General features: G+C 36.6%; 1 protein-coding gene across 4 annotated transcripts; it reads left to right on the forward strand.

The window, feature by feature from the left end:
- The first annotated feature begins 3,483 nt into the window (after positions 1 to 3,483).
- Positions 3,484 to 113,564, forward strand: Slc26a7 (solute carrier family 26 member 7). 4 transcript variants are annotated; one of them, XM_076835889.1, is made up of 19 exons: positions 3,484 to 3,602; positions 3,781 to 4,089; positions 23,818 to 23,928; positions 29,335 to 29,507; positions 41,758 to 41,922; positions 63,545 to 63,697; positions 67,323 to 67,405; positions 69,525 to 69,672; positions 71,945 to 72,058; positions 79,905 to 79,982; positions 81,140 to 81,235; positions 88,146 to 88,252; positions 89,999 to 90,065; positions 92,815 to 92,952; positions 96,729 to 96,777; positions 104,431 to 104,531; positions 109,254 to 109,308; positions 109,391 to 109,494; positions 110,525 to 113,564. In XM_076835889.1, exons 2-19 carry the CDS (start codon positions 3,897 to 3,899, stop codon positions 110,558 to 110,560), a joined length of 1,971 nt encoding a protein of 656 aa, XP_076692004.1. In that variant the 5' UTR covers positions 3,484 to 3,602; positions 3,781 to 3,896; the 3' UTR covers positions 110,561 to 113,564. The 4 variants fall into 4 exon arrangements, with proteins under 4 accessions (XP_076692004.1, XP_076692005.1, XP_076692006.1 ...); XM_076835890.1 differs by having other exon boundaries at positions 3,869 to 4,089; XM_076835891.1 differs by having other exon boundaries at positions 3,885 to 4,089.
- The last annotated feature ends 30,615 nt before the right edge of the window (positions 113,565 to 144,179 follow it).

Genomic DNA, 144,179 nt, shown 5'->3' on the forward strand with positions numbered 1-144,179 from the left:
AGATTTTCTACCTCTCTTGTGCTTCTTCCCTCTTTCCTGCTCTTCCCATTTACTTTTTCCTCTCTCCAGATTCTATAATATAAGGAAACAGACCCGAGTTGAAAGAACTTTCTTCAGATTGGGAAAGAACAGGAAGAAATCAAGCCACCAAGGATAAAGTCTCTCCTTACTTCCCCTGCTACTGTGTCTAATTCTTGTTCTTTCTCCACCTATTTTCCCTGATAGCTTAACAGCACAGCCTGGAAATCAGACTGAGACAGACTGAGTGATTCTCTGGTATTTTAGCAGTAGGAACGTTGTATATTCATACTTACTGAGTAGATCCTAGGTTGTGGCTCCTTCTAGTAGATCCTAAGGAAAGAGACAAAGCAAAAGTATGTGACTAATCCCTACTCATAAGAATTTACAATCTTATGAGCCAGACTGAATAAAATCACATGAAATAGATTTAAAGGAAGAAAACCAATGAATTGTGAAAATGTCTACAGAACTACACTCTGAATAGCCTGAAATTTTATAATCAACCTGAATGTTGATTATACAGCATGGGTAGAACTCTGGGGAACCTGAGAAGTTTTCATGGAAGAGGTAAATATTGAATAAACATTTAGAAAATGTAAAAGACCATGTAACTAGGGAAATTAGTATAGAGATAGACTGAAGAGTTAAGGTAATGTGCTGCAGAGTGACTCTATTTACCTGTTGGAATGAAGGGTCAAGGCAGAATGAAAAAGCCCCCTCCCTTTTTTTTTCTCATGGGGAATGCTAGACTTTCTCTTCTGAGTTTCCCTACCATTCATTATGTGACTTAATTATCACTTTATCCCATTCTGCCTTGAGTTAGTCATTCGTTTTCCTGTTTTCTTCATTAAATGAGAGCTCATCAAATACAGAAACAATATCTCCTCCCTGTCCCCCTCTAAAGCTCTTCACACAGAGGCTAGCAAATCATGACTGGTTCCAAAAACCAAAAACCAAACCAAAACAAAAAAACTCCAAAACATGCCATGTTAAGTAGGATTGATCAGAAACTTGCCAGTGGGTAAGGGAACAGAGAAGGGTCACTTGACTTTTGCTAATGGGTTTGATTTTGAAGATAACAGAAATTAAAAATGATGTTTTCAGAACTTTTCCATTGGTCCATGGGTGAAGTGGAAGACAGTAATTACTGTCCGTCTTTTTGTATAGGTGTTATCCTGGACATTTAGGGAGGTGTGCCCCCTTCAGATGGTACATAGTGTTGACATTTAAACTGCCTCAAGTCACAAAAACTTCTTAATAATATATTTAGCCTTTTTGAATTGTATAGGTCAGACAAATCATTTATTTCACGTGCATGAAGAAATTCCTTTGTAAGATTTCCTTTATTTGGTATTGCTGATTCTAAGAAGAAATGATGCCATATTCTGAAGTGAGATTTGGGCATGTTTTTAATAATGCATCTGCATATGAAATTGGAAAAAGATCTGGAGCTGGAATTCTAGACTTAAACTTTAGAAAAAGATTTTTAGGAATGATTTATTCTATTTTTTAGGAAATTTTTGATTGAGAGACTTCAGAACTATTTTATTATACTAATTTCTCCTCTCTCCCTGTCTTGAAATGTTTTAGAACAATCACTAGCCCTGATGTGATCTAGAGTATCAATTCTGGAAATACTTTTCATGTGTACTCTTTTTTTCTTTTTTTGGTATCAGGGATTGAACTCAGGGGCACTCAACTGAGCCACATCCCTAGCCCTATTTTGTATTTTATTTAGAGACAGGGTCTCACTGAGTTGCTTAGCACCTCGCTTTTGCTGATGCTGGAACTGAACTCGCGATCCTCCTGCCTTAGCCTTCTGAGCTGCTGGGATTACAGGCTTGTACCATCATGCCCAACTTCATGTGAACTTTTTGTTACAAAGACTTAACTCAAATGTTAAAGTGATTGAAATTCTATAGATAGTGAAAATAAGAGCTGTCTACTGGTCATTTCAGTCAAGCTTCCAATTATTTTTCTCATTTCATAGCACAGATTTGAATTTATGACCCAGGTATTTTTTGGAAAAAAATATCTTCAGTGTTCATTTTGGTTATGAAAATCTTATAATTAGTACATATATAGCTCCTAAACTTCTTTTTGTATATACTGAATGGATATAAAGTTAAAGATAGCATTTGTAAAGGAAAAGCAATATTGCCTCTCTATTAAAGAGTAGATTTACATTTATCTGGTGAGTCCACTCTTTATGCCAAGAGAATAGGGTTAGAATGCTACAACTTAGTCACTAAATGAGGCTCACTATAGGCCTCAAACCAGAACTATGGAATAATTTGAAAATCTAATGTAATATAAATAATTAGAAAATCAAATTCTTCTGCAGATGGAAATAAAATATCTCTCCCCCCGCCTCCTTCCCCCTCTCTCTCTATACATTTAGAATTCATTGAATTGGGAAAAAAGTATTATTGCACAAGATACAAAGCAAGAGGTGTCATCTTTTAGAAGGCTGAGAAAGTAGCTCTTCATTTTCATTTTAAAAACAATGGGGAGAGGTTCTGCAGGGATCCTTAGAAGTCGCCAACAAATCCAAGTACTTTGTTATTCTAAAAGTTTCCAGAAATCAGATTTGTATTCTCTGGACAAATGGGCATTAAAAGGCACTGCAGCAAACTATATACATGGTATTCTTTATCTTAGCTTCACAATTTTACCTAGTATATTGGCTTTTCGGTTTAATTCCAATGACACAACTCATAAATGCAGGCTTTTTTTTTTTTTTTTTCTCCCCTGGGGGCTGAGGGAAGCCATCATAAAATACAAAGCTTTGACAGTCTGTCTGTTGTATTATAAAGTGTAACAACCCCCACACCCAAAGTTATGTGAACACAGGGAAACACTGCACACAAAAAAAGTTAGGGACATTTCAAACAATAGTATAAACACCATGTTATTCCTCAATAAATTTCACTTACAAAGCATAAGTGTGTGAATTATAGGACTTAGAGAAACTGTCAGAAAAAACGGAAGGAACAGCTTCAGGGACAGGGAAGAACTCAAGCCACGATTATTTGTTCACCGTTACTTATTTTCTAAGCCCATGAGATGAAATTTCAGTTGTTCATGAGAACTAGCCAGTCTTTTCCCAGGCTGTGCAGTGACTAAATGTATCTGTATGAATGAAAACCTCACCTACCAGGGAATCAAACATGCTAAGGGCCTTTAGACGGCCCTGCCACATTTCTGAATTTTGTAGAACTGGCAATCATAGGATATGTTGAAAATATATACCTCCCACCAACGTATGGGGGATTCTCTGAATGTAACTTGCACAACACCCTTCTGGTAGATTTATGATTTTGCGTAGCTTAAAGGGAGAAACTGGACGAGCAGGATGTTTTCTGGTTTCATTAGCATAGCCCAGCCTATTTCCAACACACGCCCAGAACTACCTCATTAACCATTGGGATTGCAGCCAAACACATAAGACTACAGTGAATATAAAGGGAATTACTGGCAAGAGAGCTGTAGACTAACTTACCACCGAACCCATTACTTTTCCAAGATCAGAAATACATTACACTAACAGGAACCACTCCTCATTCAGATAAGAATTCAAGGTTTTCATCTACAGTTTTTATCTACAGTAATTAGCTGCATCATAATAAGACAGATAGCTCAGCTGCATCTATTTAAGTGCTTTTAATCTTCCTCTCCCCTCCCTCTCTCCCTCTCTCTCCCCCCCCCTCTCCCTTTCCTTCTCCCTCCCTCTCTCTTACTTATTTATTTTCTGGGTAGCTTTGACATTGTAAACCACAGACGAATTGGAGCCTGGCATTGAAAAGAGGTGTTCTGCAACTTTTTTTTTTCCCCCCCTTGTCTAAAGAAGTTGACTTCTACAGGGAATCTGAAAAATGACAGGGGCAAAGAGGAAAAAGAAAAGCATGTTCTGGAGCAAGATGCATCCCCCACATTATGAGGACATTAAACAGTGGTGCAGAAGGAGGCTACCTATTTTGGAATGGGCACCACATTACAATCTGAAAGAAAACCTGCTTCCAGACACTGTGTCTGGGATAATGTTGGCAGTTCAACAGGTGACACAAGGTAATGTACTGCATTTGGTTTTCCCGTTTTCTGCAGAGTGGATGTCGCTTTGCTTCTTGGAAGGTATTATGAATGAACTGGGCTGGACAATTTAGATAACAAAATGAATATTTAATGAAACTGTTATTAACTTTGGGAAGCAGTGTGGATATCTTTGTATAAGAGTTTTCCTAATTTGTCCTTTAATTTCTGTGCTATCTTTTGCTAACAATTATGCACTGACCCAATTTTTGAAAGGCATTACACAGTTGTGATGTTAAATTTCATACAATGTTAGAGTAAAAGATCAGTTATTATGGGAAAGTGCACTTTTAAAACTTGATTTTGCAGATATAATTTCTTGCCTTCACTGAAACAAGCGATAAAATATCTCCTGATTGGAATACAATTGTCTTTCAACCTAATTAGTCGTACACAATTACCTGTTGTTGACGTGAGAGCTGTTATAAGCAAGGAACAGAGCTGCCTGCACAAAAGGAGGCTCTTTGCCAAGATCATTATTTGCAAAGAGAATACTGTATGTCCTTAGAGCTTATGTTTTACTGTGTTTTCTGATTTATTTTTGTATCCCATTACCTACTGCATTTATATCTCAATAAGAAATTTAAACTGGTGAGAAGTATGATTTTAATTGCCCCAAAGCAGATTCTAAATGATATTCTGGGTTTAGATAGGTGTTTGTATTCATGAAAGCTAGTTAACTAGTATGCACACACACACACACACGCGTGTGTGTGTGTGTGTGTGTGTGTGTGTATGTGTATGTGTGTTTTCCCTAAAGATACATTAATCACAGTTTTTGGCTAATTCGGGTAGTAATTTTCTACCTGTAGCAAGGAAAGAAATGGCTTTCTCAGCCTTGAGAATTTGGAACAGTTTTCTTGGCATAGACTCTGTGGGTTTATATTTCCTTGCTATTTCACTACCTCCCTGGCTCTAACTGTTATTTATATTGTTAAATTATAAGCACTCTTTTAATTAAATTATTCTGTAGCTGGAACAAACTGGTTTGTGTATTTGTGTTTTTAGTATGATTAGGAACATCTGCACTGGTGGCTTTACTTTAAGATCCATAACACTATCATACTTTATGGGATTCCATTTCATTACATAGGCTTGTGTTACATTTTTAATAACCATTTTGCCAATAGCAAAGCATAGTAATCTTTTAGAAAAATTCAAAGGCAAACAACAGGATAGGGTATTTTCAGCCTTGCTTTTATTCAATTTAAAATTCAAAATGAAACACTGCCACCATGGACTTTGAAAACTTAGGTGATGAACTAAAAAAGGACTTTTTCATCAGATAGTTTCAGTATATGTTATAAACTTATCTTGCTTTAATTTAATGCAAAATGAAAGAGAATTATGTTTTTACTAATAATTTGTCTTTTATGTTTGGGAAATATCAGATTAATTAGAGCATTTTGAGATATGATTAAGTTGCCTGATACAAATCCTAAATGCTGAGGTTTGTTTGTAAGTCTTTAGTAGTCAATTGTGTGGCTTTTATTTGGGTATAGATTTTGAGGGATTTTGTTTTACGAGTCATATATTTCATTGAGTATGAAGAAACACATTGGTTAGTCCCCAACAGATGAATAGCACAAAACTTACTCTGCTCTTGTGCCATGGGAAAGTACAGATCTGGCTGCTGGTTCTCTTGGAAGTTTACCAGTTGAAGGGACAAGTCACACTGCTAAGAAGAATTTAAAGGTTTTTGCTGGCATACGAAAAGATTAATCCTTCTAAATATACCTATTCTTTTAAATACAATTCTCTCTCAAATTTTTTTCATGGTCATCTACAATGGACAGTTAAAAAACAAAACATCATAAAGCTATCATTTGTTTTCAGCGGCACTGTGCTAACCTCTCATGTACATCACCACTCTCCTTCTCAGTGACAACAGTCTTCTCTCCATTTTACATATGAGGGAATGCAGGTTTAGAAGAATAAGGAATTCTCCTTGGGCTTCATACCTGATAAGTGGTAGAGTCAGGGTATGATTCCAAAGCTAACACTCTTAACATTTTCACTTTGTATTCTACACTGCCAAAACAACCAGACTTTTTATAATATCAATGTTATTAGTAACAGGAGACTTTTTGGAAAGATATGAATATCCTTCCCTTCAAATTACTGTTACATTCAGTTTTCATCCCTGTAGTTTTTAGGCCCCAAAGGCAAAGTGACAAGAAAAATAACTACAGTAGGATACAGAGAAAGGAAGGCATTTAGATATCATCATCTTCTATTTGTGTTAATATGATACTGGCAATTATTATCAGCTTCATTTCTTTAGGAAAATCAGAAGAGGTAGTTTTAGTCCCTGCATCATAATGGAAACAAAAAACGAATATCCTTTTACAGAATTTCAAAGCAGATTTTTATTGACTCAGCATAGTAGAATTACATGAAATTTTTGAATTCAGTTTTTCATTATAAATATGGAAAGTTTATGATTCCATCTAATTATTGTTTTTCATTTTACTATCTCTAGAAATGAACTTAAAGTTAAGAAGTATAATGGAAACTAGCATTTGAGTGTTTTCTATATGTCAATGACAAGAAGTCATTTTTAAATTACTTTATTAAAGATTTCCTAATTGTGGAATATAGGTGCTTTTCCGTTATCAGTGTACCCGACTCCTTTATAATATTTTCTGTATTTGCTGTACTCTTTCTAAACTCCTTTATTCTCTTGGTTTCAAGACACTAATCTTTCATTTTTTTCCCCATTACTTGTCTGGACTTCTCTTCTAAAGTGCCTCTACAAATTTTGCTCTTTCCATTCTACTCTTTCGATTCAATACCAGTGTCTTAGCGACTCAAACCTGACCCTCCTCTCAAAAACCATCTCAGACGATCTGCGTAAAAGACTCTCACTGTTATTACCATACTGGGATCCACATCTATCATGCAAACCTAGAGTGTTCTAACCTAGAGTGTTCTAACCTAGAGTGTTCTAACCTAGAGTGTTCTAAAAGCACATCAGCTGCAACATTTAGCATTCTAAAACAAATGGAGTGACACTGCTGTCCTAACCAAGTTTATAATAGTTAATAATGAAATTAAAAAGGATAAATGGAAGTACTGTTTTAAAAGCACTTGTGTGTGTGTGTGTGTGTGTGTGTGTGTGTGTGAAAATATGTATCCATAGAAGATAAATAACTTGCCTAAAGTCACACAGCAAATGGAAAGAAGTTGGACTTAGGTCATCTGTCTTCAGGATTATGCTCATAGTTTTTGCTAGACTTTCTCTTGTAGAAAGTCCTGGGAGTCATTCTCAATTCTTCCCTCCTTTTTTTGCCACCCTGGCCACTAGCATACAAGCAGACACCAAGTTCTTCCATTTCTATCCTTTAAGTATCTTTTCCACCAGTTCGCCTTGGCTCATGCCTCTGCTGCTGCCCTGATACATCCTCTGAACCCTTGAAACCACCAGCCTGAGTCTTCATTCTCTGTTCTGTCTCCACCTGTAGACAGCGTTCCATACTGCAGCCAGAATTCTTTAAGATTTGAACATACTGCTTCCCTGTTCAGAATTCTTAAATAGCCCTCCATTTCCTCTCAGATAAAAGCCCAGTTCTTCAGCATATCCTCTCAGATGCTGAACAATCTGGGCCTCTTTATATAAAGCTCTGTTCAAAGAGATCTCTCCTCTGAAAACCTCTCTCCTGCTCCTGGGAAGACTCACGTTTTCTTTCCTTCTACACTCTTTGTACTTTTGACATACCTCTATCATAGTCTTTCTATTACACATTGTATTATAGATTTTTGGTGCAACTCTCTTTCTAGACTGGTTTGCAAACACTGGAAACCAAGTCAATGCCTTCACCTTTATATTCTTACCAACTTGTATTGCCCAGCACAAAGAAGTAGGTTTTCAATAAACATTGGAAGAGCTAAGCCTTTCCTTAGCTTAAGCCACCGAGTGTTCTATTGCACAGGGTGCCGCCATAGGAAGGAAGGTGAATTTAAATTAATTCTTTTTTTAAAAAAAATTTATTTTTTAGCTGTAGTTGGACACAATACCTTTATTTTATTTATTTATTTTTAATGTGGTGCTGAGGATCGAACCCAGGGCCTCGCTCTTGCTAGGTGAACACTCTATCGCTGAGCCAAAACCCCAGCCCTAAATTAATTCTTATGTTTTAAAAATAAGTGTCCTAAGGATACCTATAGTGAAAAATATACATTAAATTATGAGTATTTGGTTTCTTTCAATTTCTCTTACTTTCTTGAAGTCATACACTTGTAGCTCTCTAGACAAATCTGATAAAAGGTACATCTTCTTTTTTTCCAAATAATGTTAATCTGTTTTCTTCAGCCAATATTGACAAATAGGATATTTTATGTAAAAACCTAAATACTTTGCTTCTCTTGAAAAAGAGAAAGACATGGCCTTACAGGGCCCATATTCCCATGTGGCAGAAATCTGTTGATCTCCTTAGAGGCTTCCTACTTTAGGCAGGGCACACACTGAACATTCTGCCACAGTCCCCACCACTCCCTTGTCTACTGCCACTTTCTTGTTAGTGTTCCCATTATAAGTTTAACCTCGGCTAATGTGTTGATTGAGATGCTTTGAACTCACTTAAATAAAACATTTATGGAGAGATTATATATGACTATATTCTTAAACTGGATCAGCAGAACCTTCAATTCTATGAACTTGGACTAATGTATTATTTCAATATTCATAATTTCTCCATAATCCTATGAATTTTTTATAACTTGTTTTTAAAAACAGTATTCTGGGAAGGGGTCAATAGGACTTTACCAGACTTCCAGAATTGTGATTGTCCCTCCCCAAAGTAAATAAATGCAGAAAGAAGTATAAAAGAAACCTTAGGCTCATGTGGGAGATAATAGAAATCATTTTCTTTAAAAAAAATATTTAAAACACTGAAGAGCCTTCATTACCATCACCAGGTAAGAACCACTCTCTATAGGTACCTTCTGCCAAAATGCTCTTTAGCTGATGTCTTGAAGGTCCTCACTACTGAATGTATTTTGAAGATCAGCCAAAATTTATAGAGAATGTCATCCACACAAAATATGTTACCAACATGGTTGGCAAGTTAACCAGCATCAGACTGGTCTTTAGACTCCTTAGTTCACATTCTAGCCAACACAACCACTTGGGAGTTACTGTGTTTCAACCTGAAAACTCAAGCACTGAAACAGGGTGGAAAACTAAAATGCATGACTTGCTGTGAAAGAACCAAATCTCCTGGGGAGGAAAATGAGAGTGTTTTGCCTTGCATTCCAAGGGATCACCTAGAATTTTTGTTCCAGAACCATGAAAAATTTAAGCTGCCATAGGGTTGCCTGATGTTCAAACCACAAAGTTTTGGGCCACAGACAAACGATGGATGTTCCTTATAATTATGCAGAATGTGTGGCATTACTGGCACCAAAACATATGTGTTGGAAGTTGGGCTTCATTGCACTCCTGAGGGCAGCTTAGTGACATGTGGAACAATAAGTGGAAATTCCTGAAGCATACTGCATTGAGAAGATTAAAGGCTTGTCTGGGAATTCTTCCCTGCATGCTCTCAGCCTTGGGGATACGGAATACTAATACTGGCTATGTATCTCTAATCCAACCCCCTAAATCACTGTATCTTCCTGCTAGCGACTTTTCTCTTCTCCAGGAACAAAGGCAGCTAAATATTCCTAAGTAAGTCTAAAATATACTTTCCATGACCTTCATGAAAATACACAGAGGCGCTAGTGACATTTGCTGGTTTTCCCCTTTAGCACCATTTCCCCTCACCCCATGACCAATCCCCTCCCTACAGCTCCAGCCTCCGTTCAGCACTTCTGATTTTCTTTTCTTTCAATGCAGAAGCATGATGATTCAGAATTTAAAGGTACATTTATTAGGATAAGGTTCCCTATAATATTTAGAGTTGTCCACATGGAAAAGCCATGACCTTCCTTTTTTAGGGTGTGGAGAACTTGAAGGTCTGTAATAATAGCAGGGAGGATGATGTGTGTGGCCTGTGGATTAGTAGCCTTTTGTGTTGGCCTCCTAAAATCCATCTCTGTTGTCTTTAGTAGCCATGCCTCAGATTTGTTTTGGGGAATACTCTGGTTTAGATTTGAGGTGTCCCGAACAAGCTCATGTGGGAGATAATGCAAGAACATGTAGAGGTGAAATGATTGATGATGAGAGGTATGACTTAGTGGATTAATACATTGATGGATTAACTGGGTGGTAATTGTAGACACCCAGTTGGGTGTGATAGGAGAAAACAAGTCACTGGGGTTTATATTTTGTCACTGGAGCGTGGTGCTATCTGTGCTTTCTGGTGGTCATGACTTGAGCTGCTTTCCTCCACATCTCTTCCGCCGTGGAATTATGCTACAGAGACCTCTGAAACCATAAGCCTCAAATAAACTTTTCCTCCTCCACATTGCTCTTGTCAGGCCTTTTGGTCACAGTGATGAAGAAGCTGACAAAAACAAAGACTAATGCCTCTTCCACTTATAGTACACGGTTTAAGTGTGGTTCTACTTCTGGCTCTAGTGATGAAGTCCATCCAGGCTGATCAGTGGACTGAATGGTTCTAAACCAGGACTCTTAACTTTGAGAGCCCTTTGGAACCATTTGGGGCTTACCAAACATTGGTACCCAGGTCCCATCTTGAATAACTAAATCAGAATTTTCTAGAGGGGTTGATCAGGCCTAGACACATTTTTTTTTTCCTTCTTTTTCACAACTTGTAGTATTTCCTGATTCTAATGAGCATTGGTGTTGAGAGCTGATTCCAGACAATTATTGGTCCAGGTGAAGACGGAGCCTGAAGCTTGATAACTGGCACAATTCCATACCTCTGGCCAGTGACTGATTCTGTAATAAGATCTGTATTCCAGGCACAAGGATTGGGTTAATTATATGACACACCAGTAATTTATTATTTTAAAATGGTAATGAAAATAAAAATGATCCACGTGGTCCAGTCAGTGTGGATCCCAACATGTGTGTTGAAACTTTAAGGAGGAGACAGCTCTCTCCTTTGTGCTGGAGTTGATGAGAGTACAGATTATGCACCTCTATGGCTTCCCAGGACCTCCAAGATATGTTGCAGCAGAGAAAAACAGTCCTGATAACAGCTAGAACACCCATGACTTGATGTGCAAGCACACATAGATTTTTTTCTTTGCTTATGCGAGTTTAAGTTGGGTTTCTGCTAATCATCTTAATAACATATAAAAGTGTTATTACTCCCTAAATAAGCTACACATCTTATGAAACTCAGTAAGATAAATATTATTGAATTTTATATTTTCATGAGGATAAGACTTTAAGGTTCAGAACATTATGTGAATTGCCCCCAATTCTAGTCCTGCTAAGACAGATTCAAACATTGACCTGCCAAGCCTCAGTCTTTCTCTCTGGCTGCCTTCTGTTTCCCTGAATGTTTCTAGTATGGCAGACTTTACCTGGGTGGGACTAGGGTGGCTCCTTGATAAAATAAAGCTGAGGTTGAATCCAGAAGAGATCTCAGATGGTGGGAAGAACACTTAACATGGAACAGTTGCTCTTTTCCTTTAGGGTTGATCATGGCCCCCTGCCAGAGTTGGTTAGGATGAGAGGGGGAGAGGAGATGTGCATTAATACTAGTTTGAGCCTCAGTGAACAATATTTTACCATGTAACAGAGATGACATAGGATAAAATGTTTGAATAAGAATTTACTAGACACAAGGGGACAATAAAAGGGACAGAGAATCATGGAATCTGTAATCAGTACCAGGAAATTTTAGTGCTCTGGAACTTATAACCAATACCATGAATCTGAAACTACAACTGGTTTGGTCTCTTTTGTCTCATTTTTGCTCTCCTCTATCCATATAGATGCCACCTCTTACCCTGACCACGTTCAGTCCAGGGCACAACTGCAGAAATTTATTGTCTCCCATTCTGAGTCCAAGAGAGCAAGCTTGAGCCCTTCTCAGCTTTCTAACACTGGAGATGTCTGCCCACCAGGAAAGACACTATCCCCACCCACTAGAGCTTCAACAGCACCATTTCTTTCAATGAAAAAAACACAATGGTGGTTTTTTTTCTCATTTTAGTGTATATGCTTGATCATATTTTCTTTTTTCTCTATACATTTTGCTTTTCATTAGCTAATCCATTTCCATGGCTTCAACTGCCAATTTTCTACTGCTGAATTGCGGAAATACATTTCCAGCCTGATTTTTCTCTTTCCAGCTCTAGATAGAAATATTCAGTTAACTATTGGACACCATTATAATATCTCCCAAGGATGCATTTAAAACTGAACACATCCTTTTCCCTCCTCAAACCCATCCTTGTCCTCCATCTTTATTATCATGAAAGTTATCCCCTTATCTACCCAGTTGTTCATGCTAGAAATCTGGAAATGATCCTTTTTGCCCTTTTCTCTTAAAAGCCATATTCTATTAATCAGGTTCTATAAATTCTTCCCTTTGAACATCTCTCAGAGACAGTCTGATGCCCATTGTCTTTGTTGCAACTTCCCAGACAGTAATAAACATAACTACTTTCACTAAATGCCTAAATGTGCTAAATGTGCCATACGTCCTGTTAAGCATTCATTGTGTATTATATTAGTCTTTATAAAAACCTTAAGAGTTTGATGCTGTTATTACCCATGTTTTATAGATAAGGCAGACTGATTGATTTTCTAGGCAATACATTTCAACACGACAGAGGAAATGTTTAAATGCAAGTTTTTCGTACTTCAAAACACATGCCTTTAACTTAATTAAGACGCATCAAAATTCATTGCTAGTCAGTTAAGGTATCTACTCATTTATAGTCTTGTTTCTCTATTATCTATGTAAAACTTCAAAAAAAAAATAAATTTGAGTCAGGTAGAGAAGAAAGTTCCTATCATTGCTGTTTCTAAACTCAATCTCGTAGGTCTCTTCTGGATCATGATAATTCTTTATTTTTATGCTTGTGAGATCTCCATGTATAGTCATTGACAGCATAAAAACTTGGTGTAATTTACATTACTCCTTCTAGTGATTAGAATCACTGTCTTTTGATTAATAGTTGCCTGTGAACCAAAAGAACATGTGCTGATAGGAGTTTTGTTTTCACACAATGGTGGTTCTTGAATATATGTAAATTTACCCTGGGAGACCCACTTGTAATGTTGCTTAACCCTGAGCCTGCTGATAGTGTGAACCAGACAGCTGGCTATACTGTGGTTTGCTAATAACAATGCTAAGACCACCACAAACCAGTTACCAGATGGAAATAACTTTCATCATTACCCACACAGTTTGGGTTTGATTTGGTATGTGTAATTATTGGAAGTGCCTACCACTACCTAATTATTTTGTTTTCAAGAATATTGAAATCTGTCTTGCTAGGGTCTTTGTTCATTTCTATTGAAAAATATTTGACAGAATATAGAGTCTTTTGCTATATTCTTAGAAAGAGACAGAAAAGTATAAGATAACAATCTAGCCCACAAGGGGCTTATTATTTTTTCCTTTCCTCAGAAATGCGTACAAGAGAATATGATCTTGTTATTTCAACCTTGAAGATATCACTCTGGTGAGGGTATGTAAGGGTGGGAACATTTTCTTAGTGAAAGTTTATAGAGTATTGGTTTCAGCCACTTTTTGCCTTGAATAGATTGCATAACCCAAGGAACTGCCAAAGAATTGTGCTTTTATTTAGGAACATGAAGACTAATATAGTCCCATCTGTATAGCAAACGTGAAATGAGTGTTTGGTGCTAAAAATTGGATAGATGTAGAGAACAAAGTAGTGGGCTGAAAAAAGCTAGCAAAATTTGATTAGCGATAGGTATTGATATTATATAAAATGTCATTTTAAGAAATCAAATCCCACTCATTTCTCTTTCCCGAGAGGGGATCTCTAGGGAACTATATACACAGGTAACATTTAGGAAATGGCAACCAGTGTCCACTGTAATAGCTGTAGTAGAGGGCAAAGTTAGCTCTAGCAAAATTAGAGTGCAGAAAAACAGTGTAGAATTGATATCTAAGGTTTTTAAAGCTAAGGTTTGAATATGCTTGTGGAAAGAGAAACACATCAGAGCTTACTTTGAGGCAGGCCCTGGTCCTTTTATCCTGCCAATAGCATGGATTAAGAAATAGTAGACGCGAGAAAAACATAAACTCTTGGACATGGCCTTCTTCCACCAGGAAATGTGTCCTCTCTGGAGTGTTCAAATTTGACCCTTACCACTAGCAGCCCTTCTCTTGGGTAGGAAGGTAGAAGGTAGTGGAGAGAAAGGGGTTGGAGAACTTCTGCTCCACAGATTGTGTTGAGTTGTGACACTGTGTATGGAGAGACATAGAATCCTGATCTAGGACTGGGGGTCAGGTTCAGGGGGGCTGAACATGCAAACAGCCTGGTAAGTGAAAGTTTAGTCTCTGAATGTCAACCTGTGGGACCAAGACAAGAAAGGTAAAACTAGGGAATAAAGTGTTGAAATCTTAGGTAAAGTGTAGGAGCAAATCAGAATTAGAATGTGGGTCCAAGATTCTTGGTAGAAAGATCTCTGAGTTACAATCTAGCAAGCCAGCAGCATTGATAGCTCTGAATCTTCTCTAAGTTCTACCCAGTATATGAGCAGGCCTCAGATTTTTGTGGGTGAGCCTGAGCCCATGGAAGGCAGTGACAGGATAAATCTGGCTGGTTAGAGGAAGAAAAAAAGTATCAACCAGCAGCTGTTATTGAAGGCAATGTGTTGGTGTCCCTATCCTTACATTAAAACATTAGGTTGGTCTCTTGACCTATCTGTGGATTATCCTAGGACCATTGTTGGAGTTATTTGACTTTTTTTTTTTTCAACTAAATTTAGAGGAACAGGTGATTATCAAAATTTTAGTCCATTAGGGCCTCTCAGTTTTGAAGAGGATGGGGACTTTTGTTGACATTGATTTCAAATATGACCTCATTATTAAACATTTATGGACTATAAGATGTAATGCAATCATGAGTTTTTGCAGGGTGTTGAAAATACTGCCTAATCTGATTACTATTTTAGCATAATTATTAGTGATATAATTAATATTTTAGCATTTGATAAGTAAGCCATTAACTTTGAGATGAATTTAAATAATTTAAGTATTATTGAAGAATGTGTCTACCAATATATGGAAACTTACCTTAAGTGCTAAGAATCTAATTTATAAAGTTATTAGCACCCAAACGAACTATTTTTTGAGTGCTCATAAAGTGATCAATGATAATTATAGAAGTCCATGTGACAGAGAGGAAAACTGACTCTTAAGGGTAATTGTCTGGTCTCAAAAAAATCTATACTATAGGCTTACTGACAAAAAAAAAGGTATTATAGCAGTTATACTGTTAACTTTGAGTAAAAATTAAATTATAAGATAATAATCGTCAGGCAGAGATGAGAAATCTCTGATGATGGCTCCTTCTCTGTATCAACTTTTCTGCTGCCCTGGCCACTGGATTTTGCCATGACTTTGGCCTTGATTCTTTACGTTCATCATAGATACAAGTACTTCCAATGTTGTACTGGGGCTATCTTTTCACACACAAAAAATATACTTGAATGGAGGGTTTCATTTCTCTCTTACTGAGAAATAAAAGCTCTTCTTGACCAAAATCAACTACAAGTATTAATATGGCATTGAAGCCTTGAGGACACCTTCTAGAGAGGATATTGTTGACATCTATGGGCTACAAAAATGCCAGTCACCTATTTAAGTCCTTTGTATCAGCACCATGTGGGATCATGAAGTCTCTTTCTTTAGGACTTTTCCTGGAATATTCTTTTCCTTCTCTCCTTTCCTTCCTATAACCTTTGCAGGGTTCTCTCCTCAAGTCTTAAGAGTAAACAACACCAGCACTTCTGTTATCTTACTGCAATATAGTACCCATTGATCAACATTTCCCCTTCCTTCTATTCTCCTTCACCCCCACCAACCCCAGCCACTAATAACCACAACTCTACTCTCAATTTCTGAGATCAACCTTTTTACATTCCACAAATGAGTGAGATCACGCGGGTACTTGTCTTTCCTTGCTTGGCTGACTTACTTCACCTAACATAATGATCTCCAGTTCCACCCATGCTGTTGGACATGACAGGATTCCATTCTTTCTCTTTGGCTGAATAGCACTCCACTGCAGATATATGCCATGTTTTCTTTATCCATTCATTGGCTAATGGATACTTAGGTTGTTTCCACTTCTTTATATCTCCCATTGGGGATAGAAAGTACTGTGTATTGGGGTACATAGTAAGAGCTTTTTTTTTTTTTTTTTTTTTTTTTTTTTTTTTTTTAAGAGAGAGAGAGGCAGAGAGAGAGAGAGAGAGAGAGAGAGAGAGAGAGAGAGAATTTTAATATTTATTTTTTAGTTATCGGCGGGCACAACATCTTTGTTTGTATGTGGTGCTGAGGATCGAACCCGGGCCGCATGCATGCCAGGCGAGCGCACTACCGCTTGAGCCACATCCCCAGCCCCCATAGTAAGAGCTTTATAAATACTTGTGGAATAGCTGTCAGAGAGACCTCAGTTTTGAACTCTGCTTACATTACTTAGGCAAGTTCTTTAGCTGCTCTAAGATTTAGTATTCCAATATCTAAAATAGGGATAATAATACCTAGTACACAGGGTTGCTTTGAGGAAAAATGAGAGAATATAAAGTACTCAGGGCAGAATCTAGTATAATTGAGGTGTGTGATAAATGCTATGATTATTGTCATCTTTTCCCTATGAGAGCATAAACCAATAAGTGCAGATTATAAAAAGAAACCCCACAAAGGCATGGATTTTTATCTGGGTTGTTAATTTATATATCACCTTTCTGGTACATAGTAGGTGCTTAATTCTAAATAGATGTTTTTCTACCTGTAGGTTTTAGTTCTGCTACTTGAAGGTAAGAAGTTGGAGATCTTCAGCTTTGCAAGAAATCTTTCAAAATAAGTTTGAGAATTTCTAGGCATCATACAAACTTTTAAGGACCACCCATTTGCCAGCCATGGGTACTTCAGACTTATTTCTATTAATCACTGATATCATGTGCTAGAAAGAGATCCTTTAACATCTGCAGGTACTCTGTGTATGAATGTACACATTTTCTCTCTCTCCCACTTCTTTCTCTCCATGCCCCCCTCATCCTACCCAGTTAAAAAACAGAATCAGAAACAAACTAATCCACGAGAGAATAGAAAGAGATGGCAAATCACCTAATTAGCATTTTAGGCCCATTGTGTCATTGTATTTGGGTTGCTAGGAGTGCAAGTCAGCACTTATGTCCAAGACTGGGTAAAAGAACCTTTTAACAACTCTTTGTGTCCCATGGGTCCAATATCATTTTCATTTACTTTATCTGGGAATATTGTCTGGGATATTGTTGGATAATGGCAGTGTACAGAGAGAAACGTCATTATTGCTCTCTTCTGCTCTTAGACTGAATTGTGTAAGAAAGGAGTGCTGATCTGGGTGCCAGCTGTATTCCCTGGTCTGACCAGACAATTGCTGCTCAGTCTTGTTCAGAGTCAGAGATTAGCAAAGAATATCTTCCCCCCAGTTTGGTATTTCCTCATTTTCATGTGAGCATTAGTGTTTGGTATTGCACTCTTATCCACTTGAAGCCCATGAGCTAACTAATCCTTGCTGGTAGTAGCCTGATTATCTTCAAGCAGTAATTTAACCTTTTCAGAGCAATTTGGCTGTTAAAATACAGTTTCAAAGAGAGTTAAATCATCATATTCTGAAAAGTGTTACCATCTCACACATATTCTCTAATGTTTACTTATATAATACTGTCACTATAAGGCTAAGAGACTACTTAATTTCCTCCCTGAAATTACAATTTTAATATTGTTATATAATACCCTTTTACTAAAAACACCAAAGGTAAATGTGACAAGAAGAAAGTCTTGCCATTTCTATTACTGATTTAAAAAAAAAAAAAAATCATTCGTGAAGTTTCAAAGTCCAGTTTGAGGAAACAAATTCACTACTAACTTGCATTTGTGCATTTTATTACTGTTAGCTTGCATTCATATGACATTTTTTACTTTTCAGAGAATCAGTTAATTCTTAATATGGTGCTCTGGGCCCAATTCATAAAGCCTGGATTCTGTAACTACAGCAGACATTAGGAGCAGGGAGCAGCGCTCATCAACATTCTCCCCTCACATCAGGCCCTCTCATAGTCAAGATGACTTCTTTCTTCTGGATTTACCAGTTGTTCTGACTGACCATTTCTCTTCCCTCCAAGAGCTGTGCTTTCTGGATTAGAAGTCATGCTAGAATTCTTATTAGGACTCACAGTTGACTGTCCCTGTTTCCACTTGAATTAAACTTTACTGAAGCAGAAACAGTTCTTTTTACCAACAGTCTATTTAAGGCTCTCAGCCAAGGCCTTGAATTGCTGATGTTTTTAATGCACTCTATCTTATCATCCACTTCCTTTCATATACCACACACTTGTGGTTTTCTTCCATGCCATATCCAGACTTGGAAAATCAAGAGGCTGCCATTGCAGTTTCTTTCTCTTCCTAATCAGGTGATCTCAGATTCCAAAGTAAAAATGGTCAGTAAAAGCAAAGAAATGGCATTTTTTCAAGCGTATTTGAGTTTTTACCTGCACACGTGTCTCTGGTTCCTGTCATCCTTGGTCGCCATGTGAAATTACACCCTTTCTCAATCATCTTTCCCTTCCCTTACTGTCTTCTCATTTGTGACATGTGTACTCCTCTCTTGCTTGAACTTTGAATTATATCTGCATGGCCAGTTTTCCCAAGCACCCTCAGCAATCACTCTTTCTTAGGAAATGAACTCTATACTTTCAAAAATGTTCACGAAACATTCTACTCGTTTGTCTGTCTTAGAAGCTGATTCTCTCATATGGGGTATTAGCTCCTGGAGACCCTCTCAATGGAAAGTAATCATTCTCCCACCATTCCGGTAATTCATGTAAAAATCTCGTACTTGCTTATACCTGCTTATATTGATTTTGTTCAATATTATATCCCCATTTACATCTGTGCTTTTCAAGGCCAATTTTTTTCACATGGTCATAAATGTCTGAAAATAAAATATTCTAATAGAACTTGATTAAGAACACTATTTCTTCCCAGCCCAACGTCCCTTGGGTCATGCTTCTATGTACAGTGATGCTGGAGGGGCTGGAGAGTCTTTGTGAGATCTGGTTAAGAGGAAGTTTCCACAAAATATAGGCATTAACAGAGATAAAAATAAAACTCCTAATATGGATCTATAACAAAGACATCCCCAAGACACTGGTTAGTTAATTTTTGCAATTTAAATATTTAAGTTTCTGCACAAGAAAACTTGACATGCCCTGAAATCCTAGAAATATCAAGAGTTAATAGGGACTTTCTCAATTCAACACTTTAAACTTAATATGATATTATTAGCTGGGTATAAACAAAACAAAATAAAACTTCATAGTTTTATAGAGAGTGCCAAATAATGTTTGATATATATATTTATATATTATAATATATATATAAATTAACTATATATATAGTCAATTAGCACATGTATTATATTTTGGGTAGTGAGAACACTTGATATCTACTTAGAAATTTCAAGTACATAATATATTATTATTTACTATAATTATTATGATTCACAGTAGAGCTCTTGAATTTATTTCTCTTGTCTAACTGAAATTGTGGATCCTTTGACCAACATCTATAATTCTGCCACATCTAGCCTCTGTTAAACTTTATGAGTTTGACATTTTTAGATTCCACATAATAGATCAGATCATGTGGTATTTATCTTTCTGTGCTTGGCTTATTTCATTTAGCCCAGTGTCCTCCAGGTTAATCCATGTAGTTGCCAATGACAGTATTTCCTTCTTTCTTAAGGCTGCATTGTGTTTGTGTGTGTATGTGTGCATTGTGTTTATGTGTGTATGCTACACACACCTACACATTTATAACACATTTTTAAAAAGTCTATTCATTTATCAGTGGACACTCAGGTTAATTCCATACTTTGGCTATTGTAAATAATGTTCCATGAACATGGGAGGGCATATATGCTTCTGATATACTGATTTCATTTCCTTTGTATATATACTCAGTACTTGGGTTGATGGATTTTATGGGAGTTCTATTTCTAGATTTTTTTTTTTTTTGTACCAGGGATTGAACCTTAGGGGTGTTTTACCTCGAGCCACATCCCCAGCCCTTTTATATATTTTATTTTGAGACAGAGTCTCACTGGGCTGCTTAGGGCCTCTCTAAGTTCCTGAGGCTGGCTTTGAATTCACAATCCTCCTGCTTCAGCCTCCAGAGCACCTGGGATTACAGGCATGTGCCATCATGCTCTATTTCTAGTTTTTGGAGGAACTTCAGTACAAATTTCCATAATGGCTGTGCTTGTTTACATTTTCACCAACAATGCACAAGATTCTAAGTTAGTTCCCAAGGTGTGTATATGGTGATATATTTTTTTTTTTTTTTTGCCTACCTATTTTTCCTCCTTTTCTGGCTCCTTGGAGAATAATCCTCCTTTCACTCTTAGTCCATTGATTCCTATAAGCCAAGATTCTCTGCCTTCAGGGATAGGAAGAATTCCAGGCTTAACTGGTTAGGGATTTTTACTTCTCTGATCAAAATAATAATTTGTTCTCAGGACATTAGGCATACTTTTCTACAGCTTTTTATTGATGTTTTATGTTAGAAAGTTGTACAAGTTTTGTTATTTTTTCTAATTTTTCTTTGAGAGATCTTACTGCTTTTTTTTAAAGTCACTTTTATTGAGATAAAATTTACACTTTATTACTTTTTCAGCCTCTCATGGTCTCTGAGGCCATCATTTTTTTTTTTTTTTTCTTTCTGTAGGTAGAGTTAGCTCCTATGTTCAGTTTGGCCTTCCTCCCTTGGGTCAGTTTGAGAACCTTTAAGTTCATGATGATTAGGGTCTACATTTTCTTGCCACCTACACAGATCTGGTTGCTAGGATCTCTCAAGCAGGGACCAATAAGAAGCTGTACAAGACACAGCAGATTCTCTCTTTCAGGCCAGGACTGAGCTAACATTTTCTCCTGGTCATGAAAGAGTTCTATGCCCAGCAGTGGTTCCTTTCCAGAGCCACAGTATTCAGGCCTCCCCAGAACTCCAGCAGGTCAATGGGCCTGCCATTCTCTGAGGGACCTCATGTTTATGATCCCATCCTTTTTCTCCTCAAGCAGTGGTGAAATCCCAGTTTTCCCTCCAGCTCTTGAGGAGAGATGAGCCGATTCCTCTCTTGTTTGGTGTATTTGGCATTAAGGCATGCAATTGAGTACCTAAGTTGTAGCATGAACTTTTACTGGCATTTCCCCTTCCTGGCCCAGCCATGTCTTTTCTAATCTGATGGGTTATCAGAACCGAGAAGAAGCTGGGCGAGAGGATGTCCTAAAATTTCAAAACTTCCACCATCTTGAATCCCAGGTAAATTTCTAACCACTTATCTTAATACATAAAATCCTTTACTATTTAATGTATGTTGTTAACCTCTCTTGGCACTGTCTCAAGTGAATCCCTTTAGTTGAGCATACCAGATGACTCTGCATTCCAGAACTAAGCAAGCTCTTGTAGAACTCTGTGCCATTGAATAGATCCTGCAATCTAAAATAGTCTCCTCACCTTCACTCCTCAAACATCCACTCCTCATTCATATTTTTTTGCCCATGTATTATTCACCATTTCCTCCTCTTAGAAGTCTTCTTTGGGATTCAATCATTCATTCCCCATCTTAACATTTGGATATATTTAAATGTTATTTATATTTTCATAAGACCATAAAAGTGAGGCAAAAACATTGTAGAAATTTTGTGTAGGACAACCTCAAGTTTTAGAAGGTTGTCATTTGGAAATGTCTCATTGTATGTGATAGAAAACACAATCTGATGTAGCACAGCTAAGAAGCAAATTAATCGGTTTTATAAATGAAAAGTCCTGAGGTAAGATTGGAATGTCAGGGAGGAAATGAAATGTGTAGCTGATGGGCCATTTGGAGTGACTCAAGATTCCTATCTTCCCACTGCCAAATGTTAAGGAATTCCAGACATTTCCACCAACTCTTTTTTAATGAGAGCATATGTGAGATAAGCTGAAAAATAAAGCAAGAAAGACAAGTTTTGGAGGGAAAAGTGAGAGAAAGAAGAAGAAGAAGAGGAGGAGGAGGAGGAGGAGGAGGAGGAGAAGGGGGATGGGGGAAGGAAGAGGGAGAACATATTGTGTGACACTTTCATATTTGACTCAATAGCTATCCCTACTTTCTAATTGCTAACCTAGAACAATACCTCTAGTTTTCCTTTTCTTCCAGACCTGAAGTTGGTGATTAAAGAAGTAGCACAGGATTGCATCTTAATTTCCTTTCATTGGGTTTTATTGTTAGTATTTTCTCCAAATTCCAAGCTCTTTTTCTCTTATGGAATTACTGGCAGTTGGCCCTTTTTTCTTGGAATGAGAACTTTGAAGTACTTTTATTTTAGCAACTCTAGGCTAAATACAGTACTTTTTATAAAGTTAAACCAAAATGTGAAGAGGTAGGGGATATTCAGCCTTCTAGTGCTAACCTAGTTCCAAGACCTGCCTTAAATGCCAGCACTTACAAACCAGACTGCTGACTCTCACCATGTTTATATGACATTCTAGAGCAGCCTCTGCCACCGACTCCTCTGCAGTCACTTTTATTGCATTCAGACTAAGAAATATGGACATAATTACCCTAAGTACATGTTTGAAGACACAAATGGTGTGACTCTACTTTGTGTACAGAGACATGAAAAATTGTGCTCTATATGTGTACTATGAATTGAAATGCATTCTGCTGTTATGTATAACAAATTAGAATAAATAAACAAACAAACACAAAAGAAATACACTACCAATAAACAAGCAATCCAGACGGTTTTTGAAGAAGGTCCTTGGTAGAATTCTCACCTATTTTAATCATGGATAAAATGTGTCTTGTACTACTTGAGAAATATTTTATGTATGATTACAAAGGTCATTTAAAAAATAAATTTAATTTAAAATGTAAAAGTTCAACAGTAAAAATGAGTGATATTGGAACTAGACTGTTAGGCCCCATAATGTGAATAATGATCTGTCCTCAAGTATAGGCATTTCTACTGCCACCTCCTTCCTCTTTGTAACTTGTAAAGTACTTTACACCAAATCACATGTCCAACATTAAATTGGTAGACTCAAATGGATTTGTCAGAACCTAACATAGTAATTGCTTAATGCCAGGGACCAACTACAGACAAGATCACGTTAATGAACCTGTTCCAATTCATGTTGTGGTCATATTTAAATCACCAGTGGTCCTTTAGAAAGGTCTATAAAAATTTTCTATGTGCATGTAACATACAAACTATATAGACAGAAATATCTATGAGGAATTAATAATTAAAAGTTATTTCTTACTTGATCATCGAAGGAGCATACTTGATTTTTTTTTCCACTCTAAGAAATTATACCTGAGAGATAGACTAGGGTCCAGTTAATGGGAAATGGATAGTTTCATGAATTAGCCAAGTCACTGTACCATTAACTAAACATACATTTGAACTAATGAGTCATTTTCTCCCATTTAGGAAAAAAAATGCCAGATTTTTTGTTGAATAAATAGAACTATTAAATTATTTCATTTGGCCTCAATCGTGGATTATATCTTGATGTTATAAGATGGTCCTAATCATTCTGGTCTTCTTCACAGGGTTGGCCTTTGCTATTCTCTCATCTGTGCACCCAGTGTTTGGTTTATATGGGTCTCTGTTTCCTGCCATCATCTATGCCATATTTGGAATGGGACGACATGTTGCCACAGGTAATAATTCCTGCCTATGCTTATGCTTCTCATGTTAATGATAAAGGAGACTCAGAGTGATTGTTCCATACTGATTACATTTCCAAAACAATTCTAACTTCACTGTTGGAAAATATCAGCAAATATTGCTTCTATATATTTCTGTGTTTTGGATAGTGCACACTGTGATTTATTGCTATCTTACTGTGTAACCAAGGTTATTGCGAAGGATTCTTTGCATTTTTAAGTTGTAAAAAGACCATGAAAAAGCTGGGCACAGTGGTGCACACCTGTAATTTCAGTGGCTTGGGAGGTTGAGGCAAAAGGATTGCAAATTCAAAACCAGCCTCAACAATTTAGTGAGGAACTTAGTGAGACCCTGTCTCAAAAAATAAGGAAAAGGGCTGAGGATGCAGTTCAGTGGTTAAGGGCCTCTGGGTTCAATCCCCAGTACCAATTAAAAAATAAAAACCATGAAAGAGGGGGAGGGTTTACAATGAGATAAGAGGAAGTAAGAACTTGAAAGAAAACAAAAAAGACTATAAAATTTAGTAACTCAAATACTGATAAATGTTTTACACATGTGTTTGATATTTGGGCTAAATGATCTTCTAGGTTTCTTCCAGGCTAGATTCTGTAATACCCTTTAATTGGTATGTATCTTGCCTTAAAACACGAGCAGTCATGATTATTCCGCTACTATAGCAGGCTGGGCTGGTGTTAGTTAAACTTGGGCATAGGTCTCCTTTTCTGTTTGCTATCTATGTGATCTGGACAAAATTTTAAAGCTATCTCTATTTGCTTCTTCCTTAATAGTAACATGCCCTCCTGCTGAGCTTCATATAATCACACTGAGAACTAGATCATTGATGAACAGTGTCTAATTTAGTACTTGCTTCATAAAGTTTAATAAAGTTAGCTGTTATTAAAAATGACACTTTAATCTTAAATACTAATAAAGTACTTTAAAATGGAAATACATACACATTGCTATATATCTTCTGTGTGTCAGATCTTAGCCTCTAATCACTTTGCAACCATATCTTCAGGGATCACTTTGTGTTATTGATTGTATTAGTTTCCTAATGGCTTCTGTAACAAATTAGCATGAGTTTAGTGGCTTAAAACAATACAAAGTTATTGTTCAGTTCTGGAAATCAGTAATCTGAAATGAGTATCACAGGACTAAAATTGAGTCAGCAGGGTTTCATTCCTTTCTGGAAGCTCTTAGGAGGGAATGCATATTCTTGACTTGCCTGTCTTCTAGATGTTTCCTACATCTTCAAGGCAGCATTGTGGCATCTTCAAATCTCTCTCTGACTCTCATCTTTTTCCTCCATCTTCCATATTTAAAGAACCTTGTGATTACATTGGATATACATGAACAATCCAGGGTAATCCTCTTAAACTAAGGTCAACTGATTATCAAACTTTAATTCATCTGTAACATGAATTATTCCTTGCCAAGGAGCATAGCATGTTCACAGGTTCTAGGGATTAGCATGTAGACATATTTGGGGGGCATAATTTTGCTTACCACATAAAATTTTTCACAAAATATTTTGTGTGTAATGTTTGGTTTTTTATATCCATAACTTTGTTATGGGGAAGGATTGACAGCAAACCATCATTTAAAGTATTGCTACCTAAACTGTGCTCTGTGAACCAGCATTACATGGGAGCTTGTTAGAAACACAAAAACTCTGGTTTCTACTTCAGACCTACTGAAATAAAATCAGTATTTTTACAAAATCTCCAAGTTTTACATGCACGCATATACATAGTCGAGAGCCACATAATGAAATTTTAGTCAACAATAAATGACATATAAGAATATGGCCCCGTAATAAGAACCTAATGACACCATAGCTATCTTAGTTTGAGTAAGTACAATTATGACTGATGGTATTTGCCCAAAAGAGAAATTGCTTACAATGCATTTCTTATAATGAATCCCTGTTATTCAGACCTGCATGCCTGTATATAAAATATAAACATTATATATATATTATAAATATATATATGTATATGTATTCATATGCATGTATCTTTATGTATACATAAGTTTCAAAACCATTCATATATTATTCATTAGGTACTTTATTAAGAGCATTACCTGTTACTTTGTCCTATTTCTTACCTATTAAATGGGCATTATTATCTGCATATTTCAGGTTAAAAAGAAAATACAAATAACCACAAACTCTGAAATTCAGAAAACTTCCTAGGAGAGCACAAATTAAAGTCAGAGGTACATGGTTTACAATTCAGAGGTGGCTAAATATAAAGCCTAAGTTTTTTTCTTTTTTCTTTTCTTGACAATGTGGTGTTTTAGAATGAACTTTTCTTTTATATTAATGCAAAAGAAGAAACCAATAATGAATTAGAAATTCATAAAGCTTATTAGTTAATTATCCTGCTTTTTCATTTCTTAATAGTTTATTTTCATTTTTGAAAGATTTTAATATGTTCTTAGAAAAAGCTGACTGGCTGATAGCTTCAGAATGGACCCCACAGAATTCCCTCTGTTTAACACAAGAGAAAAGAAAAAGGCAAAACAAAATTTATCAATAGGCCATAATTACATTACGAAGTAAAAAATACACAGTTTGATAATGTATACATGTACCTTTACATAAACCATTTTATTACCTAGGTAATCTTGCAGACATTTGTTGGTTGAGTAGTTTTGAAATTACCATTTATATAAGACCTCAACTAACAAGTTATTTAATAAATTATTAACAGCTGTAGGAAACTTATGGTCTATAAGGTAAATAATAGATATAATTTCTGTGACAGGAAATAATCAACTAACTTATTCCTTTGGCTATAAAAGGAAAAGATGGAAACATGGGTAAGAATCCAATGGAAGCAGAACTAAGGAAGACAACCAATATGTGACAATTCAGAAGATTTACTTGTCTTCTAAATTGGTCTATTTTTTGGTAGATGAGGAAGGGCCATCTAAATGGCTTTTCTAGGAGAAAAAAAATGAACAACTTAGAGAAAACTTAGGAAGATAATATAAGAAATAAAAATAAACAATTATTGTACTGAAAGTTTACATTGTGAAAATTTTTTATATATAAAATTTCATCTATTCTCTACCCAAATTTTATAAGTAGATATTTTTTCATCATTCAAAAATATGGAATTTGGGAGAGGTTGGTAAATTGACCAAGATCACAGGCTGATATTCAGTGGAGTAGGATTTAAACTTGGGTCTGTCCAAGGCTGGGACCCATACTCACTTCCTATTAGACCCTGCTACCCACAGTACTATTAAGTGACCAAATGGGTTAGTGGTATTTAAGGGTTGCTTCCACTAGTGGGTTTAAAGCCTGACTGGGGTAAAAAAGTTGAGAAAATAACAGAAAAAAACAAGAGGTAGTAGGAAGAAGATATAAATGAGGGTGAGGCCCATAAATAGAGAAAGTAGACCATCCACAACATCCTTACATTGCAGCAGCCCCAGCTCCTGGGTCATCCTCCACTGTCTCAAAAAGAGCCAAGCTGCAGCCTTGCTAAAGGAACTCCTATCCAGATGAGGCTCATCTTCTCCCCAAAAAACCGTGTAGATGACCCTTTCTGTTCTACCATTTAAATCCTTCTTATCTTCCTCCAAATTCTAGGAAAGTTAGGTCTAAACTCAAAAAATTAACTCTTTTACGTGTTTTCAATGTTATAGTTATTTGTTCAGGGCTTCTTTATAAATCATTTTGCTTTGTGGTTCAGGAGATTTAAAGATTTAAAGCAACATCTGATTCACTTTCAGGACAATCCTGCTGTAACACATTCTGAAAAATTTATCTTATCAAGATAAGATTCTATAGTGAATGTTCCTTCCTTAATAGTCTGTATCCTGGGTGCTAGAATCTTGTCTCTCATCATCAGATATATTCATTCCTGGATGCATTCTTAATTTAGTTTTTTTTTTTGATGAGGACAATAATCAAGATGATTTATTTATGATTTATTGAGGATGACTTTGCTCACTAAAAGAACTCTTCAATTTTCCATATATGTTTATGGACCATCAACTCTAAGAGTAAAGAATAACAGACCAAAAGAGAGCAATCTGATCTGAATCTTACTAAGAATTGTCTGCCTAACATTTATAAGGAGCTAACCACATGCGATTAGATGTTTGCTATTTGATATGTGCTGTATTTTATTATCCCATTTTAGCTTCATAACAACCCTATTGGATGAGAAATGCCATCTGTTTACAGATAAGGAGGTTGAAGGGTGACAGTTTTGGGACTTAAGGCCACCTTCATTAGAATCTATAATCACCACATTGTTCTAAATCCACAGCACATCCTGCCCTTCTTATTTAAAGCCTCTTATCCATTGAGACAAGAAGATTGTGTGAGTGTGTGTGTGTGTGTGTGTGTGTGTGTGTGTGTGTGTGTAGGGAGGTATTGAGACTCGTATCTGTTGGAGTCCTGTTTTGCTTGCCCTGTGCTACTCCATGCTTTGTGTTCTATGGACATCTTGCAAAGTCCATTTTTTGCAGTCTCCGTTATAACCTGGAGCAAAGTAAGATTGTAAGTAGTGATTTTGAGGGGATGTTTGCACAGTGCAGCAGTGTTTTGTTTTTTTTTAACCCCAGTTTTCTGAGCCTTTCTGTGGGAATGAGCATTTCCCCATCCAAGTGGCAGCATTTCAGGCAGTCTTTACCAAGATGACAGGCATAGGAACTCTTGATAGGAAAAGGGAACTCACTGAACATGGTCCCACCCATGTAGAAGGCAAGGTGATTCTTGGTAAATATTGTTAGCCTTATCTAGCAGCAGTAGGTGTATATTTAATCATTTTATGAGTCACAGGACATTGTTAAAAAATAAAGCTACACTTGGTTATGAGATCACAGTGGGGAGAAAGATTTAAGCCTGGTCAGGAGTAACTGGAATAGGTCCTTGTGAATATGGAATATCAGCCAGAATTGAAAAATAAATAGCATCTGCATAGGAGCATTTCAATCAGAATTCATATGTAACCACTGAGTTTACTGAGGTCTTAGAACTTACTTCCTTTACATTCTCCCCTAACCCTGAAATATAGGTATTATTAATTGCCCCAGTTAATGGATGAGTTAACTTAGACCCAGAGTAAGACACTGTCTGTCACATAATTGATAAATTGAAGTATTGGATTTAAATGCAGGCCACAATCTTAACCACTGCCCCTAGGACATTTTCCATGCCAGTATGCTTGTTAATGAATGTATGTATACAGAGAACGCATATATTTACTTCTTTCATAGAGAGGGGTGAAAGGTGAGGTGGGGATACAGATATTGTTTCTAATAGATCTGTTTGGCTTTGCAATATGGCATCAACTTTAATGGTAGAATTCAACAATTTTGATTATATCTTTTTCTTGGGTTACTAATGGAAGGTTCTTTGCATCTCCTTTTAGGCACCTTTGCCTTGACATCCTTGATATCAGCCAATGCTGTGGAACGGCTAGTCCCTCAAAGCAGCCAGAACCTCACCATGCAGAGCAACTCCAGTGTACTGGGCTTATCTGACTTTGAGGTACAAAGGATTGGAGTTGCTGCAGCTGTTTCCTTCCTGGGAGGTGTGATTCAGGTAAGTAATACTGAGGCTTGAGAAGGCAGAAAGGGACCCAGTAGCAAGGGAAGCTCTTGTTCATGGGCCTAACGAGGTGGATAAAGGGCCGATGTATTTTATCTTCTATATTGCCTACTACCAAGAATAATTACTGTATAAGTGCTGGTTAAGTGAAAGAGCTAGAATCAAGAAATTGAAGTTACAGAGTAGCTGTTGCTGGCTTTTTAATAATAAGCCTTCTAAAAAATGTTTATTAAAAGTGGAATAGGCTTTCTTGGAAGGTAGCCAGACCATCCTTGTTTTCATACAGTGACCAGATTGTCCCTGGAAGGGAATGTCATGATTAAAGTTCCTATAATGGGAAGGAAATGTGGTAAGACTTTGAGAATCCTTCCCAACATTTTATACTGCCCACGCCAGTTACAAATGATACTTAGCTTGTGTCACAGGTTTGCTAGTTTGAGGTCATCAGACTCAGATCTGGATTAGTTTTTGCCCCTTTCCAAATTAGGTGTGTATGTTACTGCCAAGTTTGCTACAGTCATTTTTTCAAAATATTAGACTATGTAATTTGCTGTTTTTAATCAGTGTTCAAAATTAGGTAACTCAAACATGACTATAAAGTAAATATAGACGAGGCTTTGGATATTAGATAGGGAATTGTCTATTTCATAGACATTTTTGCTTACTCCCTCACTGTAAACTGAATTCTATGTACTCAAACTTCCTAAATGACTATTTTCTGGGTTGGTAGGAGCTCTTATTTTACAGTGCCATAATTACAAGGTCAAAGATTATGTAAAGGTCAAGAAGGGAGACAAATAGTTGATTATTGCTTGGAATTGGATGGAAAGAAGAAAGGAGGGGACCTAGAAGAAAGAAAAATAAAACTCTAAGAGTTATGTTGCCTTCTAAATGTGTCAAAAAGACTAAAGAATTACGGATGTGAGATGAAATGAGAATAAGAATTCAAGTCTTCACAGTTATGAGAAAAACACACCATCTGAGTAGCATCTTTTTCAAAGAGATGGACCAGTTGGAATTTTCCAAGGCATAGGTCTGGTTGCCTGGGGGTTATGTAATCTTTGTTTTCTTTAAACATGGATGACGTCAGGGTGTTCCAAGACTTCACAGGCTAGCTGGCTGAGAGTCCCTTTCCTCCTCATTTGGTCTGTGTGAGGCGGTGAAATACCTGTCATCTGTCTTTATTTTAAAAGTAATCAGCCAAGTGAGCTGGTGATTAAACATGGATGTGCTGCATTGGATTGGATATAGGTTTCCCTTAATTTCTGTACATGGAAAATAAAAATGTTTGTACTAAGATGGCAACGACAATATTTCTTCTCCTTGTTCTGTTGCTTTCCATTCATGTTTCTCATTGAATTTATGAGTTATAATAAGTTTCAACTTTCTTTTATTCTATACATCATGGAACAAATAGTTTTAGGTGCATATTACTATATGAAATGTCTATAAGAATACATAATCAGCAAGAAGACCAGGAATGATCTGCTTAGTCTCATTTTAACCATTTTCCTAAGTCCAAAGCAATAATCAGGTGTTTTATTATTTTCTAAGCATATTTGGGTTAAGGATTTAAATGATAAAATAGAAAAGTAGAAGCCAGGATTATAACATAAAAAGTAAATCTCATTTTCCAGACTGAAACTCCCTAGAATTATAAGAGTAATACAGGATATTATTAAAGATAATAAAAATAATTTCATTTTCATGGCCTTTTACTACACGTCAAACCGGATCCAGATAGTTGCATGCTTTCTCTTATAACTTCATCAAACATCTGCTTTTCTTCCCCGTTAGCTCTGGTCCTGGATATGTGACCTATGTTTTAGCCAATTTTCTAACAGATGGCTGGACTTTATTTGACCTCCAAACTTATCTGTCCATTGTCATCCAGATCCTTAGAGTCTTTTAGATCTCTTGGATCTAGCTCCTTAGTCAAGTTTTCTTTTCCTCCTTATTTGAAATTCACTGACTAGGAGGGAAGTGACTTTGTATCTGAGTTCTATAAACACTGGTGTTGTTTGCTTGTTTGCCTTCTGTTACACTGATTTGTGTGGTATTGTTCTTAAACATCATTTGTTCTCAGGTGTTCCCCACCCCCCAAGACCCAATAGATGAGATAATTTAGGTGAATAAAAATATATGGCTAAAGTGTCTCTAACAATCACATCTGATCTGATCCCTAGAGTGGGTACGTTAGAAATGCTCTCAGCTGCAAGTAACATATAGCCTACTCTCAGGACGTTATGCCATACAGATATGAATTGCATTTGGTATTCCAGGAAGTCACAGAAGCAGGGTCTTGAGGGGCTTCAACATCTGGCAACACACTGAAGTGATGAACTTATCTTCTTTTACTGATAATAATAGTTCTGTGATATATCAGGGCATTTCCTTTTTGGCCTTCTTTTCTTTTGATTCACAAAACCCTCCCCTGATTGTGCTTTCATTTATCCATTTTTCCCTCACACAACTCTGTACTTTTTTCACTTTGACAATATCCTTTAATATCATTTTAATGATTTGAGTATGTCTACCTGTTTAAATTTAGCTAGCCTTGTACAGTTTTAGAAGAAAATAATGGCATTCTACTATCTTTCCTATCCCCACATCCCCACATCCGAATTATTTCCCCCCTATGCGTAATATTTTTTTCTCTCACAGCCTTTAAGATTTCATCTTTATTCTCTGTCATTATTTTTATAATGTGTCTTGGGTGTGAGTATGCTGTAATTTTGTACATTTGGTGTCCTGTAAGCCTCTTGTATTTGATTTTTATTCCATTCTTTAGGTTTGGGAAATTTTCTGCTATCATATCATTTAAAAGATGGTGTATTCCTTTGGTTTGTATATCCACTCCTTCATCTATTCTGATACCTCTTAAGTTTGGTCTTTTCATGTTATCCCATAATTTCTGGATGTTCTGTTCATGGTTTCTTACCATCTTCTCTGCATGGTCAATTCTACCTTCAAGATTATATATTATATATTTGTCTTCATTGTCTGAGGTTCTGTACTCCAAGTGGTCTATTGGTTGGTGAGGCTTTCTGTTGAATTTATAATTTGGTTTATTGATTCCTTTATTTTGATTAGTTCTGCTTGGGTTTTTTTTCATGATCTCTTTATTGAAGTGGTCTTTTACTTCCTGTATTTTTTCTTTGATTTCACTCCTTATACTATCCTTTACTTCACATATCAATTTAACTATGTACAATCTGAACTCCTTCTTAGACATTTCTTCTACTGTGTTATCAGTGGCTTCTGTTGTTGAAGTGTCTTGGTTGGTTTGGGGCACTTTATTCCCTTTTTTTTTTATGTTGTATGTGTGTTTTCCCATCTAAAAATATGGATCTAAGGTAGCATACATTATACCCTCTAGACTACAGTGTTCCTAAAGGTTTCTAACTCTTTGCCTTTAATGGTGAGGCCAATATCAACAGCATCCAGTGACCATAATATATAGTCTTAAATCTAATAACTCTCACTAAGGTGTCTACTGCTTTCTTGCATTAAACCAAAGTAATGAGTTCAATAACAATCTATTGTATAAATAGAAAATTTGTTAAAATGGTTTACAACTTCAAATGGTGGGTGAGAGAACAGAGGTAGTGTAATATGCAATATTCGTGAGGGAGGAAGAGAGAAGCTAGAAGTAAAAATTCACAGGAAGAGTAAAAGAGGAGCTGACAGAGATTGGCTGTTGGTTAGAGAAAAGTTGGAAAGAAAATCCAAGAAAATAGACAAGAGAGAGGAAGAATATGAACAAAGAGAAAAAATTAAAGACAAGAATACAACAAAAATGCAAAACAACATTCATGTATTGTTCTCCTCCACACACTGATGCATAAAAACCATCCTGTTCCGAATATGGTAGAGAGATTAGCAAATCAAAAAATAAAATAAAATAAAATAATAAATCTTCCTGGAAAGTTGAACAGTCTCTGTCAGTGTTCAACAGTTTCTCAGCCTGTCTTTGACATTTCTGGGGATCACCAAACCCAGATCAGCCCTCGAAAACCCAGTCTCTATCCCACCAATCTGAGCTTCACATACCTTAGGCTACACTGCAGTCCCAAGATCTCAATGTTGCTCCTACTTGCAGTAAGACCACTAGGGATATACTAATGCAAAGGAGCAACCCCAAGATGCAACAGCAAGACAAGGGCCACCAGCACTCTTAGCAGGAAGACCCCAATCTCCTCCAGGTCCTAGCTGGAGTCCCCAGATAGAGGCTCTTGTGGTGGTAATCCTGCTGCCATCTGGGCCCCAGGCCCTGGGTGGTGTCCCAAAATGGGTGCAGCCACATGCAATCAAACTTGGAGTCTCCCCTGAAGCAGTCCTCTAGGCCGTGGTAGACGTGGTAGTGGCAGTGGTTGTTAGCTGCAGGCAGCAGGTCAGCAGTAGTGGCGGCTGCAGAGGTGGCTGCAATTGCAAGGCTGGGGATCAGCTTCAGTTGCATCTGGGGCAGTGGTGTCTTCTTTGGCAGCAGCACCCAGAAAGAAGACCTCCAGGTGACCTCAGGCTAGCAGCATGGAATCAGAGGCAGCAGCAATGGTGGTATTGGTGCAGATGGCAGTTGATTGGCAGGAGACTTACGGTTCAGCAGCAGTGACCATGAAGATAGTAGGAAGTAGCGAGGTAACCAAGGTGTGCCCAGAGAAGACACCTCTAGGCCTGGAAGGGCATCCACAGCAGCAATGTTAGCCCCTAAAGTCTTTTAAGAGTTTTTAATTTTTATGTGGATATGCCTTTTTCTTTTTCATTTTTGTCAATAATTTCTAGTGCTATTGCACATGATCAAGGAGTGTTATTTGGAATATTTTCTTATTACCTAATTTCCTAATATTTTCATTATGATCAATTTTTGTGAAAGAAGTTTCATGAACACCTGGGGAAAATAAGACATAGACAGTCTTAGGATAACAATCAAGATATAGCTAAAAGTTTTACTTTATTGATTATGATAATTTGATGCTTGAAAATCTGATCTTTTTTGCACTGAGAATGGTGCATTACCGTAAACTCCCTTCACCAGAATAATGGTTTTGTAGGTATTTGATGACCATTTAGGTAAGATTTGTATGTGGGTGTCCTAAACATAAATGCATCCAAAGGTCTCTCACTCATTGTCATTCAGGTACAATAAATCATCCCCATCTCTCTTCTCCCTCAACACTGTATTTACATTACTAGTATAAATAAAGGGCACTTATACAACCATAGCAATGTAATGTGATGTGTATCTGTATTGTGCATTAGATATAGGCCTTTAAAAAATAGTCATAATGAGGTATAATTGCCATTTAATAAGTTCCACATATATAAATTGTATGATTTGATAAATGTTGACATATGTATAAGGCCATGGAATCATCATCAAGATAGTGATATTTATCATTTCTCAGCCCCATTTTTTCCTGGACCATCTGTAATCGTTTCCTGTCATTCCTATTGATTACACCCCCACTCCTTGGCAACCACATTTACTTTCTGTCACTATAGATTAGTTTGCATTTTCCAGAATTTTATAAAAATGAATTTACCCCCTCCTCTTTTTTTTTTTTTAAATTAGGTCTATTTTTTCTTCTTTCCACTCAGCATTACTTTATTGTTGTTGATCTCTGTTTTAGTCAACATTTTTGTTGCTGTGATCAAAAGAACTGATAAGAACAATGTAGAGGAGGCAAAGTTTATTTGGGCTCACAGTTTCAGTGGTCTCAGTCCATAGATGGTGAACTCTATTGTTCTGGGCCCAACAGGAGAACATGGTGGAAGGGTGTGGCAGAGAGAAGCAGCTCAGGACCTTGCACAAGGAAGCAGAGAGAGAGAGCTCCACTTATCAGGAATATACCCCAAAGGCTCCTCCCTTCTCCAGTCGCACCTTACCTGCCTAAGGTTACCACCCAGATAATCCACATTGGTGGATTAATCCACTGATTAGGTCATGCTTCTCATAATCTAATCCTTTCACCTCTGAATGTTTTTGCATTGTCTTACACATGAGCTTTCGGGGACACCTCATATCTAATCTGTAACAATTGTCTAGGTTTTTTTTTTTTTTTTTTTTTTTTTTGCAGTGGTTTCACAACAAAGTAGAAACTTCTGTGGTTAGAACTTGTGTGATTTCTGATTGGATCATACAGTGACTAAATGGACTGTGATGTAATTATTTTGGTTCCCATTCCAACATCCATTTGTAAGACACATTAAATATCTTATTTGCCAAGATAGTCTTTTGGTGTAACTGATGCAATTTTGTGTTATTGGTATGACTTTAGAAGGAAAAAAAATGAATAAAAGACAAGTTTTCTAGCCAAAAGACAGTAGCAGCCAAGAGAGAGAGATTGTTTGCACACTCACAGCAATGAGGTGTTAACATCAAGGCAAGGTAGAGCCTTTTGAAATGCTAGTATCAATAAACATTTCTGGTGGGGAAACAAACACTTAATAAAAGTCAGTGCACTTTTAAAAACATTGTTTCTTTTCCCTGTAGCTTTTACTATTCTCTCGACAATGGGCACTTTGCCCATTTCTTTTTCCAAGAACTGAGAGAGGTCTGGAATTGTCCTCTGCCCATTTACTTCTGGAAATTTCCCCAAGCTCTACTTTTCTGAAGCAACCAAAGGACAAGATTTCTGCCCTGGAGGATAAGGGATACACGGCTTCCTTTGTTTGAAAGTTGCATCAGCATTGGGTGACACAAGGTGGGGTGTTCAGTGTAAGAGTCTTGGATTATTGTACCACTGCATTTTGGGAAAACATGATCTTCTACCTCTAGGGATGATAAAGAAACTACAGACCGAAATAGGAGATTCTCCATTTATTTTTGGTTTCATACTAAACTTTTATTTTTTGTATTATATAAGTAGATCAAGAGTATAGGAAGAACCAATGATGCTCAAATTTAACCTGCCCACCATACCTATATACATCATACTTATTTTTTTCCAGTAAAATTGTCAATATCATTCTTTTGTAATGCAAGAGGAGGACAACTTCAAAAATAATAATGTTTCATTATTTCACAACCACTTTAGTCAGGAAGTCATTAATCTGTTTAATCTAAATCTTTCCAGCTGGGTTTGTACCTGGCAAAACTAAGAAATAAAAAGCTTCATAAAATTAGAATTATAACATTCTTCAAAATTCATAAAAAGAAAAATGTCTCATGTTCAAAAATAATATTTATTATCCTACCATATGCCCAGCTCTGTTCTAAGCCTATTGCATGTATTCATATAGTCAGTCTTCACTGACATGTTTTCGCCACTATGCATATGAAGATACTGAAAGGTAAAGTGGATTATTTAGAATTTTATAATTAGGAATTGGCGAGTAGGAGTCAGATTCCAGTACATACTCTCAAAACTGCTATGCTGTGCAGATTTCTATACCAGTACTAAGAAAGGAAGCAAAGTAACTTAATCCGCCATCTTGTAGAGCCAGGCATTGGGCCAGCTCTTTCCCACATTTTACCTTCTTAATGTTAGGGCAGGTGTGTGCCAGGTGATGGATGGCTTCAAGGCTCCTTCTGAGTCCACTTGTGTGACTCTTTCTTGTCATTCAAGTTTCAGCTCAAATATACTCATCTCAAAGAAGCTTCTGGGGACATCTCCAAACTTCCATATGTTTTACATTTTAGGACTTCTCAACCTACCAGAAATATTTTTGTACATATTTGCCTCCCTTTCTACATTGTGAGTCTCTATGGAACAGAGACTGTTTATAATTCTAGCAGCTGGTGCTTAATAAATGTGAGTTGAAGAAATTAGAAGGGAAAAATGTCAATTAAATGTTAGTGGTGCACTATGTTAAATTCCAGAATTAAGATTTTTTTCCCTACTTTTTCAGATTTACCACTCTCTCCCTCCATTCTTCATCTGAAGATAGGAAATGTATATGTCTATTTTTTTAAATTGTAACACAGCTCTTAATGAAAATGGAGTAATAGAATTTCTAAATTTCCAGTTGGTAGTGTATCCTGTTAGCTCCATCTTCCTCAAATGTAGCGATCTAGTCAATGAAATCTACCCCTCTCTTCTCAGTTACTTCTAATACTGATGGAAGGTAAAAATACAGCTACACTACTCCTTCAGCTGTCTGTTCCCCTGTGACTTTCCACATCACACTTCAACCATCCCACTTTACAACCACACAGTTGTTTTCTTCAGCTGGGGCAGGAAGACAGGCAGAAGAGTGAAGTCATGCATCTCTGGTGCTTCAGAGCCTAGTAATGTCTTGAAAAGTCCAAGAACAGAAAAGATTGTGGTGCCCCCTTCAATCATGTAGATAATTACAAATAAGAACAATTCTTAAGGCTAGTGAATTTTGGATATATTTTACAACAACCAAAAATAAAAAATCATGCTTATTTCTAAAACACATCCCTTGGTTTGCCTACCAGGTGATCTTGGTTCACCTCTGCTCTCCTTTCCTGCTGTCTGGTTTCAATGCCCTTGTCCTTTTGGCTCTAGCTATTCTTATGCTAGCCTTTTAAAAGGCCATTCATTCCACTTTCTGTCATCACACCAATCCTACCAAAGCACCCCTCTGATGTGTGAGCCAGTGTGCAGCATATTTCTTGGCACAATTAGGTGTTTAATAAATGTATGGGAGAGTGATGTCACTCACTCTTGCAAAACTCCCTTTTTACTACTTTTACATCGCTCTGTATTCTGACTTCAATGTTCTTATTTTCTATTGCTCCCTATTGGCTAGTTTGGCTCCTCTCAACTAGCAGCTCTGTGTGCTATGGACACATCCCATGCTGAGCTGTTTTACATGCATTCTCTCCTGTCTTTCTGGAGTGCTTTCTAATACTTTCTCTGTTGAATTCCTCTTAAGTATCAAGGCACAGAGCTAACCCTTTCCTGCAGTGTTCCCTTCTTGCTGGGGAATCCAGTGACTCACCCCTCCCTCCCTTCCTCCCTCCCTCCCTTCCTTCCTTCCTTTGCAAAGATAATATATAAAGTTGCCATATACCCCCCTAAGTTTCCCTGTTGTTAACATCTTACTAATGCAACAATAAGCATGGATGTATAAATATTTCTTTGAGATCCTGCTTTCAATTCTTTGGGGTTCATACCCAGAAATAAAATGCTAGATGACACAGTAATTCTATTTTTAACTTTTCAAGGAATTCCCATACTGTTTTTCATAGTCGTCGTACCATTTTTCTTTCTACCAACATTGCATGAAAATTCCAATTTGCCTATATCCTTACCCAAACTAACTTATTGTCTCTGTGTGTGTGTGTGTGTGGGGGGGGGTGTGTTTGATAGTAGTCCTCTTAATGAACATGAGGTGGCATCTCATTGTAGCTTTGATTTGCATTTCCCTAATTATTAGTGATGTTGAATGTTTTCTATGTAGTTCTTAGCCATTTATATATCTTTTTGGAAAAAGATCTGTTCAAGTCCTTTACCCATTTTAAAATCAATTTTTTTATATATATATTCAAGTTTTAGGGTCAGTTTACACATTCTGGATATTAATCCCTTGTCAGATATATCAATTGAAAACATTTTTTATTCATTCTGTGGAGTGCCTTTTTATATTGCTCATAGTGTTTTTTGATAAACAATTTTTAAAACTTTCCATGAAGTCCAGTTTGTCTATTTTTTTTTTTTTTTTTGGTTTGGTGTCATATCCAAGAAATAACAGCCAAATTCAAATTCCTGATGCTTCTATCCTGTATTTTCTTCTAAAAGTTTTACTGTTTAGGTTTTATGTTTAGATCCTCTATTGGTTTTCTGTTAGCTTTTATATATGGTGTTAGGTGAAGGTCCGACTTCATTTTTTTGCATTCATAGCTTTTTCATTTCTCTATGTGTATATTTTAATGACAGTGCCACACTCTTTTGATTACTATTGCTTTGTATTATGTTTTAAAATGAGGAATCAGGAGTTCTCTACATTTGTTCTTTTCTTTCCCCCTCTTTTACATATCTTTATGGGTGTATTATATTTGCATAGAATGGTGGGAATCGTTGTTACATATTCATACATGCACCTGATATAGCAATATAATTTGGCCAATATTATTCCCCAGTTTGTTCCCTGTCCTTAACCTCCTCCCTCCCTTTCCTCTAGCCTACTGATCTCCATTTAATTTTCCTCCACTCTACTGATCTCTCTTAACCTTTCTTTTCTTTTTTCCTCTCTAGCTTCCACATATGAGAAAAAAAATACAGTCTTTCACTTTCTGAGTTTGGATTATTTCACTTAACATAATGTTCTCGAGTCCCATTTGTTTTCCTGCAAATGATGCAATTTTATTTTTCTTCATGGTTGAATTAAACATCATTGGGTATATATACCACATTTTCTTTATCCATGTATCCACTGATAGACACCTAAGCTACTTTCACAGTTTGGCTATTATGAATTGGACTGCTATAAACATGGTATGCATTTGTTCTTTTTTTCTAAGATGGTTTTGTCTCTCCAAGGTCACTTGAGAATCCCTCCAAAGTAATTTATTTTAAATTTGTGCATGTCAAGTTTCACACTCATGCTGTTAATAAGATCCATGGGTTTTAACAATGTATAGTGTCACATGTCCACCAGACAGTGTCATACAGAACAATTTTCTGTCCTAAAAACACATTTCACTTCAGACATGTTCCACCATTTTCCAATTCCTGAAAACTACTCATTTGTTTGCTGTCCCCAATAATTTTGCCCTTTTTTTTAGTTATCTAGATAGAATCATGCAGTAGCATTTTCTGAAAATCTGATTTTTCTTACGATATGAATTCAAGACTCATTCATATTATTTTTGCCCTTTTTGTCATTGCTCATTAGTTTTTTAACTAATAATAGTATGGAGGAGGGCTTTCTATTCTAAATTTTACAACCCATACCTTCATAGCCATCATCTGATACTATTTTCTCTCAGGTTGTCTGGTTACCCAGAGCTTTTTTCTGCTCTTCCTACACAGCATTCAGTTGTTTTCTTAGTGTCATGAGCAATTTAGTTCTCTCCCCTAACTTATATATGCGGAACAACCACACAACAGGGCTTTTATTAGCATTTTAGATTCCACCCATCATTTTTCAGGCTTTACCTTCCACATGCTGGTGTTAAATCTTCTTTATGGTTCCAGTCAACATTCTTCTCTTCCAATATCCTAATTTTACTTCTATTTATACAGTCGTTTAATGTGTGACCCGTAGCTTCATCTCTGTATTCTACAGCAATCCTGGGCCTATCCCCTTGTAGATATTCGATAATTACTTATTGAATTGACAAATAGTCAATACGGTGTTATGTAAGATTGCAGACAAACCAACATAACTTGAAGTGTACACTATATTCAATGCTATATTCCATCCACTTGGATGTATATCTGTTTCCTATGCTCTCATGTTTTAAAAAATATATATTTGAAGGTCACTTCTAAAAAACGACCTAGAATCTGAGATGCATTCAATTTATGAAGAACACATGGTGTTTATACAAGCATTTCCAAATAGTACTATGCTAGTGAACCTTGATAATGTATGTCAGAGGTTTTTGGCATTAGCCCAGAACATCAACATTACTATAAACAGTTGAAATATACTGTATGAAATTTATTTTCTCATAAAATGTTGCATGGTCAGAATCGTGGAGTTGGCTAGCCAGAGTAGAATCATTATCATGCATATTATTGATAAAAGGAGCTGATATGTTTGTATATTAAGGGATTCACTTAAAAATCCTTAATATTAGTATAAAATTTAAACACTGAGATCTAAGAAAATAAAATCACTTTCTCTCTTTAATGCTTTTGAAGTTTTAAGTCCAGTGCGCATCAACCAGTATCATGCATGTTCCTTTGATTTTTTAAAAAAAGTATAGATATGGTAATGCAAATTTTATTTTTCTTCCATAGGCATCTACATCCAAACTGATTTGAGCATATCACCCTCCCTCCCCACAACACACATACTTTTTTAACATGCAGGATTAGAAAAAGACAAAAAAGGAAAAAGTCAATATTCAGAAAACAATATTGTGTTGATTTTAATTTAACAACCGCCCAGTTTAAATGCACACTGTACCCAATAACATTTGGAAAGTCTTGAAACCTAGTAATGTTCTCAAGAGAACCCAACATATTGAATATAAAATTTAAGAAACCCATTACACGTCAATTCTATGTAAAATGAAAATGAAAATGTGTCAGATATTCATTCCTTTAGGTGCCTTGAGAACTTTCACCTGAACTATCCTCTGACTGTTTCTTTGTCCTCTTAGGTGGCCATGTTTGTGTTACAGCTGGGCAGTGCCACATTCCTGCTTACGGAGCCTGTGATCAGTGCAATGACAACTGGGGCTGCCACCCATGTTGTGACTTCGCAAGTCAAGTATCTCTTGGGAATAAAAATGCCATATATATCTGGACCACTTGGATTCTTTTATGTGAGTTTTCCAAATGCCTGTGTTCATGTATATGGACTGTGTACTTTTCACGAAGAAGAGTTTAGTTAATTACAGTACTGAAAATTTTCTATGTTATAGTAACTTGGGTTTAAGTAGAATCTTGCCAAATATTTTAAATATGATTTATTGCATGAAAGTACTTTAATCTGTAATATTTACCAGTTCTGGAAACAATTGAATGTGATATAATTTGGGGGCTCAATGAGAAAAAATAGCTTGGACGTTTTTACATGTGTGTGTGAAGCAGATATGCTGCCAACTTCTAATGGAAGCCATCTACTGAGTTGTGGCCCAGTTTAACACCGGTGCACTGTACCACAGTCTCTCAGGATTGTGAACCCCAGAAGGGATCAAAACAGAGGCCTGCTCAAAACTAGTGACTGTAGACCCAATAGCCAACAACCAGCTGTTTAAAGCCATCTGAACCTGAGAGAGAACATCTGCCCAGTTTTCAAGACATTTCCATAACATAACATTCTCCTTTGCTCTTGATTTCTTTTTAAAGCTGATCTAAAATCTGTGACTCCTTACATTCAATTGGAGCTTTATAAAAAGAAAAATGTCCTGATGATTAACTTAATAGTGAGCAACTTTCATTTTCCTTAACTTTATACATTGCTGTAAACTTAATGACATTAATGTTTTATAACAAGAATATTGCCGTCCTTAAACTTTTTAAATCTTTATGGTTGAACAGTAGCTTGATACATGGAAGTACAATTACTTACTGATATAATTAGTGTTATTGAGGTGGTTTTTGGTGTTACCCTATTATACATGGTTCTAGGAGGATTCTATTTTATTTGTATATTCTTTCTGTGTCACTGATTATGAGGATAAGTTCCTCTTAATGGAGTTAACCAACCAAAGGATATAATATCTTTTTTGTCAAATTTCAATCTGAAAAGTTGCACAGAATATTAATTTACTCTGACTTTATTATTGTCAACTCTTGTGACTTCTATTAAAAAAAACTCTAGTTTTAATAAGTGAAAAAATGATGTCAACTGATTAGTTGGTTAAATAGTTAAGAATGATAGTAATTGGCAACACAGAATTGGAAACCAATTATAAAATTTTGTGACTTAAGTAATATCTGGATCAATGATTCATTCATAATAAGAAAGCTTAAAACCAAAACAGGGAAACTGGAACTGGGCCTGGAAGTAGCATAATTTCAAGCTTCAGCTCAAACAAAAACAGATCAAAGTAGCTGTAAGCTGTCAGATGACTGGCTAAGAGTTAAGACTTTCAGTGGCACCATTTCTATGAGACAGAAGAAAATCAGTGAAGATTCTCTCTTGACCTGTCTGGAAACAATGTATTTGCCTGTGCATGTGCATTGTAGAAAATGCCTGCAGGTTATAGCTTGGTCTCTTTAGTCATATATACAGATAGTGATCTTTCTTTTCACAAATAGTGTTAAAGAAGCAGGGTAGCCTGATATGGGAATGACATCTTATTTTTTTTTTAAGCTTGTTTCCATTGTGACACTGTATATGACTGTTATATGAAAATGTTTTGTGTTAGTTTTTTTTTTTTTCATTTTGTTTTCCAGTGAAGTAGACTGGAAGCTATTTTGTTTTGATACTATAGGTCCAATATCACATGACTTTGGGAAATGTTTTGTGTGACTTCACACTCAAACTAAATCAAATTTAAGAATAATTTTATACTCTTGACTTTAAATTCACATTGCTATTTGTATAAGTGACTGTGTTTTGTGCTGCTGAAAAAAAAATGCAAAAACGTTGCTCTTTCTTTTCAGTTGCAGATCCCTGCACTGTTCAGCTGTTAGATAGGAATGGGGCTTTGTTTTTTCACCACTGTGTCAGTAGATGCTGGTTTTGCAATGTCAAAAATTGTGGTGAACTTTAGATTGAAAAAAAAATTTTACATCATACATAATTTACACTGGGATATAAAATGAGCTCTGGTATAGTTACATTATCAGTAAATCAAAACTTTCTCCTGAACAGTTTAGGTGGTACCTGAAGGAGTAGTGCTGAACTCAGCATGTAGATATAGGGCAGAGGACATCATAGAGGTCTTGATCATTAAGTCCAAGGCTTTAGAGAAGAGTAACACATTTGGGGGAATTTTCACCTTTTTTTGTATTTTGACTATGCATCTTGCTTCTGCAGTTTGACCACTATTATATCCCCTCTGAAAGCTATTCAATATAACTGATATTTCTTGGAGCAGAAGTTACTATCTAGACTAATACTCTTGCACAACGAGTCCATTACAAATCTTAGTAACCTCGGTAGGACAGTCCTCTTTTGTCAAATGAATTCAGGTTCTGTCAACCAAAATGTTCATTAACTAATTCTGGTAGCAGCCATCATTCTGTCACATAGAGAAAACATGACTTTCTACATTCTTTCTGTTGCTAGATTGGGGCCTGCAGGTTGGGATTGCTTCCTTGCTACTGTGATGGTTTCTACAGTGTCTTCTTTCTGGGGGATCCTTAATTCTAGGCTATTCTAGGTTCTCTGCTTTGAATATGTCAAATTTCCATCCATTTGGTTGCTCTGAGCTGACAGATGTGCTTGTCTTAGTGGAACATTTTTAGGGAGCAATTGAAATCAGATATAGGAAGTTGTGTAGTCTCAGTTCTACCCTCTGAGGTGCAGATTAAGTATCTCATAGCTTGAGGGATTGACATGGCATATCTTTCCCTACATTCTACCATTTGGATCTGGAGTGTCCCCCAGGGGCCCATGTGTTAAAGGCCTGGTCACCAGTCCATGGTGCTCTAGGAGGTGGTAAAACCTTTAGCAAGTGGGTCTGGGTAGGAGGTCTTCTGGTCATTGGGGCTACATCTTCAAAGGGCATCATGGGGCCCAGTCTTTTCATATCTCTCCTATGACCCTCCTATGTCCCTAAAGAATGGATGTGTAATTAGACCTAATAGACATTTTTTCATTTCAGCTTTTCCTGCTTCCTTTAGCCTTAGGTCTACTTTTCCCTCTGTTCTTCAAGATATTTTTTTTCCCTCAATTCCTAGGAATTTGGAAACTCTCTTTTTTAAAAAAGATTGTTTTCTTCCTAGTGACTTTGAAGAATATTTCAATACATTCTTCTTCTGTTTTGAGTAAAAATCAACTTTTTTTTCTGAGTTAAATTTTAGCTCTGATGATTTGTGTAGGGTGTATACAATCAGACTCTAACTGATCGGTAATTTTTCTCCCTGTAAGGTGGGAACAGGAGAAAGAACTTTACAACAAGAGAAGCCCAGATTCAGATCACAGCTCAAGTCATGACCACAGCAAATGACTGAGTGTCTTTAACTTCCGTTGCCTGTTCTGTAAATTGATGATAATTACACCTGATGGTGTTCATTCTCAAAATGAAATGTCGGGAATGTTAAATGGAAGCCATTAGATTTTTACTAGCAGTGAAGGTTTGGATATAACAAATTGCAGATTTTAAATGTGCCACTTAAGCGATAAATACTAATGCTTATCCTCTACAGATGACTCTTAATTAGATAAACAAAACAAGACAACAAAAAATGAGATTATATGATCTTTGAAACTTAAATATCAAGGTGACCTGAAAATTTATAACACTTAGAAATAGTTCTGCTCTTAATGAGGGGTGCTTATCAGAATTGCAAAAATGCTATTATTTTCATTTGCAAATATTTCCATTGATTCAGCTCAAAATTCCCTTAGCATTTATAATGTCATATAATAACACATCAACAATTCTATAATATATTTAAGAATAAGCAGAAACAATAATGTTACAGGGTCACAGTGTCTTGGAATCTTTGCTCACTGTTTAAATCATTCTATTTTTATTGTCCTGAAGATTCAAATATTTGACTGACAACTTGTTTGTCCACACAAATAAGAGGGAAAAGTTTAATTCTTTAGAATTAAAGGATCTAATCAAGAGATGTAAAGTATCTGTTTATTAGAAAGGATGCTTTCCCCAAGAGGCACAATAAAAATTACAAAAATTCCTAGCTCATATTAACACATGTGGATTTCTTTGAGATGGCGCCAGTGTCTCAGCCTGCAGCAGCCTATGATAAATTTGGCAGAACTAGCCACTGGCATGGCTTTATATGAGTACCCTTCTAAGTAATTATGCACAGTCCTGTGCATTAAAACTAAGAGCAAAAGGCAAGCTTGGCAATATATTCAACCACCCTTCTTGGAAGTTTTATTTTCCTCCTTAAAAATGGGAAGTTTCAGAACTGGGAAACAATTGCATTTCCACTCACACCCCTGCCGCATAAGCAAAGCACTTTTTGAGTTTGGACTGCAAAGACTGCAAAGCAGGAATCAAGAATGTTAATAAAGTGGAATCGAAACATCCGAAGGAAATCAGAGCCTGTGAAGCAGTTTCTTTTATAGAGAATGAGATCACAATTAAATATGTACAAATGAGATTTCTATGTGCAGAACAAATCTTCTTTGAGGATATAGGCCCCATGGGATTTCTGAGTCAAGAACACGCTTTGGTGCTTTATGAAATCCCACATTTTCTTTGAGATATTGTGATGTTTCTATTGTGACTTGCAAAGATGTGCAATCTACCTTGAAAAATGGACACAATAATTTGAAAGACAGAAAAAGAAAAGATTCATTTGAAGCTTGATTCAATCAGTGATTCAGGGGATACAAAATGGGACAGGTTTCATTTGGATATGGAACCACTATATGGAAATTTATGGCAAAGGTTACTTTCAAATTATAACTCAGAAAGGAAATATTTTTGCAACTTGACCATTTGGACTTCGCTCTTTCCATCCCCCCACTCTTCCCTGAAAAAAAAAAAAAATGCATCACCACAAAACCCAATGCTCAAGTAGTTCAAATTGAACTCATTTTTCTAAACAAGGGTTGGCTGGATGCCACCTGGGCCTTGGCATGCTTGATTGTATGTTTGTGTACCCATGTTGTCTTTAGCTTTTTAACATACCATGCTTCCCCCAGACTACATTCTGGTCTGAAACTTAATTTATCCCTTGAAGCAATAGCAAATGAATTTATTTCCAGTATAAGATATAGTTATTGAGGAGAAATTTGGATATAATGATGTAAAAACTTATAGAATGTTTTCTCCCCCTTCCTGTTGGGATTTGGTTTGTACTGATGAAAATTCTGCTTGAGATTAATATTTTATTGAGTATTTCTCTATTTGTGTTTTCTAACTTGGGAGGGGAAGGGGTTTTGAAAGCTTCATCTTATCAATGTCCATCCTAAAATATCTACTGTTGTAATGATAGGTAGATCAAGTTTATAGGGGACATCAAAATCTTATGCACAGAGACAACTTGTACAAACATATATTTGGGGAAGATCAGCGATGGCTTTAGGGATGCGGAGGCAGGTATGTAAAGTTCAGATTGAAATATAATCAACTTGAAAGGGATTAGGAGAAGTCATACATGGGCAATTGTGGCTCAGGTTTAAAGGCACCAAGGAGGTAGAAACTACCTTAAATATTCAACAAGATAATGGCTTAAAAAAAAAAAAACTATACAAATAGGAAGAGGTTGGCATGCATTCTAGATTAAGGAATCACTAAAAAATTATGCAATAAATATTCATTGACCATTCATGGTCACTAGGGATGCAGTGAGAAATAATATTCTAATGAAATTTTATTGAAACACTGAGGAGAGATACAAACTAAGGTAGGAAGAGACAAATTGGTAAGCAAGATGCTCCCATAAATGATGCTGTGATTGAAAGGGGGGATGTGTGATAGGGCAAAAAGGGTGGGACTGCTTAGATAAAGTGGTGAGAGAAGTTCATTTGGAGAGTGAGAGTTTGACTGAAGGCCAGAAAGGTGATAGACCCAGCAGTGAAAAGGAATTTGGGTCAAGTGTTCTAGGTGGCGGGAACAGTAGATGTAAAGGCTCTGAGAAGGGTGCAAGCTTCATAGGTTGGATGGACAGATAGAATAATTTTTGTCTTAAAATTCTTTCTCATGGAATTTCAGCAACTCTGTTATTCATCAAGTCCTGCATTCTGGCTATGAGAGCAGACTTTATTCTTGTTTTACGTATGTAGCCAGCAGAACCAAGTGTTGATAGGGAGACTGACCAAAAACTACACTCCAGGTTCACTGTCTTAATTTTCGTGTGTCTGTAAGAAATTTATGTAAGCTCTGAGCCTTATTTCCCTCATATTAAATGGAGGTAATAATGCTCATCTTGAGAAGTTAAATGAGTCATTGCATATCAGATGATCAACCCAGTGCCCAGATATAGTAATTTTCCCATTGTTTCTTCCACAATCTGCCTTTCCCAACCACACTCTGTAGATAGAAATTGACTTTCACCAACATATTATAGTATGCAACTAGGTGGATTATGTAATAAAATTTATTCATCATAGGATGTGATAGCAGTTACAATGAGTAAAATTATTTATTTAGTGCTACTAACTTTGTCTCATTTAAAAAGATAATCTTTCTAAAACAAAAAAATCCCATTTGTAATGAATTTAACAAAATCATGTTACATGCATATATGAACATGCCACAAGGAATTTTGCCCTTATGTATATATATAGAAAGTACCAATAAATAATGAATAAATAAATAAGGGAAAGGAAAATTAATAGAGTAGAAGCAGAGAATAGGAAGAGTGACGAGGGGAGGGAAAATAGGAAACAGGGATTGAAATCAAGACTATATGTATGTATGGTTTTGTCAAAATGAACCCAGCTACTATGTATAACTACAATGCTCTAATAAAAAAGTCCATATTTTTAGAAATGTATCTGTCATGAATTGTGCCAAATACATTTTTACACTAAAGTTTGCATGTATGGTAGCAAGGATATATGGATGCTACCATTTTTGTTTAGAAATAGTCTTGGCTTTTTGGTTGATGACTGACTCAAAGCCATACATTGAGAACTAAGACTAGTAGATTGAGGATTAGCAATCTAGTACAGTAGTGTACTGGCATTGTGACAGCTTTCTGATTTTACTAACACTCTGTTGTTTCTCTAGTAAAACAAAGCTTAGTGGGATATGTTTTGGTTTAGACATGAGGGTTCCCTAAAAGCTCATGGACAAGAAATGATAGAAAGTTTAGAGTTGAAATGACTAGATTATGAGAGTTTTAACCTAATCCATGCATGAATACCCTGATAGGGTCTGACAGGGTGGATAACAGTGGCTGGAGGAGGTGGGTCATTGAGGTTGTACCTTGGGGTTTATATTTTGCCTGTGGTAAGGAGAACTCTCTTTCTACTTCCTGATGCAATGTTTTAACCTGCTTTACTCTACCATGCTCTTCCAACATGATGGTCTTTCTCACCTCTACCCCAGAGCAACAGAACCGGCCATCTATGGACTGAGACTTTCTGAAAATTCAAGCCCCCAAATAAACTTCTCCTCCTCTAATTATTCTTGTCAAGTCTTTGGTCACAGCAGTGATAAAACTGACTAAAACATGACAGATCCTTAATAGAAAAATAACAAAGGACTAATAATTAATAATGTCAAAGGATTTGATGTTTTTCTTTGGCATATAAATAATACATTTCAATAGTCTTTGTGGTCCCTTTAGAGTGAGTTCATCATTATTATTAAAGAATTATTATCAATGATGTCATTAGACTTTGAAATGTTAAAATATTTTTTTACTTATAAAAATTTTATTGCAGCAACCAGAATGCTGGGAAAAGAGATATTTTGTTTTATGGAAATTTGGGGGTTAGTTGAGTATTGAGCAGAAAGTCCATTAAGTTTTTATTTTCTAAAAATATAAAATCTTTTTCTTTGCATTGTGTAATTTAACACAGTGGACACACTTTAGATTTTTCTTCCTCCACAGGTGTTTCTATACTGGACCTTATTTAGAACTCAGTAATAGTTATGCAATGAAGAAAGATTGAATACCGGTAACCCCAGGAAGGGCTTTATTTTTTCTTAAGCAAATGTTGCCTATGAGATTTTTCAGTATTCAATTTGTTCAATTCTTTTTTTTTTTTTTTTTAATTAATTTTTATTGTAGGTTGTTCAAAACATTACATAGTTTTTGATATATCATAATTCACACTTTGATTCAAGTGGGATATGAACTCCCATTTTTACCCCATATACAGATTGCAGAATCACATCAGTTGCACATTGATTTACATATTGCCATTCTGGAGTCTGTTGTATTCTGCTGCCTTTCCCATCCTCCGCTATCCCCCCTCCCCCCTCCCCTCCCCTCTTCTCTCTCTACCCCCTCTACTGTACTTCATTTCTCCCCCTTATATTTTCCCTCCTTTCCCCTCACTTCCTCTTGTATGTAATTTTGTATACCCCTGAGGGTCTCCTTCCATTTACATGCAATTTCCCTTCTCTCTCCCTTTCCCTCCCACCTCTCATCCCTGTTTAATGTTAATCTTCTTCTCATGCTCTTCTTCCCTACTCTGTTCTTAGTAACTCTCCTTATATCAAAGAAGACATTTGGCATTTGTTTTTAAGGGATTGGCTAGCTTCACTTAGCATAATCTGCTCTAATGCCATCCATTTCCCTCCAAATTCTATGATTTTGTCATTTCTTAATGCAGAGTAATACTCCATTGTGTATAAATGCCACATTTTTTTTATCCATTCGTCTATTGAAGGGCATCTAGGTTGGTTCCACAGTCTTGCTATTGTGAATTGTGCTGCTATGAACATGGATGTAGCAGTGTCCCTATAGTGTGCTCTTTTTAGGTCTTTAGGGAATAGACCGAGTAGTGGAATAGCTGGATCAAATGGTGTTTCCATTCCGAGCTTTCCAAGAAATCTCCATACTGCTTTCCAAATTGGCCGCACCAATTTGCAGTCCCACCAGCAATGTACAAGAGTACCCTTTTCTCCACATCCTCGCCAGCACTTGTTGCTGTTTGACTTCCTAATGGCTGCCAATCTTACTGGAGTGAGATGGTATCTTAGGGTGGTTTTGATTTGCATTTCTCTGACTGCTAGAGATGGTGAGCATTTTTTCATATACTTGTTGATTGATTGTATGTCCTCCTCTGAGAAATTTCTGTTCAGGTCCTTGGCCCATTTGTTGATTGGGTTATTCGTTATCTCATTGTCTAATTTTTTTAGTTCTTTGTATATTCTGGATATTAGGGCTCTGTCTGAAGTGTGAGGAGTAAAGATTTGTTCCCAGGACGTAGGCTCCCTATTCACCTCTCTTATTGTTTCTTTTGCTGAGAAAAAACTTTTTAGTTTTAGTAAGTCCCATTTGTTGATTCTAGTTATTAACTGTTGTGCTATGGGTGTCCTATTGAGGAATTTGGAGCCCGACCCCACAGTATGTAGATCATAGCCAACTTTTTCTTCTATCAGACGCCATGTCTCTGATTTGATATCAAGTTCCTTGATCCACTTTGAGTTAACTTTTGTGCATGGCGAGAGAAAGGGATTCAGTTTCATTTTGTTGCATATGGATTTCCAGTTTTCCCAACACCATTTGTTGAAGATGCTATCCTTCTTCCATTTCATGCTTTTAGCCCCTTTATCAAATATAAGATAGTTGTAGTTTTGTGGATTGGTTTCTGTGTCCTCTATTCTGTACCATTGGTCCACCTGCCTGTTTTGGTACCAGTACCATGCTGTTTTTGTTACTATTGCTCTGTAGTATAGTTTGAAGTCTGGTATAGCTATGCCGCCTGATTCACATTTCCTGCTTAGAATTGTTTTTGCTATTCTGGGTCTTTTATTTTTCCATATGAATTTCATGATTGCTTTCTCTATTTCTACAAGAAATGCCGTTGGGATTTTGATTGGCATTGCATTAAACCTATAGAGAACTTTTGGTAATATCGCCATTTTGATGATGTTACTTCTACCTATCCATGAACAGGGTATATTTTTCCATCTTCTAAGATCTTCTTCTATTTCTCTCTTTAGGGTTCTGTAGTTTTCATTGTATAAGTCTTTCACCTCTTTTGTTAGGTTGATTCCCAAGTATTTTATTTTCTTTGAGGATATTGTGAATGGGGTGGTTGTCCTCATTTCCATTTCAGAGGATTTGTTGCTGATATACAGGAATGCCTTTGATTTATGCGTGTTGATCTTATAGCCTGCCACTTTGCTGAATTCATTTATTAGCTCTAATAGTTTCTTTGTAGACCCTTTTGGGTCTGCTAGGTATAGAATCATGTCATCTGCAAATAGTGATAATTTGAGTTCTTCTTTTCCTATTTTTATGCCTTTAATTTCTTTCGTCTGTCTAATTGCTCTGGCCAGTGATTCGAGAACTATGTTGAACAGAAGTGGTGAGAGAGGGCATCCCTGTCTTGTTCCAGATTTTAGAGGGAACGCCTTCAGTTTTTCTCCATTCAGAATGATGCTAGCCTGAGGCTTAGCATAGATTGCTTTTACAATGTTGAGGTATGTTCCTGTTATCCCTAGTTTTTCTAGAGTTTTGAACATAAAGGGATGCTGTACTTTGTCGAATGCTTTTTCCGCATCTATCGAGATGACCATATGGTTCTTATTTTTAAGCCTGTTGATGTGGTGAATAACATTTATTGATTTCCGTATATTGAACCAACCTTGCATCCCAGGGATAAATCCTACCTGATCATGGTGCACAATTTTTTTGATATGTTTTTGTATCCGGTTCGCAAGAAGTTTATTGAGGATTTTTGCATCTAGGTTCATTAGAGATATTGGTCTGTAGTTTTCTTTCTTTGAAGTGTCTTTGTCTGGTTTAGGAATCAGGGTGATGTTGGCCTCATAGAATGAATTTGGAAGTTCTCCCTCTTTTTCTATTTCCTTAAATAGCTTGAAAAGTATTGGTGTTAATTCCTCTTTAAAGGTTTTGAAAAACTCTGCTGTATACCCATCCGGTCCTGGGCTTTTCTTAGTTGGTAGTCTTTTGATGGTATCTTCTATTTCCTCAATTGATATTGGTCTGTTTAGGTTGTCAATATCCTCTTGGCTCAATCTGGGCAAATCATATGACTTAAGAAATTTATCGATGCCTTCACTATCTTCTATTTTATTGGAGTATAAGGATTCAAAATAATTTCTGATAATCTTCTGTATTTCTGAAGTGTCTGTTGTGATATTGCCTTTTTCATCCCGTATGCTGGTAATTTGAGTTCTCTCTCTTCTTCTCTTTGTTAGCGTGGCTAAGGGTCTGTCGATTTTATTTATTTTTTCAAAGAACCAACTTTTAGTTTTGTCAATTTTTTCAATTGTTTCTTTCGTTTCGATTTCATTAATTTCAGCTCTGATTTTAATTATTTCTTGTCTTCTACTTCTTTTGCTGTTTTTTTGCTCTTCTTTTTCTAGGATTTTGAGTTGAAGTGTTAGATCATTTATTTGTTGGTTTTTCCTTTTTTTAAGGAATGAACTCCAAGCAATAAATTTTCCTCTTAGAACTGCTTTCAATGTGTCCCATAGATTCCGATATGTTGTGTCTGTGTTTTCATTTATCTCTAAGAATTTTTTAATTTCCTCCTTGATGTCTTCTATAACCCATTGATCATTCAGTAACCTATTGTTCATTCTCCAAGTGATGCATGATTTTTCCTTACTTCTTTTATTGTTGATTTTCAATTTCATTCCATTATGATCAGATAATATGCATGGTATTATCTCTACTCCTTTATATTGTCTAATAGTTGCCCTGTGACATAATATATGATCTATTTTTGAGAAGGATCCATGTGCTGCTGAGAAAAAAGTGTAACTGCTTGATGTTGGGTGGTATATTCTATATATGTCAATTAAGTCTAGGTTATTAATTGTGTTATTGAGCTCTATAGTTTCCTTATTCAACTTTTGTTTGGAAGATCTGTCCAGTGGTGAGAGAGGTGTGTTGAAGTCTCCCATGATTATTGTATGGTGGTCTATTAGACTCTTGAACTTGAGAAGAGTTTGTTTGATGAACATAGCTGCACCATTGTTTGGGGCATATATATTTATAATTGTTATGTCTTGTTGGTGTATGGTTCCCTTGAGAAGTATGTAGTGTCCCTCTTCATCCCTTTTGATTAACTTTGGCTTGAAATCTATTTTATTTGAAATGAGTATGGACACTCCTGCTTGTTTGCGAAGTCCATATGAGTGATATGATTTTTCCCAACCTTTCACCTTCAGTCTATGTATGTCTTTTCCTATCAGATGTGTCTCCTGAAGGCAGCATATTGTTGGGTCTTGTTTAGTGATCCATTCTGCTAGCCTGTGTCTCTTAATTGGTGAGTTTAAGCCATTAACATTTAGAGTTATTATTGAGATATGGTTTGTTCTTCCAGCCATATTTGTTTATTTATGTTACTAAACATGGTTTGTTTTCCTCTTTGATTATTCCCCCCCACCTTTACTGAACTACCTCCCGCTGTTGGTTTTCATTGATATTTTCCATTTCCTCTTCCTGTAATATTTTGCCGAGGATGTTTTGAAGAGCTGGTTTTCTAGCTGCAAATTCTTTTAACTTTTGTTTATCATGGAAGGTTTTAATTTCATCTTCCATCCTGAAGCTTAATTTCGCGGGATACACAATTCTTGGTTGGAACCCCTTTTCTTTCAACGTTTGAAATATGTTATTCCAGGATCTTCTAGCTTTCAGAGTCTGTGTTGAAAGATCAGCTGTTATCCTGATTGGTTTACCCCTAAATGTAATCTGCTTCCTTTCTCTTGTAGCTTTTAAAATTCTCTCCTTATTCTGTATGTTGGGCATCTTCATTATAATGTGTCTAGGTGTGGCTCTCTTATGATTTTGCACATTCGGCGTCCTGTAGGCTTCTAGGATTTGGGATTCTGTCTCATTCTTCAAGTCTGGGAAGTTTTCTCGTATTATTTCGTTGAATAGATTGGTCATTCCTTTGGTTTGGACCTCAATACCTTCCTGTATCCCCATGACCCTTAAGTTGGGTCTCTTTATGTTATCCCATATTTCTTGAATGTTCTGCTCATGGTTTCTTAACAGCTTTGCTGAGCTGTCTATGTTCTTCTCCAGTTGAAATACTTTGTCTTCATTGTCTGATGTTCTATCTTCTAAGTGTTCTACTCTGCTGGTAGTATTCTCAATTGAGTTTTTAAGTTGGTTTATTGTTTCCTGCATTTCCAGGATTTCTGTTTGTTTGTTTTTTATAACCTCTATCTCCCTGTATAATTGATCTTTTGCTTCTTGGATTTGTTTGTGTAATTTATTGTCGAAGTGGTCGAAGTGGTCTTTCATTGTCTGATTTTGCTGTCTAATGTCTTCCTTGAGACTCCAGATCATCTGAAGCATGTATATCCTGAATTCTTTATCTGACATTCCATCTGCTGCAGATATTACCTCTTCTAAAGTTGAGTTGACCTGCATTGCTTGTGGTCCTTTCTTTCCTTGTCTTTTCATACTGATCGCGTTTCGTTCTTCTGGTAGCCACGCCCCCGTATCTGGTGCAAGAGACCTCAGTTGTCAGCACTGGTGGGAGCTGTAGCTGGGAGACCCGCGCCGCGCGGCTCCCGCCGGCTCCTGCGTCAGCGCCGCCTCAGCTCCCGCCGGTTCCCGTGCCGCTGCCGCGGTTCCCGCCAGCTCCGTCCGGCTCCCTCGCCGCTCCTGCTAATTTAGAGTCCGCTGGGAAGGAATCTCTTTGGCCGATCTTTGGTGACTTCCCCTCTCTGCTATGGCCGGCCCCTGGCTCCTTGCAGGAGTGACCGAAGGGAGAGGTGGAACTGGCTTGTCTCTGGTCTGATATAATCTCTGGTTTTAGATCCCAGTTCGCTAATTCATAGAGGCTTGGTTAGATTTCCTTCCCATCCTCTCAAGGTGGGGAGCCCTTTCCTGGGTGGGCAGGGCCGTTAGCAGAGCCGGAAGGGCACGTGCCTTCTGTCGGGCCAGGCGGGGACCCTTCTGGCTGCGCTGGGCCGCCGGGGGCTCCCTCAGCGCCAGGCAGATGGCGCCCGCGTGGCTAAGAGCCGGGTGGGGTAACCCTTCGCAGAGCGGGCGGGCCGCCAGGAGTGCCGGGATGGTGGGAGCTGTCTGCCGGCCGGGCAGGGACCCTTCTCGACGAGCAGGGCCGCTGGGGGCGCTTGTAAAGCCGGGCGGCTGCCGCCGCGTGTCTAAGACCCAGGCGGGCGGGGTGGCTGTTTGCAGGGCAAGAGCGGGACCGGCAGGGTAGCCGGGATGGCGGAAACTGTCTGTTGGCCGGGCAGGGACCCTTCTCGCCAAGCAGGGTTGCCGGGGGCGCTTGTAAAGCCGGGCGGCTGCAGCCTCGTGGCTAAGAACCAAGCGGGCGGGGTGGCTGTTTGCAGAACGAGAGCGGAATGGCGGGAGCTGTCTGCCGGCAGGGCGGGGACCCTTCTCGCTGAGGAGGGTCGCCGGGGGCGCTTGTAAAGCCGGGCGGCTGCAGCCTCGTGGCTAAGAACCAAGCGGGCGGGCTGGCTGTTTGCAGAACAAGAGCGGAATGGCGGGAGCTGTCTGCCGGCAGGGCGGGGACCCTTCTCGCAGAGCAGGGCCGCCGGGGGCGCTTGTAAAGCCGGGTGGCTGCCGCCACGTGTCTAAGACCCAGGCGGGCGGGGTGGCTGTTTGCAGGGCAAGAGCGGGACCGGCAGGGTAGCCGGGATGGCGGAAACTGTCTGTTGGCCGGGCAGGGACCCTTCTCGCCGAGCAGGGTCGCCGGGGGCGCTTGTATAGCCGGGCGGCTGCAGCCTCGTGGCTAAGAACCAAGCGGGCGGGGTGGCTGCTTGCAGAACAAGAGCGGAATGGCGGGAGCTGTCTGCCGGCAGGGCGGGGACCCTTCTCGCCGAGCAGGGTCGCTGGGGGCGCTTGTAAAGCCGGGCGGCTGCAGCCTCGTGGCTAAGAACCAAGCGGGCGTGGTGGCTGCTTGCAGAACAAGAGCGGAATGGCGGGAGCTGTCTGCCGGCAGGGCGGGGACCCTTCTCGCCGAGCAGGGTCGCCGGAGGCGTTTGTAAAGCCGGGCGGCTGCAGCCTCGTGGCTAAGAACCAAGCGGGCGGGGTGGCTGCTTGCAGAACAAGAGTGGAATGGCGGGAGCTGTCTGCCGGCAGGGCGGGGACCCTTCTCGCCGAGCAGGGTCGCCGGGGGCGCTTGTAAAGCCGGGCGGCTGCAGCCTCGTGGCTAAGAACCAAGCGGGCGGGCTAGCTGTTTGCAGAACAAGAGCGGAATGGCGGGAGCTGTCTGCCGGCAGGGCGGGGACCCTTCTCGCCGAGCAGGGTCGCCGGGGGCGCTTGTAAAGCCGGGCGGCTGCAGCCTCGTGGCTAAGAACCAAGCGGGCGGGGTGGCTGCTTGCAGAACAAGAGCGGAATGGCGGGAGCTGTCTGCCGGCAGGGCGGGGACCCTTCTCGCCGAGCAGGGCCGCCGGGGGTGCTTGTAAAGCCGGGTGTCTGCAGCGGCGTGGCTAAGAACCAGCCGGCTAAGAACCAGCCGGGTGGGGTGGCTGTTCGCCGGGCGAAAGCAGGGCCGCCAGGGTAGCCGGGATGGCGGGCGCTGTCTGCTGGCTGGGCGGGGACCCTTCTGCCGCGCTGCTCTGGGCCGCCTGCCGCTTGCAGAAGCGGCGGGTGGCCGCGGGATTGGACTCTGAGCCCGCGCTGCCAGTCAAGTTTCACTTGTTTGGGGCAAACTGTCACGTCTAATAAACTTACTAATTCTCGGCAGGTCTCCTTTCAACGGAATTTTGCTAGAAGATCCTCAGTAGGTAGAATGTAGCTGTTTTAATTGGTGTTTCTGATCCCGTTAATGTGGAGATATTGAAAGTGCAGCTTCCTCGCCGGCCGCCATGTTGGATCCCCCCTATTTATTTATTTTTATCAATTTGTTCAATTCTTATAAAATTTTAGTTTTTAAACATTGAACTTATTAGACTATTGAGCATTGAAATTATTTGGATCAGATAAACTATATCAAATACATGGATTACTTGAAACTTACTGTAATGTTATCTTTAGTGTTTAGCTCAATGTCTTGCACAAAATAGAACCTCAATAAACATGTGAAATAAATGAGTACATGATAAATACAAATTCCCCTAATATGATATAGTTGAGGTATTGATAGTTGGAAAATAAGCTCAGTCCTTTCTCTACTAGTCATTTTGCTTATTCAAGGTAAAATCTACCCTATTGAGAGATTTATTTTTACTATTGCCATCTTATGCCAGAACACTCATTCATTCAACAATATTTATTGAATCTCCTTTTGAGTATCCAATACTCAATATTTATTGACTTTCTTTTAGATATTGTTCTAGAAATTGAGACTTGATGGGAAAAAACTTATAAAGGATTTCCAAATCAGATAAAACTACATTATGTAAATATACTGTGTATACATATGTTATATATCCATGTATGTGTGCAATTCCCTGCTAAATGCTGCAGAAAAGTTTCACCTCTAAAGAAAATAACAATAATAAATACTAAGATAATCAAATATAAGGGGAGGGACATAAAAATTTATAGAAGAAAAAATAGTGGAGTAGACAAAGCAGAATATAGGGAAGGGTTGGGATAGGAAAAGACAATGGAATGAATCTGACCTAACTTTCCTATGTACGTATATGAATATACACAGTGAATCCCACCACCATGAACATCCATCCACAAGACACTAATTAAAAAAAAAAAAAAAAAAACTATAAACAAATAGAATGATCAGTAGAGCATAGGGAAGGGAGTAGGGGAGGGAGGAAGGGAGTGAAAGGGGAAATACTGGGGACTGAATCAGAACAAATTATATTTCATGCTTTTATAATTATGTCAAAATGAATCCTATTGTTATATATAACTAAAAAGAACCAATAAAAAATCAATCAATATCTGCACTATGGGTATTTAAAAAAATCTCAAAATGGATTTCTTTTTTTATTAGTTGTTCAAAACACTACAAAGTTCTTGAATATCATATTTCAAAATGGATTTCTTTCTGAATACTAATATTTTTACATTTTATTTCATTATAATAAATGGTCAATTTAATGAACTAGTGCAATAGTCTCAAAATGATCTGAACTCCTATTTTATTAAATAGATCAGTCAGGTTTGACATAATAGCTTTCTTATTTATCCAAACAGATATACACGTTACCTTTGCTTTTCAGAGATCTGGGAAGCAAATAAAGGTCCTCAATAAGAAGTTTTATGTACTGGGGCTTAGTGCATAATCGCATACTTGGATGAGTGGATTTATATCAGAAATGAGAAGTTTATTGAGTGCTTAGGATGCCGCAAACTATATTAAGTGAGGGTATATAAGTGCGTGCATGTGTGTCTGTCCTGGCTCTATCTGTAGGCCACCCATCTCCTGTGAGCCAGTTTGCTTGTGACTTCTCTCTGTGGGTCCACATGACAGTCATTAGAACAACACTCCTCATCAGCCTGCTTTTCTTTTGTCTTCTTCACGCTGATTGCAATGAGCCTTTGCCCACCCCCCTCACGTTCTTCTGGAGCATCATGTAAAACATGCTTTGTTGGATGAGCTATAGTTTAATCCAGACAGACAATAAAAACTCTGTTTTTTTTTTTCATTCCTTTCATTCTGGGGTGGCCATTTTTATTACTGCAAACACATGTTCTTGAAATGCACATTACAGCAAATTTGGTATGGCTTGGGAGTTTTGCCTATTTCCCAAATTTCTTACACAGGCACTCTCATGGCATACTTTTAATACCATGGGGGAACAAAAACATAAAGAAGAGTTCTTTAAGTGCTCTGCAACATTTGAATGTTTGGCTTTTTCCTGACAAGTCATTTGAATAACTGTCTCAATTTAATCCTCAGATCATGATAAACCATCAGAAAGCCATATATTTTGACATAATTGTTTTGACATCACCCTTAACCCCACAACCTGTGGAATATATTTCATTGAGTAGAATTTTGGATGGGCTATGAGTAACTAGGAGAAATGGATCTTGATACTTCAATTGTAGGAATGCTGCAAATAATTATCATCCACAATGTAGATCAATAGGCAAAATATTATCTGCATCTCAGATAACTTTGATATTGTAGTATCGAATTTTCTTTCTAAGTGGTGTGGAATAAAGTAGTCTATTTTGAAAACAATAAGTATAGCTACTTGGCCTCTGGTTCATTTCTTAATATATGGTTATGGGACTGATGGTTTGCTGTTAATGGTATGGATAAGACCACTACTCTGATCCCTTTCACCCAGTGAGACTTCATTTTTAACAGAGTACATTTTCTTTGTTTGAAGTTTTAGAAAGTTCATAAGCATGTTCAATAGATAGATTCATCTTGGATAGCCTGATGCACCCACTTTACAGAAGGTGTTCCTCTCATTCCTGGACCAGGTAGGCTTAGTTCTTGAATTAGGAAACATACTAAGCAAATTTTAAGAGATACTAATGAGTGTAGTCTAGATTATTTTACCTATATTCAACATAATATTTTGACCCAATATTTTGGGTGTGGTCAACATATATTTGAGATGTTAAGCATAAAGAACAAAGAACACCAGTAAGTTGTACTACTATAAGAACAACTTACATATTGAAATGAAAAACTAGTTTTTTATCTTCTGAAAGGAGACTTGAAAAATCTGTGGACAAATAGAAATGAAGTTATGAGAACCGCATTCAGGATTTCCAAGAGAAAGAAGAGGGGAGAAAAGGGTGAAAATAAGCATTTAAGGCTTATTTAACACCTTTAGAATTATAGGTTATCAATCCTCATAAGAGAGAATATGCAAGATACAGACTGGCACAGACATCTTATGAAGACCCTAGAATTTCTAGAATATTACTATTCTAGAAATATCCATATGTAGATATTTAAAGCATAAATTTTATGTTACAAAAGATATGATTAGTTTGTAGAGCTACCACAACAAGTATCTCCTACTGGGTGGCTTAAACAAGAGCAACAAAACATTTTTTACAGACTTAGAGACTTGAAGTCCAAAATAAAGCTTTTGGGAGATTGATTTCTTCTGAAACCTCTTGTTGCCTTGCAGATTGCTGCCTTTTAGTTGCATTCTCACATTTTTTCTTTTAAAAATTATTTTTGTCAGTACATTTTAATTGTTCATAATGATGGGATTCATTATACCATACTCATGCATGCATACAATTTTATTACTCTTATTCCTCTCCCTTCCTCTCTCCCCCTGATTGGCTTGCTGTACTCTACTGATCTCTCTTATATTATTATTTTAAATAGTGCATTATAATTACATACACAAGTGGGATTCATTGTGGTATGTTTATACATCATATGATTTTTGTGTGTGTGCACGCACATCTGCATCCTGATCTCTTCTTATAATAATACCAGTTATATTGAATGAACATCCACCCATATGACCTCATTTTATCTTAATTACTGCTTTAAAGCTACTCTCTCCAAATACAGTCACATTCTGAGCTACTGTGGGACCTCAAAATATGAACTTGACATTAATTTGGGGAAGAACTCAGTTCAGCCCATAACACTATCAACTCATACACACTTAACTGCAAGTTGTTTTTTCTACTCATCATCAGGACAGGAAGGCCTTTCCATGACAATAAAAATGAGTTTTGTCTAAAGGAATGTCTTTAGTGAATGTAGACTATTGTATATATGAAAGTGACCAAAATACTTCCCTTTTGCTCTACTGTTTAAATGAGTTTAATTTCCTTTCTCCCTGCCTCCCTCTTTCCTTCCTTCCTTTCTCTCTGCTATTTTAAACACTGGTTCCATGTACTAAGTTCTTCCTTGTAATAAGGTCTTTTCACACAAGTCTAATTATGTCATTAGGCTAATTTTCTTAAAGTGGGGCTGCTGGGGCAAAAAATAGAATATTTCAAGTTTTTGATGTTTTATCAGGATCACTTAAAGAGTATACCAATTCACAGTCATATGGGTAGTGTAGAGATTTCTCATTTCTTCCTCCAAATTTTACCAGCATCAAGTATTATTACTTAAAAATCACTAATAATTTGATAGAAGAAAAATATGATTTTTACTGTTTGAATTTATATTTCTCAATGACTACTGTGTTTTAGCTCTTTGTTTATATGTTTATTGGTCTTTTATTTTGTTGGTTATGTCTTCTGCCCATTTTTAATGCCTACTTTTTCTGTGACTTCAATTTTTATATTTAACCCTTTTAATCTAGAATTTATTTCATGTCACTTCATTTTGTTTCAAACATGGGTTATTGGATAATCTTTTCTATAATGCAATTAATATGTTTCTGGGCTTTCATATATTTTCTCTTTTTTCTTTCAGATTTTAATACTAGTATCATATTATCAATTACTCTGTATTTGTTTATGTTTGATAGTATAAGCTCACAAATATTCTCCTTCAAAGTTTTCTTATTTTTATGCATTTAATACTCTATATGAATTTGAGAATTGTTGTTATTTTTCTAATTAGAAAGATTTGGTTGGGTTTCTTTATATCAAATGTTCAGGTAGAGACAGGATTGGATTTAGGTTAGTTATTTTTTTTTTCCCCTTTAGTACTCAATTTAGAATTTTTAAAAATCTTGCCCCATCTTTTTTATGCTGCTAGATAAGATGCTTATATAATTATCAACAGGACCCTAAGTTGTTGAAAAAAATATATTTGACACTTAGTTGAATAAACATAAACTTTTAATTTTAGAAACAGCTTTAATTTTTTTCTTTTCCTTGATTAATTCTTACATTTATTTCATTATCCCAACTTACCAAAATCAAGTGTCTGATGTTAGTAGATTGTATCTTCTTTCTAATAGAAAGCTCATTCTTTAATGTCAGCATGATTTCACATAGGCCTGCTTTTAAAGACAAACAGTTGTATTGGTTTCTGACCGTATTTTTTGGGAAATCTTATACTCTTCTCTCCACATTCTATGCCGGAGTTATATTGCCTTTTGACAAAACATTTTGTTCAGATTCCTTCTCACTCACCTATCTCCTTCCTATCTTTAACCTGGTTAATTCCCACTTATCTTACTTGGCAAGGGTTCATCTCTAAGTTATACATTTCAGATACCCCTTCCATATCTATAGCATCATATTGTGCTAGTTATCATTTTAATTAGCGATTCCTACACTAGACCATATACTCTGTGGATACTAAGGCTGCATATAAGTTGTTCCTCATTGTAAATGTAGCACTGACATAGTGCTTGGCATAAATATGTGGCAATATACAAATAAATAAATGCTGAGTGACTAAGAACATGGTAATATTATACATGAAGCCAAACATCTGATGTCCATTAAATACTAGTTCTTAACTCCTTTATGTGTGACTTATATGTGTGTTTGGTTCTGGCTTTGAGGAGAAGTGGTGGGGTCAAAGGTAAAGGGTCTATAGGCCTCTTGCTGCTCTTAATGCTGAATCTACATATAACTAATGAGTTGTAGAACTTCTACCTTTTAAGTGCTAGGGAAAAAGCTAGAAGAGTCATTCTTTCCAGTAATGTCCTTGTGTAGGTAGGAGCAAACTCTGAGTCTGATGGAATAATCAAAAGCAATATTGTACATGCACATGAACATGTAGCTTTGCTCTACTTCTCCTTCAACATTCTCACCTCCCAGTCATTAAGACCTTTTTATAAAACAGCATTGAATTTATTTTGTGCCATATTTCCATACTGAAAATGGAAATTTTTATTTTGTTTATTTTTTTAAATTTAAACAATTTTTAAATTGTTTATTTTTTTCTCATTCCTGTAGATTTATGCATACGTCTTTGAAAACATCAAGTCTGTCCGACTGGAAGCACTGCTCTTGTCTTTGCTGAGCATCGTGGTCCTTGTTCTTGTTAAGGAGCTGAATGAACAATTTAAAAGGAAAATTAAAGTTGTTCTTCCTGTCGATTTAGTTTTGGTAAGTATGAAATCAACATTTAGCTTTCTGCTATCCAGAGCCTGTCCGTGGTTGGGGTAATCGGCAGATGCTTACTATATTGTCTACAGTAACCCATAACTACTCCTGGGTCTCATTAAAGTAGGGCTAATTTGCGTGGCTATACATTAATGTAGGAACAGGAAACATTTTGAGTCAATAATTAAAAAAAGGAGGCACACATGTTCTCAATTTATACAGCATTTCTCATATGCTTTTAATTTTTTACATAAATAAGAGAACATATAACCTAGGATCTCAAAGAGATATTTCTAAGGGTGAGACTCAAAAGATGTCTGTCATGATCCTATGTAAACCAATAAAATATGATACCACCTCCTACCAATACAACATCTGTATGATATATAGAGAAATATTATCAACTAAAATTTTTCTGCTAATGATTATTAGTTTGTTTATACTTGTTACCGACCTAATTTTGTCTTACTGAAAGGATGCTCATGATTTTCATTGGTAGCGCAGGCTCTTTAAAAAATTAGTTTGTTGTTGTTGTACATGGCAAAACAGTACAATATAATTTGCTCCCAAGGCTTCTGGCATGAAAATATATGTTTTGAAAATTTAAGCACCTTTAATGGAAACCTTAACTAAACAAAGTGTCAAATTGAAATATTAACACAACCACTTCTAATAAATCTACTAATTTATTCATAGCTTTATGGTATTTGTGTTATACACACACATATCTTACAAATAGTGTCTAAATAATTTCAATTATTTTTAAAATATCCTTTTATAATGTTGAATATTGTAGGTTTAGAACTATAAAAGACAAGAACATTGGAAGCTGCCTCTGTAGGGCACAATTCATTTCTACAGAACTGAGATGGAGGCCAAGTATGATGCTATACTCTTGACACTTCAGTGAGATACACATTAATCAATGTGAGCTACACATGTGTGTGTATATTTCAAATGAGCCACAGATCTCAGAGTACCACAGTCATTAGCTTTCAAAGTAATAATTCTGAAACATACCATCATTTCTCAAAGTCCTACAGATATTGAGAAATGCCTATCTTGGGAAGCTATACACAATATAAGTTTCCATAAAATCAAAAATTGAAAATAACCCTGGGGGGAAGGCTCTTAAGCTTGTAATAAGTTGAAATTTTCTGAAAAAATAGTAAGAACTATTCTTAAAATAAAAGATATTCCGTATACAGTGTGACAGTTATAAGACCCATGGCAAAAGTCTGAAAGGCTAATTCAATGATTTAAAATATTACTGTCATACCGAAAGTACTGGTAAAAGCTCAACTATTTAAAAATTACAGATCAAAATGTTAAACAAAACAGGAGTGGTTTTCTATCTTGACTAATGTACCTTAGTAATGACCTTGAAAACCAGGGTAGGGTGGAGAATTCTCCCACTTCTTTGAGCTGTGCTAGAATGTGGTGGCCTGAGGAGAGAGCCTCTTGGCTTGTTCCTTATCTTGCCACTCTTATGCCAACCATGAGGGGATTCACCTGAATATGTGTGGATATTCCTGCTCCAGTGTCTAAACTCCAAACAGTTCCCTAAGACATAACAACTGTGTCTTGGCTTTCCTTGGGCCACCCTAGTAAGATAGTCCTAGGGAAATGGACACATGGACAGAGGGCCATTTGGGCATGAAATAATATATTCCTCAGTTCCATACTGTAGATCAAAAAGAGGTACAATACGAGTTGGGCACATCTTCCTGTCCCTACAAAACTCCCATTTATGGAGTAGGCTAGAGATGGAGGAGGGCAAGACTGGAATCATTAAAACACTGCCCCCCGACCCTCCGGGTAGGATCTCCTAATGACTGGGTGTAAGGGTGGTACTGGCTTTATACACACATATGATATTAAATAACACTGAAGAGGGACCAAAGACTCAACTGATAAAGAAATACAGTGAGAAAGTAAGACACTATCTATGATTTAAAATATTACTATCATATCACAATATTTATAAAATTTAACAACATAATCTGTTAGCAGTTTTATAGCTTTTTCTGTTTATTAAAATACTCAAAAGGTGGTTCCTTTCCCAGTTTTCCAAGGAATCTCCCTACTGCTTTCCATATTAACTGCACCATTTTGCAGTCCCACCAGCAATGTATGAGTGCGCCTTTCCCCCCACATCCTCACCAACACTTATTGTTGTTTGTATTCTTAATAGCTGCCATTCTGACTGGAGTGAGATGAAATCTTTTAAAAAAAATCTCAAGACATATATATATAGCTAATTAAAATAAATAAACAAATAAATTTATAAAAAAGTCCTCAATATGTTTGGCTTTTTAAGCCCACTTAGAAACTTATTCAGTTAAATATCAATAGACATGTACAGATAGGGGGAAAAACATACAAAATGGTATTATTGGGCATTAATTGTTAAGTATTCCTTATTTCATTAGTGTAACTATGTTATACTTTGTTTCTGCCCATGTGTATGGTAACTTGTACTCTAAGTATATAATTGGTTTATCTCATTTAACAAGATAACCATTCCAAACTGATAACATAACCATGTAAAATTATCAGTATCTATTAAAATTATCCTAAACAGAGAATGTGAAAATGAATGCAAAATAGTCAGTTGGCATGGCTATAAAACACAGGCAGAACTTGCTGTGGTATGTGGGTTAAACATGATGATGGATATAGGCAGAGAACAGGTGACCCTGCTTGGCACCTATCAGTAACAGCATGATAAGGTGTCCAAAGCGCCACAGGGGTCATTTAAAAAGCATGGATCAAATGGGCTGTGAACCAATGTTTTACTTCAAGAAACAGTAAAAGTTCAAAATTCACAAACATTCACAGGACTGTAAATCATTACTTGTTACTAACATAGATTGAAGATATTAATCCACACTTCAAATTCTTGAGAGGTTGTCTTCATGGAGGGAAAAATATGCTGTTTTACAAAGTATCCCTTTGTATCATGACAGACAGGTATTTAGGTTGGACTGATGTGTCTGTGTGCATGCTCATGCATACATCACACACACACACACACACACACACACACACACACACACACACACACATCCCTATATTCTCTATGTGACTTCCCTTCCAAGTTGGACACAACTCGGTTGATATAAAAATATTAGAAAAGCCATAATACTGAGATATCATCTAATTTTGAGACTAAATATGTACTTTCAAAATTCAGAGTGACCTTTTGAGCTTTCTAAATATATTTTTAATTGTCCATATTTATAGGATATAGTGTGACATTACAACACTTGCATACAATGTGTCATGATCAGATCAGGGCAACTGGCATATCCATCATCTGAGACATTGATCATTTCTTTGTGTTGGGAACATTCAAACATCTTTATCCTCCTGAGCTATAAACCAACAGAATTCAGGCCTCCTGTCCAATGGCTCCTGTTCACCTATTACCTACTAACCATCATCTTTCCAGTATCCCTGACCTTTGGACTTCCAATATTTTTCTAATTTAAAAAAATGTGTGTAATTGCTGCTTTACTCTTGGTAATCATGGGACATGCAGTGTTCACTTCAAAAAATGGTTTTAAGGGTTTTAAAAGGTCAGTAATATATTTTTCTTTTTTTCCCCCTGCATGGAACCACACAGATTATTGCTGCATCTTTTGCTTGTTATTGTACCAATATGGAAAACACATATGGATTAGAAGTAGTTGGTCGTATCCCAAAAGGGTAATGTAGTCTTCTAAAAATATAATGTCTGTCTGCTTCTTTGTTTGTTGATAGGGGAAGAGACTTGGGGGGAGGGTGGGTAAGCTTTTCTTTTCTTTTTTTTTATATCTTAAGGGATAAACTTCTAATTAATGTCTATTACAAAATGATAGAAATAAATACTACATATGAAGGGAAACAGTCAGTACTCCTAGAATATAAGTTCATACATTACTAAGTATGTTGGTAATTGCCTTACATAGCATTATTTCAGGTAGAAGATTCACATTATTCATAAAGGTATTACTCAAAAAAGTGGAAGGTATTGAATTTGCCAATTAGAGTCATGCACTGGGATTTAGTCAACCCTATCCTATTACCCCCATCTACATATTCTTATGAATATTTTTATTTTACCTAAATCATGATACATGTGGAAAAGTATCATCTGAAATACCAATCCCACAGGCCTGGGTAGACTTGAATAGTGAGGGAGACTAGAAGAAGAAAAGGGGGATTCCCACCTACTTACAGCCTTCCTCAGGAACCTAAGAGAATTTTTAACAACAGAGGAGGTATACACCCCGGAAGGCAGAAGGTCATTCCAAAAATAGGCTGAAAGAAGAAAAGGCATAATGGAGAAAAAGTCTTATGGATTGTTTGCTTTTAATGGGCTGAATATACAAATAAGGGACAAAGTTAGAGTTGTTGGGTCCTCTAAGTTTTTATCTTCCACCCCTCAATTTTGCTTTCTAACTATACTATAATTGAGAAACAGTAGAACAATTCTTAGTGATTAAAAAGACAATTTTAAAAATCTCTCTACTTGCCTAGGTGGATAAATGTTAAGGGTGATTAACTGAATTTACTTCAATTTTCCAAAGTTCTCTCTGCCTTTCTACCCTTGAAAATCAATTTATTCTGTCTTTTTAGGTCAGTTTGTTCATTGGGTACACTAAATTTTCATGAAATAAAAATTCTCATACTTTGACATAGTAGTAGTTTTTTATGGTACATATATTAGGACCATAATCATACAAATTAATTTGTCTTGAAGGTAAACATTAGTACTTTGGGGAGTAAGACACACCTCTCCTCCATCCCCTCCCATTTTCTTATTTTAAGTGAACTTTCTGGAACCATCTTAAATAATCATAGATCAAACAAGACTTTGAAAATAGGTGGAGCTAAGATCCAGTCCCAACTCAGCCATTCTCTTTATGACTTTAGATGAGTTATCTAACCTTTCTTGAAATGTTCTCTCTTCCATAAAGTGGTTATGATGGTACTTGGTTTGGGGGCTTTTGGGAGAATTAAATGAATTAGCTAATAAGAAAGGACCAAAACTCTACTTATATACTAATAACTAAATCAACATGAGTTCACTTCCCTTTTTCTTCTGCTTTTGCCATAGGGATTTTTTTGATAAGTCTCATAAATGATGATACTTTGATTTAAGTGGTTTTCAAAGTATTATCTGAAAACATTTTCAAATACCCAAGCTGGGTATTATTTGAGAAACATTTTAAGCAATTCTTTGAAACAGAGAACAATTAAGTGTGGCCCTATATTTGACAACAGAGTAGATGGAATCTTTCTACATATTTTCTTAACATATGTAAGCGATAGTGAAGTGTTTTGTGAAAGGATTGAGTTAAAAATATAATTAAGATAATTAACTCAATGGCAAATTCAGGAATTAACCGAAGAATTGTAGTTGGCAATAAACTAGTGTTTGCATTCAGCACTGTAGTATTCTTTAAGGGAGGAAATACAGTCTCCAATGCCAGTCAAATAAATATTTGGAAAGGTTTGGATGAAAGAACTTTCCAGAATTGCTTTTGTTTCTGATACAGGAAATTTTTGTTGAGTCAGTTTCTGTGGTGTAACCTGAATTCCCTGGGTGTAAGTGCAAGTTAGATGCATGGAGCTGAGCGTGTGGTCTTCCTCACAATTTTGCTTTTTTGCTAAATAATGTTGAAAATAAAGAACTTCTAAGGGCAATACTGCTTGGTTTTCTCATGGGTATTTTACTTATTTCATGTAAACTTCAGAGTCATTACTGTAGTTGCATTCATGGCAAGTTGTTACAGAAATTACATGAAGGTTGGCAACTTCAATTTGCTCTTTCTTTCCACAGAATTCCTCCACCTAGAGCTCCCCCAATGAACATCCTCTCTGCAGTAGTCACTGAAGCTTTTGGAGTGGCACTCGTAGGCTACGTGGCCTCACTGGCCCTGGCTCAAGGATCTGCCAAAAAATTCAAATATTCAGTCGATGACAATCAGGTGGAGTGTGTCCTCAGCCCATTTTCACCCCATTGTACTAGTGTTCTAAGTACTCTCAGATCCTGAAAATGTTGAAGTTAGGAAAACTACAACTTCCCTGAATGTATAACATGAATGGTAGAAAAGAAAACAACAGAAGAAAAATCTCCATCAATCACAGAAAGCTGAAATCTGGCTTTCATTGTTAAGAATATAATATAATATTATATATATATATATATATATATATATATATATATATATATATATATTTAATACTAGGGATTGAACCCAGGGGTGCTTTTTGAGACAGGGTCTCACTAAGTTGCTGAGAGCCTTGCTAAACTTGCTATCCTCCAGCTTTAGCCTCCCTGGTTGCTGGAATTATAGGTGTGTACTTAAAAATTACAGGTGCCTGACTTAAAAATACTTTTTTAAAGACAGAAATACACCTTGATATTCTCTATCATTTGATTTTAGCCAAGAATCCAAAGGTATTTATAACTGTATATTAACTTTTAAAAATTATGGATTTCAAAGTACAATACTGGTATTGTTCTTAGTAAGACAGTAAAGGATGCGAAGGTCTTTTCTAAGAATACCAAAGAATGAAGATTGGTTATATTTCTTGACAGTGAATTGCTTCAAGTTTTGTGGCCCTTCAGAGCTAGCTGCACAGATCAGAGAAGAAGCTGTGGTGTAGCCGTTATGAATGCTAGACCTGTGTATAAATCCTACTTCTGATATTAGGTGATCTTTATTCCCAGTTCTTTAATCTTCAGAAAAGAAGATTTATTTATTCTATAGTTGTATATTGATTTAGCTGTGTACCAGATACTGACCTAGGTATGAGGGATACAGTAGTGGACAAAATGGACCTTGTCTTTCTTCCACTTTTCCACATGGCTTCCCAGGATCCTTGGGTAGAAGCCTCATTATCATGGCAAACAAGACTGTATGTGACTTGCTGCTGTCCCATTGTCTCTCTGCTCCCAGTCCCCTTTTATACTATGTTCTAGCCATGGCTAACCATCTATATTTTCCTTGAATCCTCTAGCTAATGCTGTTCCTCTGGATATCTGACACAACTGCTTTATTTCAGTGCTTCTCTCTTAGGGAAGGCACCTTTGGTCATCCAAGCTCTTAAACTCCAGATTTCCCTTGGTCTCCACTGCTTTAATTTCCATATTTATCTTTTTTTGTGTGTGTGGTCAATATTCCCTCACTAGAACCACAGCTTCTTGAAGGCAGGAATGTTTGTCTGTGTTTGCTGACAACAACAAATGCAGACAAACTGTTAGGAGGCTTTTGCAATAATCCAGGAGAGATGTGATGACTTGGACCAGGATGTAATGATGAAGGAGATGAGAGTGTCAGAATTCCCGATGACATCCACATGCCAGCTGGGGAAAGAAATGGTGTGGAGAGTCTAGAATAACTCCAAAGCTTTTGGACTAAGCATTTCAAATTTAAGATGGGGAAATCTTAAACCCAATGGTTAGATTTTACCTTACCTGACCTAAAAGTGGGAGGACCCAGTTGAGGTGGTAGAAATCTGTCACTCTAGATAGTAAGGTTGATGTACTTGTTAGTCATTAAATGGCAATGCTGAACAGCAAGTTGTCTGTAGAGATCTGAAGTTCAAAGTGTGGTTGAAGCTGGAGATCTAAATTTGGGAATTGTCATTGGATAGTTTTGTTTTTGTTTTGGTAGCTAGATATAGCTGAAGAGAAATAAAGAAGTGAAATGATCTAGTATTTGCAATTGGTTAGATAGGAGAAACCACAGTGGAAATTGAGAAGGAAGGATCAGAGAGGCAGGAAGAAACCAGAAAGTATAAGGTCCTAAATGCCAAGTGAAAGAGGCTTTAAGGAGGAAGAAGCTAGTAACTATGTCAAATGCTCAAGTTTTAGGCCAGATAAGGTAAAATCTAACCATTGGGTTTAGCATTGTGGAGGTCATTGGTGAACTGATAGGAATAAAAGCCCCATTGTAATGACTTAAAAGAGGAGAAGCTGGCAGCAGAGAGAATAAATAAATAGTGTGTCCTTATAAGGTTGTTATGGGATTGAATGAGTAAAGTGCTTAGAATAGTTTCTGGCTCATTGTAAGCGCTCAATAAATGTTAGCTATTTTTATTATAATTGTTAAATCCCTCCCAACTTGTAGGGGAAAAGAGAAATTGAATACTAACAGGCTTTTGAAATATTTTGTCTCTGACAATTGTATCTGTGGTCTTTAAGAATCCCTTGCGATTAAGAACTCACACATTCTCCCATTTTCAATCTTGCAGGAAGTTTTGGCTCATGGCCTCAGCAATGTCATTCCTTCATTTTTCTTCTGTATACCAAGTGCTGCAGCCATGGGGAGAACGGCTGGCCTATATAGCACAGGGGCAAAGACACAGGTAAGATGATCATTCAGCAGGGACAAAAGAACAAAAGAATAGCAATAAGGAAACTACTGGGTCTCCACTTCCATTATGAAAGTGTGGGAGTGATAGTGTCTGTAAAGTCCTGAAAGTATTTCCACTTTTTCAAATTTTTTGGAAGCCTCTCCCTTTCCTCCTTCTCTCCCTTTCTCCCTCTCTTCCTCTTTTCTTATGAACAGCCCTTCTCCAGGCTAAGTGATTCAATAAACAAACTGGAAAATTCTGTACAAATGGCAGCTTTGTTGTTAGCAACCTTTGAAACCAAAGCTCCCTCTAGTGGTCACTCTTTTTTTTTCTATTCATCTAAAAAGTCAAGGTGACTTTTTTTTTTTTTGTTTAAATAATTTTGTTCACTTCCTTTAAATAAAATAAAATCCATTATATGCAAAACCAATCCTGACACTGGAATTCCTGTATATAGAGATGCACAGTGAATGAATGTGGCACAGAAGTATGTGAATATTTTAAGAGAATAATCAATTGCTACTTTTTTTTTTTTTTTTTTTTTTTTTAACTCAAAGCAGTTTGATGTTTATCAGAGGCCTACAAAATACCAAGAATTTGCTGGGTGCTAGCAAGAGGATGATGATGATAGGGAAGATGATGCTGTTGTCATTGATAATGGTGTTGGTGGAAACAGTAATGAGTTGTGTGCTTGGAATTGCATGTCATGTTTTTATATAAGTGAACTCATTTTAATCCTTTAGGCAATTCTATGAAGGAGGTATAATCATTGTTCTCAGTTTCTAAATGAGAATGTTGAGAAAAAGAGGATTGAAGTAATTTACCCTGCTCACAGAGTTAGTGAGTGGCAGAGCTGGGATTGGAACGCAGATAAATGCACTTCAAACCTTGCTGTCTTAGCTACTGTTTCATGCAAGAGAATCCATGTGTATCTTAATATAAGACATTAATAATAGTCAATCATTAATAAAACATTTTATTATGTTTAAAATAGGAATTGAATGAGAATTTATAAAACAACTTGTTGCTAATTCAAAGAGGTTTGGGAGGTCTGTCCTACATTAAATGTTTTCTTTGGACTGTAGAAAAACAAATTTGAAAAGTATATGGTTCTTGACCTTGAGGGAAAGTGAAAAGAAAAACACACATAAATACATATTAAAACATGACATAAAACTAATAAAACATTCTTTGGAGCAGAGGGGAAGCAGCAACCAATTCCAAATGCATTAATTCAGCAGACAAATAATTGCCACAATTCATGAGCTAAGAAGTATATACTCCTTGGGCTGGGGTTGTGGCTCAGTGGTTGAGTGCATGAGAAGCCCTGGGTTGGATCCTCAGCACCACATAAAAATAAATAAATAATAAAGGTATTGTGTCCAACTACAACTAAAAAATAAATATTAAAAAATAAGTGCACTCTTCATGCAAACTTTGCTTGATATCAAGTCATTCGATTGATTTTTTTGGGGGGGAGGAGGGTGGTTACTGGTGAATGAGCTCAGAGGCACTCGACCACTAAACCACATCTGCAGCCCTATTTTGTATTTTTTTATTTAGAGACAGGGTCTCACTGAGTTGCTTAGTGCCTTGTTATGTTGCTGAGGCTGGCTTTGTACTCACGATCCTCCTGCCTCAGCTTCCTGAGCCACTGGGATTACAGGCATGTGCCACTGTGCCTGATTGTTTGATGGATTTTTACACAGTGATTTCAAGTATAATTTCATTGTGTGTTGGCACTAATATTTTTGCAAACTGTACTCTCAAATATTTGTGATCTAAGTTTAGACACTTAAATTTGTAGCATACTTAAAAGTCATCCTTTACTCCAAGAACTGAATGTGAGTATATTAAGTTTCTTCTTTTCATATTCAGGATCAATAAACATCAAGAATGGTTAAGACATGAGTTCCAGAGCCTGGGCTTGTGACCTGGCTCAACCACATATAGCTGGGTGACTTTGTACAAGTAACTTCACTTCTCTTGTTTAAATGGACTCATCTGTTGAAATGAAATTACAATATCATAAAGATTAAATGTGTTAACATATGCTTTAATTTAATACCTAAGCACCAAATAAATGCTCTTTAAATGTTAGTGATTATCACTGATTTTATTATTTTTATTTTTAAAGTATGAGATATTTTTAGAACCTTTTTTTAAAAAAACACATAATATTAAAACATCCTAGTTTGATTGGAATGCAACAAGATGGTTTTCTGGCCCTGGCTGCCCCTTCAGCTTGCTGAGGGACCTTGACCAAGGTAGCATTCTCATTTGTCACATGGACAGAAAAGGTTGAAACAGAATCCACTTTGAATATGTGCCTTCTCTGGGGTCTCCTTAGGCATTTACCATATTTTTCTAATTACTATTTTAGTAACCAGAAAACCCTCTGATTAATCTTTGTAACTTTCAACATCAAATGTCTAAGAGGAAGAATATTTTGAGAAAGCTTGTACTTATTTTAAAATCTGAGTTGGGCATAAATTTGATTAATAGGGCAGGGATAGAAGAATGACCTTTCTCTTCTCTGTTCTTGAGGCCACATATTTGAATGATTAGAAAACAGAACTTTTCTAAGGAATTTTTATTTAATAGAGATCCCCCCCACATGGTATCCATCTAACTTCAAAAGAAATGAAAAAAAAAAAAACCTAACAAAACACCAGTTCAGGGAAACAAAGCTTACTAGTAGAATATTTTTATGATTCTCTGCTTATTGAGATTGTCACCGATCTTTCTAATAATTTCCATTAAATTTGCATAGGGAAAGAATATGAGTTAATGTGTATACTAAATTGAGAATGCTTTCCCATGGTAGTCATTTCAGACCTTTAACATTGCAACTGTTAAGTTTATGTGGGTATAACTGATAACTGACATGATTTTAAGAAAGCTCTAGACAAGCCAAATATTAAAAGTTCAGTTCAAAATAGGCTATTTGCGGAAACATTTTTCTTTGTGACATGATCTCACAAAACAGCCCCTAAAATGGCTGTGACTCTCTTCGGAACTAGATTTATAAACAGTAAACTATCTTAGAAGACTTTGATGCCTTTCAATTTTTAGCCTAATGATAACTAGTGATAGCTATGTTATATTTGTTAATTGATTTACTAACTGCTTTTATTCTGAAACATTTCAGTTATCATTTTAAAATGCAAATATAATCATAATGCCTCTTGCTTGGAACCCAGAAAAGGCTTTGCATAAGTTTTTAAATGCAAGTTATATATTTTAGAGAAGCACTCTTCATTAGAAACATGAGGTTTTTCAGGTAATTTAAATACCTAGCAGCCACACTAAAAAGTAGAGGAAACTGATAAAATTAATGTTAATACTATAACTTAATTTAGCCAGTATAGTAAAAATATAATTTAACCTGGACTCTATAATAATAATCTATAGTAATAATAATAATCTAGAATTTATTAACAATATTGTTATATTATTTTCCTCCTGTACTAAGACTTAGAAGCCTGGCATGTATTTTACACTTGCAGCTCATCTTAATATGGATGACCACATTTCAAATGCTCAAGAGCCACATAGAATTGTATTGGTTAGGGAATTTAGGCTCTTCAATACAAGTAAGTAGAGGGGAAAGCTTTTTAATGCTTTATTCCTATTTAGATTAAAATGTTTGAATAGGAATAACAAAAGATGGGGTCATTTAATATCAAGTGCTGTGGTTAAAGGCCTGGATACATTTCTATTTCCCATGTGTAGAAGAAACCCTTTTTAAAGTGACCCCCTTTAGATGTGACATCCAAAGCACGTGCCTCTAAGAAAAGCCTTTAGCAGAATAAGAAAATCTTGGTGCCGCCTGGACTCATAGCACAAATGAATGCTACAATTCCCCCCCCCCCATTCCTTCTGATGAATGCTAACTATGGGAGGGGGCTCAGAGTCCCCTGGCTCTCTCCACTGCATGCTTCTCTTCACTTCCAACGGAAGAGATACACGAGTGCTCTTCTGGGACTTGGGGAGGCATTGCGGAACCACAAGGGATGCCAGACAGCATCTGCTGCAGAGGCAGCGCAGCCACAACTGAAAACAACAGCTGGCGTGTTGTTCTGCAACACTAGGATTGCCTCTGGGTTCTAATTTGCCAAACGATATTCCCTCAGTCTTTCAAAATTTGGCTCATTGCTTGCATCTTCTTGAACACCTTCTTACTCTAGCCTTAGATACCCAATGCCTTTTCTTTCTTTCTACCATCCATTTCCCCCCTATCTCTTTAACCATCCTGTTACTTTCCACAAGATTGTGCATGCAGTAGGGTATCCACCTATCTGCATTGTTTGACTATTACTGAAGAAGGAAATGCCTGGACTGTCCCCTTTCTCCAGCCAAATATATGTATAGTTAAATATAATAATGCCTGTTTTCTTTGTAAGTAACATGTAACATATATCTTACTTAAGAATGACATAAGAAAAAAATAGAGATTTTATTTCACTAACTTCTAGGCAGAATTAACTTTTAAATATGACTAGTGATAATTTTAAAATAAAAGAATCTCTGGGCATTTAATATGACATGGAGAGTTGAACACTATACCTGGGCACTGGTTACCCCGTGGATAATTAAGGGTGTGAATGCGTATCATTACTAATTACAGTCTAGGTCTATTTGAAACTTATTAAGAAGGAACTAATTCAGTTTTGTTTGTTTTTGAATATTAAAAACCAAAAAGAAAGTTAATATTATTTAGAGAAGAGTGTAAATGTAGCTGTGTTTCATTGTTTTCAAGTAGAATTATTTGGGTTGCAAGTTCTATAAAAATTTTTACTATATTGTTATGTGTACTATATATATATGTTATATATATATGAATCTTAAAATACCTTTGGGTTTTTACTCAACAGTAATTTTTAGTATATTGTTATATATATATATATACATAATATTTTATATATATTTTTATATATAATAATTTTTTGTTATATATAACACATTTTTAGTATATTGTTATATAATACATATATATATTTTAAAATACATTTGAATTTTTACTCAACAGTGTGGCTTTGCAAATCTTAGTTTGTTTTTAAAAGCAAAAAATTGAGAGAACTGCCTCACTTTGAACACTACTGCGTACAGCTGCAGGCTACTGTGTGTTTGCAAACTCTCCATTACTAAATCAAATGCTCCACTTTACAATCAGAGCCAATATTTAATATTAGAACTATGATGCATGTCCTACTTTGACTCAAGGAGAAAAGACAAGTTATTAACATAGGAAAACAAAACACAAAAGTAAACAAATCTTTAGAAATCACTTGATACATGTGTGTATTTATATTAAGATTATTATCAACATTTAAAACTATTAAAAATAAGATTGCCACGGAATCTTCTATTCTTTTAACTGCCATGTTATTCTTTTAAGGAGAGAGAGGGAAAAAAATGATTTTGCCCATAGTCTAAAGTTTCTTAATCTCAATGCCATTTTGTGCTCTGCTGTGTCCCCATCTTCCCACTGAACACACAGAGTCCCATCATCAACTCTTATTGGCAGGAGGCAGAAAAATTACCAACATATAGAGTTGTGCCAAAATGCACTTGGCTTTTAGGGATCCCAATTCAGTACATATTTATGTTGCCTGTGGGCTTTTTTAACTCCCTGTGTCTATGACCTTGGAGAAGTCTTGTTGCCCCTCTGACTCAGATCCTTTCAAGCAATTTGCCTCCAAATTAAGTTCATTCCACCTCGTAAGAAGGAAGGTTTTGCTTTCAGGTACATGGTGAGCATAGGAGTAAAAAGTCCTACAAAAAGGATACATGTCGTTGTTTTGTGTCTTGAAACAAACCTTAGCAGTTAGTGTTGTTTCCTTTCCATAAGAACGTAGATTTACTCAGTCACTGAGCTGCTTTCTGGATGGATCTGTGGTCTGCACTTCAACACCTAGATCTTTCCAGGCCAAAGGAATTACAAGTATCATATTTTATTGTTTAAGAAATTTTTACCACATAAAACCACCAATTAATTACTCCTAAATGGTCAGTTTGGTGTATTGTTTAATCTCTTTTATGGACAACCATTTAAAGCCTAATGACTCATTTCCATGTAAGAATTATTTTTCCCCTTTATACCCACTGTGATGTGTTAGTGAGTAGTTCTATTAAATGTGAGAGGACAAACTTCCTCAACCTCTGCCGACATAGAAAGGCCTGTTCTAAGTTCTGTTTGAGAGGCTGTTTAGCTGAATAATTGAAGGGTCACCTGCCCACAACCACCATCCCCCTATGTCCCGCCATATACCCCTTTAATAGCACCAGGTTCAGGCAGGAAATGAGGCTATACTAAATCTGGGTGTGCACACATGTGTGCAAGGAGTTATGACAGATTCCTTCTCCAAATCATGTTTATAGGTACATTTAGCCATAATAAAATTCATCCTTTTTAGTTGTATAGTTCATTTAATTTAGAAAAGTATGTTGTATAACCACAAATACAATCAAGATATATAATATTTTCATCACAACAAACAGTTTCTCCTATTCTTTTATAGTTAATTCTCTGCTTCCACCCATCCTTGGAATCCTATAATTTTTCTTTTTTTTCAGAATGTCCAAGATAAAGGATCTTGTAGATTTTTATTATTTACTTAACATTAAATTTTTTTATTATTATAATCATTAGAACAAATTTCACTGTGGCATTACTGTACATGCATGTATCTTATCATCTTTTATGTCTAACTTCTTTTTCCAGATGAGCACAGAAGCTTAATGGCTTGAATTTCATCCATGTTCTTTTTATTGCTGAGTAGACTCCATCATATAGCTATGCCACAATTTATTCAACGAAGGTGGACATTGCAGTTATTTACATATTATATGGTGTTTATGAACAAAGTTTCTAACAAATATTTATATATGGACATTCACATAGGCACATTCTTTCATTTCTCTTAGGCAGCCTTAAGTCTATGGTTATGCTTATGCATAAGGTCATAAGGAACTGCCAAACTGTTTGCAAAGTGACTGTATCATATTGCACTACCACCAACAACGCCAGAGATCTCCAATGGCTGTATGTCCCTGCCAGCCCTTGAAATCAATTATTTTTAATTTAAGCCATTCTGATAAGTCAGAATTTCCTCAATGGCTCCATAATGATATTCTGGGCATCTCTGTGGTCTGTGAGAGTCGATTTGCTCCTATTAGCACAACAGTGTGGCCAAGTGTTTATATGAAGTCATGTGAAGTCAGGTTCTCCCTCTAGCAGAGCTCAGCTCCAGGGGTCAGGTGCTCTGAATTGCGTTTTGCCAGCAGACTCAGCGGGTTAGAAAACTGTACATTTCAGGATTATTCAGTCTGTTTCACTGCTCCTATAATCTCAGAGAACCATTTCATATAGAGACCCTACTAACAAATAACTCCAGAGAGAAAGTGTTTCAGTGGAGATTTGTCATCAGCACAGAAGAACCCTAAGCTGCGTTTCCGGTGATTATCTACATAACCCTGTATGAAGAAGAAGGGGAGTCGAGCTAAACAACAACAGGCTAAAGGTCTTTTCCTGGAATGTCACTTTTCCTATTCCACAGCAGCAAGCCATGGCTGTGATGTGCCGTAAACATTGATGGTGTCCTATTTCTTTGTGTGGAATTGCTTTTCTCTCATCACTGACTTAATTTGATTGCACCAGTTTGTCACCTGTCATGTTTAGCTTCCTTTGACTGCAAAACATAATGACAGTCTATGCAATTTAACAATGATGGACCTACATTTTGTGTCTTCTAATCAAGACGAACTAAGAAATTGTCACTCTCATCCACAAATTTGGAATAAAAATAAAAAGTTCAAGAATTTCTTCTTTTCTTTCCTGTCTTGTGTTTTACAGGTGGCCTGTCTAATATCTTGCATTTTCATCCTTATAGTCATCTATGCAATTGGACCTTTGCTGTACTGGCTGCCCATGGTACCGTAGTGTTTTTTACTATCTACCATTTACTTTTAATGAAAATCATTGTGAATACAATTTCTAGGAAGAGTCAAATCAGTAATCCTTAATCTGAAAATCGTCTCACATAAGTAAAGATAAATGGAGGGGAGGGGTGCAAAGATACTTATTTGATGAGGTAAGGATGGTACCAAGGGAGAGTACCATGTCTATTTTCTTTTTACACACACACACACACACACACACATTTAGTTGTAGATGAACACAATACCTTTATTTACTTATTTATGTGGTGCCGGGGATCAAACCCAGTGCCTCACACGTGCTAGGCAAGCACTCTACCATTGAGCCACAGCCCCACTGTGACAGTCTTATAATTCTTCAGCTCACATATAAAAATGGCACTCTGGAACTAGGTATTTTGTGCTTATCTGGAAGGTGTAACAAGAAATACTCTGCTTTACAAAAAGTAGACTTTGGAAGAATTTTATAAGAAATCTGTTAAAAAAAAATTGTATGCTGGGGCAAGGAAGAAGGATTCAGAATACATGGTCCCACCCTTGATACAGAACATTAGAACCAGTAGTTTCTTTTGCTCTTTATAAGTCTGAGGCACTAAAGTGACTCAAGTTAAGATGCTGGGCTAAAAAGAGCCAGTCTCCACCCTTTGTTGCTCTAATTCTTCACTTTTGCAGTGAAGATAAATATTTCCATGGAATGATCTTCCAATAATCAAGTTCCCTTTCCAAGAGAGTTATAAATATCCTCTAGCAAAACCAAATAATTGAGATTCAATGCAATTGTAAAGAAATGAATAATATAAATGTGTCATAGTTTTGCAACAAACACATTTCAAACAAGTGACAGTGTATAATTATGAAGGGACATACTATTCATCCTTATCATTCACTTCTTTTCCCTCCTTCTTTTCTACCTTGGGATGTGGAATAGCAGAAGTTTTTGTCCTGTGATTTTCCTAGAATTGATATTATATTTCTAAAGTACAATAATAAATTAGTTCTAAACAAAACAAGCATTACTTTAGTCTTTTAACTGGTGACGGCTTCTCCATAGTATTTTCTTTTAAAAACAAAGAAATAAAAAAATACTGTGGTCCTTTTAATTTCTGACTAAAATCTTTATCTTGTTTTTTACTGGCTTATTTTTGTTTGCAGTGTGTTCTTGCAAGTATTATTGTAGTGGGGCTGAAGGGAATGCTAATACAGTTCCGGGACTTAAAAAAATATTGGAATGTGGATAAGATCGATTGGGTAAGTAGAAATTTCACCCTGAATTTTCTTCTTTGGTTTAAGTACATTACCAAATAAGCTTTAATAGTTTTATTTGCAGAAAACAGATTTAGGCTTTTAAGACTTATATACTTTACAAACTACCAGTTTTCAAAATCTTAATAAAAGCATTAAAATAGAAATTGTTTTTATAAGAGACAGAAATGGAAATTCTGTGTATAGTTTGAGAACTTTTAAAGAAATGCTAACTAGCCAAGCATGGTGTCACATGACTCTAATCCCAGAGGCTCAGGAGGCTGAGACAGGAGGATCATGAGTTCAGGGGCAGCCTCAGCAATGACGAGGTGCTAAGCAATTCAGTGAGACCCTGCCTCTAAATAAAATACAATAGGGCTGGGGATGTAGCTCATTGGTTGAGTGCTCCTGAGCTCAATCCCCGGTACTGCCCCCCACACCCAAAAAAAAAAAAAACAAAAACAGCTAACTAATTTGAGTGTATTGGGGATGTCCAGTTTACATTATGAACTGATTCTGGAAACTAGGCTCATCAGGAAGGTACATACCAATAGAGATATGATGATTTATAATGTGTATGTAAAGCTAGCATTAATTGCCATGAATGTATGCTATGTGGATATAGGGCGAATGGCTTTATGGTGATCACATTCATTCTAAATACATGAATATCTTGAATGAATTACACTGATGAGAGTGTTATGTTAATAGGCTATTGCTGAGAACAGATTAAAGTATACTGAACAATGATGAAGTGTGGTTTCAATGAACAGAAATGTTTAGCATACTTACATTTTAGAGAAACCTGTCTGTATATGGGCATCCAAATCCTCTCCATATAGGTGAAATAATTCATGAATACCCTTCTCTTTATATGGTATTGACCATATTGAAATGTCGTGATCTATGTATTTCTACTCCTTCAGATTCTTTGTTCTGTGAGCCTTAGGGGATTGTTTTTTCTAATACCTACTTATACCTACTTTCATAATAACAAGGCACAGTATTACTGAGTTTCTACCAAAGTGTGATGCCGAGTGCCATGAGCAATGTAGATATGAGCTACCAGTCTTTCCCAGATGCTTATGGTTCAGGAAGCAGACACAGGAACACCTGGAAATACAAGTGAAAGCTTGGTGCAGGGGAAAAGTGGAGGCAGAAGCACTCATTTGTACTGGTTAATACTAAGGGCTCTCACAGCAGAGCTGAAATATGAATGCAGACTACAGGCCAAGAGGACACTTAATGAGGTTGAGTGAGGATCATGACTTTTTTTTTATTAGTTGTTGATGGACCTTCATTTATTTATAAGTGGTCCTGAGAATGGAACCCAGTGCCTCACATACGCTAGGCAAGCGCTCTACCACTGAGCCACAACCACAGCCCAACATTTTTTTAAATTTTAAAAGTGGTTTAAAAGAAGATGCAAACTTATTCAACAAGCTACTGGATAACCCTGTGAGAAAGGTATTTCTAAGGAGCTTATTAATCATATGGAAGGAAACATGTTTCCATATTGCAGGGGACAGGAGATATTAGAGAAGGCTTCTTTTCAGAAGTGATTTCTAGGCGGAGATTTGAAGAATGAGTCCATTTTATCTGGGGAAGAGAGAAAGAGATCAATCTGTGCAAAGATACAGGAATGAGCATGTTTGAATCTCCATACCAAGGTGTTCAGCGTGGGTGGGACATGCAGTGTGAATCTGCATGTAATGACAAATGAGGCTGTAAAAGTTAAGAATGGAATGGATTGTGAAAGACTACCTTTAGATTTCATTCTGGAGACAGTGAAGTATCACAGAATAGTGAAGTAGATATAAGATTAATAAGCTTTATGTATTAAAAAAATCACTTGGGTAATTTTAGGGAAATTAATCATACTGAAAGAGAATATCACAATGAGAGCACTGCCCTAGTAATTCAGGCAAATGAGGACAGCCTAGACCAAGGCTGAGATCATGAAGTTCAAGACAAGATGGATTTGAAAAATACTTAAAAGATTGAAATAGTTAGTCTTTATCATCAATTCATCCTATAAAGTAGATCCGTCTAGAATGACATCTAAGACTCTAGATAGGAACATCAATGGAAGAAGACACTATCATTCATGGAGTTATAGAAAATATAGAATTTTATTGTTTAAAAGCATATAAATTGGTTACCCTTTATCTTTAAATAATATAGTTTCTCATTTCTGAGTTATTCATTTCACCTCTTTGTTTTCTGTATGTCATCACTAAATAGTTTTCCTAAAAGGGTTCATGTGTTTTGTATTCAAAGTTATAACATTATAAAAATATTGACCTTTTTCACAAATACTAAAATGTAGTTTTTGGCTGAGTTTAAAATGCTTTCTTTCTGAACTTTTTAGACTTGGCATTATCTTTAGACATTGAACAATAACATAGAAAAATAGAAGTAAACATGATAGTTGGTTATTTTATGCAACTTTGTTTTTTTCTAAATTAATACACAATGAAGGTCATTCTTTCTGCTCACAAAATTTGGTGATGTTATCAGAATGTTTCTGTGGTTAATGCTCCAGTATCAAATTTCTATGAACACCACATATCCTTTTGATCTCAGAAACAAAAAGAAATCTCAAATTTCTATGAGCATTATGTATATTTTGATCTCAGAATCAATAATTATTTATAAATTTTTTTTCTAATGTATCTTTGGAGATTTTTTTCAAATTTATTTGTTCTGTCTTCTTAACAAATATTGTATTTGTTGATTTTGCTTTTTCTTTTTTCATGTCTCTGTATTTTCCCATGACTCCTTCCTGCCTCCCCCACCCCCTGGTGTGGTTTCTTTATTTATTGTATTATGATTATGAATTTCTAGTTTTGATTATTCTGTTTTCTACTTTTAAATGTTTTTTATATCACCAATATTTTTATTTCTACTCAACTTTTTTCCTAAATTCTTCCAGCATGTTTTTTTTAATCTCCTTTAACAAAATTTTTCTCTTTGTTAAATGAAGTATTTCTTTCATATTTCATATCTTTTCAAAAGTTCTTTCCTGAGATTCTGATTACATGTTCAGACCTATCCTTTGTCTTTGTTTCAGGTTTTCATTTTCTCTTTTCTATAAGTAGTTACCTTGATGATTAGGAATATGCATTTTTTTAAGTGAACTTAAATATTTACTAAAAAGTTACATGGGAATTGCAGGAGACAGGAATGGTTTTAGGCATGTCATTTTAATACATGTCCCCAGTTAAAGCAAAATCTCAGAAATCACAGGTTCTCTTGCAACCTGACACTTGTCTCCTTTTCATACTTCAGGTTGCTTCATCTCTAAGTCTTCCTTGGTCAGGAAGCTAGGTTGTGATACAAATGGCTAGGTTGTGACACTGCCAATGCAGTCATACTGTATCATGTAAAACTCCATGGGTACATTCCCTGCTTCTCTGGTGGCTCAACCTTCCCTGTAGAACTTAGAAGCTCTTGCCTCTTGAAGTTTTTATCAAGATTATCACACCGGATTCCCAGGATTCCAGTGGTTAGGCAAACATGTAAAATTGATGGAACTCTGAGAAAAAAAGAAAAGGATTGCCTTCTAGTATCCTCATTGAATATTATCCAGATTTCACAGTATTTGACAGATTTGTATCTTATTTTGTAGTTAAGGATTGTGAACATGTTCTTTTTTACATTGAAGTTGATTTTTTCCCTTTATAGGTTGTATTTGATTTATTTTAATATAAAGGAGTAGAGTACAGAAATCTTTAATATACTATCTACATATGATATCCAAATGTATACTTAGGTAATTCTGGCAGCTGTATGATAAATAGTTTATAATGCAGATAACAAAAACAGAACGATAATTGGAGTTGTCAGAACAGTCTAGGGAAGGGACAGTAAGGTATAAACTAGCAATCATTAATAAATTGAAAAAGGGTGTGGTTTTAGATATTTTTGATTAATAATTGATAGGGCTTGGGAAATGATTTGACAAGTAGATGAAAGAAGAGAGAGTAAAATGTTTCTAATTATAGTGTGTTGAAGAATATTATTGTTCTAACTGAAGGAGAACATTGGAGGAAGGGTAGATTTGGGTATGAAGTTAATGCATTTGTGTTAATGAGTTGTTGACTTTGAAGGTGTTTTATAATAATTTGGAAAATGGCTTAAGAGCTTAAAATTGGTAATATACTGCTTGGACATGATTATTGAAAATTTAGAGTGAGAACATGTGGTATAGGCAAGGAGTGAGATTGAGAAACTTGACATGAGTGTACCAGGTGCATGATGATTCAATGGGACATTAGATTAGCTTGATAATAGATGAATATTTCTTATCTGCTAAGGAATTCAACAGCAAAAAGCCATGGATTATTGGGGTATAATGTTGATATAATATTTGGAGCAACAAAATATTGCCTAGACTTTTGAGAATATAGGCTATATTATTCAGTAAACATAACATATCTAGATTATTCAATAGATAGAATATGCCTACAGTATAGTGGAATAAAAATTACCAAAAATTGTATATGTGTGTGTAAAATAATTTGAAGGTCTAAAGGCTAAAAAAGTTATGTAAGTAGTTATCACATGAAAAATCAGAAACATTTTTAATTTTTCACTTTTTTTTACAGTTCAATATTGTTTCTATTTTGAGTTGAAGGTCAGAACCCTCTTTAAAGTAATAAAGAATCTAAATGTAGATTTTACTCAGGGACTCAGATGTTTGAATAGCTAAACAGTTTGAATAGCTAAACAGATCTATCAAAATTTGATGGTATGAATTTGTCACCAAAACATATAGTAAAACAGATAGGTCAGGGAAAGGTGAGTTGACCCACCAGTGCTTTACACTAATGGATATTCTATTAGAAGCAATACTTTATGTGTTCTATATTTAAACTTAACCTGGGGGTAAGTTTGTGTTTAAGGGCTGTGGATTTCATTTTTTTTTCAAATGATGAAAAAAAAATAAAAGGGACCCAAGAGCTAATCAATATATAAATAACTGTGATAACCAATATTTGGATCTTTAACAGGAATTGTTACAGAAAACTGTTGAGACAAATTCTAATAGAACTATTTACTGATCTATGTTATTAATTTCCATTTGTCATATTTTTAAAGTTGTAAATGTAGCCACAGGGGGAAAAAAGAAGCATTTGAAGAGCTTGACTTATAATAGATGGTGTTGTGGGAGGGTAAATATGCTTTAAAAACAGAACCAGATGGCACCAAAATTTTTGGTTGCTCTGATGAGTCCTGGCCTCCAGGATTTGTGGTTTCTTAAGTGGCAGGGTCCAGCATCCTTAGTTGCCCATGCTGTTTTGAATCATGGAGGCTGGACAGGAGGAACTGGATTCTAAACGCTTGGTGAGGTCTTGTTCTGCCACACTCAAGCAGGCTCATTTAGTGTTCAAGGTAGAGTAAGACTCAGAGTCCTCACAGGAAGTTGCAAGGATGATCAAAAGCTTACAGTCTTATTTTGTATATGATTGAGTACAATGTAATACATTAGAAAATGAAAAAAAAAACACTATACAAATAGGAGACTCATACGACTGCCAATTCATCTCAATAAAGGAAAATCATCTTAGTGTCCTAACCTAAGAGATGACAGGTTGTGAATGAGCTAAGTCCTAACTCAGTATTGCCATTTATAGGAGATGGAGCTTATGTGTGAATTATCTTAAAATATATTTTCTCTTACTCCAGAATGCTTGTGTCTTTAATATCAAAGGGAATTTTACAGATAAAAATCCCTCTATTTGCTTCTAAAGGCTTAAATTTTCAAAACAGTCTGTTTTTGAAAATCATCCAAGCTCAGTGTAGATAAGTAATATAGATAAAGAAAAGACATTTCCAATAAAAATTACCTTTAGAAATGTTTGTTTCAAATGTGTCTGGAAAAAAAAGACCTATAACTTCTCTCTCCCAAGATCTTACGCTGTTTTCGGGTTACAGAGTAGTTTTTACCTTTGTGTGTGTGTATGAATAGAATTAAATTACGTTTTGAAGTAAACATTGGGGCAGAAGGAAATCAATTGAAAATTGTATGTATAATCAGAGTGGTATAGGTTGTTTGGGAGAAAAGAAAGTGAAAATTTTGACAGTTTTCTAATTTATAGATGCAGGATTTTGTATTTAGAACTATAATCTTCTGGATTTCACAAATTATTCTTCCCTTAAAGATTTTATTTTCAGCACAAAGCTTAGAAAAGCCAACTATACTACAATCTTGTTGCAATTATAAATTCAGGCGTGGACATAGGTATAGTAACTTTGAAATACCATCTAAAAGTGAATTAGTTTCTTGCAACTTTTTGAAATATCCCCAAGAACTATGTTGTCCCCCCCTTTTTTTTTTAGCTTTTACAACAAGTGTCCCTTACAGATAAAATTGTAATGATCTTAATAGTGGTTGGTCTAAAAGTAGAATTGGCAGTGTTGCTTGATTCAGTCACTTAAATACTAGGCTTTGAAAGTCTTATATGACAATAAACTATATTGATAATTTTATAGTAATCCTTGAAAACAGAATATTTTTGAGAAAGACAAAAATCTGCAATTACTTGTGATATTGTTACATTACACGAGGAAGCAATAGGAAATTATGGCATGTATCTTACAACACACACATTGATCAACTATTTACAGATCTTCAAAACAGTGATTGCTGGAGATTGAACTAAGGTTTGGCAGTGCCTGGAAATAAAAGAAGGAAACTTTACCCACTTCTACTGCTACGGAGAGTCTGGTGGAGCCGGGATTTGCTTCTGTGTTCCTGGGCTTCTGTTTACCACTTCATAAATGATATCTACTTTCTCAGAGATTTGGTCATAGGAATAATGTAGATTAAGATTGGTGAGGGATTTAGAAATCACAAGAAAGATGAGAACACCAAAGAACCCACACCTTCTGTTTTCTATTGCTCTTTCAGGGTATATGGGTCAGTACATATGTCTTTACAATATGCTTTGCTGCCAATGTGGGACTGCTGTTTGGTGTCGTCTGTACCATAGCTATAGTGATAGGACGCTTCCCAAGGTAAGATCTTATTTAAATACTGTTTCTTCTTAATCAGCAGCAAAGTATGTGATGTTGTTACAGAAAACTGTTGAGACAGATTCTAATAGAACTATTTACTGATCTATGTTATTAATTCCCATTTGTTTATTTCTGTATATCATTTACTACTATAGTCTCATGTTTTGCCTGTTATAAATGAATTAGAGATAAAGAGATAAGAATATGTTTGATGTTGATAAATGTTATATGTATAATATATAATGTTAGTAAAGAAAAATATCAAAATTTTAAGCTAGAATGTAGTCAGCTTTCTATTGCCATAACAAATACCTGGGATCAAATGAACTTAAAGGGAGAAAAAGGTTTATTTTGGCTCATGGTTTCACAGGGTTCAGTCCATGGTTGCATGGTTGCATGGCTTTGGACCTGTGGTAAGGCAGGATATCATGGTGGAGAGACTGTGGTGGAGCAAACTGCACATTTCATGATGATCAGAAAGGAAAGAGAGAGAGAGAGAGAGAGAGAGAGGGGAAATGAATGAAATCCGATGTTCCTTCTCCACTTTTTTGGTACTAGAGATTGAACTCAGTGGTGCTTAACCAGTGAGACACTTCCTTAACCCATATATATATATACACACACACACACACACACACATACACACACATACACACACACACACATACACACACACACAGAGAGAGAGAGAGAGAGAGAGAGAGAGAGAAAGAGAGAGAGAGAAAGGCCCTTGCTGAGTGGTTCAGAACCTTGCTAAGTTGCTGAGGCTGGCTTTGAACTCATGATCCTCCTGCCTCAGCCTCCCAAGCTGCTGGGATTCCAGGTATGCACCCCCACACTTGGCCCAATATCCACTCTGAGGACATGCTACCAATGATCTAATTTCACCCCACTCTTAAAGTTTCTACCACCTCCCATAGTGACATAGGATATTAACCAAGCCTTGGGAGTACATTTCAGATCCAAACTGTAGCAAATATATAAAATATATTGAAATAAATAAATCCCTTAGCCATATACTCTCTCAGAGATTTTTTTTTTAATTATGTGAAGAGATATAGTATCCAATGAGACACAAACCATGTAGCAGCAGTAATCACTTGGAAAATTAAGTAACTATAAATTTCTGGATAATTTATTGAGGAACACACTTCCTTTTTGTATATCTACTGAACATCTATAAATTATTTCCCCTATTTTGATCAATTCCCTTTTCTGATTTCTCAGTAGCCACCTGAAAGTGCTCCTCTTCACTTCTCATCCTTCTTTTGAAATGTGTATTATATTCCTAAAAATGTGTTTAGAGACTCTCGATAGACGCCATCTTTATAGAATCTGTATCTACAGTTTTCATTATTATCTGACTTGTCTTGCCACTGATTCCCCCTTTCCTTTCTTCCCTCCACAAACAAGATTTTATCAAATACTGCATGCTTTCTCATCTTTTCTCTTTTATAATTCTTTACCAATCCACCTCTTACAGCTTGGAGATATGGGGCTCTGGGAACCCAAATGAGGTAAATTTCATTTATTAATCTCTAGTTAGATGTCTATATTGTTACTCTCTTTTTTCAAATATCCCAGAGATACATAGATTTACCAATATCTTGTGAAAAAATGGGTTATAGAATCTAAACCATTTCAGACACTTTCTAATTGTAAAGATAAATGACATCCCTTTCATTTCTTCATTGTTAATGTAGTGATCAGGAAATGACTTGTATTTTCTATCTGCCTTAACTTTAGAGCAAAGACTTTAAGTATAAAAAACATGAAAGAAATGGAATTTAAAGTGAAGACAGAAACAGATGATGTAAGTTTAGTTTCCTTTTTCCTTTGTGAAATTATTATGTTTGTGGATTCAATAGTTTTGATATATCATATAAGGTGATGCATTTTGAAAATTGAAACGTGATAATTCTACTTCTATTTATTGTGAACTTCCAATGGTACATATGTTGACCACCACTCATGTGGCAGTGGATATGCAATGAATCAATAGAACAAAAGAGAATCTCTTTCGGTTAGCATTCAGACAAAATCATACCATGGTTCATATACCTACAAGGCATAGTCAAATCATGGCCCAGATTAGTTCAGACATTTGGAAACCTCTTTTCCATAAAGTAATCAAACAAAACTGTTAGACTTCTGGATTAAATGGCAGAGGAAGAAAGAGAATAGGGAAAGGAATAAATCAAAATTTGTTCATGGTGTTGCTTTTAAAAAAACCCAGTCAATGAGTTTGCATAGTTAACAGAGGGTAATTAAGTTCAGTGGTTCTGGAAAGCCAAGAGGATTAGATTTTTTCACATTGGACACCTTCTTAAAGAAACAAACTACATAAATTTTGTTGCCCTCCCTATGCCTAGGAGGGTCAATTGATAGTGTTTGAGTTCTAGTATTTTCCTTTAAGAGATGACAAAACAATTTAAAGTAAGGGGGAAAATGTTGACTTGCATTATTTTTGCCAATTTAAAAAAATTGCCCTCATTTTGAATCTGTGTTCTCTTTTATTTCTTATATTCATTTGTTTCATTCAGTACCTCATGATTTCCCTCAAAATTGAACAGACCTGCCACCAGAAGGACCCATGTTAGAGAATTTCCAAGTAGTAACATCAAGAGTACTCCTGCAACACTCAGAGAAATGGCTTGTGCTTTTCACAAGCATGGAAAGACTCGCCTCACAGAGAGCTGAGTTCAGAGCCTTTGAGGGTTTTCAGACTTAACTTTTCCACTGTCTCTGTCTTTTTTTCTTTCCTTGAATTCGCTAAGACAATTCAGTGTTTGTGCAAGATTCTCTGGCCCCTGAAGTCCTCAGTTTATCAACCCTACATGTATAATTGCATTGATATCCTTAGCTTTAAGACAGAATTCAACTTTGGAATAACTATTTTTTTCAACTTAAAAGTCACTGGCTAATAAACTGACTAATCTTTACCTTCTTTAAGGGCTAACCACATGTAGAAGAATATGAGGTTATTTTCAAAAAAATGAAAATGCTGGAAATTTCTTCTGTCCTTAAACCTTGGTTGATTTGAGTTTTATCAACCCACTGAATAATAACTACACCACATGGAAATTTTAATTTTACTTAAATATTATACTGCACTGGTTTCTTAACATTTTATGTCCAAACTAAGAGGGGAAGAAACTAAGTCTGAGCAAAATTTGAATATGTGTTGGTGGATGGAATAGCTAACATAAAATAAAATGATCTGTTATAAATGAACCTCCTGCATGCATGACCAATTTCTGCATCTTCTCTTCCATGTGAATACTAAAGCCTGAAGTTAGTTGGTAAGGAGTTATCATGTACTTTCCACACTTTATTCACTCAAAGCACCTATTCCTAATTTGGGAGATTTCTTTTGACTCAGCGAATTCAACTTCATTCACAATTTCTTTCCTGGGACGATGAGTATCTCCATTCTTTAGCAAACACATATTTTTTCATCTTATCTTAAAATAATAGACTGACACAATCTCATGTGAATTGTGGTGACTAGCTATGACAAATCTAAGAAATTCATGTTTTATTTTTGGATTCTAAGAAGTTGACTCTTGATTAAAACTTTGGCAGTTTAAGTTTTCTTGACTTATTTGTTGAATTAGCTAGAGTTAAATCAATAGTTTTTAGAAATATTTGAGGTTATCTAGTTTAAACATGGAGCTAATTTTAAAAATGAGGAAATGTAAAGAGGTTAAATGAACTGTCCAAATGAACGTACCTAATCTTTTCTCTTTCATCTCTCTTCCTCCTGCATGCATGACCAATTTCTGCATCTTCTCTTCCATGTGAATACTAAAGCCTGAAGTTAGTTGGTAAGGAGTTATCATGTCATAGAATTGACCATCCTGTGCATTTTTCCCAGAGCCACAGAGAGGACAGTTTCCATTGCTCATCACTGAATATGGCCAGTTATACCTGGGCAGTTGGCCCAAACAGACACCTTTTTGTGTCAAAATGTTTCCTTCTTCAGTTCTGCATCTTTCAATGCATTGAAATGCTGCCCAAATCAAATCTATATTCTGGACACTAACTCTCTGTCTCTTCCTTCCAATTAGGACTATCACTTATAAAGTCACATTTCAGCTAAAGAAAGTTCATGACATTATTGAGATAAAGGACTGACAGTTGACCATTTAGAAGATATTTTCATTTTTGAAAAATGTGGATGGTTAAGTACATTAATTTTAATGACAGGTTGAATGGAACAGGTAATTTGGGAAATAGGTCTTCTAGGCATTCTTTGTATATTCTAGTTTTTTGGGTCCCCAAAGCCCAGTCAGTAGGAATAAGGGCCACTTTCTAAAAAGCTGCAGACTTGTCTCATGTTATTAATGTTTCATAATAGAGAGGAAGTACATTCTCTCCATAAGAAGTGTAATAGTGCATTAAGTCTTCTAAACAAATTTTAATAATTAAAGTGATAGTTAAGGGATTGCTTCTACAATTGAGTGACATTTGGAATTAAAAGATTCAGATTCATTGGGTATAGTTATTCCATTTTATTTAATTCAGAGTCCTAAACCTACTTCTTTTTTCTTCCTTAAAAGGAAAGCCTGCAGCAGGTGAAAATTATCTCAATAAACAATCCACTTGTTTTTCTGAATGTGAAGAAATTTCATATGGATCTAATAAACATAATGCAAAAGGAAAATGCCAACAACCAGCCACTTGATGATATCAGTAAGGTAGGTAGGAACAGTGACTTTATGATTTGAATGTCATACTACAAGTAACTGTACCTCATGGCACTAAAATATATCTCATATACAAATAATACATTATAAAAGTGTTTGCAACCCTCTCCCCTCAGCAAAACCTAATATCATATGATACTTTCAGATGGTTCTTATAGTTAGCCTTCAGGTAATCCCTCACTTATCTTTTCATTCATTTACTGAGTGCATGTCTAATGACTATGTGTACCAGATACTATAACCTCAAGAAGAATAAATAAGACAAGTCACTTAGTTCAAAGGAAGTTTTTTTTTTTTGTTGTTGTTGTTGCTGTAGATTGAACCCAAGGCCTTGTGCATGGGAGGCAAGCACTCTACCAACTGAGCTATATCCTCAGCCCTCAAAGGACTTTTTTTTTTTTTTTTTTTTTTACTGAGTTCCTAACAAAAATACAATTTGTTAGATCTAACTCTTAAAGAATACAATAAATGGTTTCAGAGAAGCATAAATTACTACCATTATTATGATAACATTATTATAAAATTCAGTTTTCTTTATTTCCATAAGTAATGTCCATTATCAGAGTTATTGAATCAAATGTACATTGGTAAGAGTTAATGCAAATGAGCTATTTGTCATCATTTGAGTCCTGCAGTTCCCTGCAATATGAAGAGCCTGGGCGTTGGAGCCAAACTCCCTGGGTTTACTACTGACTAGCTGTTGAACTTTAATCAAGTTCCTGAACCTTTGTACTTCAATTTCCTCATCTATAACAAGATGACTAAAGATGCAAAGCACTTAGAATAGTACTTGGCCTACTCAAAAAACCTTACACTCTTAGCTACTATTATTAGATCAGTTGATTACACTTTTCATGAAGCTTCTCTTTTTAAAAAACAATGTAGTTTTTAGTTGTACTCGGACACAATACTGTTATTTACTTATTTATTTATTTTTATGTGGTTCTGAGGATTGAACCCTAACCCTCACATGTGCTAGGAGAGTGCTCTACCGCTGAGCCACAACCCCAGGCCTCATGTAGCTTCTCTTGACTACTCCAGACCACAATGATATCTTCTTTCTCTTATGTCCTTGATTATGTGTTGTCTCTCACTCATCCAGGTACTCCACACCACACCCAATTTCCCTTATTATTAACATCTTGCATTACTGTGGCATATTTGTCATTACTGAAAAACAAATATTGATATAATTGGTTGATATAATTGACATAATAAACAAAAGCCCATGTTTTCCTTACATCATCTTAGTTTACCTAAATTTCCTTTTTTATTACAGAATTCCATCCAAGATACCACATTATATTTAGTTGTCATGCTTCCTTAGGCTCATTGTCTATTGCTTTTTTAAAGACCTTGAAAGTTTTGAGTAGTATTGGCTAACTAGTTTATAGAATGCTCTTCTATTAGAATTTGTCCAGTGTTTTTCTCATAATAAGACTGGGGTTATGAGTTTGGAGGAGGAAATCTATAGCAGTAAAGTGTGATTATTTTAATGCAACCAATCAGAAGTACATAATATCAACATTATTTGTTACTGATGTTGACCTTGATCACCGAATGAGGCAATGTTTGCCTGAATTCTCCTATGTAAAGTCACTGTATTGTCACCCTTTCTGTGCTGTATCTATGGATGGAAGTCACTGTGTGTAGATCACAGATAAGGATTGTGGTTTGGAATCTACCTCCTTAGAGGTGGAGTATCTATGTAAATTATTTGAAATTATGCACAGAATTTCAAGTAGGCAGTTTTAAGAGGAGGGAAAGGAAGTTCACACTTGTTGAATGTATCTTGGGGCCAATTCCTTTAATTGGGTTAACTATCATCACCAGCCACACCATGTAGATGACATTACTCAAATGCTACATAAAAGGAAGGTTGAGACTAAGTTTCAGAGAGCTCTGTGTTGCTGTGACCAAAATACCTGACAAGAAAAACTTTAAAAAGGGAAAGTTAATTTGGGGCTCATGATTTCAGAGGTTCAGTTCATAGATGGCTGACTCCATTTCTTTGGGCTCAAGGTGAGGAAGGACATGGTGGAGGAAAGCTCCTCCCTCAGACAGCAAGGAGGCAGGGATGTAGGAAGGGACTGTAATAAAGATGAGCCCTTCCTGGGCATGTCCCCAGTGACCCACCTCTTCCAGCTACACTTCACCTACATACAATTACCACCCAGTCAGTCCATTCAATCTAGGATGGATTGATTAGGTAACAACTCTCATAATCCAATTCTTTCACCTGTGACTATTCTTGCATTAACAAATAAGCTTTTGTGAGGACACCTCATATCTAAACCATAACAGACTGAGAAATGTGAAATAAGCTGGTAGAAACTGTACTGCTGATATTTTACTCAGCAATGAAAGAGAATAAAATCATGGCATTTGCAGGTAAATGGATGGCTTTGGAGAAGATAATGCTAAGTGAAATTAGCCAATCCACCAAAACAAATGTCAAATGTTTTCTCTGATATAAGGAGTCTGACTCATAGTGGAGTAGGGAGGAGGAACATGGGAGGAATAGATGAATTCTAGATAGAGCAGTGGGGTGGGAGGGAAAGGGTGGGGGCACGAGATTAGCAAGAATGGTGGAATGTCTTGAACATCATTATCCAAAGTACATGTATGAAGACAAGAATTGGGTGTCAACATACTTTATATACAAACAGAGATATGAAAAATTGTAGTATATATGTGTAATAAGAATTGTAATGCAAAAGAAGTACATGTATAAAGACATGAATTGGCATGAACATACTTTATATACAAAGATATGAAAAATTATGCTCTATATGTATAATAAGAATTGTAATGCATTCTGCTGTCGTGTATTTAAAAAATAAAATAAATTAAAAAGAAGAAACTGTACTGCTGATAACTATCAAAGTAATACTCAAAATATATAAGCTGTACCATTGGGTATCCAGAACAGAAAATAAAATTTCTCTAGTCTACCTTAAAAGTGAAAAATAATTTCACAACAGCAGCAGCATAAAGCAATGTTTGGAAGCCTCATTTGGAACTGGAAAGACATAGGCTTTGAGTCTAGCCCAGCTCTTAACACCTCTGTGAATTTAATCAAGTGTCATAACTTCCCTTATCTTTGACTCTCTCATGTGGAAAATGAGGTTGAGGATGAAATGATCAACATCAGGTCCTTAGTGTGCAGTAAGTACTGAAAAAATACCAGTTGCTATCATTAATGAGAATAACAATAATACAGTGTTCAAGAAGTAGATAGCATGTGGTCTCATTAGGGGCATCAGATATTGTCAGAGAAGCTTCACTGAGGATAGAGAGCCATTCTCCTTCTCCTTCTCCAGCATCTCCATAAATTAGGAATGTTTCTCAGGCATTTTCATGGATTTAACTTTTGTGTAACACAAAATGTCTGACAAGTGGCTCTCTCTCTGAGAATGCCTTGTTAATGAGGTTAATTTCTGTTGTGTATGCTACACGATAAACTCAAACAAATGTTTAATTTCCGACCCAAAATGGAAACAAACTAAGTTTTACAGCAAACATTCTAAAGAAAACAGTCTAACTTGATAACATCAATAATCCATGAACTAATATACCCTTAGAAGTCTTTTTCATCTCATAATTTCAAAGTTTATTGTATCAGAATTCTGAAAACAAATCTTGTGAAGAATATTTTCTGGAGACTTTCTTTCACTGTAGATTAGAAATTATGTGTTATTTTCCCCCCCATGGACAGTGTCATTTTTAAATAACATTATTCTTCTTTGCATTTGTTTTCATTTCAGTGTGAACAAAACACGCTGCTGAATTCTCTATCCAATGGCAACTGCAATGGTGAGTGAGCTTTAGGTAAAAAGGAATCTAAGTGTTTTTATTTTATTTTTTATCTATTTTGTTTTTTAAAAAAATATTTTATTCTAATTTGTTATATATGACAGCAGAATGCATTAAATTTCATATTAATATGTAAAGTACAATTTTTCATATTTCTGCTGTATATTCACACCATTTGTTTCTTCACACCATTCATGTACATTCACTATGGATGTGTGAAAGATGAGAGTGTTATTGGTATCCTGATCCAAAAGAAAATATGGTCAAATTCTTAGTAACCTATAACTTTACAAAACCTGATTCAGAAAGTTAAAGAAATTCCTATAAATTTTTCGGTAACTATTAAAGAAATTAAATCATTACTTCAAAATCTTCACACAAAGAAAGTTCTTTACCTCAGGGTCTTTACCAGTGAATTCTACTAATGGGGAAATATAGTGCAAGATTTTTCATAATAGCACTCTTTATTATCGTATAAAAAACTGGAAACAAGCAAAATATTTGTCAATAGTACAATGGATAGAAAAAATACAGAAGGCTTATATAATTGATTAAATATGTATTAAGTAATTATATATTAAGTAATTATTGTATTAAAGTATGTTATCTATCTATCTATCTATCTATATATATATATATGTATATTTAGAATAGAAAAGAAATATCTGAATCAATTGCATCCATTCATGTCAACATAGATGCATGCAATTTAAGTATTAACTTCTCTGGTCTTTCCTAAATTCTCATGGCAAATTTGCAGTTTCCTGCCTGTGTTCTCAAAGAACTCTTCTAAAATAGTGATATAGTGCTTACTTAATGATGGCTTTTTCAATGGTTTACTTTGCTGTTAAAGTGAAAACTTTTCAGGGAGTTCTCACCTCTGCCTCCCAGCACCTATTCCACTTTGCACAGAGCACTAGCTGATGAGAAAGTCACATTGCTGTATCCTGTTGAAACGCTGGCACCCAGTGGCCCTTTACAGTGGTCAGAAGTAGTTGATGAGAATATTCCTTTGTCATCTTCATCCTCTCCTGTCTTTTGACACTCCAAAAACATCCTTAGTCCTTTCTTATTCAGTCACACATCCTCTCCTCAATGTTTTACTTTAAATGCCAAGGTTAGGTTTATTGCCCTTGTTCTTGATTTTCCCCTCTCAATTTAATCTAGTAAGTCCCAAGTTTTCAATTCTGTAAATATTTCAACAGAATTGACGCAACCTATTAAAATAAGTTGAAGATCATAATCTAGAGCTTATCTATGCTTCATGTATTTTCATATGTATGTATATATACAAATATATACACATTTAAGTAATCATTTACCTATTGCTTTTCTCAAAAGAATAGAGCTCTAAAAACATAATAATTATCTCAAAGTTGCCACAAGTGGCGTATTTATTGGCCAGTGTAAATTTTTATAGGCTGTCAACATCTGGGACAAAGGGACAATATGCATTTAGTCACTAAAACCTGTAACTCTTGTTGGTTTCATTTCATCTACATTTTCACTTTTGTGACTCTGATTCTGTCCTTAATTAAGTTCAGAAAGAATTAGTATAAATTTCATATTATTATTTTTTTCTGCTGTGAAACAAATGATGATTCTAAAGCTTTGAAGAATTCTAGCTGGGAGTAATAAGGATCCCAGGAGGGTGGCTACAGAGAAGCTGAGTTTGATTTGGAGCATGGTAAATTGAAGTTCATGGGAGGTCATGTCGGAGACATTCAGTGGGTTTTGGAGAATACAGAAAAGATCCAGAAGTGAACAATGCTGGGGGAGGCATGAACTGAATACAGCAATGAGCAAAGTAGAAGAGAATTAATCTTCTCAGGAGAAGATTCATAGTTGAACAGATGATAGAATAATCAAAAGATATGAAACAAGCCACATATATCATAAGATAGAAATTGTGGTAATTCTTTGAATGAAAATAACAATTGCTCATCTATGGAGAAATCTTCTATTATTATGTTTAGTGGTTTGAGTCCTCACAGCATTTTAGTCATCTTATGCTGATCTAAGAGGTACCCTGTTGAGGTCTCCATTAGTATTATGATTTGCCACTTTAGCCTCCAGCTCCTGTTTATCTACTAAACTCCAGTCCTCCTCCAGGTCTCAGCTCACACATCCCATTCCTTCATTCCTGCCATTGTTCACTCAGCAAATATTTCTCACACTTATTGAACATGCAGTAAATCTTGGGTGCAGTAATAGACCCTGCCTTTTCAAGGATGAAAAAAAAGAAGACATGGTTTTTTCCGTGTGGACCCTGAAGTCTAAACAAGGTCTTCCTCTCCTCCCACCCTCTTCTATTCCCTATGTTAGTTAGCTTTTTAGCACAGTGACCAAAAGCCTGACAAGAAAAACCCCAAAACTTATTTTGGCTCATGGTTTCAGAGATCCCATCCATGGCTGGCCAATTCCACAGCTTTTGGACCAAGGTGAGGCAGAACATCATGGCGGGAGGGCATGGCAGAGGAAAGTTGCTGGATTTGTGTCAGCTAGGAAGCAGAGAGAGCTTGAGTGTAAGGAGCCAGGGATAATATAATCCCTAGGAGCACACCCCGTGACCTACTTCCTCCAGTCATGTCCTACCTGCCTATAATTACCACCCATTAATCCACTCCAATGGATTAATAGGCTGATCAAAATCATTTCACCTATAAACAATCTTGAGTCTTCTCACACGTGAGCTTTGGGGAGAAATCTTATAACCCAGTCCATAACACCACCCAAATCAACAGCTCTGGTGTATAAATTTCCTGCTGCTGTTGTAGCAAATAGTTGAGTTTAGTGGCTTAAAAATAACACAATTTATTATTTTACAGTTTGGGGCCACAGAAATCTGAAATGAATATTAAGGACATAAAATCAAGGCTTTGGCATGGATATATTCCTTTTAGAGGCCCTAGAGTACACTCTATTTTATTGTTCTTTTCAACTTCTGTGGGCATCTGTCCCACCCTGCATTTTCAAGCCAGCAGTGTGAAATCTTCAAATTTCTCTGACCTCTTCTTTTGTCACAGCATATGCTCTGACTATACCTCTTGCCTCCTTATGATTGCATTAGAACCACCTGGGCAATACAGGATAATCTCAAATCCTAACATCCTTAATTTAATCAAACCTGCAAAGCTACTTTTGCCATGCAAGATAACCTCTTCACAGGTCCTGAAGATTAGTTGTGAAGATGGAGGGGGTGGGGTGGGTTGTTCTGTCAACCACATCAGATCTCCTGTGCTTCCTTAGCACTTTCTTTAATTTTTTCAGCCTTCAAAACACTTAGAATTACCAGTTCAACTGACTGGTTTCCCTGTTTGTGAGTCCACTGAAGGTAGAGACCTTCATCTCTCTTATTCGCTGTTGAACTCACATTTCCTAAGATGGTACTTAGAGTAAGAACTCCAGAGCATCTATACTAGGTGACTACTTGAATGAACACATGAATGAATGAAATTCTCAATAACATGTGCATGTTTCCAAAGGTAGTGTTGTTGTTTGTCTTAAATGTTTCTTGTCCCCTTATTTCTTGAGAAAATTAGAGATTTTCAAGAAATCTGTTTCTCAATAGTTAATTGATATCAACAGAAAATACTTAACTTTTAAAAAATTATGAGTGACTCACAGACTGTCAAGAAATCTTTTGAAGTATATGAAAGGCACTTCTAAATTATGCAACTATGAATACTTTTTAATTAAAGGAGTTAATGAATATTCTACAGGAAAGAGCTGGCTTCCACAGTCTGGAGTTAATTGCCCACCCACACCTGATGGTTAATTTCTTTCTGAAATGTTTTTTTTTTAATTTTTTTTTTTGTAGATAAAGCCTATCATTTACCACATCCCACATGGGTATAGATTAGTTGTCTCTCTGCACATGCTCCAAGCTTACCTCATTTTGCTTAAGGCAGGATATTAGCTGTGCTTTCACTTTACTCTTTTCTGGGATGATGTGATTTTTATTGCACTAGTTGATTTACTTAGAAGCTTAGAACACAAGGTTATATCCATAAAATCAGCACAATTGCAGAACCCAGAGGATACTGTGTAAAAGGAAGACTTCACTTATTTTTTAAGAAGATTTCAGAAATGTCCACTGTATTTTAATTTTCATTTGAGTGAATTGGTGACTTAATCATTGGGATATCTTTTTGTCTTTTTTATTTAGAAAAGACATCATGAATTGCTTCTTTTAAAATAGCAAATACTTATCCACAACTATATGGCATGAGTCTTTTGTTTTGCTTTATTTTATTTTGTTTTTGTTTTGGATGGCCTGAAGAATATACACACATTTTGATTAAAAGAATTGCAGGGGTTGGTGTTGTAGCTCAGTGACAGAGCACTTGCTTAGAATGCGTGAGGCACTGGGTTTGATCCTGAGCACCACATAAAAATAAACAAATAAAATAAAGGCATTCTGTCCATCTACAACTACAAAAGGAAAAAAATGCAGAGAAGAAACTCAGATATAAAAATAAAAGACAAAGAAAGTATGGCATGAACATACTCTGAGACAATGGAAGAGAAAGTTTTATATCACTACTACTTTTATCAAGCCCAAACATTTACAGGGTTAATAATCCATCACCACTTAAATTATGAAATAATTATAAGAAAAGAGAGAATGACAAGTACAATTTAGAAGTGAAATAAATGTGATAAGATAGAAAGAAAAAAACTTGTTTTAAAAATATTTTCAATATCTTTTTATCAACAATAGCAAAACAAAAGACTCATGTCGTATAGTTGTGGATAAGTATTTGCTATTTTAGATACAGTTATCAATCTCTCTAGATAAATACACAGATTTTTTTTCACTGTAGTATTTTTAATGTTCAGAGTGACAAATTTTTGGTCAACTAGTAATGGTTTTCCAAAATGCTGAGTTGATAAAATACTTAGGTCTTGTTTGACCTTAGTGGAAAAAGTAAACTGAATAATCTTGTCTGCCTTGCTGTGGAATGGAATGATAGAACTCATGCCACAGGGTTACAAGCAATAATATTTGTAGTTTCTTTTAATAAAATTTATTGACTTTAAAAAATCAAATATGACTTATATTGTTTCAATTACAATTTATTTTTACTAACCCTCTCTTGTAAACATTACGATTATGCTTTCTAGTAAACAAGGAATAACACATTAGAAAAATTTGTTATTCACTAATTTTTATTTTTTAGGTCTAATTATTAATGCTAATTTCCTCCAGGAATTTTTGGACAAAGAATTTTAGATTGTACCTTATTTTGAAATATGTACTATTTGACATCATTTGGTCAGAACATATTATAAAAATTGGAAGATAGCAGGACTAATTTTGATATCAAATTGTGTCATTATTGTAAATTTAAGATCTTTTTGCCACATATTTCAGTGGTCTAAGCCATTTATTTAATCAAGGCTATATATTTTTTTAACTGATGATTTTTTAAATTAATGTTTAACAAGCATGCCTACCTCTAAGCACTGATGTGCTGGAACATCTTTAACAAGCAATTTTTGGAGTGGGGGACATGGGGTGGTGCTGCACAGAAGCACTTATCTGTAACATTTGCCAACATTCCTATGATGAAAATATCTACATCATCACTAATGTCAAGCCACCAACATGTTCTCATTGAACATGGAGTAGGGAAGATGTGTACGTAATTGGCATGAGCAAAGAAGCCATATAAATTTCATTTTTAAAATAAGCATCTTCAAAAAAGATGAGAGGTTTTTATACCCTCAAAATTTAATGAAATGTTTCTAAATTGCATAAAAATGTACTTATAACCCAACCAACACTCCACTGTTGAGTATTCTTTTCTTAGAGCAAGAATTTTGCTTTTTTTTGTGTGTGTGTGTGACATCTCAGTTTTTTTATTTCCTGTCTGATAATGAGCAGGGCACATTATACCCAAGAGTATCAACAGGTCCCTGCAATAATAGAGGTAAGTCCTGTGTTTATTGAGACAAATGGTGAAGGCTAACAATGCCACCACATAGAGCGGTCAGTGGATAAGCTAAGTTGTAGTGACTTTCAATTTTGTTTGAGGTTCTAATTTATCATTTTAGACCAATAGAAGCATAGCCTGAACCTTTAGTAACTGCTTAGCCCCTTCTTGCAGGAAAAACAGGGCAACAGAAGGCACAACTGCAGTGCCTGGCCCAGAGTCGCCCCTCAGTACATGCTGGTTGAATGGGAGCAGGAGGAGGCTGAGATCTGAAGCTGTCATTAGTGTTTAATTAAAGCTGTCCATATGGTTGGGATGCTTACATCTCTGCATCATTTCCTTGAAGACTGCTTTTCACATGAAGCCTTCCCCAATCACTCCAGTGAGACTTCTCCTTTTGTAAATTCTCATTCTTCTTCGTTTTATCATTTTTAATCATACGTCACTTCTGAACCAATCCTATCCTTGTCACTCAAGGATATTATAAGTTCCTTGAAGAAAGTAGGATCATCTCACTCATATTTGTTAGTACCCACTGTATTTTAAAAATATCCTCCATATACTACATACTTTGTAGTTAGTGATCAATTAATAAATACAAATATATACACAAAGGTGAAATTTCAAAACAAATCACATATCTGAATAGTACTTTTCAAATATGTTGAAATTTACTTTGTATCATTTCTCCTTCTTCTAACAGTTACTGCCATATAAAAATTTTCATGTCTCTTTGGTATTTTCTGTTCATCTGTTTTTATCTCTAAGCAGTAGTTTTGTTTAAAACATTCTTCCCCTCATATTTTTCTACAAATCAAGAAACAATCATATTCATATTTTTCTAGGGAAAAACCTTGAGAATTTTTCTGGCAAAATTATTCTAATTAAGAATTAATTTTTTTTCAGAGAATTTCATGATAATTATGAATTGGAATTTATCTCATAAACGTTGGCTGTTAATGCTGGGAATACATGAAGCCTACATGGTCTTCTCTGAGAGCTATGATACATTTAGAGGGACCCCAATTAGGACTTGTCACCATTTAGAACTACCATCTCACATGAGGAAGCTGTGGCCTTGAGGATGTCAATCAAAAAGAGAGGTCATAAACTCCCAAGTGGCATCTTTTTTTTCTTTCCTATCAGGTACATTCAGAGGCAGGTTTAAGCAGTTTTACTATGAAAATAAAGCTTAATTTTCAGGGTCTGTCATACAGGTCCCTTTAAAATTTGTGGGACAAGCCTCAGAACCGGATCTTTGACTTAAAGTGTGAATCCCAGATTGTGTAAACCTCAAGCATCACAAAACAGGGCTGTTCCTCTGGGCACACCCATAAAGGAAATGTGTGATATCCTGGAAAGCATATCCTTAGAGGCCTCTGTTCTACCCTTGTTCAGTTCTAACTTGTTAGATATCTTTTCAAAATCATTTAAACTTGCCTACCCCATTTGTCTATCTGTGAAATGATACTGGTAATTAAATGACCCTGTCTTCCTCTCTGAGTTATGTGATAATCACCTTAAATAACATCCTAACAATAAAATATCCAAGTTCAGAAATAATTAGTAATTAACTGAAAATGTAAAAATGAAGAGGCGTTTGGAATTATTATTTTTAAACACGAGGTCACTATTGTCTTGACACCATTCAGTGAAGTCAGCAGCAAAAACATCTGTGAATATTCCCTAACTGAAGTCTCTGTTCTTCCTACAGAGGAAACTGCACAGTCAAGCTCTCTCGACAAGTCGGCCTTAATCCTGGATTGCAGTGGCTTGACCTTTTTTGACTATTCTGGCGTCTCCATGCTGGTTGAGGTATTTACAGTCTGTGTCTGGATTGATTCCTTCCCTTCTCTCTAGTAACAGGGCCTATTTTAAAATTATTGGTGCTTATTAATTATACAGAATGGTAGGTTTCACCATCGCATATACATGCATATAACATAATTTTAACATAATTTGAGTAATGGTATTTTCCATCAGCCATTCTCTCAGCTCTGAAGTCTGATATTCCTTCTCTTGAAGGGACATATGACATTGTACTTCACACCACTATAGATTTGCTTTCAGGAGATCCCATCAAGCTTTTAGGTGTGTACATGTGTGAGGATCAGAGATGGAGTATCTACTGGGTAGGTATAAAACATAGCCTTGAGATGTGGTGGGCATAGCATCTATAGCAGTTGGCGGGCAAGGTTTCCCAAAGAGTAAAAGTCCCCTACAGGACGCCGACTGCATGATCAAGTGGCCTTGTTCTCTCACATGGTGGCCCAATACTATTCCTGGCCTCTCAAAAAGTGCCCCACTCAGGGGCTTTTCTCTATACTCTTTGGCAATGGTGCCTCCTCTATGCCATGATTTCCATGGTTATTTTATGACCCACATGTGCAAAACACAAAGTCCATTGTTGAAAACCCCATAACTCACAAACCTCATTTCACAGATGGAAGAACACTTAATTTTGTGAATTCAAGGAAATTTAAGACACTTCTGGAATTTGTTTTCTCTTTCTATTTTTGAAAAATAAATACTAAATCAACAAGGAATTCTCCCCCTTCCTTATTTCCTTCTGTTCTCCCCCCCCAATATTCTAAATTGAAGTTTGAGGTGGGACAACAGATTGAGGGTGGAAAAACCTCTATTCTCAGTCCTCCACTAGTGTCTGCGCACCAGTGTGGCTGGTCTTCAGGTGCTGGTCCCCTAGCAATCTTTATCTCCTTCATATCCTTTCTATCCAATCTTCTTATCTTCATATCTCCTAAGCAGCTTAGTATTAACTCAAAGCCTTAATCAAAATAACTGTGAAAGTTTCTAGAAAATTTTCTCTGCACATCTTTTTCCTTTCTATATTCTCTCTACCATCCCCCCTCCCAGAACTCCTGTTCTGTCTTCTCAATCCATATAAGCAGCTCATTTTGCTTGGATCTCCCCAATCAACACCAAAGTGGATTTGGGAATCCACTTTGTGGCAACAAGCTGAGCTCTGGAGGACTTGCCTCATTTGTCCTGATGCTTTTAGGAGACTTGGTCCTAAACCACTGGAGGCCTATTGTCTAAATACAGTTGTTTATATGTTGTTGTCCAATTGTCTCCTTATTTGTGGAAGATGGGTTGGTCTCTCATTAGTTACTCATTATGGTTAAAAGTAGAAATCAGACATTAACTTTTTTTTTGGGGGGAGGGTACCGGGGGTTGAACTCAGGAGCTCTCAGCCACTGAGCCACTTCCCCAGCCCAATTTTATGTTTTATTCTATAGACAGGGTCTCACTGAGTTGGTTAGCACCTCGTTTTTGCTTAGGCTGGCATTGAACTCATAATCTTCCTGCCTCAGCGTCCAGAGCCACTGAGATTTCAGGTGTGTGCCACCATGCCCGGCCAGACATTGATTTTTAAAGTGTTTGGATTTGTAGCTTTGACATTGTTTTACATTGTGAATATTGATGGTTTTCTTGTGAGAATGCAAGCCTGAGTATCTATTCATTTGTATTTTAAATTGATTTTGAAATGTTGAACTTTTCAAAGTCAAGGAAGTACAGAGGTAAGCCGTCCTGTCATTTTTCTAGGCAGGAGCATGTGGAGGGAAAGCACTGGCTCTGCCATACACACTGAGGTGTCAATAGTCATGTCCCCTACCTGGATCTCAGTTGATTCCTTTGTAGAAATGAGGCAGTGATTTTGATTCTGGATTGGGAGATATATCAAGAAAATAAATAATACAAAACAATTGAAATTTAAATACTTCAGGTTTTAAATCTATTGGCTACTTTTGGCAAATTACCCTTTTATACTTTTTTCCTCCTTTTTTTTAACATAAAAGCTTTGTATAGTATACCAAATATTTTGTATTTTCTTGCAACTAAACTTGGATTGCAAACACATAATCATTCTCCACTGGAAGGCTTTTTATGTCCAGTATTTTTTATTTACTTGTGTTTCCAAGGTCTTCAACTTTTATGCTTCAAGGTAATCTGGATGCTCCTTTGAAATGCATTTATTTGAGTCCTGGTTCTGGTCTAGAATATTCGTTTAAACAACCCTGGGTAATTCTAGGTGGCCAGGGATCATATTTTGAGAAACATGAGACTAGAATTGTTATTTTACTTGGAAAGGCTGGTGTGCATATTTTTTGATCAATTGCATTTTAAATTTGTTTCTGAAATTATTAGCTGCCCTCTCTAGACATTTAAAAACAAGACAGGATTATAAAAGAGGAGGAAGTGGTTACATCTTCCCATTGAGTTTAGGTTGACAATTCAGAGGAATTCAAACAATCTAAGCACTGGGCATGTTGAAAAAGAACTTGTATTTTCGTTTTTCTTTCTCATTTATGGTTTTAAAATTTTATACCACCAAATGGTGAAATAAACCAACAGATGCAATCTATTTATTTAATTGTATTTATTTATTTTTTGTGGTACTAGGGATTGGACCCAGGTTATCATTCATGCTAGGCAAGCACTTGACCCATGAGCTACATACCCAGCCCAATTTATTTTTAAATTGGCAGAAAATAACATGTGCCCTTGACTAGGTGTCTATGCATCTATATATACAAACCCAGTGGTTTTATATTAGTATTCCCTTTTAAAAAATTTTTTCTTATTACTATTTGATTTATTTCCTCATTATTTAAATAACATTATTATATACAATAGACAACTTAACATGGGTAGGATCAAATGTTTGTTTGCATTTCTAGGAACCAGTAGTAGAGCTATCCATTTCATCAAGTTATGAGACTTAGAATGGATATATTGCATATAAAGCTCTTAAGAAGCTGGGTGTGTTGGCCATGCCTGACATCCTAGCAACTCAGGAGGCTTATGCAGGAGGACCTCAAGTTAGATGCCAGCCTGGACAACTTAGCAAAATCATGTCTTTAAATAAAAAAAGTAAAAAGGACTGGGGATATAGTTCAGTGGTAGAGTGTCCCTGGGTTCAATGTCCAATGCCAAAACAAACAAAAAAATCCACCTAATAAAATGTCTGCCAGTTGATAAGTACTCAATAATGTTAGCTTTTCATTTTCTAACTCTAACAAGTCATTTCATAAAGTACAACTAATATCATTCCAACTAATATTATTTCTTAGTTCCAGCTACCCTGGAAGAAAAGCCAGAGAAAAGAGCCACAGGACCTTGTTAGCCAGGGATGTTAACACTCCCTTGGTTAACACTTCTTGGTCACCTTAGCATAAGGAACATTTCCCTGGAAGTTGTAGGTTGAAGGAAGTGGGATGACTTCTATTTATTCTTTTCCTTGGGACATGAGAGAGGTCAGTGAACTGGAGATTACGTTTATCAGCATCAGCAAACCACCCATAGCAATGTGTTTGTGCTCCACTGAGCCGAAGAAAAAGTCAAACACTGAGAGGTCACCTTGAATTAATTATTTTAACACAAGCAGGAGCCAATTATTCAACGTCAAAGTCTCAGTCCATATTTTCTTTTCTTTTATGTTTTGTTTGATCATTTTCCCCCAAGTGATATAAGTATTATTTCACAATTAGTCTTTCATAGAGAAAATTATTTACTGCTGAAAGAATCTGAGGCACCTTTGGGATGTATTACATATACCCTTAGACTGTATTGCAAATGTATATTTCTACACTTTTCATGAAAGATATATAACAATTATATAACCAAATTTATCCTCCTGAAACTAAAATGTCTAGATTTACTGTCATTGACTCTCATGGTTGATTTTGTTCTGGATGAATTTAAGATGAGAGATTTTCACAAATTGTTTCTTCTTGAGATTTTTTTGGAACTTAAGAGGCAAGACAATAAAGTATGCCAAGGAAATCAGTAAGGCTTTCTCATCTTGATAGACCTTTAAACATGGAAGTCCAGTTGGGTCCAAGGTCCATGTCTGTAATCTAAGAGTGGGAAGCCTGAACCAGAAGAATTGAAAGTTCCAGGCCAACCTCAGCAAATAAGTCAGGTCCTAAAAAGATTAGTTAGCTGTCTTAAAATAAAAACAAAAAGAACTGGAGATATAACTCAATAGTAAAGTGTCCCTGGGTTCAAATTCAATGCCCCCCAAAATAAAATAAAATAAAATAAAATAAAGTTGGAAAACCAAAATTGTGTGAATCATAGTAATATTCTCATTTTTTTTCACCCATGGGTAGAATTTATCCAGTCCATAGATATGCTAAATTATTTTAAAATATTAAAATATGCAGTAGGTCCCCAGGTTAATTTCACAAATGGCTTCTTGACTTACAATAAAAGTGGTTGAGAACAGTTTTATATCATTCTTACAGGAAAGGAAAGGTGATATTTTGATTTTTATTCAATCAAGTTGAAAACATAAGCAGCCAGTCTTAATTGTACTCAAGGTAGATGCCTCACTCTACTAACCTTAGTCTTTTAGATGCTTGCCAGTTTATGACCGACTATGTAGCCATGTCTCCCTCTGGTGGTTGACTTCATAATTTTTTTTTTAAAAACAAGACACTCTTAATTCCTGTTTTATTCCTTCTTGCTAGCTGTTCTGAATTAATTGTGGGTGTATTGTTTTAATTCTTCCAGGTTTACATGGACTGTAAGGACCAGAGTGTGGATGTATTATTAGCCAATTGCACAGGTAAGAGGGTGTCCTTGGCTAACACTGAACATGATCCTTCTATTGCTTCATGTATCTTGGTGTTTCCTTTGCTTTCTCGTAGCTTCCTTGATAAAAGCAATGAAGTACTATGGAAACCTAGACTCGGAGAAACCAATTTTTTTTGAATCAGTATCTGCTGCAATAAGTAACATCTATTCAAATAAGGTAAATTGATAACACAAGCTTGCAAGAGGGGAAAAAATATAGAATATAGAATTAAGGCTTTTCTGTGTGTGTGTTAGTTTTTTAACTCATCTAAAATCTATTTTAAAATCCCTCCAATCTCCACCTCAGAGTATCTGTAACAAAAAAGTAATATTTCTATTCATCTTTTAGGGACAGTTATGAATAATTATTTAATAATTTGCATCTTACTACAATGTCACTACTTAGAGGATTTGGCCTTACCTATCAATTGCAAACTGCTTGCTTTAATGCTTCTTCTGGATCTATTGTCCTGGAAGTTTGAATCCACCTCTGACAAATATAAAAACTCTAAATATAACTTTCCAGTTTTTCTGCTCTGATGCTTTCCTCCAAGCTTATTAGATTGCCATCTTTGGGAATATTATTTGCAGATTCTAGTGCTCCCATGATCTGAGGTATGAAAGTTACCTTCCAAATACCAGACTTTATGGCTTAGTTTTAAAACTGTTGCCAGCACTGTGACTTCCTGCACTTTTTCTGTGACTTTTGAATCATTTTGCCTTTCCTCATCCCTAGAACAGTATTTGATGCCTAATAGAATCATCTTTATTATATTTAGTCAGAAGAGTATGTATTTACAAAATAATAGTATTTATTATGATGATTATTATCACCATCATCCCCATTATATACCCTTCATATTTTGAGTACTTACCATCTTCCAGGTATATTCTAAAGGTTACAATCTATATTAATTAACTAAACTTGTCTCAACTTTAGAGGTAGATACTATTATTTAACATTTTTCAAAATGTGGAAACTGAGGGCCACGGACATTATGCCATTTGTAAGTGGAAGAGCTGGTTTCAGAGTTAGCAGTCTGACTGTGGGTCTGGAGCTGTAAACTTCATACTCTCCTGCCTCATAGATTGTCCATTTTCTTAGTGTGTCTGGATAGCTGGCTTCTCTTTCTACTGTTCTTTTCGAATGGTATTGATTTAAGAGTTGAATAAGCAGTATATGTTTATTTCTTCCTCTTCTATTTCAGAACTTCAACAAACTCGGTGACCACAGTGAGGTCTGAGCCCCATTTGTTGCAGTATGGATCTTGACTCTAGGAACTTCTCTGAAAAAGACATGTACTGGCATTTTGCACATTTTTTTTTTTATTTTATTGTATCGATCCTGCATGTGACCTCCACTCCAATAAGTTGATGTGACTTTGTAACTGCATAACGTTGGTCAAGATTTGCCAAAAGTTTTTTTTTTTTTTCCTAATCTTTGTTAGTAAGGAAATTCACTTAGTTATTTTATTAAAAAAATCACTATGCATTTAGCTTTAGTGTATGAAGGGTAAACATGATTTTATTTCATTTTATTACAGCATTTTGTTTTGTTTTACTTCTATTTTGCTGTAAGCTTATCTTTAAAACTGAGAAATTTAGAATCCTTAGAATTCATTTGTAAAAGTTCAGATCATCTGTAACTAATACACAAAACAACTTGGCAACTATGCCATTTTCCTGTACCTTCTATCCCCCAAAGCCATTTAAACACCAATAGGAATAAATCTTACTCTGTACAATAGGATATGAAATTCACAGAAATAAAGGAATCAGAAACAGATGACCAAAAAATGACAAATTGAAGTCATCGATCTCTATATCCTTCAATGCACTCACTCCTGAAGTATTCAAGAATGTTTTTCATATTTGGAAGAAAACTGGTATCCAAATAAAATCAAGTTCTTGACATTGGTCTGTTTTTGCTTTGAGTATTGGAAATGCTTAGAATCTTCACACAGAATGCTCCAAATTCCACATCCCCACCCTATAAGAAGCTCTGTTTTCTGTTTTAGTTTTATTTGAGCTAGGGAATGTGGAAGTATATTATATCTTTTCTTCACAAATATGATGTTTAGGTGAGAAAATGCCACCAGTAGAATTGCCATGTGCTCCTCCACTGTAAGATTAACTGTTGTAGTTCTGACTTAGTTCAGAGAGACAGTCAATAAAATATATTTATCTATCCATATCCAGATAGATAGGTGGATGAATGGGGTCTACATAGTATGTTTTTTTCCTTTTGTTAGATAAGAGTTTGGATATGATTATATATAGACTCGCCAAACCAACCAGAAAACTGGCAAATACTAATGGCCAGGCTGAACAGGATAAATTAATGTTTTCATGCTTGTATATAGATTTTCAATTGCGTGCAAACACATAATTTCACATTTTTCTCTAACAAACTGGTCTATGTAGGAAGAAATCTCATTTTCAAAACAGGTATAGATATATAATTATGATTTAGTCTTAAAGGTGTTTTAACTATTCTAGAAACTACCAGTGTAAGAAAAAGCCAGGTATTTCACAAGTCTGACAAGCAGGTTGAAATAAAATGAAGACTGTCATGGATGTTCTTTCATGGGCTCTCTAAGAGCCAACCCCAGTTCCTGTCAACTGGTTTGTAATGATCTCTAACAAATGTGTGGTAAATATTCAGATGATCCTTAATTTTAACATTAACTCTCAGGTAGGGTAACATAATAAAATGAAAGAAAAATCAATGTTTTAATTCTCAGATGTATCCAAGCCATTTTCATTTTTATTGAATGAACTATAAAGAATAATCTTGGTCCCCCAAATAGACTCAATCCTTTTGTTACTAGTTTTGATTGAAATAAACAAGGGTAACTCACATTCCCATCAAACACTGTTCCAGAGAAAGGTGGAGGCAGTAATTGGAGGCAAAATGTCCTTATTGAAAGGATTTTCACTCTGCTTTATCCAATTAAATAATTCCCATGGTGGATGGTAGTAATATTCACCATTTCTAACCCACTGGTCACTGGCAGATAAACATGAGTCAAGGAAAGTCAAGAAAAGAAAATACATTTGACTGCATATAAATTGATATTTCACTATGCAACTTTAGCCTATAATTGAATTCATGCACTAGAAGCGTTTTCTAATTTGTTAGAGACTATGGACCATGGATGACATTAAAATCTTTATGTTAATCAATGAATAGTTGTTCCATCTTATTGTTAATGCTGAGACCGTATTGTCTGAACAACCGCATTTGAATGCATTTCAATGTTTATAGTAGAAGTTTAATGGATAAAACTTTAAAGTCAGTATCTTGGGTATCAAATTCAAAGAAAAGGAATACCAGACCATGAACTGCATGAAGTCCTTTACCCTAACTAAGGTTTATCCCTCACACCAAGGACCCGATAGCTGATAACCTGGAGAAAGTCCCTTAAATTAAGGTCTCAGAGTTCAAAAGCTGAACATGAGTTTTAGACACATGAGAATTCTCAAGCATAAATGTCTATTTAAAAGCAGGAATTGACAACACAAGAACTGTAATATGGTCCCAATGCTAGAATGTTTCTGAATCACACTGAATTACTTTTATGGGATCATCTTATTTTTATATATGATAAACTATTTCCATATTACTTATTATGGTACAGTAAAATTGGAAAAAATTAAAATTGACCTATAAAGGTGTTAAGGACCTAGTGTAGTGACATATATAAATTAAGTATAAAATATATAACCAGGAAAAGACTGTTAACATTACATTTATGCAAATTAAATGCCCTTAAATTTTTCCATTTGTCTTTCATTTTAAAGGTTATTTGCCCCGATTATATAATTCAAGTGTTATAAGGTTTAGCTTAAACTACTTTGCAGTAATTTATTTGACAGATCTCTATTCTATAAATGCATAATGTAATGAGAAAAGAGATCTTTCTTTTTTAATGAAAACATTAATCTGTTAATACTCCACATGAATAGTGCTTGACATTTAGTGGTACCAAAATATGTTGATGTGTTGCTGAACATAGATTCGCCTTAGAAATGCACATTCTGTATTCTGTGAGATGATGATCTAATTCAATATAGAACATGCTTTTTGACAGTGAGTTTGTTGCGAGATTTCAAATAGGGAGTTAAGTGGTGCTTTCATAATCCAAAGATTTTTAGTTAAAAATCACGTAGGCTAATATGCTGCACTTATTTTTTTTTATTTTCCAATGCATTTAATTATCTTTTTTTATAATTCTTTGTACTAACTCAGCATGTAACAACCAATTTACATGGAAATAAATTGAAAATGATAACTATTATGCTTAAATGGATTTGTGTCCATTATTTCACAATATTTACTCTCCCGCAAAGCAAATAATACATATTACTTTCTTGGACTGACCACAGTGTAATATGTGTTACAAATTCCTGCAAGTACTCATTTTTCCTAGGAATTTGTTCTTATGAAATTTAAAAACTGATTTTTAGACTGCTGATAAAGATACATTTTGCTACAAGGGTACATTTATATAATCCTCTTTTACCAGGTTTGTATTCTTTTTCTTCTAATTTTAGTTAATGTGTAAATTTTTATTTTTTACTTGTACTCTTTGAGTTCATTATATTCTGTTGTCTGTCTTTCCTAAGTTTCTAGGATAAGTTCAGTCTTCCTTAGCATGTTAAAGATTGCTGCTCCAATGTCAAGATGATAAGGCAGTATTCAGTGTGTTGGAGATACAAAAGTGAATAAAACAAAAAATTCTTTGCCTTTATGTAGCTTATGGTGTAACCAGGGAAGACAAAAATAATCAAGATAAATTTAAATACATTTATTGAAATTTAGATGATAATATGCATGAAGAAGATGAATAAATTGAGCAAAGTATGATGATGTGGGTAGTTGCATCCCTAGATAGGGTGTCAGGAAGATTACTAATGGTAGATTACTAAAGATTACTAATTACTGCTAACACAAAATAGCAGTCTAGGTGGCTTAAATATGCAGAAAAGTATTTCTCATAGTTCTAGAGGATGGGAAGTCCAAGATGAAAGTGTTAACCAATTCGGTCTCTGGCAAGGGCTTTCTTTGAGGCTGGTAGTTGGCACACTCTTTACTTTGTTCTCAAATGGGGTGAGAGAGAACTTCATTATCTTATAAGGACACTAATCTTCGATGAATGGGACCCAACCTGATGACCTCATTTAAAAATTAACCTTTTGTAGATTCTACCTTTAAATACAGTCACATTGAGTAGGGGCATATAATTCAGTTTATCCCAGTCTCTTCCTGGCTATCCCAAAATTCATGTCCTTATCACATGCAAAAGAACATTCATCACATTCCACGATTCCAAAAGGTCTTAACTTGGTTCAACAACAACTCTGAAGTCTAACATGCAAAATATCATCTAAATCTCACATAAGTCATATATGGGTGAGAACACAGGCATTTTCTAGGCAAAATTGCTCTTCATCTGTGAACCTGTGAAACCAGACAAGCAATCAAGCAATGTACCACCAAAATACAATGGTAGGACAGGCAAAGGAAAAGTGTTCCCATTCCATAAGTAGGTACAAGACAAGACGGGAGTGAGGGTCCCAGTGAAGTCTAAAACCTAGCAGATTCCATTAGATCCACTGAATTTTTTTTAATGTTCTAAAAGAAAAATTTAATGAGTTTCCACTTATTAAAATTGGTTCTTTCTAGTTGTACATAACAATTGAATCCTTTTTGACATATTATACAAGAATGGAATATATCTTGCTCTAATTCAGACCCCAGTATTTATCCTTTCCCTACCCTCCTCACACACCCTGTTTCCTTCCCTTTATTGCTCTTTCTGCCATGTACCCAATGTTATTATTATTTTTAAATTAATTTGCGGATGTACACGATGGTAAGATTCACTGTGGTGTATTCATATATGTACATAGAAAAGTTATGTCAGATTCATTAAATCTTAAGGCTTAAAGATAATCTTCTTTGCTTGGATGTTGCCTCACCTTTTGGACCCACAGGTGTTACAGTCCTGGTTCAAGGCTCCACTGGGTGGTTTCACCTCCATGGGTCTGCAGGATGGTCCTACCCCAAAGCTTTGGTTGGAAGCTGTCTGGCCTAATAAAGCTGGGGTGACGTCCCCTCTCTCTGAAACTGATGAGGCAGTGTTTTTGGGGGGGCATGAAGGGGGTGGGGGGTATTAGAGATTGAACTCAGGGTCACTCAACTACTGAGCCATATCCCCAGCCCTATTTGTATTTATTTAGAGACAGGGTCTCATTGAGTTGCTTAGCACCTCGCTTTTGTTGAGGCTGGCTTTGAACTCGTGATCCTCCTGCCTCAGCTTCTCAAGCTGTTTGGATTACAGGCGAGCACCTCCACACCAGGCATGAGGCAGTAGTGATGATCTCTGAGTTGCTTGAAGAATAGGACACATTCAAAACATATTATTTTTATGGTCCCATCCTGTATGACTCAAGAAGTCCAAGCATCCTCCTTCATTTAGTTCTGTCTCTGTACCCTTCAGTTTAAACTGGCAGTGTTGTAGCTCCTAACGTTCAATCTCTATTTCTGGCTTGCAAGGCTGGTTAGCTTCATGTTTACACTCATGCTAAGCTTCTTACCAAATGGTCGCTCAGTCTCAGTTCTCTTCAGAACAAGAGTTCTCATTCTATGCAACATGGATTAGCTGAGAATTTCCCAAATCTTCAAAATCTTGTTCCTTTTTGTTTAATAATTCCTTTTCAATTTCTCTCTCTCCTTTCACATTTTGCTTCAAGAGTCAGAAGGAACCAAATTACTCCTTCTAGGCTTTCCTTAGAAATGTCCTCAGCTAAATATCTACATTTCATCACTTGCAATTTCCACCTTCCACAAAACACTAGCACACAGTTAGCCAAATTCTTTGACATTTTACAACAAAGATTGCCTTCCCTCCAGTTTCCAATAAAATATTCTTCATTTCTGAGATCTCCCCTGCATATTTTTTCATGACTATATTCCTATCAACACTCTGCTCATGATTATTTTTTTCCTCTGAAAAGAGGGAGGGCTTTCTCTTCCTCTTTTGTTTTCCAGCCCTCTTCAGAATTGCCTTTAACATCCATATTTCTACCAACAATCCCTTCACAGAAACACAGGCTTTTTTAGCATGCATCTCAAATCCTTTTCAGCCTTCACCAGTTATCCAGTTCCAAGGCTGCTTCCACATTTTAAAATATTTGTTATATAGTGGCATTCCCTTTCTTAGTGACAAAATCTGTCTTAGTCTTTGTAGGCTGTGATAACAAAATGCCATAGACTGGTTTGTTTTAAACAACAGAAATTTATTTTTAACAGTTCTGGAGGTTAGAAGCACACAAAGTGCTGGCCAATTTAATTTCTGGTGAAGCAGTCTCTTCCTGACTTGTTGGTGGATGTTTTCTGTCTATCTTTATGGTGGAGAAAGAAAGAATGAGTTCTCTGTTGCCTCGTAAAATGACACTAGTAAAAGGATGCTAATGCTATGGGCTCACCCATTCGGGCTCATTCATTGCTATTTATCACTTGTCCTATCTCCAAATATAGTCTCGCTAGAGGTGCAGATTTCAATATATGAATTTTGCAGGCACACAATTCATTTCATAGAAGAGAATTATAAATTTTAAATTATAAATTTAAAAACATTAAAACATTGTCCATTTTTATGTCTAAAAAATAGACCTATTAGAATCTTATCACATCTGTATGTCATGCTTTTGAATTAAAAACATGATAAATGATCATGAATTAGGTTCAAACATTTTGCCCTAGACACAGTAGGTTAGCATAGACATGACTAGCTGTATTTGGATAGTCATAAGAGGTTAAGTCATAAAAAAGATGAAGTTGCTAGGAAGGGGTTAATAATGTGGCACTGGCCACTCTGATGCAAGACATGTTATATTTTGGTGACAGTTCCTAATAATTAACTATCTGGTTAGCAAAGAATTGAATGAGATAGTTTTATCAAATATAATGACATTGTATTATCAAATATAATGACATAGACATGTTTAGTTTTACCAGTTATGAAGACAGCTACAGAGTACTGCTGCTAAAGCTACACTTTTGGTTTTTGCTAACTTGTTTTTGTTTTGATTTTTAGAAAGAAAGAAGCCTGGGCTACTACAAATTGATTAAATTCTCTGGAATATCGTGTTTCAGAGTACTTATTATTTAAAAACCTTACTCATCTTTCTATTGTTTCAGCAATAGGAAGTTCATGTTAGTCAAACTCATATCCTTTATTTCCTAAATAATAAAAACTATTCTCTAGAGTAAGTGTAGGAAACTTTTCAGTCTTTTTTATTCCAGTTTAGAGCCTTTAATTTTTTTCACACTTAAAATTGGCTCCTTAGTAGGTTCAGTAACGATTCCTACTTGACAAGAACAGTTGTTACATTTTTTTAAAAATGCTTCAATAATGAAGTAAATAAAAATAAAACTAGAATTCTACTTTCATTTTCTTTCCTGGCAGAGTTGTTTTTCTTAACTTCTTGGTATTCAAGAAGTTGAAAACCTCTTTCTGGCTTTGTGTGGTGAGGAAAGAGAAGAAAGGGCTTCTTTAGGCTGTCCTGTGTCTTCCAAATCAACTTCCGTATTCACCATATTCAACAGCACTGTTTTGCTACTCTTCCTTATCCCTTAGTTTATATGCTGTAGGTTTTTAAGCTTCTGTGTTCCCTACTTTTTAAAATTTGAAGTAAGGACCCACTGTTTAAACAAAGGTGCCTTTATTTAGGGTAATGAAGCCTTGGAGTGTTTAGAGAAGGGAAGAATGTGAATATGACTCCTGGGCACTGGCTGGACTTGGAGAGGAGAAACAAAGCCTGAGGATGTGGGCAAGATTACAGAGGGCATTTTCAGAAGGAAGTTGGTTGGCATGATTGACCTTGGGCTGGTGTACTTTGAAGGACATCTAAAGGTTCCTTGAGTCCAAATGTCTGCTACAGCACTCTGAAGGGGCCTGAAGTTCTCATCATTAGCCATGTGTTTGAGCTGGAGTAAATATTATAATAAAGGAAACACACATTGAAACCATTGTGACACATTGTGTTGGTGTTATAAGGAATGACTTTATCCAATCCAGCTATAAGACATTGTCACCAAGGACCTGAGAAAACAAAGCACACATGTATTGGTGAGGAAGGATGGTAAACATGTCCACGGTATTGTTCAAGATAGGGTTAGGAGTGGCCTGTGGAGCTGGGAGCAGGTTGGGTGATGAGGGAGAATGGAGAGTGGATAGGAAGGCAGGCTGAGCCATGTGTCTTGGGCATTCCTAAAAGACCAGGTTCTTTCCTCTCTTCTCGCACCATGCTAGGCAACAGACTTAGCAGAACAGAATACATAAAGCCAAACATGATTCTTCAGACAGAGCGAGCAACTTTTCTTGGAGCTTGGACATTTGCTTTGGCTCTGAAATTAAAATTGGAGAATGGCAGTGTGACTGCCAAAATGAGATTAACATAGGACTCTCGTCTAATGTAAATCTTTTTTTTTTCCCAATTGCCCCTTTCCCACTGTCGATGAAAATATTGAAATGGTTAAGAGTCTAGCCTAACACAGCAGACGTTTTATGAATGAAAATCAGTCAGTTGATGGTGCTCCTTTCTTCTTAAACCTTTTTGAAATGGGATTGTTATAACATCTACACAAGAATCATCATGGATGTTCACTAAATTTGCAGATTCACACAGCCTGAATCAGATTTCTTTGGGGTAGGTTTTGGAAAAGAGATATCAAAGCAATCAGGCCCTTAGTTTTGTACTATAAAGTTTTAGGATCAGAGTCACAAAAGCTTTTAGTCTGATATTTGAAAGGAGTTCTCTACTTTTATTATTAGGGACCTACATTTAAAAAAATTTATTTATTTATTTTTATTCTAATTTGTTATATATGACAGCAGAATGTATTACAATTCATATTACACATATACAGCACAATTTTTCATATCTCTGGTTGTACTCAATGTAGAGTCACACCATTTGTGTCTTCATACATGTACTTAGGGTAATGATGCTCTTCTCATTCCACCATCTTTTTACCCCCATTCCCCCTCTCTTTCCCTGCCGCCCCTTTGCTCTATCTAGAGTTCATCTACTCCTCCCAGCTCCCCCTCTGAACTCCACTATGAATCAGCCTCCTTATATCTGAGAAAATATTCAGCATTTGTTTTTTTTGGGATTGCTAACTTCACTATTCCATTTACCTGCAAATGCCATAATTTTTTTCTTTTTTATTTCCGAGTAATAAATATTCCATTGTCTATACAAACCATATTTTCTTTATCCATTCATCTAATGAGGGGCATCTAGATTGGTTCCACAGTTTAGATATTGTGAATTGTGCTGCTATAAACATTAATATGGCTGTGTCCCTGTAGTATGCTATTTTTAAGTCCTTTGTGTATAGACCGAGGAGTGGGATAGCTGGGTCAAATTGTGGATCCATTCCCAGTTTTGCAAGGAATCTCCATACTGCTTTCCATATTGGCTGCACCAATTTGCAGTCCCACCAGCAGTGTATGAGTGTACCTTTTCCCCCACATTCTCGCCAACACTTATTGTTGTCTTCATAATACCTGCTATTCTGACTGGAGTGAGATGATATCTTAGAGTAGTTTTGATTTGCATTTCTCTTATTGCTAGAGATGAAGAGCATTTTTTTCATATATTTGTTGATTGATTGTATATCCTCTTCTGAGAAGTGTCTGTTCAGGTTCAAATGTCCTTATCCATTTTTTTTTTTTTTTTTTTGTGCTTAGCTTTTTGAGTTCTTTATACCCTAGAGATTAGTGCTCTATCTGATGTGTGAGGGATAAAGATTTGCTCCCAAGATGTAGGCTCTCTGTTCATCTCACAGATTGTTTCTTTTGCTGATTGAGTTTGATTCCATCCCATTTATTGATTCTTGGTTTTAATTCTTGTGTATTAGGAGTCTTATTAAGGAAGTTGGGGCCTAATCTCACAAGATGAAGATTAGAGCCTACTTTTTCTTCTATTAGATGCAGAGTTTCTGGTTTAATTCCTAGGTCCTTGATCCATTTTGAGTTAAGTTTTGTGCATGGTTAGAGATAGGGGTTTAATTTCATTTCGTTGCATATGGATTTCCAGTTTTCCCAGCACCATTTGTTGAAGATGCTATCTTTTCTCCAGTGCATGTTTTTGGCACCTTTGTCTAATATAAGATAATTGTAATTTTGTTGGTTAGTCTCTGTGTCCTCTATTCTGTACCATTGGTCTACTAGTCTATTTTGGTGCCAATACCATGCTGTTGTTGTTACTATTGCTCTGTAATATAGTTTAAAGTCTGGTATAGCAATGCCACCTGCTTCACTCTTCCTGCTAAGGATTGCTTTAGTTGTTCTGGCTCACTTATTTTTCCAGATGAATTTCATGATTGCTTTTTTCTATTTATATGAGGAATGCCATTGGGATTTTGATTGAAATTGCATTAAATCTGAATAGTGCTTTTGATAGTATGGTCATTTCAATAATATTAATTCCACCTATCCAGGAGCAAGATAGATCTTTCCATCTTCTAAGGACTTCTATGATTTCTCTTTTTAGGGTTTTGTAGTTTGGATTGTATAGATATTTCACCTCTTTCATTAAGTTGATTCCCAAGTATCTTATTGTTTTTTTGAGGTTATTGTGTATCAGGTAGTTTTCCTCATTTCCTTCTCAGAGGCTTTGTCACTGTTATACAGAAATGCCTTTGATTTATGGGTGTTGATTTTATATCCTGCTACTTTGCTGAATTCATTTACTAGTTCTAGAAGTTTTCTGTTGGAGTTTTCTGGGTCTTCTAGGTATAGAATCACATCATCAGCAAATAGTGCTAATTTAGGCTCTTCTTTTCCTATGCATATCTCTTTGATTTCTTTCATCTATCTAATTGCTCTGGCCAGTGTTTCAAGAAATATGTTGAATAGAAGTGGTAAAAGAGGGCATCCCTGTCTTATTCCAGTTTTTAGAGGGAAATGCCTTCAATTTTTCTCTGTTTAGAATGATGTTGGCCTGAGGCTTAGTGTAGATAGCCTTTATGATGTTGAGATATGTTCCTGTTATCCCTAGTTTTTCCAGTGTTTTAAACATAAAGGGGTGCTGTGTTTTATCAAATGTTTTTTTCTACATCTATGAGATGATCATATGATTCTTATCTTTAAGTCTATTGATGTGATGAATTACATTTATTGATTTCCGTATGTTGAACAAACCTTGCATCCCTGGGATGAATCCCACTTGATCATGGTGCAAATCTTTTTGATATGTTTTTGTATTTGATTTGCCAGAATTTTATTGAGAATTTTTGCATCTATGTTCATTAGAGATATTGGTCTGTAGTTTTCTTTCTTTGATGTGTCTTTACCTGGTTTGGGGATTAGGGTGATATTAGCCTCATAGAATGAGTTTGGAATTATTGCTTCTTTTTCAATTTCCTGAAAGAAATTGAAGAGTATTGGTATTGGTTCTTCTTTAAGGGTCTTGTAGAACTTGGTTGTGTAACCATCTGGTTCTGGGCTTTTCTTGGTTGGTAAGATTTTGATGGCTTCTTGCTAAGAGCCACAGCCAAGTAGTATGATGCATGGCATTTTTGGTTGAAAGGTGATGCCAGCAAGCCATTGAGATGATATGATTATGTTAAGATTTGCATTCATATGGATATTGGACTCCTGCTGTTCACCTTGGCCTGCTACGGGACTCTTGGAGAGTTCCCATTGGTTGGGGAAGTGCGGTAGGAGGGAATTCCGGAGGAGGAACTTCCTCTTGGGACCTGGGAGAACGCTGCATGTATGGGTCGGCAATCTTCCCGGGAGTGTACGGGGCATTGGCAGCAGTTTCAAAAATAAAGTTTGTTCCTGTTTGAGTGGCTCGTGATTTTGTGCCCAGCCAGACTGCGGCAATTGGTGGCCCGTGCGGGGAACGCCTGAAGCTTGGAGGTGAGTAAAATTGCTCGCCCCTGAGGGAAGGCGAAAGAATGGGTGACTATTTCAAAAAACAATGTGTTCTTATTTTGATTTATTTTGTTTTTGTTTCAAGCTGCCTATCCCTAGAATTTTCTCAGGCAAACTGGGAAAAATGGTTGACTCAAGGTTTGAAGTTGTTCGGCCCTGAGAAAGAAAAAATTGATACAACTATTTTTTGTTCCGTTTTTGTTTCATTCTGTTTCAGTTTTGTTTTATGCTATCTTATTGGGTTGTATTACCTTTACAGTAGATTAGAAACTAGTGAAAAACAAACCGAAAGACCATTAAGTAAATTGTTAGAGGTCTAGACTATGGTAGAAAACATGTTAGGTCAAGCAAAAGAGAAGGTCTCTCGAGCTAGTCAGACAGAGGAAAATTTAAAGAAAGAAAGCTTAGAGGAAAAACAACCATTGGGGGGGAGTTACAACCGGAGGCTGCTACTAACTCCGTTCTATCACCAGAGGGCGTAATTCAACCAACAGCTCCATCTACAGCTGAGCGGCACTCAACTTCCGTAGTTGATGGATGGAATCCTGAGGCAGGACCTCAAAGATTAGCATGCCCTGTACTTGAGCAGGCAGGAGAGCAAGGAATTCACCATGCTTTAGATTTTAAAATGTGAAGCAATTAAAGGAGGCTGTAACAACCTATGGCCTGCAAGCACTCTTTACCATAAGTATGGTCGAATCTATTACCAACTTGGAAATGACACCAGCAGATTGGGCTAACATGTATCGATCTATGCTAAATGGAAGACAATATTTGTTATGGAAGGTTGCCAATGAGGAATTTTGCATGGAGACAGCTAGGCAAAATGCAACAGCTGGTTACCCTCAAAAAAAATCTAGAAATGTGTTCTGGGCTTTTCTTGGTTGGTAAGATTTTGATGGCTTCTTCTATTTCCTCGTTTGATATTGGTCTGTTTAAATTATGTGTATCTCCTTACGTAATCTGGGCTAATTGTGTGACTTAAGAAATTTGTCGATGCCTTCAATGTCTTCTATTTTATTGGAGTATAAGATTTCAAAATAATTTATGATTATCCTCTATATTTCTGTAGTGTCTGTTGTGATATTATCTTTTTCATCACATATGCTGGTAATTTGAGTTCTCTCTCTCATTCTCTTCATTAGCGTGGCTAAGGGTCTGTCAATTTTATTTATATTTTTCAAACAACCAACTTTTTGTTTTGTCAATTTTTTTAATTGTTTATTTTGTTTTGATTTCATTAATTTCAGCTCTAATTTTAATTATTTCTTGCCCTCTACTGCTTTTGCTGCTGGTTTGTTCTTCTTTTTCTAGGGCTTTGAGATGTAGTGTGAGGTCATTTATTTGTTCACTTTTTCTTCTTTTAGGAATGAACTCCATGCAGTGAATTTTCCTCTTAATACTGCTTTAATAGTGTCCCAGAGATTTCAATATGTTGTGGCTAGATTCTCATTTACCTCTAAGAATTTTTTAATCTCCTCCTTGATGTCTTCTGTGACCCATTGTTCATTCAATAGCATATTGTTCAGTCTCCAGGTGATGGAAAAATTTTTATTTTGTCTTTGATTTCAAATTTAATTCCATTATGATTTGATAAAATGCATGGTAGTATCTCTACTTCTTTGTATTTGCTAAGAGTTGTTTTGTGGCATAGTATATGGTCTATTTTAGAGAAGGATCCATGAGCTGCTGAGAAGAAAGTGTATCTGCTTGATGCAAGTTGAATAGTCTATATATGTCAGTTAAGTCTAAGTTATTTATTGTGTTATTGAGTTCTATAGTTTCTTTATTCAACTTTTGTTTGGAAGATCTATCCAGTGGTGAGAGAGGTGTGTTAAAGTCACCCAAGATTATTGTTTTGTGGTCAATTTGACTCTTGAATTTGAGAAGAGTTTATTTGATGAACAGAGCTGCACCACTGTTTGGGGCATATATATTTATGATTGTTATGTCTTGTTGGTGTATGGTTCCCTTAAGCAGTATGGAATGTCCATCTTTATTCTTTTGATTAACCTTGGCTTGAAGTCTACTTTATTTGATATGAGTATGGAGACCCCTGTTTTCTTCCTCACTCCATGTGAGGGGTATGATTTCTCCCGACCTTTTACCTTCAGTCTGTGTATGTCTTTCCTATGAGATGGGTCTCTTGGAGGCAGCATATTATTGGGTCTTTTTTTTAATCCAGTCTGCTAGCCTATGTCTTTTGATTGGTGAGTTTAATCCATTAACATTTAGGGTTACTATTGAGACATTGTATTTCCAGCCATATTTGTTTATTTTTATTATTTTTCTTGAACTGGTTTTCCTCTTAGTCTTTTCCTTTAGTGTACTGCTTCCCTCTGCTAATTTTCCTTGTTATTTTTCATTTCCTCTTCATGAAATATTTTGCCAAGAATGTTTTGTAGTGTCAGTTTTCTACTTTTGTGTATCATGGAAGGTCTTTATTTCATCTTCAAATCTAAAGCTTAATTTTTCTGGATACAAAATTCTTGATTGGCACCCATTGTCTTTCAGAGCTTGATATATGTTATTCTGTGATCTTCTACCTTTCAGGGTCTTTGTTGAAAAATCTGCTGTTATTCTAATTGGTTTTCCCTTATATGTAATCTGATTCCTTTCTCTTGTGGTTTTTAAAATTCTCTCCTTATTCTTTATGTTGGGCATTTTCATTATAATGTGCCTTGGTGTGGGACTGTTGTGATTTTGTACATTTGGCATCCTGTATACTTCTTGAATTTGGATTTCCAATTTATTCTTCATGTTTGGAAAGTTTTCTGATATTATTTCATTGAATATATTGTCCATTCCTTTGGTTTGGAACTCTATGCCTTTCTCTATCCCAATAATTCTTAAACCTGTTTTTTTTTATGCTATCCCATATTTCTTTAATGTTCTGCTTGTGGTTTCTTATAATTTTTGCTATGTGGTCTATGTTCTTTTCAAGATGATTTATTTGATCTTCATTGTCTGATGTCCTATCTTCTAAGTGGTCTACTCTGTTGGTGATGCTTTAATTTGAGTTCTTAATTTGGCTCATTATATCTTTCAGTTCAAAGATTTCTTTTTTTTAAATTTAGAACCTCTATCTCCCTGTTGAGGTGATCTTTTGCTTCTTGGATTTGTTTATGTAGCTCATTGTCGAAGTGATCTTTCACTGCCTGTGTTTGTTCTCTTATGTCTTCTTTGTGATCCCAAAACATTTTGGCCATGTATATCCTGAAATCTTTCTCTGTCATTTTTTCTGCTGTAGCTGCCAATGCTTCTAATGATGTGTTGTCTTGGTTTGTTTGTGGTACTTTCTTCCCTTGTCTTTTCATGTTGTTCATGTGTCTTCCTTTCCAGCTCTGTGGATTTGGTGTATTGTTGTTTTTACCCTATATATTTGTAGTGCTCTTGTAGGGTTCCAAGATCTCTCCTTTGTGGGGAATAACAATGTTAACTGATCCCAATACCAACAATATATCACCTATGAACAAATTGTTGTTATTAAGACAATTATCTTTTAGTCTCAATGTCCAGAAATATTGGATTCAATTATTATTTAAAATATAACCAGTGGTTTTATAAAAAGGTTTTCAGTTTCTGACGGTGGACAATGAACTGGGGGTCACGTGTAGGATGATATGTTGAGGCGAGAAGATGTGAGGGTATAGAGTTAATATATCTTAGAAAATGTGAAGGAGAAATCTAGTGAAAAGGGTTAGTAGCAAGAGAATAAATAGGAGGTAATTTGGAGTAGACAATTATGTGGGAAGACAGTAGAGTACATAAAACAAACACATGTTTTTAGAAAAATACAGGATATTAAAATATTGTAATTTGGAGGGTGAAGGAAGAAGAGAAAAAATGGAAAGCAAGAAAGAAAAATAGAGAAGAAAAAGGGAAAAATGGGCTTATGCACTTTTTCTATATTATATTATTCAGGTGACTCAGTCTGCAAAGTCCTATTTCATGCAAAGTTCTTGGTTTTATATATGGGGATGTGGGGCCAGAGGAGAGAAGGGTAGAAGAGAAAGAAGAAGAGGAAACTAAAAGGAAAAGAAAAGGAAATACTCTTAGAGATCCATTTCTTTCTCTTCTAATCCAGTAGGTGGGGCTGTCTCATCCAGTAGGTGTCTCTGCCCTCAGGATGGTGTAGGTAACCAGGGTGTGAAGACTGGACTTGGTGTGGAGCATCTGGAAGCAGGGAGTGCAGCCCACCAGTCCCAGCAGGGAAATAGCACCTCACGGGTCTTGTTTTGTGACCACTGGTCTGACTTGAGCCCCTGGTATCATCTCCCTCTCTTGCCTGGAGATTTCTCAGATCTTGATCTCTCCGTTATGCTCCAGAGTCCCCTCCCCTCTCTTACTTATCAGGTCCCAACTGCAGGACTTCTCACCCCAGGCTCACATCAGGTGGGCAGTGCCCTATTTCCACTGCACTCCTGTGCAACTGAGAGCTAGCTATTCTTGTGTTGAGTGGCCACTGTGCCAAGTTAACGCAATTGGGTAGGGGGGAGGAATTGGAAATTAGGTACCCCTCAAATGGCCATATGATCTGAAAGCCACACCCACCACAAAATGGTGAGGAAGGTTTTCCAATATGGAGTCAGTCTGCTTCCAACCAGGGTGTCTAGTGATGTGGGGAGAGTAGCTGCCAAGTGACCTGCATGGGAGCAGCGTGCAGTCTACAGTTCTGCAGAGGTGCTGATAGGTGTTTCTGCTAAGCCACTTGTGAGCCATGTGTGAGCTAGAACTGCAGGCTTTGGGTCTGGAGTTTGGAGACTTACCTGAGCCCAAACGCTCTGAGTGGGTGGTTGCAGTGCTGGTTTGACATCTGAAAAAATCCACTGGTCCCTAGAGATCCGATCTGGGAACTGCCCCTACCAAATATGGAGAGAATGTTGAGCCAAGATGGCGGCTGTCTGCTTTCAGCACGGGGGTATCTGGTGAGGTTGGGGGAGCCCGGCGATGGTATTATGCTGTGGGTAGGTAGCAGCTGAGTGACCTGCGTGGGAGTGGAGCGAAGTCTTGGCGATCTGCAGATATGTTGATAGGTGATTCTGCTAAGGTGCTCCCTGAGTCTTGCTTGGACTGGAATTTCGGGCTTTAGGTCCTGCTCCAATACCAACATCCTACTAGAACACTGAGGCCTGGAGCCCTGCGCAGGGTCACAGCACAGGTGATTTCTGCAGAGAGCAGCTGGATAAGGGTCCTCTAACACTTTCAGAGATGCAGTATTCTGATTAGGTGAGATTTGGATCACAGAGTGACACAGAATGCTGTTTCCCTCTGGTCTGCCATCTTGAAGAGCTCCCAAGACCATCTATGTGTTTTGATTGGTTAGTTTAGGCCATTAACATTCAGGGTTATTATTGAGACATGATATGCATTCCCAGTCATTTTTGTTATTTGACTTGGTTTCTCCTCGTATTAGCTTTTCCTTTAGTGTAATACATCCCTCTGCTGATTTTCATTGTTGTTTTTCATTTCCTCTTTATAGAATATTTTGCCAGGGGTGTTCTGTAGTGTAGGTTTTCTAGCTGTAAATTCTTTTAACTTTTGCTTATCATGGGAGGTTTTAATTTCATCATCAAATCTAAAGCTTAATTTTGCTGGATACAAAATTCTTGGTTGGCATCCATTTTCTTTCAAGGCTTGATATATGTTGTTCCTGCATCTTCTAGCTTTCAGGGTCTGGGTTGAAAAACCTGCACATAGCCTAATTGATTGCCCCCTATACGTAATCTGATTCCTTTCTCTTGTGGCTTTTAATATTCTCTCCTTATTCTGTATTTTCATTATAAATGTGCCTTGGTGTGGATCTGTTGTGATTTTGTACATTTGGTGTCCTGTAAACCCCTTAACTTTGGTTTTTCAATGCATTCTTCATGTTCAGAAAATTTTCTGATATTATTTTGTTGAGTAGATTGTTCATTCCTTGGGTTTGGAATTCTATGCCTTCCTCTATCCTAATAACTCTTAAATTTGTTTTTTTTTAATGCTATCCCATATTTCTTATATGTTCTGCTCATAGTTTCTTACCATTTTCACTGTGTGGTCTACATTCTTTTCAAGATTATATATTTTGTCTTCATTGTCTGAGGTCGTGTCTTCCAAGTGGTCTAATCTGTTGGTGATGCTTTCAATTGAACTTTTGATTTGGTTTATTGTTTCTTTTATTTCAAGTATTTCTACTTGGTTTTTCTTTAGAACCTCTATCTCCCTATTGAAGTAACCTTTTGCTTCCTGTATTTGTTTATGTAGCTCTTTGTCAAAATGATCTGTTGCTGTCTTATTTGCTCTCTTATATCATCCTTTAATTCACAGAACATTTTAATCATGTACATCCTGAACTCCTTGCTGTAATTTCATCTGCTGTGCTGGCCATGGATTCTGATAATGTGGTATCTTGATTTGTTTGGGACACTTTCTTCCCTTGTCTTTTCATGGTGCTTGTGTGTGTCTTCCTTTCTAGCCCTGTGGATCTGAGGCATTACTGTTTTTACCCTATAGGCTTAGATTGGCCCTGTAGCATTCCAATATCTCTCCTTTGAGGGGAAGAATAATGTTAACAGATCCCAATATAAACAATACCACCTAAAAACAAATAGTTGTTATTAAGATGTTTACACTTTTGTCACAATGTACAGAAGTAGTGAATTCAAGTATTAGCTACAATACAATCAGTAGGTTTGTAAAAGGGTTTTACTGTTTCTGATGGTGGACAAAGAACCAGGGGTGAAATGTAGGAAGATGTGCCGAGGAGGTAGGAGGTGAGGATATAGAGTTATTATATCTTAGGAAGTGGGAAAGAGAAATCTAAAGAAGAATGTTAATAGCAGGTGAGTAAACAGGTAGTAATTTTGGGTAGACAAAGTAAGAGGGAAGACAGTAGAGTACATAAAACAAATACACATATATTAAGAAAAATCAAAAAACGTCAAAATAGTAAAAATTGGAGAGAATAAAAGAATATACAACACAACTGTAACATATTATTCAGTTGTCTCAGTTCTCAGGATCCTAATTCATGGAAAGTACTTGGTTTCATGTATGTTGGTGATATGAGGGTGAAAGAATAAAGAGGCAGAAGGAAGAAACAAGAGTTTTGGTTGGAGATCAGTGTCTTTCCTGCTTCCCTTCTCATCGGGGTTGTCTGTTCTTAGTTGGTATCTCTGCTCTCAGGATGGTGGTGATTACCAGAGATTGAGGGTTGGTCTTGGGTACAGGACACCTGGAAGTGGGGTATGGTACCCGCCAATCCCATTGGGAGAATGCACTTGGAGGATCTCCTTCGGGGTCTGCGACATGGCGCAGGGTCTTATCTCCTCATTTCCCCACTAGACCTCACAGTTCCTGCTCTCTAAATTAGTCTCTAAAGTGTATCTCCCTCACCCTCTACCTTTCTACTTCCTAGTCAGGAACCTTTCTCTCCTGGGGGTCTTGTGTGTTATACTCTGGTGGCTGTGCACCTGTCACGGAGGGCTGTTTTGCATTGGGCAGTCACTCTGCTGAGTTAGCGACTGCTGGGTGTTGGGGGGAATTAGAATACTATGGGTACTTGGCTATCTCATGTTCCAAACTGGTAGTTGCCCCAACTAAAGATGGTAATGGAGGGGAGGTGACCCAAGATAGAGGCAGCTGCTTTCATTGATGGGATGTCGCGCGGGTAGGGGGAGCTGGGCAATGGCATTGTGCAATGTGTTCAGAGATGAGTTCTGTGGCATGCAGTGGCTGTTGGCTCTCTTCAGAGCCCATTCTGTCCAGGTGCAGGCAAGCTACTGTGAGTAGGGGACAGTGGAAGTAGCTGCCAAGTCCCAAGATAGAGGTGACTCAGGGAGCCCCACGTTGGTAGATGGCAGTCCACATGGGAGTGGTGGCTGGAGTTCCTGCACGTGGGTAGCAGCTGAGTGTCCTTCATGAGAATGGCATCTGGGAATTCTGCGCTGGTGGTCCCGCTAAGGCACCCTGGAGACCTGTATGGGTGAGTAGTTGGGAGTCAGGAGTCCTTTTCCAATGCTGAGGCTCAGGGTCTGCACAGCACAGTGGCTGTGATTCCAGTGCAGGATCAGCTGTGTGTGTGGGGGTCCTCTATCACTCTCAGCAAAACAGTATTCCCAGTAGTTGAGATGCAGGTCACAGAGCAAACCAGAATGCTGCCTTCCTCTGGCCCACCATCTTGGATCCCCTGAACACCTATATTTTTATCAGTTGCTATTTTGTGTTAGAAGCCATCCATGGGTTGCCTGTGGGTCACTGCACATGAAATCTTCATGGATAGAGAGATCTGGTTCTTGGGAATGTTCAGGGACAATGTAAATCTCTGTCCTGCTCTGTACACAGCACCTGAGATGGGTGTGACCTGCCAAGATGCCAATCAAACCTGCTGACATCAGGAAGTAAGACTCCGCCCTTGAAACCTTATCCCTGCCTTTAATGTATCCCTTTAAATAAACCATCTGAGACATTTTGCCTTTGTCTAGTTCCAGAACCCATGTGGACTAGATCAACCAGGGGCTTTGCTTTCTGCAAATATACTTCTGAGTATTTGTGCTTTGTTATTTACTAATTTTTTGAGATTGTAAGTCTCAGGGTGGCTTCAACTATTCTGGGAAGGAAGAAGAATCCCTAATGAGACACTGGTTGTCGTCCCCTACCCCCAGTAACTTTGGTTTGTGCACCAGTTACAACCTAACTGGAAATAGTCTGATACAGTATGTCTAAAGTGCTATTCTTAGATAAAAAGAATGGGGTGAATAGTGATGTCACATTGTGAAGGATCGTGACAAATTTATCATAATTTTTGCTAAAAATAAGTCTGTTCAGGCCAGAAAGGACCTGAAACATGTTATCTCTATTTATATAATCTTTCTGGTGTGAATTGCAATAGTTTTCCTAAGACTTTAGTTTGTATTTAATATTTTTCATCATGGGAAATTCAAATCTTCTCCTTGTTTCACAAATTTATACTGTTCCCAACAGATATTGATGCAGTCATATAAGATAATGATCCCCTCCTTCAGGTTTCTTCTCACACATATCCATTAGAAGCACATCGTAAAAAAGAGATATTTCCCTTCTAGCCTAAGGCTACATGTGTAATTATTTTCTTTCAATACCTTCATTGAAATTCCCTGTGTAATGCTACCACAGTGAATTATAGTTAAACCTTTTATTCTGCGCATATGGAGGTGGAATAAAGAGATGGTGCCAGCAATATTAGAGGTGGAATAAAGAGATGGTGCCAGCAATATTACTCAGCTACTTTCAGTTTGGGGATTGAGGCTGGTGTAAACTATAATAACTAGAGAGAAAATGATATTCCATTATGAATCACTGCCAGATGTGTGAATGTGTCGTCAGGTTTCATTTTCTGGAACATGCTTACTGTAGTATTTTCCTTATCATCTACTTTTTAAGTGATTCTCTTTCTATGAATAATGGATTCAATTGCATTAAGTGACCAGAGAAATCACAAATTGATAAAATATGTATTTGGGTTCCATCTCATAGTCCCAAAAAAAGAAATTAGAAATTATTCTAAAGTGAATATTATGTAACAGTGTTCTGCAGCTCATGTCTCAGAGGAGCTGTGAGGGCATCTTCTTGTGTGTCTTCTCATATCACACTCGCCCTGGGGCAAACCATCCAGGTTAATGGTATTGTGAAGGAGAGACAGAAAAAAAAGTAAAAGGAAACATAATTATTAGGAAAATTACTTGCAGCATGAATAGAAATGGAGAGGTATCTGATGTTCATGGTCATTAGATTATGGGTCCTGACTTTTGTGGTATATACGGACACCAGATTGCTTGGTGTCCAATGAAGATCATAATTTCTGCAGATTGGTAACTGAAAATACCTAGTATCTAGCCTTCAGTTGTCTGTCCATGTTTTCCCTTCTCTGTGCTCCATGACTCCACCATTCCTATTTTCTAGTATTCTAAGCCTCAATCACATACTTAATCTCCCTCCCTCTCAAACCTGTTTCCAAAGGTTTTTAACAAATCAACTGGCCTATATCTTCATGGAACATTTTCTATTTCAAATTTCTGCTGAAATTCCTACTGGCAACTTGGGTTGTTTGAGTATGATTGGTTACATTTTCCCTTCTAATCATGGTAAAATTTGCTACGTTAAGCTCCGGCTGACCTTGTGAACTGGCACCCCCTTTTCTCCACAGTAAAACCCTCTTCACCATGGCTGATTTTAAGACTGTCAGAAAAAGAGTCCAATGTAGATAAGCTTTCTATTTTCATGTCACCCTGTTTACTTGGCCACTGGCCGGGAAGATACTAGCACTCCAGGTGCTGGACACCCCCTTACTAGTTTTTCACAAATGTATCCAGTATAGTACTTTGAAGAAATGTGCAAACAAGGCCTCTGGCCTTGAGCTGGGGCTTCACAGAGATGTCTACATTTTTAAGATAAGTTACAAATGGGCCCATGGTAACAGCTGGCAGGGGAGGAAAGAAAGGGGAGAAGAAGCTCTCCCCTTCTCAGGTGTTGTCCTTGAAGAGTTAACTTGTCCAGAACAGTGAGAGGAAAAAACTGCTTTTATGTGAACTTCTGAGCCCCTCCCCTTACATGCTGGGTATAAAACTCTGAAACTCCTTGAACTTGGGGTTCAGGGGATTGATTGATTATAGCAAAGGCTGTGCCCTCTGAACCAAGCTGCAGCCAAATACAACTGTTTCCTGCTATCTTCGGTGCCTTGCCTCGTTTGTCCCTACAACACTTGTTTATCAGTTTAGTTCCTTCCCTTCTCTTCCTCTTTTCCCTTTCCCTCCCCTCCCCTTTTTTACCTACCTTCCCCTCTTCTTCCTTCCCCTTTCCTTTCTCTCCCTTCCTTTGCTGAGCTGGTGATTAAACCCAGGTCCTTGTATGTGCTAGGAAACAGTTCAGCCCATCCTTTTTTTAAAAAATCAAATTCTTCCACCTTGATTTTTCAGGCACTTCTGTATCAGCTATTTCCAGTGTCTTCAATCTCTTTTACTAGACTGAATGTAACCCTAGTCTATTTAAAAAAGTTATCTTACACCTCTTTCATTTTGTTATGGTTCCTTTTTCTGCCTGTTGTCTTTGAACAGCTTCAGCCTCTCCTGAATAATTCCCATTTCAATTATTGATGCAGTTGATAATATTGACCATTTCCATTTAGTCTTCTCTGGCTTTTGAAATCTGATCTTTTTCTCTGTCACACTTGTTAAAGTGTCCTGGACAAAATGACCATTCCCTTCCAAATTTCCAAAAGTAGTGGATACTCTTCAGTCTTCTTATGGATTCTCTCTCTTTCATCAAAATCATACTCCTTAGGCTTCTGGAAAGCATTCATAGGTTCAAAACCTATTTTGAACATCTACTATGTGCCAGGTACCATGCTGGTTGAAATGGATACAAGAATGGCTAATTTCTTGCATTAAGGAATTTAGAGACTTAAAACAGATAGGCAAAACAGGGAAAAAGAGAATTAGGATACCACATGCTAAATATTCAGTTTAAGATGCCATTCTGATGCCACCCAAGCTATCCTCTTCCATCGCCTTTGCTCTGGTTACTATTCAGAGATAACATGGATAACTCCACCCAAAATTTGGTTTGAGACTCATGATGCCACACAGGCACAATGAAATGATTTGTTACTTAAGAAATTTAGCTTTCTGAGAAGAGCAAAAGAGGACTCCCAAGTTGGTTCAAAAATTGCTTAAGGGAACAAGGAAAGGAATTTCATGCTAAGTGCAATAACCCAATCACTCTTAGGTTAGGCAGTGTGTCTGGGGCGAGGGTTCCTGGAGTGGTTTGAATTTCCAACACCAAAGGTGGAAGCCCTTGGACTGTCTTATAGCTTTCCCAGATGTGGAATAGAGAAAAAGTGTGAGGTGCATAAAAGCCATCATCAGTAGTCAAATATAAAAAGATAGAGTCACATTCTTTACATAACTTGTCCAATTTAGGTCAGACACACACCTGTGTTCTGCTAACACCCTATTCTTTCAAAATTATTTTTCTTTTTAGTTGTACATGACAGTAGAATGTATTTTGACATACCATACACATATGGAGTGAACTGCCCATTCCTGTGGTTGTACAAGATGTGGAGTTACAATGGTCATGTATTGATATATGAACACAGGAAAGTTATATCCGATTCATTCTGCTGCCTTTCCCACTCCCATCCTCTTCCCTTCCCCAATTCCACTCTGTCCAATTCAGTGAAGCTCCACTCCTCCCTCTCTCACCCAAGCCCCTATTGTAAATCAGCATCTGCATATCAAAAAAAACATTCAGCCTTTGGTTTTTTGGGATTGGCTTATTTCACTCAGCATGACAATCTCCACTTCCATCCATTTACCAGCAAATGTCATAATTTCATTTTTCTTTGTGACTGAGTAATACTCCATGTGTATGGGCCACATTTTCTTTATTTATTCATCTGTTGAAAGGCATCTGGGTTATGCTTCCATAACTTAGTTATTGTGAATTGATGGGCCATGACACTATAGTATGTTGATTTTAGGTCCTTTGGGGGATATGCCAAGGAGTGGAATAACTGGGTCAAATAGTGGTTCAATTCCAGGTTTTCTGCGGAATCTCCATACTACTTTCCAGAATGGTTGCACCAATTTGCTGTTCCATCAGCAATGTATGAGTATATCTTTTTCCCCACATCCTCTTCAATGTTTATTGTTACTTGTATTCTTGATGATTGCCATTGGAATTGGAGTGGGATGAAATCTCAGTATAGTTTTAATTTGCATTTCTTTAATTGCTAGTAATGTTGAACATTTTTTTATATATTTGTTGACCATTCATATTTCTTCTTCTGTGAAGTGCTTATTCAGTTCCTTTTTTTGTTTATTAATTGGGTTGTTTGTTTGTTTTTGTTATTGTTTGTTTTGATTTTTGGTGTTCAGTTTTTTGAATTCTTTATATATTCTGGAGATCAGTGATCTATCTGAGATGCAGGTAGCCAAGATTTTCTCCCATTCTTTAGGCTCTCTCTTCATGTTCTTGATTGTTTTCTTTCCTGTGAAGAAAATTTTCAGTTTGATAAATTCCCAGTTATTGATTCTTGATTTGACTTCTTGCACTTTAGGAGTCTTATTGAGGAAGTTGGTTCTTAAACCAACATGATGGAGAGTTAGGCCTAATTTTTCTTCTTGTAGGCAGAGGTCTCTGTCCTAATGCCTAGGTCCTTGATCCATTTTGAGTTGATTTATGTTCAGGGTGAGAGATAGGGGCTCAAATTCATTTTGCTACCTACAGATTTCCGGTTTTCTCAGCACCGTTTGTTGATGAGGCAATTTTTTGGGGGGAGATTTTTTAAAAATTTGTTTTAATTAGTTATACATGACAGTAGAATGTACTTTGACACATTATACACATATGGAGTATAATTTCTCATTCTTCTGGTTGTACATGAAATAGAATCACACTGGTCATGTAGTCATACAAGTACATAGGAAATAATGTTTAATTTATTCTACTATCCTTCCTTTCCCTGTACATCCTCCTCTCCCTTCACAGCCCTCCACCTAATCTAATGCAACTCGATTCTTCTCTGCCTGCCCCACCTTATTGTGAATTAGCATCTGCATATTAGAGGAAATATTCAGACTTTGGTTTTTAGGGATTGGCTTATTTGCTTAGCATGATATTTTCCAGCTCCATCCATTTACTAGCAAATGCCATCATTTAATTCTTCAAGGATGAGTAACATTCCATTTTGTATACATACCACATTTTTTCTTTATCCATTCATCTGTGAAAGGACACCTAGGTTGTCAACAGGTTAGCAATTTTGAGATGAGCTACTATAAGCATTAATGTGGCTGCATCACTAAAGTATGAAGAAGCTATCTTTTCTTCAGTGTATATTTTTATCTAGTATGAGATAACTGTATGTGGGTTTGTCTCTGTGTCCTCTATTCTGTACCATTGGTCTACATGTCTATTTTGGTGCCAATACCATGATGCTTTCGTTACTATGGCTCTTAGTGTAATTTAAGGTCAGATATTGTGATGACTCCTGCTTCAGTTTTCTTGCTGAGGGTTGCTTTGGCTATTCTGGGCAGCTTATTTTTGCAAATGAATTTCATGACTGTTTTTTATATTTCTATGAAGAACATCATTGGAACCTTAATAGAAATTGCATTGAATCTGCATATTGCTTTTTGTAGTATGGCCATTTTGACAATACTAATTCTGCCTATCCAAGAACATCTTCTAAGATCTTCAATTTCTGTCTTTAGTTTTCTTCTAAAATCATAGTGAGCATCTTTCACCATATTTATTCATTTTGATGATTCTAAAGGCATCTACTCTGTCATGATCATTGTTGTGTTTGTGGCTCATTAAATATGATTATTATGTTTTATTGAAACAATGACTGAAAATATCAGTTAATAATAATGTTAGAACAATATGAAGTCACTAAAAACCTGGGAATCAACTAAAGAAAAGAAATTGACTTTTTTTGGGGGGGGGGTGCAGGATATGGTCTTGTTATGTTGTCTAGGCTGATCTTAAACTCTTGGGTTCAAGTGATTCTCCTGCCTCAGACTCCCAGGTGGCTTGGACTACAGGCACATCTTCCACATCTAGCTGAGACTGGCATTTGTGAGGGACTCAGGAAGCAGTGTGGTTGGGACAGAGTGAAAGAGATCAGTGACTTGAGGGAAAGCTAAAAAGGGAGATAGAAATTTTCTTATAAAAAAATTTGCTGTCCTTTTTGAATAACACAACTACACTGGGCTTTTCTAACCTTGAGTCTTAGAGAAGAACTGGCCTCGATTTTGACATGGAGAAAGTAGACATTTTGAAGATGCCATCTGAGAAGGAATGAGGAGCATTGATTCTCCAAATATCTTGCCAATTTGTGACAGTTCTCCAAATCTTTACTGATAAAACTCTCTTCTGGTGAAAGCACTAATTGCACATCTTCAGTGAAAATGTTATCATGTGATCAAAGAAAACCAAGCAATCAACTCACCATTACAATATATCATGTGTTATTGCCTACCAAGAACTCTGACTTGAGAAAATAGAACTTATAGAAAAGTGGATTTGGATCAACAGAAAGACCATCTCCATAGCAGTCAATTATGCTGTGTTTAATTTTCCATTTGTTTTTAACAAACTACTCTATAACTCAGTGATTTATTATTTCTCACGATTCTGAGATTGGCTGGATTCTGTGGGTCTCCCCTGGGCTCACTTTGCTGCCGATTTCAAGGAGAGAGTTAGCTGAGCGCTAGGCTCATGTCTGAGAGCCCAGATGTTGAAGCTGCCTTTCCACATGGTCTTTCACCTGGGTCTCTTCACAAGCTGGTGGTCAGGAGGCCGAGTGAATGAAGCCGAAGCTGCGGGGTCTCTTGAGGCCTACATTCAACAGCTCAAGTAATGTTACTCCTACCACTTGTCTTCCATTACAAGTTTCAAGAGTGTAGAGAAGATGACTCTGTCTCTGACTGGGAATGGGGGGTCTGAAGTCACTCAGCAAAGGCATGTACACAATGTTGTAGCCATCACGTAATCTATCAGAAGCCACCTTTGGGCACTCCTCAGTATGCATAGCATGCTCCTCTTTATCTCAGAACTTCAACAGGCTTTGAGTGAAGGATCTCATGGTTAGAAACTGTGTGGGCCTGGGAGATGCTCCTTTGGGGCAGCTTCTTTTGATAATGAGACATGCAAGCTAGAAACATGAGTGGTCTTGCAGTTATGCAATCGGTGCACATTGGTGAGAAAGGGACAGAAAAACCTTAATGGACACTCTTTTCAAAAATAAATAAATAAATAAGACTGGAGCACAGAGTATACCCAGCCTGCAGATCTTGGTTTCAAGCCAAGTTTCGTTCAATAGAAGGAAACAGGATTCCTTGGAGAAATGGCTGATGCTAGAACTGGAGCAATTTAACTATTAAAAAAAAAATTAATTAGAAAAAAACAACTGAGAGACAAATACCTGCATTTTGTCTTCAAAATATTTGGTCATTATACCTTAAAACCGACAAGGTCATCAACCCCCACCCCCTAAACTAAACAAAACAAAACACACAAAAATAGAACAACATCAACCGCCACAACAACAAACTCCCAAACTAAGATACTGTCATAGACCAGAACAGACTGAGAAGACATGACAGTGACTCAATACACTATGGTATCTTCCAGGGTATCCTCAAGCAGGAGAAAGATATTAGGAAAAGTGTAGCGAAGTCTGAGTAAACCGGAGTTTAGCTGATTGTAAGGTACGGTGTTGGTTCCGCAGTTGCTATAAAACTTCGTGGGTATGTACAAAGTTAATAGGGGAAAACCACATGACGAGTATAGAAGAATTCTCTGTATTGTTTTTGCAATTTTTGGGCAAAATATTGAACTACTATGAAACAAAGAGAATTAAATAACAAAGGATTAAGAATGGGTGGCGCACAGTAGTCTTTTTTTTTGTGTGTGTGTGTGGCATTTCTCAAAAGCAGAAGCACAAATATCGGTGGTTTCCCCTCCCTGGGGGGCAACGGATGTTACTTAATTGGGTCTGGTTTTGCAACCTGGGAATGATTCTTGAATCCATTGTCCTTGGATCTTTTTTCTTATAATAATTAACACATATTAGTTGTACAAATTATGGGCCTGACCAGGATGTTTCCGTACATGCAAATATCATGCATTGGTCCTATTCCCTGGGGCCATTTTGTTCTGCCCTCCAGGATGTCTTCACTTTTTGATCAGAGATGTCTGGTGTTGTGGCTGCTTCTTTTTCATAGAAAGTTGAAGACCCAGAGGCCTTGTATTTTTCTTATTTCCATTCCTTTTGGGTACAAAGAGACAGTGCTATGTCAGTATCCAGATTGTTGTGAAACTTACTGGGTTAATGCCAGGCCCCCCAAATGACATAATTCTTTTCAGGATGTTCTCTCTCTATGTTGGGAATATATAATCATTGGAGGAAAAACCACACACAACCAATTCTTGGAAGCTTCTTTTAATCTACCACTTCAAGTCTTTCCTAGATCTTAAGTTTTGTAACTCCATACTTAAACACTTATCCTGAGATCATTTCTTACATTGAGAATCTTCTACATGTATCATGGATATATGCATGAATTATATTTTCCACATAATGAATTTCTAGATCTTCTGCATTTCTTTTAAAATTTGCCTTCAAGTTGAGCAATTCTTTCTTCAGTTTATCTTTCTTGTCCCTCAATTGATCAGATGCAGTAAACAAATAAAACAACCCAATGGTACTTTCAACACTGCCTGACCCTCTCCTTAGCCTGATTCACAAATTCATTTTCTAAATTGTGAGCTGCTGCAGGTGATGCTTTTTCTACTGTTCTACCTCTGTATATCTCTGCTGCCTTATACTTATCTCTAATATCACTTCCTTATAGCTCCTCCAGCCTCTGCCTGTGCCAAGAGCAGAGCCAAGAGCACAGTCTTCATTTACCACAGCTCCCTACACTGTAGGGAGTCACCCCGGCTCCAAAGATTAACTTCTCCATCCCCCAAGAAGAGCTGTCCAATGGTGAGCCCTGCTGGCTCACATGATCCTTACCCACCAATCAAAAAACACCCCATGCCAACTGTCAGACCACCCCCATCTCTATAAATATGCAGAGCCGTTCCTCAGTAAATGAGCATTTTCTCCGATGGCAAGCCTTGATCGTTCTTTCATACACTCATACCCATTTGTGTATCACTTGTCTTCTGCTGTGTAACAAACCACCTCAAAGTTAATAGCTTAGGACAGTATGACCTATTATCTTTCAAAATTCTGTAGGTTAGTGGAGTGGGTCTTTGTGATTTCATGAGGCTCATTTGTGTAGCTATATACAGTTGAGGGATTGGCTGGAGAGGCTCAGCTGGAATGGCTAAGATTGCTGGACATTTCTCCGCATGTGACCCTTTATTCCAGGTGTTTTCATTGCAAGAGAGCAAGGGGGGAACTGATAAGCATCTTGAGGCCCAGTCTCTGGCACTCAGACAAGGCAAGCCTGCCACATTCTCCTGGTCACAGTAACATGTTAACTCAGTTGCTGAAGTTGCACTTCTCTGGGTGAGAAGAATGGCAAGGTTGCATTTTAAAGGGATATTCATATTAGGATGGGTGAATAATGGGACTATTTACCAGTCTACTCTAAACTCAAGTTTAGAAGGAAACGTTCTTTTAGTTAGGAATAGGTTTAGTTGGAAGTAAGAGACCCTCCCCTGACCCTGCCCCAGAAAAAATGTGGTTTTGTGGCAGCTCATCCCCCAAGTTTGCATGGCTTACTCCTCATTTCAGTTAGATTTCTTCTGTCATCTTCCAGGAAGGCTTCACCCACAACCCTGTAACCAAAATCATAACTTGGGTTCTCTCTAACCATTTTCTTCATGCTTTATTTCAGAAAGCTTAAGCTATGTGATATTATCAACAAAATTCACGACTGTCTACATACTAATCCACCCATCCACCCACCCATCCATCCATCTATAATTTGTCTCTCTATCTCACTTTTTTTTCTCCATCATTTGTCTTCCATACCCAAAAGAAGTTCTAAGAAAGAAGTCTGCTCTGCTCAATACATTATTAGAACCCTTAGAACAGCAATTGGTGGCCCACACCATTTATCTTTTATGTTTATTGAAAGGGTGATTAATGTACAGGTAGATTCAGAAATCCTGGCATCCAGATGAACTCAAACATATACCTCTTATTTCAGCCCATCTCAGCCACCAAAATCAGTTCAGGGTAGAAAAAAGTAGGAACAATAACAAAATTGGAAGAGGGAAGTGTGAGGAGATGGTGTTGGAACATATTTTTTTCAACAGGAGGCAAATAAATATTGAAAGTGACAAACAATTGAAATATAATGGAGTTGATGCATTTTATAGGAGATATATCAAATTATTTCCAGGTGAAATATAATAAATTATATATTTTTGATTATATACAAAATGCCTGCACTCTTTTAAGTACTTTACAAGTTAAATATGCTCGAAGCCATAAGGTGGAAAGTCAAACTCAGAATTCATCTTCAACACACTTAAGACATCCATGAATCTCAACATACTTATCTGAACTTTTCAGGAAAAAAATATTTTCTTCCTTATATTTATCTCTATAGGTATCTATTTATTCTGTTGGTAAAATAGCTAAATTTATAAACAAGTTTACTAAAGCAAATTCAAGCCTGTGCTTTCCACCCCCCTCCATATAATTGGTTTACCATGAGATCATGTATTTTAAGTCATGGATTTGCAAAGCTAGAAATCTTGGGTTTCTAAAACCTGAAAAATTCAGAGGCAAAAATCTTGGACTATCAATAGAATCAAATGTGTATTAGGAATCTCTCCTTCTGCTTGCTTTTCCTATGGTAATGAAATCTAAAGAAAATTGGGAGAAAAGTCAGAGGTAAAATAATATTGTGGGGCTTCAAAAATTATATGAGAAATTGTAATTTATTTATTTATCCTTTCCTTTTCTTTTCCTTCCTTCCTTCCTTCCTTCCTTCTTTCCTTCCTTCCTGGTACTGGGAATTAAACCCAGGGATGCTTAACCCCTGAACCACATTCCCAACAACCCTCCCTACCTTTCTTTGTTTTTTGGAGTACCAGGGATTGAACTCAGAGGTAGGTACTCAACCACTGAGCCATGTCCTCAGCCTTTTTCTTTTCTTTTTTTTTTTTTTTTTTTAATTTAGAGACAGAGTCTCACTGAGTTGCTTAGTGCCTCACTGATCTTCTTGGCTCAGCTTCCCTAGCTGCTGGGATTGCAGGCATGTGGCACTGCACCAGGCAAAAACTTGTACTTTCCTCCTGGTAATGGAAATATGCTTGGTTTCTCATCATGGGAACTGATATTCCACCAGATAAGTATCAAAAACTCAATATGCTAGTGGTCTGTTCTTTTAAATTTTTCCAGCATCCCAAAGGCTGATGACTAGAAGATGGTACCATAAGGTCACCAGTCAAGGCCATGAATCAAAGTCACAAAGAAGTGAGGCCATGGGAAATAATCATTAGTGAGCCCAACATACATGGTTTTACACTTGGCAAAGGAAACTCTGTGGTTTTTTTCTTTCATTTTTAACCATATATCATCATAGTTGAAAATTAGAAGCCCCAGTAAAATAGAATAGTGATTTCTTTTATTTATTTCTTTTAATCATTTATTTTATTCTGACTCCCTTTATCACTCGCATGGCTCTAACATGTCCTGAGGTGTTAGAAAGGGGTAAGATCATTATTCCCCAGGTTTGCATAGGGCAAAATTGTCTATGTAGTAGGAGAACTTTTGCCTTTTTCTTTCTTGATCTACTTGTCTGCCAGTTGCTGGAGAGTTAGCAAAGCCTACAGGAGCTCTGGACATCTAAAGCAGAAATCCTCAGAAGCACCAATGCAACACAAATGATTATGCCTTGGCCAAGACTGTGAGGGATTCTTGAAAAAATTCTACCCCCCAAATCCCAAAAGTCTATCTCAAACTAATATTAAGAATCTGAGCTGGGCATGGTGGCTCACTCCTGTAATCCCGGTGGCTCGGGAGGCTGAGGCTGGAGGATGATGTATTCAAAGCCAGCCTGAGCAACCGCGAGATTCTAAGCAACCCAGTGAGACTTTGCCTCTAAATAAAATATAAAATAGGGATGAGGGGGGTGGGGTGGTTCACTGATGATCCCCCATACCCTGCCCCAAAAATGGGTTAGTTCAATAAGATACCCTTTATTTAATATTGAAAGCAATAATCTTTATTATAATTATCTGGCAAAACACAGAAGTCCTGCCCTAATAAGTGGGGTTCAGGAACCCCCACAAAGTGTCAGCCTCTCTCCAACCAATGGGAAGCTGTTACTCTCCCCAACTATTATGAATGATTTTAGTTTCTGGAATCTTCAGAGTTTCTTCCAAATGAACAAAAGATAGTCAAGCGCTGAGCCTTGGTGGCATTTAGTCAGCCCTTTAATGTGATTCTAATGGTTTGTATGTGTGTGAGAATTAACAGTAAATTCATTATGAAAACCCATTTACCACAGGGTTGACACCAGCAAAAGCCGGAGGCAGCTCAGGGAATTCTGGGACACAACATCTGTTCCAGTGAACATAACTCAGACGTTCCAGCTCCGTGCTCGCTCATTGGTGCTTAATGGCTTCTTTGCACAGTTCCTTTTTTTCCCGAGGACATACACATTCAGACACAGAAAACCATAAAGGCCAAATGTCTTCTTTAATCCTTCCAGGCTTGCTAGCTAAAAGGAAACTGTCAAGCACCATAGCAATTGCATCTGTGAAAAGAAAACAACAACAATAGTAATGATAACAGGAAAGAAAAGAAAAAAAAAAAGGAGCTAATTTGCTGATTTAATTCAGTTAAGAGTCTATTTGACTCTATTTTCCTGCTTTTGTGTCAAGTTTTCATGTATATTTCAAATCCTATGTACCATTTGAGCGCACCTACTTTGTTATGATTTACTGTTAATAACTTTACTGAAGTGTAAATGCCCTCACATACTAATTGGGTGTGCTTCCTGTGACATATGCAGACTGATTTAGAAACTAACATATGCTGTTATTACTCATAATAGATCAGCTTTGTTTGAAATATTTGTGCCCCAAATTACCATTTGGCACGTCTTCAAATTCTAATCCACCTTCTGCCCTGAGACGAAATTCAAGGATTTGTTTTCTATTTTGTACATTTTGGAGAGGCTGCTTTCACTGCTACAATAAGGAGTGTTCAGTGTTTACATTATAATGACTATTTATGGGGTTTTTAATATGTTGCTTGTTGCAAATTGCATCCGACGGAAACTTGGCAAAGTGGCACAGAGATGTGGGACCACATTCAACTATGTTTAACGTTGTATCAGGCGGTTGATCTTTTGAAAATCGATGGTGTTAAATGGTGTTTAGCATAATCTTACATACTCTTTTT

Source organism: Callospermophilus lateralis, chromosome 16, assembly GCF_048772815.1.
Source record: "Callospermophilus lateralis isolate mCalLat2 chromosome 16, mCalLat2.hap1, whole genome shotgun sequence".
Taxonomy (NCBI): Eukaryota; Metazoa; Chordata; class Mammalia; order Rodentia; family Sciuridae; genus Callospermophilus; species Callospermophilus lateralis.

Coding starts and splice junctions, on each gene's coding strand:
- Slc26a7 (XM_076835889.1), top strand. CDS start 3,897: ATGACAGGGGCAAAGAGGAAAAAGAAAAGCATGTTCTGGAGCAAGATG. Junction 79,983..81,139: donor TGCTGTACTGGCTGCCCATG/GTACCGTAGTGT, acceptor TTTTGTTTGCAG/TGTGTTCTTGCAAGTATTAT. Junction 88,253..89,998: donor GTGATAGGACGCTTCCCAAG/GTAAGATCTTAT, acceptor CCTTAACTTTAG/AGCAAAGACTTTAAGTATAA.